Source organism: Molossus molossus, unplaced genomic scaffold (genome assembly GCF_014108415.1).
Source record: "Molossus molossus isolate mMolMol1 unplaced genomic scaffold, mMolMol1.p scaffold_m16_p_13, whole genome shotgun sequence".
NCBI lineage: Eukaryota > Metazoa > Chordata > Mammalia > Chiroptera > Molossidae > Molossus > Molossus molossus.
In genome coordinates this window covers 12213206-12327753 of record NW_023425348.1, presented here as the reverse complement: position 1 = coordinate 12327753, position 114548 = coordinate 12213206, and the positions used below count along the sequence as shown (strand labels likewise).

At 52.9% G+C, this 114548-nt stretch overlaps 7 protein-coding genes, 1 non-coding gene and 1 pseudogene across 11 annotated transcripts; 5 read left to right on the top strand and 4 right to left on the bottom strand.

The window, feature by feature from the left end:
• The first annotated feature begins 11660 nt into the window (after positions 1–11660).
• On the top strand, positions 11661–22971 carry HYOU1 (hypoxia up-regulated 1). 3 transcript variants are annotated; one of them, XM_036259203.1, is made up of 26 exons: positions 11661–11768; positions 12461–12551; positions 12743–12836; positions 13018–13096; positions 13242–13396; positions 13469–13545; positions 13840–14021; positions 14227–14342; positions 15911–16103; positions 16304–16438; positions 16582–16664; positions 16770–16902; positions 17060–17247; positions 17459–17597; positions 18394–18454; positions 18586–18665; positions 18904–19086; positions 19198–19370; positions 19453–19540; positions 19620–19742; positions 19888–20021; positions 20165–20249; positions 21016–21250; positions 21332–21379; positions 21549–21599; positions 21719–22971. In XM_036259203.1, the coding sequence occupies exons 2-26, from the start codon at positions 12467–12469 to the stop codon at positions 21778–21780; spliced, it is 2982 nt and encodes a 993-aa protein (XP_036115096.1). In that variant the 5' UTR covers positions 11661–11768; positions 12461–12466; the 3' UTR covers positions 21781–22971. The 3 variants fall into 3 exon arrangements, with proteins under 3 accessions (XP_036115096.1, XP_036115095.1, XP_036115094.1); XM_036259202.1 differs by having other exon boundaries at positions 21546–21599; XM_036259201.1 differs by lacking the exon at positions 11661–11768 and having other exon boundaries at positions 12375–12551; positions 21546–21599; positions 21716–22971.
• Positions 22972–45033: 22062 nt separating this feature from the next.
• SLC37A4 (solute carrier family 37 member 4) lies at positions 45034–50224 on the top strand. 2 transcript variants are annotated; one of them, XM_036258471.1, is made up of 10 exons: positions 45034–45415; positions 45561–45776; positions 46543–46775; positions 47082–47325; positions 47776–47934; positions 48145–48230; positions 48672–48785; positions 48975–49040; positions 49345–49483; positions 49583–50224. In XM_036258471.1, exons 2-10 carry the CDS (start codon positions 45629–45631, stop codon positions 49747–49749), a joined length of 1356 nt encoding a protein of 451 aa, XP_036114364.1. In that variant the 5' UTR covers positions 45034–45415; positions 45561–45628; the 3' UTR covers positions 49750–50224. The 2 variants fall into 2 exon arrangements, with proteins under 2 accessions (XP_036114364.1, XP_036114365.1); XM_036258472.1 differs by lacking the exon at positions 48975–49040 and having other exon boundaries at positions 45034–45776.
• Positions 50225–50823: 599 nt separating this feature from the next.
• TRAPPC4 (trafficking protein particle complex 4) lies at positions 50824–54862 on the bottom strand. Its single transcript, XM_036258473.1, has 5 exons — positions 54610–54862; positions 54353–54527; positions 52741–52844; positions 51436–51562; positions 50824–51179 (listed from the first exon to the last, which is right to left on the bottom strand). The coding sequence occupies exons 1-5, from the start codon at positions 54782–54784 to the stop codon at positions 51101–51103; spliced, it is 660 nt and encodes a 219-aa protein (XP_036114366.1). The 5' UTR covers positions 54785–54862; the 3' UTR covers positions 50824–51100.
• On the top strand, positions 52017–52123 carry LOC118629229. Its single transcript, XR_004959449.1, has one exon. It is a non-coding gene; the product is annotated as a U6 spliceosomal RNA (small nuclear RNA).
• An 849-nt stretch (positions 54863–55711) lies between the features above and the next one.
• On the top strand, positions 55712–60948 carry RPS25 (ribosomal protein S25). Its single transcript, XM_036259875.1, has 6 exons — positions 55712–55840; positions 56004–56099; positions 56511–56694; positions 58442–58543; positions 58627–58634; positions 60938–60948. Exons 1-4 carry the CDS (start codon positions 55838–55840, stop codon positions 58534–58536), a joined length of 378 nt encoding a protein of 125 aa, XP_036115768.1. The 5' UTR covers positions 55712–55837; the 3' UTR covers positions 58537–58543; positions 58627–58634; positions 60938–60948.
• Positions 58681–67345, bottom strand: CENATAC (centrosomal AT-AC splicing factor). The gene is made up of 11 exons (XM_036259874.1): positions 67226–67345; positions 66976–67139; positions 66559–66657; positions 62401–62467; positions 62040–62102; positions 61686–61750; positions 61451–61556; positions 60601–60631; positions 59108–59197; positions 58894–59026; positions 58681–58821 (listed from the first exon to the last, which is right to left on the bottom strand). The coding sequence occupies exons 1-11, from the start codon at positions 67343–67345 to the stop codon at positions 58752–58754; spliced, it is 1008 nt and encodes a 335-aa protein (XP_036115767.1). The 3' UTR covers positions 58681–58751.
• LOC118629215 lies at positions 63876–63996 on the top strand (annotated as a pseudogene).
• An 11769-nt stretch (positions 67346–79114) lies between the features above and the next one.
• FOXR1 (forkhead box R1) lies at positions 79115–90544 on the bottom strand. The gene is made up of 6 exons (XM_036257608.1): positions 90469–90544; positions 81995–82069; positions 81651–81895; positions 81219–81442; positions 79552–79790; positions 79115–79143 (listed from the first exon to the last, which is right to left on the bottom strand). The coding sequence occupies exons 1-6, from the start codon at positions 90527–90529 to the stop codon at positions 79115–79117; spliced, it is 873 nt and encodes a 290-aa protein (XP_036113501.1). The 5' UTR covers positions 90530–90544.
• Positions 90545–96186: 5642 nt separating this feature from the next.
• Positions 96187–98503, bottom strand: UPK2 (uroplakin 2). Its single transcript, XM_036259491.1, has 5 exons — positions 98401–98503; positions 97625–97756; positions 97318–97456; positions 96994–97064; positions 96187–96349 (listed from the first exon to the last, which is right to left on the bottom strand). Exons 1-5 carry the CDS (start codon positions 98474–98476, stop codon positions 96213–96215), a joined length of 555 nt encoding a protein of 184 aa, XP_036115384.1. The 5' UTR covers positions 98477–98503; the 3' UTR covers positions 96187–96212.
• Between the last annotated feature and the right edge of the window lie 16045 nt (positions 98504–114548).

Genomic DNA, 114548 nt, shown 5'->3' with positions numbered 1-114548 from the left:
GAAAGAGCCTTGGCTGGTTTGGCTCAGCTGTTAGAGCATCAACCCGCAAACCTGATAGTCATGGGTTCGATTCCCGGTCAAGGGCACAAAACTCAGTTTCTGGTTAGATCCATGGCCCTGGTAGGGGTAGCGTGGGAGGTAACTAATTGATGTGTCTCTCTCACATCAATGTTTCTCTCTCTCTCTCTCCCTCCCTCCCTCCCTCCTTCCTTCCCACTCTATCTAAGAAAAATAAATTGGAAAATAAAATATCCTTGGGTGAGGATTAACAACAACAACAACATAGAAACAGAAGCATGGATGCATGGAACAGAATGACAGCTGTCATAGAGAGGGTTTCGGGGGCTGGATGAAAGAAGGTGAAGGGATTAGTCAGAAATCATAGTACATAACACATAACAGACAAAGGCAACAGTGTGGTGACAGCCAAAGGGAAAGGGGGTGGAGGCTGGGTGGAGGTGGGCAAAGGGGAGGAAAATGGAGACAGAAAGAGACTGCTTGGGGCGGTGCATACACAATCAGTGTTCAGGTTTGGTTTTTTTTTTAATATGTGAAATAAATATGTTTTTACTGATTTTTAGAGAGAGAGAGAAACATCCAGATCGGCTGCCTCTTGCACACTCCCTACTGGGGATCGAGCCTACCGCTGGGCATGTGTCCTGATGGGGGAATCAAACCGGCAACCTCCTGGTGCATTGGTCGACACTCAACCACTGAGCCACACCGGCCGGGCGGGCAGATGATGTTTTATTGAGTTGTACACTTGAAACCTATATGGCTTTGCAAACCACTGTCACTCCCGTAAATTCAATTAAAAACAATGAGGAATATCATGCGCTTTGTGAATTCTTTCTGTTTTTTACTTTTTAATTTATTTTAGAGAGAGAGGAAGGGAGAGGAAGAGAGAGATGGAAACATCGATAAGAGAAAACATTGATTGGCCCCCTCCAGCATGCTCCCACTGGGAATCGGGCCCACACCCTGGGCATGTGCCCTGACCAGGAATCGAACCGGGGACTTCCTGGTGCAGGGGTCGATGCTCAACCACTGAGCCACACCAGCCAGGCATGTGAATTCTAATCTGCTGTGCCTAAGTGAATTATGTTCTGACCTCACAGGACTCTTTTAAGGCATAAATGAAACCAGTATGTATGACACGGGCCTTTCAGCTGTAGGGGAGGAGAAATAAAACGAGAAGTTCGTGTCTGCCAGCAGATGCAGACTGTGCACCAGTCAGGCTCTTATGTTCCTTTTGTGTCCCTCTGTTGGAGTGTGTGGCTCATAATAGACATTTAAGACATATATTTTTAAAATTTATAATTTTTTGAGAGAGAGAGAAAGAGAAACATCGGTTTGTTGTTCCACCTATTACCCACTCACTGGTTGATTCTTGTATGCGCCCTGACAGGGGATTGAAACTGCAACCTTGGCAAACCGGGAGGATGCTCTAACCAGCTGAGCTACCGGCCAGGGCTAAAATATGTTTCTCAAAGAAGCCGGGAAATCCCGATGGGGCAGGAACTCCCAGGAATCTGGGCTTTCGTCCCCTTCCCACGATGACAGCATATGGGACATGGACAGAGCAGCAAAACCCCTGGCCACGGCAGCCCCGCGAGCTGAGTGACTTAACGAGCAGCCCTATGGGAGACATTCCGTGGCCACCCACGTCCCCAGCTCTGGCAAAACCAGCAGTCCGTGTGGCAAACCGGAGGCGTCCTGTTTGCGTAGCGCCAGGAGCTATGAACAGATGTGACACGGTAATTTTGAGAAGATGTATGTCCCCAAAAGCGGCCATGTGGGTAGTATTTGTGAAGTTTATTTTTGCTCCCTGCCCACCTACTTTTCTTTTTTTTATCCTCACCTGAGGACATTTTTTGCATTTATCTTCAGATACAGCAGGAGAGAGAGAGAGAGAGAGAAACATCGACGTGAAAGGGACACATTGAGTGGCTGCCACCCACACGACCCACAGGGCCAGGGACAAAGTGCAACTGAGGTCCGTACCCTTAGCGGAACCGAACCCGGGACTCTCTGGTCCGCGGGCCAATGTTCCAGCTGCTGAGCCAAACCGGCCAGGGCCACGCTGCTTTTTCATTTCAGAATATTTTAGTCTTTGTTCTCTCCAGCCTGAGTTCCCAGAGAGCGGCCGGTCTCGGTTACCACGAATGAGCCCTAACAGCCTGGCGTGAATGGGGATGATTTTCCTCCTATCCCTTCCCCTCAGTCTGGTGGGCAGGAGAGGTGGTGCCCACTTGTCCCGAGAGCTCAGTGCCGGGAAGAAACTGTCAGGCCACCAGGCACCAGATTCCTGGCTTCCACTCCAGCTCAGATTCCCTTCCTGCCACTCAGGTAGTGGAGCTGCTTCAGGATCTCAACCCACGGGCAGAAGCACCCACGGGGAGTAGACTGGACCCACGTTCCCCTGCTGAGCATGTTCTGTGCTACTTACTAGACCCTTAAGGTAGCATGTCAGCTGTTAAGACCATGAACGTGTTCAAAGCAGCAGCGGGCAAAGAGGAGAGGGGAAGAGCAGAGTGGCCTCGCGGTGGTTGACTCGCGCGCTCCCTCTACTGTCCAAAGGCAGAGGCGCAGGTCTTCCTCGGCTGTGCGGATGGGGTAAGGCCTTCCATTGATGGGGTACAAAGGGAGAGAGAGGCTGGCCTGCCAGAGCAACCCACATCTCTTCAGACGTCCTGTCTCCCTTCCTCTCCTCCTTTGATACATACGTATGGAGTACACGCTATTCCTGGAATTGTTCGAAATGCTGAGAATATATATATGAACGAGACATGGTTCTCGCCCTTTGGGGAGCTCGACCGCCACCAGAGGGGGCAGACATGAAATGGACTGACAGTCCCCAGCCCTTAATCTCCTGTAGTGGATTATATCTGACAAAGTACTTCCACTTTTTTTTTTAAAATATTTTTTCCTTTATTGATTTTAGGAAGAGAGGAAAGAGAGATAGAAACATCGATGAGAGAGAACATCGATTGGCCGCCTCCTGCATACTCCCCCCACTGGGGATCAGGCCCACAACCTGGGCATGTGCCCTGACTGGGAATCGAACTGGCGACCTCTTGGTGCAGGGTCGATGCTCAACCACTGAGCCACACCAGCCGGGCAATACTTTCACTTTTCATGGACTCTTCATAGCAACCATCTGCAGAAGTATCATTATCTTTGATGAGAAATGGAGTCTCGGAGAGGTTCAAGTAACTCTGGGAGAACACATAGAAGTTCTTTGTAAATAAAACAAGTTTTTCTGCTCCCTAACCTTTAATTAGACGGTTTGCTGGGATGTGAACCTAAACTACACTTGTCAGAACATACACCGGGGTTTGTCTTTTACTTATACTTGTCTGAATCCAGGAACTTCCGAGGAAGATAAGCAGTCAAACTGTACAGAAAATGATTATGTGGCCCAGCCAGTGTGGCTCAGTGGTTGAGCGTAGACCCTTGCACCAAGAGGTTGCCAGTTTGATTCCCAGTCAGGGCCCAGGCCCAGGCTGTGGGCCTGATCCCCAGTGGGGGGCATGCAGGAGGCGACTAATCCATGTTCTCTCTCATCGATGTTTCTATCTCTCTCCCTCTCCCTTCTTCTCTCTCTAAAATAAATTTTAAAAATATTTTTTTAAAAAGAAAATGATTGCGTGTACAAATTTACTTCCAGTTCTGCATGCTGAGAACTCAAATTTTGAAGAGACTCAAGATACAGAAGCCATTCAAATATTTACCAAGAAATTAAAGATCACAGCTCAGAATCAAGAACTGCCTAGCAAGCCCTTCTCTCTCCCCTCAGCAAACTGCTCCCTGGGATGTACAACAGTCCTGTTCCCTGGAGCAAAACAGGGACTCTTCTTGTTCCAGCTGCAAACTTTTATTTGCTAACTGTTTGTTTTTCTCCTTTGTCTCTCTGGGTACAAACCATTTTCTAGACTACCAAAAGTCTGCTTTTCTTTTCTTTTTCCTCTTAGGCCCTAAAAAGGCTATCAGCACTTCCCAGTCTAGGAACAAGTAGGTCAACCTAAAATAAACTCAGAGGTCTCATAGTATAAGAGAGCCCAGGGACCCAAAGCTACAGCAAAAAAGGAGAAAGAAGCAACTGGTTTTAGATTGTGAAAACCCACCCTGGCTGGTTTGGCTCAGCGGTTAGAGAGTCGGCCTGCGGTCTGGAGAGACCCAGGTTCGGTTCCCACTAAGGGCATGTACCTCGGTTGCAGTTTGTCTCCGGCCCTGGTTGGGGTTGTGCGGGTGCCAACCACTCGATGTGTCCCTTTCACGTCAATATTTCTCTCTCCCTCCTTCCCACTCTATCTGAACAAAATATGGAAAAGTGTCCTCGGGTGAGGATTAAAAAAATAAATAGATTGTGAAAACCCAGCCTACAAACGAGAAAAAAATTTCCCGTTTAGTCCTATTTCTCGAGACTAATAAGCAATGTTAACTGATGTGCTGTCCCAGTCACTGTGCTAAGCGTGGACAGCTTGCATTTTCACACCAACCCTGTGAAGCCAGGGCGCGTGTATTGATGATGTGGAAACTAAGGCTCAGGAAAGCCAGACAACTTGCCTGGAGTCACACAGGGAGGAAGTGGTGGGGTTCATGGGCAAATCCGGGTTCATCAAACTCCAAAGCCCTGTATTCTGGGTGCTATTTTTATTTTATATTTTATTTTATTTTATTTTTTTTTTATCCTCACCCGAGGACATTTTTCCATTTTTTGTTCAGGTAGAGTGGGAGGGAGAGAGAGGAAGAGAGAGAGAGGGAAACATCGATGTGAAAGGGACACATCAAGTGGCTGCCACCCGCACGACCAACCAGGGCCGGGGACAAACTGCAACTGAGGTACATGCCCTTAGCGGGAACCGAACCCGGGTCTCTCCAGACCGCAGGTGGACGCTCCAACCGCTGAGCCAAACCGGCCAGGGCCTGGGTGCTATTTTTAGAACATTCAAGTCCCTAAATTTGATCGTAAGTCTGGATGATTTTTTCTTTCTTCCTTCCTTTCTTTCTCTCTCTTTCTTTCTTTCTTTCTTTCTTTCTTTCTTTCTTTCTTTCTTTCTTTCTTTCTTTTTCTTTATTGATTTTAGAGAGAGAGGAAGGGAGAAAGAGATAGAAACATCCATGAGAACATTGATTAGCCGCCTCCTGCATGCCACCCACTGGGGATTTGGCTCACACCTGGGCACGTGCCCTGACTGGGAATCGAACCGGCGACCTCTTGGTGCATGGGTTGACGCTCAACCGCTGGGCCACACTGGCTGGGCTCTGGATGATTTTCTATGTGATCATGAAGGCACAGAATTCGAGAGCCCTTGTACTTGCTTTCTCTTCTGGACACATAATAATCCCCATCTCAATGCAAGCTGGGAAATGTTCCCAATCCTTTGTCTCCTCACCCCCCACCCCATATCCTCTGCAAATTCATAATATGAAGACTTTCAAAATGTTCTAAAACACCCTAGTATTGTTGAGGATACAGAGGCTGTTGTTCACTGCCGGTGGGGAGTGCGTATTGTAACCCTTTCTGGAGGGCAGTCTCGGAATGTGTATCAGATGCTAGTCAGCTAATGTAAGCCTGCATTTTCACTTCCTGGAATTTACCCTAAGCAGACTATAAGGGATTGATTTGCATAAATATTTATCAATAAAGATGTCTATTGCAGTTTTATGATAGCAAAATATAACCTATCAAATAATAATTTGGTAAGTAAATTATTGCACTTTTCTATACTACAATTCCATAAATATAGCCACTGAAAATTCTTTAAAAAATATTTTTCTCTTTATTGATTTTTTTAGAGAGAGAGTAAGGAAGAGATAGAAACATCAATGAGAGAGAACATCGATTGGCCTCCTCCTGCACACCCCCCACTGGGGATCAGCCCACAACCTGGGCATGTGCCCTGACCGGGAATCGAACTGGCGACCTCTTGGTGCAGGGTCGACGCTCAACCACTGAGCCACACTGGCCAGGCAGCACTGAAAATTCTTTAGAGGAAAAATATACAGGAAAATTTTCTCAATAATCTCCATCAAAGTTTACAGTGTGTGTGTGGGTTGATATACATCATAATGCTAAAAGGGATTTAATCTAGAAAATGGAATTATGGGTGGTTTTTTACTTTATTCTTTTTTCCCCCTACGTTCTTATAGTTTTCTTCAATAACTACATATTTCAAGGCCTAATGCTTTTTTAAAATTGATTTTACAGAGAGAGGGAGGGAAGAAGGGAGGGGAAGAGAGAGAGAGGGAGAGGGAGATTTGTTGTTCCACTTATTTATATATTCACTGGTTGGTTCTTGAATGTGCCCTGACCAGGAATCAAACCCACAACCTTAGAGTATCTGGACGATGCTCTAACCAGCTGCGCTGCCCAGCCAGGGCCCACATATTTCTTGGGCAATTCTAAACACATTGTTGTAGAAGCAGAAAAACTTGCCCTGGTGCAGCTTCTTTCCTGCTAAAAGTGGAGCTTTCCCCTGAGCTAAGTTCACAGCAAAATCACACACATGCAAAATCTTTTTTAAAATTCTTATTGAGCCCAGCTGGTGTGGCTCAGTGGTTGAGCGTCGACCCTGCATCAAGAGGTCGCCGGTTCGATTCCCAATCAAGGCACATGCCCGGGTTATGAGCCAAATCCCCAGTGGGGGCCCTGCAGGAGGCAGCCATCGATGTTCTCTCTCATCGATGTTTCTCTCTCTCCCTCTCCCTTCCTCTCTCTATAAGAGCAATTAAAAAAAAATTTTTTTTTTAATCCTCATCCGAGGACATTTTTCCATTTTTTGTACAGACAGAGTGGGAGGGAGAGAGAGGAAGAGAGAGAGAGAGAAACATCGATGTGAAAGGGACACATCGAGTGGCTGCCACCCGCACGACCAACCAGGGCCGGGAACAAACTGCAACCGAGGTACGTGCCCTTAGCGGGAACTGAACCCGGGTCTCTCCAGACCGCAGGCGGACGTTCTAACTGCTGAGCCAAACCGGCCAGGGCCAATTAAAAATTTTTTTAAATAAAATAAAATTTTTACTTAAGTATAACATACATAAAGTAAAGCCTGCCCACTACAGCACACTGCATTTTCACAAAGGGCAGCCAGCACTGCGGAGCATGCCAGCACCCCAGGTGCCCTTTCTAAGCAGTGTCTCCCCACAGAGGTAAACACTGTCCCGATTTCTATCCTACAGCTTAGTCTTGCCTGTTTTTATTTTTATTTATTTTTTATCCTCACCCGAGGACATTTTTCCATTTTTTGTTCAGATAGAGTGGGAGGGAAAGAGAGAGAGAAACATCGATGTGAACGGGACACACCAAATGGTTGCCACCAGCACGACCCATCCAGGGCCGGGGACAAACTGCAACCGAGGTACGTGCCCTGAGTGGCAACCGAACCCTGGTCTCTCTGGACCGCAGGCCGATGCTCTAACCGCTGAGCCAAACCGGCCAGGGCAGTCTTGCCTGTTTTTAAACTTCATATAAGTGAGACATAAAGTATGTGCCCTTTACCTCCTGGTTTCTCTCGTTCAATATCACATTTGTGGGATTCATTTAAGTTGTCGAGTGTAACAGCAGACAGTTCGTCTTCATTGCTGTACAGAATTCCACCGTGTGCCTCTCCCACGACTTACCTGTCCATCCAACTGTTGGTGGGCATTCGGTGAGTATCCAGCTTTCTGCCGTTATGAATGAGCTGTTACAGAGAGTCTCTCGGTGAATACATGTATACATTCGTTAGATATGAATCTAAGAATGGAGCGGCTGGGTGACCATTCATTTTTAAAAACCTCCTGGAGCAGGACGTTTGCCCTGACTGCACTGCCCTCCTCCGTGACGTGACGAGCATGGCTAATAATGTACGCGTGTGCCCTTGCTGAGTTCCTTTTAATCTTGTCGGTTTGGCACCTGCCCTGCAAGGGAGCAACGCCTGCCCTGAGATTTCTGCACATTCCAGGTGACGGGACGTGGTCCTCAGCAAGTTATTCTGAACAAGAACTCGTGGATGCAGCTGCCTTGGTCCGTCTAAATCAGGCGTTTTACATGAACATCTTCCCCATTTGTTACAACTTGTTCTTGAGAAACACTATTCTTTCCGGTCAGAGAACGAAACAGGTGGCTCCCCAGAGAAATGACACCTGCTGCGCCTCCCAGGGGGACAGATACACAGGTCAGAGCCGAAGCTGCAGTAACACTGTGCTCCCCCAGGGGTATTCCGGGGTGAGAGCTCACTTAGGAGCAGGGGAGACTAACTTGCCTAGTCTCTCAATTTGCAGCCGCTCAGTAGGTTTCCAGTAAGTGCATGGAACCATCAACATACAGAATCTGTTTCCTGACAGGCTGACTTCTCCAAAGGGAAGGACAAGGTCATCCCCACCCCTGGGATCCCAGCACCCAGCGCAGTGCTTGCCTATTACAGAGGCCCAAGAAATGTTGAAATGCACACTCTGAAATGGGTGGAAAAACCAACCCCACAGAACAGATGGCCAAAAGCAGACAAAAGTAGAGTCAGATACTGAGAAACGAAGTCTCTGTGGAACTGAAATGACAACTTGTATGTTCATCATTATAGCTAAAGAACACCCACGCTATAGAATGTTCTACAGCAGCAAAGAGCAATGAGGTCAATCCTTACACAGACATGGTAAACGCCCTGTGATTTTATTTATTTTTTTTATCCTCACGCGAGGACATTTTTCCTTTTTTTTTCAGATAGAGTGGGAGGGAGAGAAAGAAAGAGAGAAACATCAACGTGAAAGGGACACATTGAGTGGCTGCCATCTGCACAACCCAACCAGGGCTGGGGACAAACTGCAACCGAGGTACACGCCCTGAGCGGGAACCGAACCCAAGGCTCTCTGGACTGCAGGCCGATGCTCTAACCGCTGAGCCAAACTGGCCAGGGCGATTTTTAAAAATCTTTATTGTTGAAAGTATTACAGCTGCCCTCCCCCCATGCCCCCCGCCCCTGCTCCCATCCCCCTCCTGCTTTCCCCAAACTACTGTCTGTGTCCATTGGTTATGCATATAAGTTCTTTGGTTTACCTCTTCCCAACCCCTCCACCTCCCTTCCCTCTGAGGTTTGTCAGTCTGCTCCCTATTTCATGTCTCTGGATCTATTTAAAAAAATTTTTTTTTCCTTTATTGATTTTAGAGAGAGAGGAAATGAGAGGGAGAGCTAGAAACATTGATGAGAGAACATTGATTGGCCGCCTCCTGCATGCCCCCCACTGGAGATCGGGCCCACAACCTGGGCATGTGCCCTGACCGAGAATCGAACCGGCGACCTCTTGGTGCGTGGGTCGATGCTCAACCACTGAGCCACACCGGCCAGACTCTAGATCTATTTTGATCAACAGCTTATTTTGTTCATGATATTACATAAATAAGTGAGGTCATGTAGTACTTATCTTTGACTGATTAGTTCGCTCAGCATAGTACTATCCAGGTCCCTTCATGTCGTCTCAAAGGGTAAGAGATCTTTCTCTTTTTTTTGGTATGTGCCCCTAGCGGGAACCGAACCCAGGACTCTCTGGTCCACAGGCTGACACTCCAAACCGGCCAGGGCAGATCTTTCTTTCTTAGAGCTGCATATTATTCCAGTGTAAATGTACCACAGCTTTTTTATCCACTCATCTACTGATGGGCACTTGGGTTGTTTCCAGATCTTAACTATTGTAAACAGTGCTGCTATGAACATAAGGGTCAAGAGACATATGAAAAAAATGCTCAACATCAGTAATCATCAGAGATGCAAATTACAACTACGAGTTATCACTTCGCACTTGTCAGAATGGCTGCCATCAACAATTCATCAAACAAGGGCTGGTGAGGGTGTAGAGAAAAGGGGACTCTAGCACACTGCTGGTGGGAATGCAGACTGGTGCAGCCACTGTGGAAAACAGTATGGAGTTTCCTTAAAGAATTAAAAATGGAACTGCCATTTGACCCAGTGATCCCTCTTCTTGGAATATATTCTAAGGAGCCTGAAACACCCATCAGAAAGAATATATGCACCCCTACGTTCATAATGCTGTGACTTATTAGTTACCCCCCAAAAGAAGAGCAAGTTGCATACAACCTAGTTGTGTAACACTTTATCATTTATAAAAAGGCAGTAATTACATGCTTCAAGAGACATATATGTAAAAGCAAAGGAAAAGGCCTGGAAGGCTACACACTACACTGATAACAGACACATGCCTCTGGAGGAGAGTGAGGTTGTGGATGGTGTCAAAAGGATTTGGCTTTATGTAGAATATCTGGATATTTTTCAAGATTATAGCCCAGCCAGTGTGGCTCAGTCGACCCTGCACCAAGAGGTCGCCAGATGGGTTCCTGGTCAGGGCACATGCCCAGGTTGTGGGCCAAATCCCCCGTTGGGGGTCCTGCAGGAGGCAGCCAATCGATGTTCTCTCTCATTGATGTTTCTCTCTCCTCCCTTCCTCTTTCTCTAAAATCAATAAAGAAAAAAATTTTTAAAAAGATTATATCTGTATAATTAAACAGACCTCTCCCTGGTACTGCCAGCGGGTTTATCTCCTAAGCCTAGACACCTGGCTGCTCTCTCCCAAAGCATCATGAAAAATGTAGGGAAAGGCACAAATGCAAGTCCCTTAAACAAATCCGTCGCAGCCAGGTTCTTCAGGACAGCTTCTGGGGAGGCCAGGCGTCGATACTGGGAAGACCAGAGGGGCACCCCATTTCCACACTTCAGAAAAGCACTCTGCCCGGCGGTCGGAGCATCAGCCTTGGCCCAAAGAGACACAGGCTCGGTTCTGGTCAAGGGCACTGGGGTCGGGCCCAAGGCAGCCAATCATGTGTCTCTCTCTCTCTCCCCCCTCCCGCTGTGTCTGAAGATAAATGGAAAGACATCCTTGGGTGAGGATTTAAAAGGAAAATAAAGAACGAAAACAGAAAGAAAGCGCGCTCATCTCAAGTAAAACTGGAGAGAAGTACAGAAAGGTGCACTCCCACGGCCTGTGCACATTTCGGGGCGCTGGAAGGGGCAGAGAAGGGCGTGGGGCCGCCCGACACCTGCCGGTGCTCAACGCCGAGCTCGGGGAGCAGGGGGCGAGGGGCGCCTGCAGGCTGCCCGGCGGCGCCAGTGTCCTCCGTGCAGCACTGCGCAGCGTGGAAGGTCCCTTCCCGTGCAAACCCCGCCACGACCACCAGCGCGGCCTCCGACCCACCCGCGAACGTGGGTTCCCCTCGCGGGGACCAAGGGGGTGGGGACGCACTAAGCCCAAGCGCAGCCGTTCGGGCTCCTGCCCCCGGCCGGGCCGGTCCACGCCGCCCAGCAAGGCAGCGCCTGGTCGGCCGCGCGCCGCGCCGGGACGCCCCCGCGACCGGAAGAAGCGCGGACACTCGCTCCCGGACCCCGTCACTCCCGGCAGGAACCGCGAGCGCACCGGCTCCGCCGTGACGCGGCCCAATCAGGGGGCTCGCCCCGCGGCCGCAGCAGGGGGCGGGGGCGGGGCCGCAGCCGGGAGGGGGGCGGGCATCGGACGTGGCCCAATGGGAGCGCGCGCCGGGGCGGCGGGGGCGGGGCCGGGCGCGCGGCGCAGGGCCGGGCGGCCGGGGCTCCAATGAGCGTGCGCCGCGTCCGGGGCCGGCTGGTGCGCGAGACGCCGCCGAGAGGTTGGTGGCTAATGTAACAGTTTGCAAAGCGAGGGGAGCCGTGAAGGGCGCCAGCTGGGGGGCGCGCTGCCGGCCGCGTGGTAACCCCGCCGCTGCGTTAGTCCCGGAGCCGGGCCCACGACAGAGGCCTGAGGTAGGGGTGGGGCGGTGGGGCATCCTCCTGAAGGCTCCGTCGAGCCGCGGACCGGGTCGCGGAGGGAGCAGGGCCGCGGGACCGCGGGGTCCCCGCAGCTGGGGCGCCCCACGCCGGGGGCTGGGCTGGGGCCCGTTTCCGGCAGAGGGCCCGCCGCCTTTGTCAGGTGAGGCTCAGGTGAGCCGGGGCCGCCGGACTGGCCGAGCGCGCGTCCCCGGCACCGCGGCTACGCGGGCGGCGCGGCCGGAGGGCGCAGCCGGGGCGGCCGGGGAGCAGCAGGCCCTCCCGACGCCCCGCAGCCCCGACACCGACATCTCAGCTCGCGTCCAGCCGGCCTGCTTGCCGCCGGCGGGGAGCGCCAGGTGCGGGCGCCAGGTGTGGCAGGTGCTGCGCCCTGGGCGGGACCCCGGCGGCCGCGGCCCGTCTCCCCGTCTCCCCGCAGCAGGACCAGCGCGGTGGCGCGGCGCCTGCCGCCTGTGCGCAGGAGGTGCCGGGCCCCTGTGTCCTGGGCCTCGCGTGGGCACTTCCGGGACGACTGGGGGCTTGGTTCTCATCAGCAGGGGCGCGGGGATGGGGCCGCTCTACCCTGGGGGCGGATGGAGTAGGTGTGAACCTGAAAGCGGCTGTGTTTGGGGGTGAGGCTCTGTCTCCTCGTTGAGGGCGTCCAGTTACAAGTGTTGTTTTCCTCCCAGGGCACAATGGCAGCCACCGTCGGGACGCAGAGGAGGCTGGCCCGCTGGACCCTGCTGGCCGTTCTCGTGGCCGACCTGTTGGCACTGAGCGGTGTGTACCCCCGCAGGGGGGTGGCAGGAGGACCTGAGTGGAGGATAGTGATACGCAGAGGGACGGACCCCGGCCTTTTCCTTTGTCTTCCACTGTCTTGCTTTCTCCGTGGGGAGCGGTGCGTTCTCATTACAGAAGCCTCAGGAAGGTGGGGAAAGAAGGGCTAACTGGCAAGTCTGTTTCCCCTTCAGACATGCTGGCCGTGATGTCTGTGGACCTGGGCAGCGAGTCCATGAAGGTGGCCATCGTCAAACCTGGAGTCCCCATGGAGATTGTCTTGAACAAGTGAGGGCAGCCCCGGGCCAGGGGTGGGGGAGGAGGGCGTCTGGGCGCCAAGCGACGGTGTGTTCTTCCAGGTGCCCTTGAAGAAGAGCCTGGTGTTTGGGTGATGGGTTGTGTGTGTGATGCTGAGGCTCCTGGGTCCACACCCTGCTATAGGCGCCTGGGCCTCATGTCTCTTCCTCAGGGAATCCCGGAGGAAAACCCCCGTGACCGTGACCCTGAAAGAAAATGAGAGATTCTTTGGAGACAGTGCAGCAAGCCTGGTGAGCTGGCAGCCTCCCCTTCCCAGAGTGGCGAGCAGCTGAGCGGAGGGGCAGACCCGAGTCTGTTCCCGATCGGTCTCTGAGGGAAGAGGCAGGTGATGTTGCTTGGAGCCTACCGCTCTGTTCCTTCTTCCCCTCCTCTCAGGCCGTCAAGAATCCAAAGGCCACGCTGCGGTACTTCCTGCAGCTCCTGGGGAAGCAGGAGGACAACCCCCACGTGGCCCTTCACAGACACCGTTTCCCGGAGCACGAGTTAGGCGTCGACCCGCAGAGGCGGACTGTGCTCTTCCAGATTAGCCCGTGAGTGCTCCGCCGGGAGGTGGCCCCCCTTAGTGCCTGGCTGTTCTGCCTCTGACTCCCCCCTCCCCCCAGGCAGCTGCAGTTCTCACCTGAGGAGGTTCTGGGCATGGTTCTCAATTACTCCCGTTGCCTGGCTGAAGATTTTGCAGGTGAGTGGCCAAGGTGGGGCCAGTGGTGACCAGGTTCTCTAGGGTCTCAGATGGGGGCTCCCAGGGCGTATGTGGCTGTGTCTGAGACATTTTTGGTTATCCTGACGGGAGCTGCTACTGGCATTGAGTGAGTAGAGGACAGGGGTGTTGCCAGACATCCTCCAATGCCCAGGACAGCCCCGCCACAGAGAGGTATCCGTCTAGTCCAAAACGTCGACCGTGCCAAGACTGGGAAACCCTCGCCTCGCCTGCGGCGTGGAGCTGGCGTGAACCCTGCTGTATTGTCCTCTGTAGAACAGCCCATCAAGGACGCAGTGATCACCGTGCCAGCCTTCTTCAACCAGGCCGAGCGCCGGGCTGTGCTGCAGGCAGCTCGCATGGCTGGCCTCAAAGTGCTGCAGCTCATCAATGACAACACCGCCACCGCCCTCAGCTACGGTGTCTTCCGTCGGAAAGATATCAACAGCACTGCCCAGGTGAGCCAGGGAGGAGCTGCCGACCCGACATGCAGACTGGAGGATGGAGGCCACTTGGCTCATCTGGCATCTTGCTGGCACAGACCCCTCTCCGCCGCTGTCAGAGCACTGGGCTTTTAGTTGAGAGTTGATGCAGCCCCTGGAAGTGGGCGGGCACCCTGGTGTCGGATAAGGTGCCTGTGACAACTGGCTGGTGTCTTTACAGAACGTCATGTTCTATGACATGGGCTCGGGCAGCACCGTGTGCACCATCGTGACCTACCAGACCGTGAAGACGAAGGAGGCCGGGGTGCAGCCGCAGCTGCAGATCCAGGGAGTCGGGTGAGTGGGTGCTGGGAGGAAGGCTGCCTGCTGGGACCGCAGGTCGGGGTGTCCTCTGGGAGGGGCACCTGCTCCCAGCAGGAATGCTGTCCAGGTGAAGACTGTCAGTCAGTGCAGGGTACTCTGCCAACAAGCAGGGGGACGAGGGGGCAGGCAGAGTAGTTCGGGGAGGCTGAAAGTCAGGGAACCTACTGAGCTTCTAAGAAAACTTGAGGCTGCCCGGCCGGGGGGCTCAGTGGCTGAGCACTGACCCTGCACCGGGAGGTCGCCGGTGTGATTGCAGTCAGGGCACATGACAGGTTGTGGGCCCGATCCCCAGTGTGGGGCACGCAGGAGGCGGCCCATCCATGTTCTCTCTCATCCATGTTTCTATCTCTCCCTTTCCCACTTCCTCTTTGTATCTCTAAAATCCATTAAAAAATATATAAAAAAAAAAAATTCCCTAGGCTGTAGACCATATATAGGGTGTCAGATTCATCGTCTGTTCACCGTCTTGTAAATGTTAGTTGGCTTAAGTAACGTGTCACTGACATCATCCTGTTTCTTGAACTTCTGCTTTTCCATCCGTCTCTACTGCTAACACTAGTTCAAGCTGCCATCACCTGTCAGCTGTAGAATTCCGGAGACGCTCTCCTGCTTCCGCTGTGGGCTCCCTCCAGTTCTTTCCCCACATTGTTGCCACAGGTTTCTTTTCAAAATGCCAACCTGATTGTAACCAGTTTGTGTAAAAACCCTTCAGTGATGCCCTAGCCGGTTTTGCTCAGTGATTAGACCAATGAGTCACAGGTTCGATTCCCGTCAAGGGCACATACCTCGGTTGCAATTCGTCCCTGGCCCTGGTCGGGTCGTGTGGGAGGCAGCCACTCAATGTGTCCCTTTCTCGTCAATGTTTCTCTCTCTCTCCCTCCCACTCTATCTGGACAAAAATGGGAAAATGTCCTCAGGTGAGGGAAAAAACAAAACCCTTCAGTGGCTTCGAACCTTAACCTATAAGGCTGCATCCGTGCACCCCACGCCCCTGCAGCCCTGCGCCCTTGCACCCCGCACCCCTGCAGCCCTGAGCCCCTGCGCCCCTGCCTGCTCTTGGAGCTTCGGCCACACTTGGAATCGACTGCTCTCCCCCACCTCAGGTCTTGACACAGCCTGTCTCCTGTCTAGAATGCTTTTCCCTCTTCACTGCGTTAACTCCAGCTCCTCCAGGTTCAGTTTAAGCATCATTTCTCAGAACTTTCCCCAACGTCTCCAAACAGCTAGAAGGTCTCACGCAGGTTTCAGTGGCCTTGTCTGCCTCTCCTTTATGACACACGGGTGGTTCCAATTTCACATGTATTTGATTACTTAATTGCTAGATTGTAAACTCCTTGACCACAGGAACAATATCTTTTTCCTCTCAGAATTGTGCTTTCCCCGGAGACAAATACATAGTTGTCGCCTAGTAATTACAGTTGAATGAGTGGGTGGGGAACTGCGACTGTGAGGCGTCGTCCTGTGGAGGGAGAGTTGGGCTCCTGTGCAGATGAAGGGGCCTCATGGGTTCCTCCCACTTGTTCCCTTACCTTTCCTGACAGGTTTGACCGCACCCTGGGGGGCCTGGAGATGGAGCTCCGGCTGCGCGAGCACCTGGCTGGGCTTTTCAACGAACAGCGCAAGGGCCAGGGAGCGAAGGACGTGAGGGAGAACCCCCGGGCCATGGCCAAGCTTCTACGTGAGGCTAATCGAGTCAAAACTGTCCTGAGCGCCAATGCTGACCACATGGCCCAGGTGCCCACATGTAGCTGGTGGAGGGCAATACTCCTCCCTCGGAGGGTGGAGGACACCACTGTCAAATGAGGCTACTTGTGTCTGGTGTGGCCCATCGCTTCCCGTGCCCCCTGCCATCCTTCGGAGTCCTGTTCCCTTGGATTCTGGCCCGGCCGCCCAGGAGACGGCTGGGTGCGAACGCTGACACTCCTGTTCCCCAGATCGAAGGCCTCATGGACGACGTGGACTTCAAGGCAAAGGTGACTCGAGCGGAGTTTGAAGAGCTGTGTGCAGACCTGTTCGAGCGGGTGCCCGGGCCTGTGCAGCAGGCCCTGCAGAGTGCCAGCATGAGCCTGGTGAGCGGTGGGCGGAGTGGGCCGGGCTGCGGCAGGGAGTGGCCGGGTGGAGGGGCAGGGAGGAGGGACATTACAGGGAGTCGGTGCTGAGGAGAGGAGTCAGTTACATGCTGTCCCATCTCACATGGTTTCTCCCTCTGCAGGATGAGATCGAGCAGGTGATCTTGGTGGGTGGGGCCACTCGGGTCCCCAAAGTTCAGGAGGTGCTGCTGAAAGCTGTGGGCAAGTGAGTGTGGGGGCCAGGACGAGGGACTGAGCAGCTGGGAGGCTGAGAGGGGGACCAGGCCGGGAGTTGCAGGACAGACCCTGCTGAAGCTTGGGACTTCGACAGGGAGGAGCTGGGGAAGAACATCAATGCGGACGAAGCCGCCGCCATGGGGGCTGTGTACCAGGCAGCCGCGCTCAGCAAAGCCTTCAAGGTGAAGCCGTTCATGGTGCGCGATGCAGTGATCTACCCCATCCTGGTGAGTTAGCCTGTCTGATGGGCGACGTGCTCCCTCTCCCGCTCCAGGGGGGCTCCCTTCTGCCCCTTCAGTCTGTTTTTATGTTACTTCCCGTCGGTGTTTCTCACCCCTGACCCCAGAACCGCTCTGCCTCTTCCTTGTGCCCGCCGCTGCGCAGGTTGAGTTCACGAGGGAGGTCGAGGAGGAGCCTGGGGTCCACAGCCTGAAGCACAATAAGCGCGTCCTCTTCTCCCGGATGGGGCCCTACCCGCAGCGCAAAGTGATCACCTTCAACCGCTACAGCCACGACTTCAATTTCCACATCAACTATGGTGACCTGGGCTTCCTGGGGCCTGAGGATCTCCGGTGAGGGGGTGGGGGGGCAGGGTGGGAGCGCTGGGGAGGGGGCTTGGGGCCTGAGGGCTAAGCTAGGGGAAGCAGTCGGGGGGGGTTAGCCTCTTCTCCAGAGGGTGCTGCCTCCTGAGTGTGCCCCGAGGGAGGGCCTCCACCCCTGTGCTGTGAGGTCCAGGCTGGGGGCAGCTGGGCAGGTCCCCTGAGCTGCTCTCCTCCCAACCAGGGTATTCGGCTCCCAGAATCTGACCACAGTGAAGTTGAAAGGTGTGGGTGAGAGCTTCAGGAAGCACCCTGACTACGAGTCCAAGGGCATCAAGGCTCACTTCAACCTGGACGAGAGTGGGGTGCTCAGCCTAGACAGGGTGAGTGCCCAGGAGACCCTGTGCAGGGCGGGCCCCGGTCCCACCGCCCTGTTCCAGGACATGAGACATGGGAAGGGTGTGGGGCTGGGTAAATCTTGGCTCTAAGTGAAGTTAACCAGGGACTTGCCGTGGCCCTTCTCATAGCCTGTAAGTGCTTGTGGATGTTGTAAACTTCAGGGTCTGTACAACGGCCGAGGAGCCCTGGCTGGTTTGGCTCAACAGTTGGAGCATCAGCCTGTGGACCAGAGAGTTCCCGGTTTGGTTTCTGCTAGGGGCACATACCAAAAAAAAAATGGCCAAGGAAACCCCAGCTTTTTTTTTTTTTTTTTGCTAATCCTCATCCGAGGAATTTTTGTCCCGTTGATTTTTAGAGAGTAGAAGGGAGGAGGAGAGACAGAAACATCGATCGGCTGCCTCCCGCATGCCCCCTACTGGGGATTGAGCCCGCAACCCGGGCATTGAACTGGGACCTCTCAGTCCGTGGGACGACGCTCAGTCCACTGAGCCACACCGGCCGGGCTGGGCTAACACCTTTTGGGCCACGGTGTGGGAAATAACGGCCCATGCTGCTGTTGAGTGGAGAAGGGCAGGGCTCGGGGGCTAACAAGGAGCTGCGACCTTGTCCTCAGAGGACCCATGATCAAAGGGAGGAGGGTGACTCGATCCAAGAGCCTTTAGGAGAAGCAGGTGAAATCCAGCCCCACGTGGGAGTTGCGTGGGTGTCAGCAGACCCTGCCACGGGGGCAGCTTGGGAGGGTGGGTCCGCTGTGCACGCCTCATCCCGGACCCGTTTCAGGTGGAGTCTGTGTTCGAGACGCTGGTGGAAGACAGTCCAGAAGAGGAGTCGACTCTGACCAGTAAGATGGTGTGCACACGTGCATGCGTGTGTGAGGCCCGTGCGTGCGCGGGGAGGTGGGCAGGCCATCCCTTGAGTCGGAAGGCGGAGTCACTACTGCGACCCCTGATTCTCTGGCCTTTGTCACCCTAGAGCTTGGCAACACCATCTCCAGCCTGTTTGGAGGAGGCACCACGCCAGACACCAAAGAGAACGGCACCAGCACTGTCCAGGTGAGCCTGGGAGACGGGGTGCGGGGCAGGGAGTTGGGGTGCGTGTGCAAGCTGCCCTGTCCTCTCAGCCACGACGAGGCGTCGTACCCTGCTCTGTTCTGAGCTGTCCCTGTGCTGCTGCGGGCCAGATAGCCCAGTGCCCAGTCCATACGGTGGTCCTCTGTCCCTCCGAGCGCGAGCTCTCGGCTGCCGTGCTGGTCTTGCCCGAGGCCTGACTGCCTGGCGTGTGGCTGTGCAGGAGGAGGAGGAGAGCCTTGCCGAGGGGAGCAAGGATGAGCCTGGGGAGCCGGCGGAGCTCAGGGAGGAAGGCGAGGCCCCGCTGGACACCGCCCAGCCCCCACCTCCGGAGCCTAAGGGGAGTGTGGCCCCCGAGGGAGAGAAGGCCGCAGACAAAGAAAATGGGGGGAAGCCCGAGGCCCAGGTAAGTGCCAGGCTGAGCTCAGGCTGAGGGAGCGGGTGCCTGTTTCTCTTCCTCTCGGTCCCGGCCTGTGGAGTCCAGAAGGGCTCCTGACATCTTCCTCTCTCCCCACAGAAGCCAGGTGACAAGGGGGAGGCGGGGTCTGAGGGTGTCCCCCCAGCCCCAGAGGGAGAGAAGAAGCAGAAGCCCTCCCGGAAGCAGAGGATGGTGGAGGAGATAGGGGTGGAGCTGGCCGTCCTGGACCTTCCCGACTTGTCCGAGGACGAGCTGACCCGCTCAGCCCAGAAGTGAGTCCGGGCTGAGAGTGGGGCGGAGCCCGGGCCTCGGTGCCGCGCGCCCCCCTCACCCTGCCTCCGCCTCTGCCCGCAGACTTCAGGCCCTGACGGCGCGAGACCTGGAGAAGCAGGAGCGCGAGCAGGCCGCCAACAGCTTGGAGGCCTTCATCTTCGAGACGCAGGTGGGTGGGCGGGAAGCACCGCGCGGGGCCTGTGGGGCTGCCTGTGAGCCTGCCCTCACCCATGCCCCTGCGCCCCCAGGACAAGCTGTACCAGCCCGAGTACCAGGAGGTGTCCACGGAGGGGCAGCGTGAGGAGATCTCTGGGAAGCTCAGCGCTGCCTCCGCCTGGCTGGAGGACGAAGGCTTCGAGGCCACCACAGGGGTGAGGCCTCCCGGGACGGGGGTGGGCTGGCAGCTCTCCCTCCAGTCAGCAGGTGGGAGGAGCTGGGGTGAGGCCATGAGACCAGGTGCCGGGCTGGCTCCAGGGCTGCCCTGTCACCATCGTCCCCCCGCCCGCTCCCCGTCAGATGCTGAAGGAGAAGCTGGCCGAGCTGAGGAAGCTGTGCCAAGGGCTGTTCTTTCGGGTGGAGGAGCGGAGGAAGTGGCCCGAACGCCTGTCTGCCCTCGACAGCCTCCTCAACCATTCCAGCATGTTCCTCAAGTGAGCGGCCCTCCGCCCTTTCGTCCACACTGGCCTTGCCAAGCCCCCCCCCAGGTCTTCCTGGCTTCCCATCGGCTTCCCTCTCCCCGCCCCAGCCCCAGCCCCCACCCCTCCTGAGCGATAGTCTCCCCTCTGGCTTCCAGGGGGGCCCGGCTTATTCCAGAGATGGACCAGATCTTCACTGAGGTGGAAATGACAACCCTGGAGAAAGCCATCAACGAGACCTGGGTAACCCTGTGTGAACACGTACCGCGAACGGTACCGCGAACGGTATTGCGTGCACGCTCTGGGCTCAGCAGTCAAGCAGGGCCATTCTGACCAGGCCTGAGCAAGGGTCAGAGCCGAGAGCGGCCAGATGGGGGAGCCACAGAGCCTCCCTGGGAGGTTAGAGAAAGATCCTTGGAGGAGCTGGGGCGGGAGCTGGACTAGAAGTGGCCCAGGGTTTGAGGAGGTGAGGGCGGGCTCATGGGACGTAGAAGCAGCTTTGGGTATGAGAACTGTGGGCCACACTGAGTGAGGAGCAGGAACGGAACAGCCGGGGTCCAGCTGTCCTCAGTCACAGCAGGAGGATACAGCCAGAAATGGGTCGTTTTTTTTCATTCTCACCGGAGGATTTTTTATTCGTTTATCTTCAGGTAGAGAGGGAGGGGTAGGGGGAAGAGAGAGAGAGAGAAACATCATTGTGACTGAGACACATCGACTGGCTGCCCCCTGCACAACCTCGACCAGGGCCAGGATGAGCCGCACCTGCGGTCTGTGCCCTTGACCAGAATCAAACCAGCGACTCCTTGGTCTTCCGGCCGATGCTCTAACTGCTGAGCCAGACCGGCCAGGGCAGAAGTGTGTCGTTGAGCCTCCCTTGTGGAGAGCCTTGAGTGCCGTTCTGAGGAGTCTGCTCGCCATGTGGGTGGTCTGGGGTGTGGGGAAGGCCTGAGGCCAGAGCTGTCCACTGTCTCCATTGTCAGCTCTGAGCCTGTGCTGGCCTCGCCCACAGGCCTGGAAGAACGCAACGGTGGCCGAGCAGGCCAAGCTTCCCGCCACGGAGAAGCCCGTGTTGCTCTCCAAGGACATCGAGGCCAAGATGATGGCGCTGGACCGGGAGGTGCAGTATCTGCTCAGCAAGGCCAAGTTCGCCAAGCCCCGGCCCAGGCCCAAGGACAAGAACGAAACCCGGCCCGAACCTCCGCTCAATGCCAGTGCCCAGAGCGAGAAGGTCGTCCTCCCGCCAGGTGAGGGCAGGTCCTGGCTCGGAGCTGCTGGGCAGGGAGGCCCCTCCCTGCGGCGACTGCAGTTCTCTCGTTTCCCTGCAGGCCACGCTGAAGACGCAGAGCCTGTCTCCGAGCCCGAGAAGGAGACGCGTGAGTGGGGAGACTGGGAACATGGACATTGCGTAGCCTGGGGCTTGGCAGACTGGCGTGCAGAGACCGCGCGCGGCCCGCAAACCCTGCGTGTGGCCTCCAGCTCTCGCCAGCCCCTCCACGGCCCTCCCGTCTGCAGACACTGACGGACGATTCTTCCCCAAAGCAGGGTCCGAGCCAGCAGATGCGGAACCTCTGGAGTTAGAAGGTCCTGGCGCAGGTGAGGGCGGGGCTGGGGTGCGCCAGGAAGCTGGGTAGGATCGGGGGTGTCTGCACGGAGCGCAGCGTTCGCCTCCACCTCATCCGCTGTCGTCCCTTTGCCTCCCCGACTCCCAGCAGAACCTGAGCAGAAGGAGCAGCCCGCCGGACAGAAGCCAGCTCCGAGGAACGATGAGCTGTGACCCTGCCTTCCAGCCCCCCCCGCCCTTCTCCTGCCACCTCTATTTATTAAACACAGGGCTGGGGCGGGGCTAGTCCTGTCCGCAGAGGCTCCAGTTCCTTCTCTCACTGGTGACTGGCGGTGTGGATAAGGGGAAGGACGGGACACTTACCAGCTCCTTCCAGAGTAGAGCTGTGGTTACGAAGGAAATTGTTCTGTTCCCCCATCCCATGCCCCGGCCCTGTACCTATCCAGGCCCTAAATTGGGGAAAGTCACTCTTATGTCTTAATTGTCTGGGCAGATGAGAGAGTGGCCGTCGCTGGTGGGCAGGCCTGTAGTAGAAGGATGTCCTCGTCTGACCATTCCTGTCCCCTTTCCTCCCACGTGAAATCCTTGTCAGAGCGCAGTGTCTCGAGTCTTGGTGGCCAGGTGTGCTTTCCGAGTGCCTGTTCACGCTCCCCTCCGAGTGTCCTTCCTTCCCTGCAGCTTGGGTGCTGGGCTCCTTTCCTCCGGGTGTCCTGGCAGGCCGTTGTGGCTCAGTAGCCTGTGCCCAGGGCCCTGTCTGCCGGGCGGAAGTAAATCTCGGCGGTTCACCCTCACGTACGCCTGGTGGCCAGAGTAGACGGAGAGGGGGAGGGAGTGCAGCCACCTCCTCAGGAGTGAGCCTGTGAAAGCCCCGTAGCTCCCCCCTTGGACGGCCCAGGGCGGCCATGTGGAGTGGCGGGCGTGGGGTGCCAGCATCCTGCCAGCCCCGGCCACCTGCCTCTTCGCACAAGCCTGGTCCTCTGTGTCCCTTTGCTGCCTGCCCCTCCTCTCCTGCCGGTCTGCCCTCGGACAGCCTTTCCCTCACCCTGCACCCTGGGCTGACAAAGTGTGCTTTCTACTGTGAGTCCCTGTCCCGGCCCTCGGCAAGGAGCATGGTGTGAATGTGAGAACAACACGTTCGAGGCAGGCTTGTGGGGAGGAAGGGGCTGGGCTGGGCCTTGGGCCACTGACTGGCGCTGGGGAGCCTGTCCCCCAGGACTCTGTCTGGTAGGGGCCAGGGCTACACCTCAGTTCCTATAGCAAAGGGGACCTGGTCCTGTCTGTCTGTCCCTTTTTTTTTTTTTTGCCACATTGGCAGAAATGAGACCTGAGGGTCCCCCCGTCCTGTATGTCTGAGTTCTTTCAATAGCATTTGAGACTGGTTGGGCAGGTCTGACTTAAATTGTACTTTGCTCCGTTGTTAATTGAGAAACTTTCAATAAAATATTATTTTCTACAGTTTTTGTGCTGTTTTTTTTGTTGTTGTTGTTAATGTCATTGTTTATTCTTCTGTTAGCTGATACTTGTTTTTTTCTTTATTGATTTCTAGAGAGAGAGGAAGGGAGAGGGAGAGAGCGACAGAAACATCGATGAGAGAGAACATTGATTGGCCGCCTCCACGCCCCCCCACTGGGGATCAGGCCCACAACGTGGGCATGTGCCCTGACCGGGAATCAAACCAGTGACCTCTTGGTGCAGGGGTTGACGCTCAACCACTGAGCCACGCCAGCTGGACTACACGTATATATTTAACATAAGCATCTCATTAACAATCTTTGAGTATAAAAGTACTGAGCTTTATAATATCTACTATTTTTAAAGAGTTGATTTTTGAGCCATCTAGTTCCCATCCTCGAGTGGGCATTATTAACTTTGTGATACACTGAATAGATACACCACCGATCACTTAAACTTGATTATTACATACCTAGTGTTTCTGCATTTTTTTTCTTTTTTTAGAGTGGGTGGGAGGGAGGGGGAGAGAGAAGGAAACATCCATTGGTCGCCTCCTGCACAGAGACTCTGACTGGGACCAGGGGTCAAATCCACAACTGAGGTACGTGCCCTTGACCGGAAGTTGAACCCATGACTCTGGTCTGGGTTGATGCTCTAACCGCTGAGCAAAACCAGCCAGGGCTCTTGTTAAACATTTTTAATGGTCTTGAAGATATTTTTAAAATTTATCTTCATTGTTGAAAGTATCACAGATGTACCCCTACCTCCCCCACTGACCTCCTTCACCCCACTCCCTTCTCCCCACAGGCCTTCACTACATTATTGTCTGTGTTCGTGGGATATGCATATATGCATATAAGGTCTTTTTTTAATCCTCACCTGAGGATATTTTTCCATTGATTTTTTAGAGTGGGAGGAAGGGGGAGAGAGAGAGAAACATTGATGTGAAAGGGACACATCGATTGGTTGTCTCCTGCACAACCCTGACCAGTGCTGGGGATCAAATCTGCAACCCAGGTACATGGTCTTGACTGGGAATCGAACCCAAGACCCTTCAGTCACAGGCTGATGCTCTAACCACTGAGCAAAACCAGCCAGGGCTACATATAAGTTCTCTGGTTAATCTCTTTCCACCCCACCCCCCACCATTCCCTCTGAGATTCATCCGTCTGTCCCCTGCTTCCACGTCTCTGGATCTATTTTGTTTTTTTTGTTTTTGTTTTTGTTTATTTTATTTATTTGTTTTATCCTCACCTGAGGACATTTTTCTATTTTTTTTTGTTCAGATAGAGTGGGAGGGAGAGGAAGAGAGAGAGAGAAACATCGATGTGAAAGGGACACATCGAGTGGCTGCCACCCACACAACCCAACCAGGGCTGGAGACAAACTGCAATCGAGGTACGTGCCCTTAGCGGGAACTGAACCCGGGTCTCTCTGGACCGCAGGCTGATGCTCCAACCACTGAACCAAACCGGCCAGGGCTGGATCTATTTTATTCATCAGTATGTTTTGTTCATTAGATTCCACATAAGTGAGATCATGTGATACTTGTCTTTCTCTGACTGGCTTATTTCACTTAGCATAATACTCTCCAGGGCCCTCCATGCTGTCTCAAAGGGTAGGAGATCCTTCTTTCTTACAGCTGCATAGTACTCCACTGTGTACATGTACCACAGCATGTTTATCCATCATCTACTGATGGGCACTTGGGCTGTTTCCAGATCTTAGCTATTGTAAATAGTGCTGCTATGAACATGGGGGTACATATATATATTCTTTCTGATTGGTGTTTCAGGCTTCTTAGGATATATTCCTAGAAGTGGGATCACTGGGTCAAATGGCAGTTCCATTTTTAATTTTTTGAGGAAACTCAATAGTGTTTTTCATAGTGTCTGCACCAGTCTGCATTCCCACCAGCAGTGTACTAGAGTCCCCTTTCTCCACACCCTCACCAGCACTTGTTGTTTGATGATTTGTTGATGGCGGCCATTCTGGCAGGTGTGAGGTGACACCTCATTGTCGTTTTAGTTTGCATCTGTCTGTCGATTAGTGATGTTGGGCATTTTTTCATGTATCTATTGGCCATATATGAAGGAAATGAAGGAAATCAGTCCTTAGTCTATCAGTTGTAGATATACCTTACCCAGTTTATATTTTTACTTTGTATGTGATCTTTATTACAAGGAAATTTATTTTAGGTAGAACTTATCAATGTATTTTGTATAACTTTAGGTGTATGTTATACTTAGAACCCAGCAATTCCTCTTCTGGGTATTTATCCAAAGAAACCCAAAACATTAAACTGCAAAGATGCTGGCATCCACATGTTTATTTGCAATAGCCAAGTGTCCACCAATAGGCAAATGGATAAAGAAGCTGTGGTGCATATATATAATGATATGACTCAGTCATCAAAAAGAATGAAATCTTGCCATCTGCAACATCATGGATGGACCCAGAGGGTATAGTATTGAGGGAAATGAATCAGACAGAAGGACTAATGCCAGATGATGTCATATGTGGAATCTAAAAAGCAAGCAGAACAGAAACGGACTAGTAGATACAGAACATTCTGACAGTTGTCAGATGGGAGGAGGATTGGGGGGGTTGGTGAAAAGGATGAAGGGATTAAGAAGTACATATTAGCCCGGCCAGTGTGGCTCAATGGTTGAGGGTCAACACCTGCACCAAGAGGTTGCTGGTTCGATTCCCGGTCAGGGTACATGCCTAGGTTGTGGGTCCGATCCCCAGTAGGGGGCATGCAGGAGGCGGCCAATTGATGTTCTCTCTCATCAATGTTTCTTTCTCCCTCTCCATCCCTCCCATTCTATCTGTAGACAAATGGAAAAATATCCTCGAGTGAGGGTTCAAAAAAAAAAGTACAAATTGGTTGTTGCAGAAGAGTCACGGGGATGTAAAGTACAGCACGGGGAATATAGCCAATAACACTGTGGGTACTAGATTTATTGGGGTGATCACTTGTTAAGTTCTATAAATGTCTAATCACGCAGTTGTACACCTGAAACTAATATAATATTGTACATCAACTGTAATTGAAAACAAAAAGTTATTGCCCTGGCCGGTTTGGCTCACCGCTTAGAGAGTCGGCCTGCGGTCCAGAGAGACCCAGGTTCAGTTCCCGCTAAGGGCATGTACCTCGGTTGCAGTTTGTCCCCGGCCCTGGTTGGTTGTGCGGGTGGCAGCCACTCGATGTGTCCCTTTCACATCGATGTTTCTCGCTTTCTCTTCCTCTCTCCCTCCCACTCTATCTGAACAACAAATGGAAAAAATGTCCTCGGGTGAGGATAAAAAAAAGAAAAGAAAATAAAAACTTATTTTTAAAAAAAGAGTGAAACCCTGGCCGGTTTGGCTCAGCGGTTAGAGCGCCAGCCCACGGACCAGAGTCCCAGGTTCGGTTCCCACTAAGGGTATGTTACCTCGGTTGCAGTTTGTCCCTGGCCCCGGTTGGGGTCGTGTGGGTGGCAATCAGTCGATGTATCTCTCTCGCATCAATGTTTCTCTCTCTTTCTCCCCCTCCCACTCTGTCTGAAGATAAAATGTAAAAATATCCTGGGGTGAGGATTTAAAAATAAATAAATAACTAAACTGCCGACTTTGGATAATAGTGATGTGTCCATGTAGGTTCGATTGCAACAACTATACCAGTCTGGTGGGAGATGTTGATGGTGGGGGGAGGCTGTGCATGTGTGTGACCAGGAATATATGGGAGCTCTCTATACGTTCCACTCAGTTTTTCTGTGAACCAAAAACTGCTGTAATATATAAAATCTATCACACACACACACACACACACACACCCCAACACACCGAAACTTGTGGGCGTCAGTGGAAGCCATGCACAGAGGGAACTCTGCAGCATAAAAAGAGAAAAAAAAGTCAACAATCTAATTCCACATCTTAAGGAAATAGAAAAACAAAAGTAAAATAATCTGCCCTGGCCGGTTTGGCTCAGCGGTTAGAGCGTCGACCTGCGGTCCGGAGAGACCCGGGTTCGGTTCCCGCTAAGGGCACGTACTTCGGTTGCAGTTTGTCCCCGGCCCTGGTTGGTCTTGCGGGTGGCAGCCACTCGATGTGTCCCTTTCACGTTGATGTTTCTCTCTCTCTCTCCCTTCCTCTCTCTCCCTCCCACTCTATAAAAAAAAAAAAAAAGTAAAATAATCTGCCCTGGCCTGTTTGGCTCAGCGATTGAGCATCGGCCTACAGATGAGAGAGTCCCGGGTTCGGTTCCCACTAGGGGCACGTACTACACACACACAAAAAAGTTAAATAATCTAAATGTAACAGATGAAAGGAAATAATAAAATTTAAAGCAGAGTTAAACAAATAGACAATAGAAAAAATTGAGAAAAATCGGTGAAGCAAAAATAAATCTTCGATAAGATCAACAATTGACAGATCTTTAGATAAATTGACTAAAATATAAAATAGAAGATTCAAGTTACGAAAATTAGAAATTAAAGAGGGGACATCACTACTAACTTCACAAAAACAAGAGAATTGTAAGAGAACATTATGAGTAACTGTAGGTCAAGAAAGTGGATAATCTAGATGAAATGTACAAATTACTAAAACCACACACTACCAAAACTGAATCAAGAAGAAACAGAAAATCTTAATAGATCTACAGGCTTGAAGAGATGGAGTCTATAATCAAAAACCTCCAACAAAGAAAACCCCAGGACCAGATGCCTTAATTGATGAATTCTGCTAAACACTTAAGGAATTAACACCAATCCTCCTCAAACTAGTCCCAAAAATTGAGCAGAAGGGAACACTTTCTAACTCATTCTATGAGGCAAGCATAGCCTGGTACGATTCTAGAACAGAATACTACATCCCTGGCCAGTTTGGCTCAGTGGTTGAGCGTCGATCTGTGGACCAGAGAGTCCTGGGTTTGGTTCCCGCTAGGGGCATGTACCACAAAAAAAGAGAGAGAGAGAAAACCAGATATAAATCCCTTATGAAAAAAGAGGCAAAAATCCTTAAAAAACAAAACTAGCAAACTGAATTTAGCAGCATATCATTTAAAAGAATGATATGGCCCTGGCCAGTTTGGCTCAGCGGTTGGAGCGTCGGCCTGTGGTCCCGAGAGACCCGGGTTCGGTTCCCGCTAAGGGCACGTACCTCGGTTGCAGTTTGTCCCCGGCCCTGGTTGGTCGTGCAGGTGGCAGCCACCCTATGTGTCCCTTCACATCGATGTTTCTCTCTCTCTCTCTCCCTCCCGTTCTATCTGAACAAAAAATGGAAAAATGTCCTCGGGTGAGGATAAATAAATAAATAAATAAACAAACAAACAAACAAACAAATAAAAGAATGATATGCCATGACCAAATGAGACTTAGCCCAGGTGAAATTCGATCAGTGTAATACATCATATTAATAAGATGAAGGAAAAACACATGCTCATTTCAACTGGTGCAGAAAAAGCATTTGACAAAATCTATCACCTTTCCATGATTAAAAAAACAAACAGCCCGGCCAGTGTGGCTCAGTGGTTGAGCGTCAACCCTGCACCAAGAGGTTGCTGGTTTGATTCCTGGTCAGGGCACATGCCCAGGTTGCAGGCTTAATCCCCAGTAGGGGGAGTGCAGGAGGCAGCGGACTGTTATTTCTCTCTCACATCAATGTTTTGTTTTTTTTTTATTTGTTTATTTTTTATCTTTATTGTTGGATGTATTACATATGTTCCTCATTTTTCCCCCATTGACCCCCGCGTCCCTGCTCCTGCCCCCCTCCCGCCTTTTCCCACACTGTTCTCTGTGTCCATTGGTTATGCATATAAGTTCTTTGGTTTACTTCTTCCCACCCCGTCAACCCCTTTCCCTTTGAGGTTTGTCAATTTAGCAATGAATTTGTACTTCTTAATCCCTTCACCTTTTTTACCCATTCCTCCAACACCTTCCCATCTGGCAACCAACAAAATGTTCTCTGTATCTATGAGAATGTTTCTATTCTGCCTGTTCATTTGGTTTGTAGATTCAATTGTCGATATATATTTATTGACATTTTGTTTGTTCACATATTTTATCTTTTTCTTCAAAAAGACCCTTCATCATTTCATATAATAACGGTTTGGTGGTGATGAACTTCTTTAGCTTTTCCTTGTCTGGGAAAGTCTTTATATGGCCATCGATTCTAAATGACAGCTTTGCAGGAGAGAGTAATCTTGATTGTAGGTTCTTGCTTTTCATCACTCTGAATATTTCTTGCCACTCCCTTCTGGCCTGCAAAGTTTCTTTTGAGAAATCAGCTGACAGCCTATGGGAACTCCCTTGTAGGTAACTAGCTGCCTTTCTCTTGCTGCTTTTAAGATTCTCTCTTTGTCTTGAACCTTTTGCATTTTGATGATACTGTGTCTTGGTGTGGGCCTCTTGGGGTTCATCTTGTTTGGGACTCTCTGTGCTTCCTGGACTTGTATGTCTGTTTCCTTCACCAATAAATAAATAAATAAATAAATAAATAAATAAATAAATAAATAAATGAATGATATGCCATCATTGTTTCAAACAGGTTTTTTATTTCTTTTTTATTTATTTATTTATTTTTTTTAATTTTTTTTTATTATTATTATATTTATCCTCACCCGAGGACATTTTTCAATATTTTGTTCAGATATAGTGGGAGGGAGGGAGAGAGAGAGAGAGAGAGAGAAACATCGATGTGGAAGGGACACATCGAGTGGCTGCCAGCTGCACGACCCAACCAGGGCCGGGGACAAACTGCAACCGAGGTACGTGCCCTTAGCGGGAACTGAACCCGGGTCTCTCCAGACCGCAGGCCGACGCTCTAACCGCTGAGCCAAACCAGCCAGGGCGGTTTTTGATTTTTTGATTTCTTGTTCTCTCTCTTCTCCTTCTGGCACCCCCAAGATGGGAATGTTGGCATGCTTGAAGTTGTCCCAGAGGCTCCTTACACTATCCTCATTTTTTTGGATTATTTTTCTTTCTGCTGTGCTGATTGGGTGTTTTTTGCTTCCTTATATTACAAATCGATGGTTTGCTTCTTGGCTTTACCTACTCTACTATTGAATCTGTGTAAATTATTCTTTATTTCAGTTTTAGTGCCTCCTTCATTTCTGACTGTTTTTTTTTTTTTTTATGCTCTTGAGGTTCTCACTAAGTTCATTGAGCATCCTTATAAGCAGTGTTTTAAACTCAGCATCTGTTAGGTTGCTTATCTCCATTTCACTTAGTTCTTTTCCTGGAGATTTTTTCTGTTCTTTCATTTGGGAACTGTTTCTTTATCTCCTCATTTTGGCTGCCTCTCTGTGTTTGTTTCTGTGTATTACTTAACGAGAGGTATGGGGCTCTCTGAGACCAGATGCTGCTTGTTTGAAAGAATTTAGGAAAACCTGAACCAGGATCCAAGACAGGCCAATCCTATGGTTAAGCAAGTGGCAACAGTTTGGGTGGGCTTGAAAATTGGGTGGGGCAGGGCCTCAGGGGGTCACCAGGGCAGGGCTACCAGTGTGAGCCAGCGTGCTGGAGTCCCAGATATGGGGGCATCTGCCGCCCCAGGGAAGGGCTCACCAAAGGAACAAATGCCTCCGACAGCACATCTGTCCTGGAGAAAGCCCCCTCTCCAGCCCTCGCTCCAGTGCCAAACAGCTCAGTTCTCCCCTGTGTGTCTCTGGTGCCCCTCGAGCTGCCTCCCCTCCGAGCTCAGAGGGAGAGAGTCCGATAAGTCCGTGCGCGGGCCCTTTAAGGAGCTGCCTGGGGCTCCAGCCGCCTCAGCCTCCCTGAGCCTCAGTTCCCGCTGGTTTTCCAGCCAGAAGTGATGGGGACTCTCTTCCTGGCACTGGGACCCTGAGCGGGGCGCCTGGTGTGGGACGGGGACCCCTCAGTCCTCAGGGAGGACCTTCCCAGCCGAGGTGTCTCCTGATTTTATCCGCCACCCGTGGGTGTGGGACCAGCCCCTCCGCCCTCCTCCCAGTCCCGATGCGGCTGCTGCTTTAACCCGTAGCCGTAGGGCTCCCTCCAGCTCGGGGTCAGGGGCTCTGAGGACGGCTGTTCTGTAGTTAGTTGTCACTGATGTGGTTGTGGGGGGCCGGACACCGTGTTACCTCCCCGCCGTCCTGACCGGAAGTCCCTCCCCATGCTTTTCTTCACATCATTGTTTCTGTCTCTCTCTCCCTTTCTGTCTCTCTAAAAAAAATCCATAAAAAATAATAAATAAATATATATTTTTATTTTATTTATTTATTTTTATCTTTATTGTTGAATGTAGAATGTATTACAGATGTTCCACATTTTTCCCCCATTGACCCCCTCCTCCCCACTCCCGCCCCCCTCCCGCCTTTTCCCACACTTTTGTCTGTGTCCATTGGTTATGCATATAAGTTCTTTGGTTTATTTCTTCCCACCTCCCCAACCCCTTTCCCTTTGAGGTTTGTCAGTCTAGCAATGAATTTGTGCTTCTTTTTTTTTTTAGTTTTTGTTCAGATAGAGCAGGAGGGAGGGAGAGAGAAAGAGAGAGAGAGAGAAACATTGATGTGAGAGAGACACATCGAGTGGTTGCCACCCACAGGACCCCAACCAAGGCCAGGGACAAACTGCAACAGAGGTACATGCCCTTATCGGGGGCCGAACCCGGGTCTCTCTGGACCGCAGGCCGACACTCTAACCGCTGAGCCAAACGGCCAGGGCAATGAATTTGTACTTCTTAATCCATTCACCTTTTTCACCCATTCCCCCAACCCCCCTCCCATCTGGCAACCAATAAAATGTTCTCTGTATCTACGAGAATGTTTCTGTTCTACCTGTTCATTTTGTTTGTAGATTCCATTGTCGATAGATATGTATTCATTGCCATTTGGTTTGTTCATATAGTTTATCTTTTTCTTCAATAAGACCCTTCATCATTTCATATAATGGTTTGGTGGTGATGAACTCCTTTAACTTTTTCTTGTCTGGGAAAGTCTTTATATGGCCATCAATTCTAAATGACAGCTTTGCAGGATAAAGTAATCTTGGTTGTAGGTTCTTGCTTTTCATCACTCTGAATATTTCTTGTCACTCCCTTCTGGCCTGCAAAGTTTCTTTTGAGAAATCAGCTGACAGCCTTATGGGAACTCCCTTGTAGGTAACTAGCTGCCTTTCTCTTGCTGCTTTTAAGATTCTCTCTTTGTCTTGAACCTTTTGCATTTTGATGATGATGTGTCTTGGTGTGGGCCTCTTGGGGTTCATCTTGTTTGGGACTCTCTGTACTTCCTGGACTTGTATGTCTGTTTCCTTCACCAAGTTAGGAAAGTTTTCTGCCATTATTGTTTCAAACAGGTTTTCGATTTTTTGTTCTCTCTCTTCTCCTTCTGGCACCCCAAGATGCGAATGATGGCACGCTTGAAGTTGTCCCAGAGGCTCCTTACACTATCCTCATTTTTTTGGATTCCTTTTTCTTTTTGTTGTTCTGATTGGGTTTTTGCTTCCTTATATTTCAAATCGATGGTTTGCTTCTTGGATTTACATACTCTACTAGTGAATCTTTGTAAATTATTCTTTATCTCAGTTAAAGCCTCTTTTGTTTCTAACTGTGCATCGATCATTTCTGACTGGTCCTTTTTTATGCTCTTGAAGCCCTCACTAAGTTCGCTGAGGTGCTCACTAAGTTCATTGAGCATCCTTATAAGCAGTATTTTGAACTCAGCATCTGTTAGGTTGCTTATCTCCATTTCGCTTAGTTCTTTTCCTGGGGTTTTGGTCTGTTCTTTCATTTGGGACCTGTTTCTTTGTCTCCTCATTTTCGCTGCCTCCCTGTGTTTGTTTCTGTGTATTACTTAACGAGTGGTATGGGGCTAGCTGAGACCAGATGCTGTTTGTTTGAAAGAATTTAGGAAAAACCTGAAGCAGGATCCAAGACAGGCCAATCCTATGGTTAAGCAAGTGGCAACAGCTTGGGTGGGCCTGAAAGTTGGGTGGGGCGGGGCCTCAGGGAGTCAGCAGGGCGGGGCTACCAGTGTGAGCCAGGTTGCTGGAGTCCCAGATATGGGGGCATCTGCCGCCCCAGGGAAGGGCTCACCAAAGGAACAAAGGCCTCTTACAGCACGTTTGTCCCCGAGAAAGCCCCCTCTCCAGCCCTCGCTCCAGTGCCAAACAGCTCAGTTCTCCCCTGTGTGTCTCTGGCGCCCCTCGAGCTGCCTCCCCTTCAAGCTCAGAGGGAGTGAGTCCGAGAAGTCCGTGCGCGGGCCCTTTAAGGAGCTGCCTGGGGCTCCAGCCGCCTCAGCCTCCCTGAGCCTCAGTTCCCGCTGGTTTTCCAGCCAGAAGTGATGGGGACTCTCTTCCTGGCACTGGAACCCTGATTGGGGCCCCTGTGCGGGAGCCTCCTGATTTTATCTGCCACCCGTGGGTGTGGGACCAGCCCCTCCGCCCTTCTCCCAGTCTCGATGCAGCTACTTTAATTCCGTAGCTGTAGGTCTTCCATTCATCTTGATTTCAGGCAGTTTTGAATGATGGCTGTTCTGTAGTTTAGTTGTAACTTGGATGTGGTTGTGGGAGGACGCGATACTGCGTTTACCTCCCCGCCATCTTGACCGGAAGTCCATAAATATATATTTTTAAAAAACACACAACTAGGAATAGAAGGGGATTATCTCAATGTAATGAAGGCCATATATATAAAACCCACAGCAAACATCATACTCAATGATGAAAGACTGAACGCTTTTTTCTCTAAGATCAAGAATAAGGCAGATGTTCATTTCATCACTTCTACTTAACAATATAGCACTATAATTCTATCTAGCCAGAGCAATTAGGAAAGAAAAAGAAATAGAAGGCATTCAAATTTGAAAGGAAGAAAACTCTCTCTGTGCACAGATGACTTGATCTTATATGGAGAAACCCTGAAGAACCTACAGAATATCTGTTAGCGCTAACAAATTCAACAAAGTTGCAAGATACTAAATCAACACTCAAAGATCAGTTGTATTTCTATCCATGGACAATGCACAAACCAAAAAGGAAATTAACAAGACAATTCCATTTACAATAGCACCAAAAATAATAGAATACTTAGGAAAAATGTAACCAAGAAAACACAGACGTGTGCAGTGAGAACCACGAAACCTGCAAGAAATCAAACAGGACTTCCTGTCAGGACAGCAGGCAGGTAACCCCGGCCGCCCCTCCTCCCACAGCCACATCAAAGTTACAACTAAACTGCAGAACAGCCGTCCTTCAGAACCACCTGACACCGAGCTGAGTGGAAGTCCTACAACTACAAGAAGAACCACATGGAGACGGGTAGGAGGGCGGAGGCAGACCAACTGGTCCCACACCCACGTGTGGCAGATAAAAATCAGGAGGACACCTTGGCTGGGAAGGTCCTCCCTGAGGACCGAGGGGTCCCCGTCCCACAACAGGCTCCCAGCTCAGGGTCCCAGTGCCAGGAAGAGAATCCCCATGATTTCTGGCTGGAAAACCAGCAGGAACTGAGGCTCAGGGGGGCTGAGGCTACCAGAGCCCCAGGCAGTTCCTCTTAAAGGGCCCACACACAGACTTACTCAGACTCACTCCCTCTGGGCTCCAGTGTTGGGGAGGCAGCTTGAAAGGCATCAGAGACATGCAGGGAAGAACTGAGTTGTTCGGCATCGGGGCAAGAGCTAGAGACGCTTTCTCTCGGACAGATGTGCTGGCAAAGGCCCTTGTTCCTTTGGTGAGCCCTTCCCTGGGGTAGCAGACAGCTGCCATATCTGGGACTCCAGCAACCTGGCTCACAGTGTTTACCCCGCCCTGGTGATTCCCTGAGGACCCGCCCCACCCAAATTTTGGGCGCACCCAAGCTGTTTCCATGGCGTTACTGTAGTTGGCCTGTCTTGGCTCCTGCTTCAGATTTTCCTAAATTCTCTCAAACAAGCAGCATCTGGCTTCATTGAGCCCTATAATTCTTGCTAAGGGGCCCCAGGCCTGGCACTAGGAGCAGCCACCTTTGGTTCACAACTTGGCTTTGCTTGGGCACCTCCAAGCCCAGCATAAGAAGCAGCCATCTTCAGACTGATCTGTAGCTTATGCCGGGTGGACAGGGTAGAACACAGGGAGAGGCTGACCTTGCCCCAGAGCCAGCACACCCAGTGGACAGCTTCACACCATATCGAACACCACCACCCAACCACCTCCACAGGTGACACACTCAGTGAGCGAACTCAGTGGGTACCAGAGCCCTGATGAAGTAAGTCTTGCTCTGTGTGGTGGGCCCTACACAGCTGATCCTCCAAGGAAGTCAGGGGCCAGTGGTCAGTGGGCACAGCCAGTTCTTGCAGCTGATCAGCCTGAGTAAATCCCTCCCATTGATGTGCCAACAGAAGGTGTACAGTTCACACTAGGGGTGCACATTGAGGGTCCAGCTGGGGTGATCAGGGAGGCTGTGCTACTGGACCCTACAGGATACCTACAACAATAGGCCACCCTACAAAGCCTAGGAGACATAGCAGCTCTACCTAATACATAGAGTCAAACACAGAGAAGCAGCCAAAATGAGGAGACAAATATGTCCCAAATGAAAGAACAGAACAAAATTCCAGGAAAAGAACTAAACAAAATGGAGATAAGCAATCTAACAGATGCAGAGTTCAAAACACTGGTTATAAGGATGCTCAAGAACTTAGTGAGACCTTCAGGGAACTTAAGGAGAACTCCAAGGAACTTAGTGAGAACATCAACAACATAAGAAAGGACGGGTCAGAAATGAAGGAGGCACTAACTGAAATAAAGAATACTTTAGCCCTGGCCGGTTTGGCTCAGCGGTTAGAGCATCGGTTGGCGGTCCTGAGAGACCCAGGTTCGGTTCCCGCTAAGGGCATGTACCTCGGTTGCAGTTTGTCCCTGGCCCTGGTTGGGTCGTGCGGGTGGCAGCCACTCAATGTGTCCCTTTCATGTTGATGTTTCTCTCTCTCTCTCTCTCTCTCTCTCTCTCTCTTCCTCTCTCTCCTTCCCGCTCTGTCTGAACAAAGAATGGAAAAATGTCCTCAGGTGAGGATAAACAAAAAAGAGAATACTTTATATTGCCTGGTCGGTGTGGCTCAATGGTCGAACATCAACCCCCATCACTAAGAGGTCACCTGTTGAATTCCTGGTCAGGGAACATGCCCAGGTTGTGGGCCAAATTCCCAGTGGGGGGCATGCAGGAGGCAGCCAATCAATGTTCTCTCTCATTGATGTTTCTATCTCTCTCTCCCCTTGTCTCTAAAATCAATAAAAAAATAAAAATAAAAATAAAAGAATAATTTGCAGGGAATCAATAGTAACATAGGTGAAGCCAAGAAGCAAACCATTGATTTGGAAGATAAGGAAACAAAAAACACCCAATCAGAACAAGAAAAAGAAAAAGAATCCCCAAAAATGAGAATAGTGTAAGGAGCCTCTGGGACAACTTCAAGCATACCAACATTTGCATCATAGGGGTCCCAGAAGGAGAAGAGAGAGAGCAAGAAATTGAAAACCTTCTTGAAAAAATAATGGCAGAAAACTTCCCTAACTTGGTGAAAGAAACAGACATACAAGTTCAGGAAGCACAGAAAGTCCCAAACAAGATTAACCCAAAGAGGTTCACACCAAGACAAATATCATAAAAACGCCAAAGGTTAAAGACAAAGAGAGGATCTTAAAAGCAGCAAGAGAAAAGCAGTTAGTTACCTACAAAGGAGCTCCCATAAGACTGTCAGCCGATTTCTCAATGGAAACTTTGCAGGCCAGGAGGGAGTGGCAAGAGATAGTCAAAGTGATGAAAAGTAAGGACCTACTCCCAAGATTATTCTATCTTGCAAAGCTGTCCTTTAGAATCAATGGACACATAGTTTCTCAGACAAGAAAAAGCTAAAGGAGTTCATCACCACCAAACCAATATTATATAAAATGTTGAAGGGTCTTCTGGAAGGAGAATAAGTACAAAAATATGAACAATAAGATGGCAATAAATACATATCTATCAACAATTGAATCTATAAACAAAATGAGCAAGCAGAACAGAAACAGACTCATAGATACGGAGAACTTTTTATTGCTTGCCAGATGGGAGGGAGCTGGGGGTGGGTGAAAAAGATGAAGGAATTAAAAAGCACAAATTGATTGTTAGACTGATGAACCTCAAAGGGAAGTGGGGGGGGGAGGGTGAGAAGAGATAAACCAAAGACCTCCTTTTTTTTTTTTTTTTATTCTCACCCGAGGACATTTTTCAACATTTTGTTCAGATAGAGTGGGAGGGAGGGAGAGAGAGAGAGAAACATTGACGTGAAAGGGACACATCGAGTGGTCGCCACCCACACGACCCAACCAGGGCCGGGGACAAACTGCAACCGAGGTAGTGCCCTTAGCGGGAACTGAACCCGGGTCTCTCCGGACCACAGGCCAACACTCTAACCACTGAGCCAAACCAGTCAGGGCCCAAAGACCTTCTATACATATATACATAACCAATGGACACTGACAATAGTGTGGGGAATGCAGGAGGGTAGTGGGTTTGGGGAGGAGGGGGTCAATAGGGGAGAAAAAGGGGAATATCTGTAATATATTCAATAATAAAGATAAGTTTAATTTTAAAAAAATAAACAATACCAAGATAAATGAAAGATATTCATGTTCGTGGATTGGAAGACTTACTATTGCTAAAATGGAAATACTCTTCAAATTGATCTCGATATTCAATGCAATACCTATGAAAATCCCATCAGGTTTATTTTCCCATCAGAATTGATAATACAATCTTAAAATTCATATGGGAACCCAAGGAACTACAAATAGCCAAGTCAGTGTCGAAAAAGAAGAAAGTTGGAGGACCCACACTTCCCAATTGTAAAACATATTGCAAAGCTACAGTGATCAAAACCATGTGGTACTGGTATCTGGATATACATATAGACTGATGAAATAGGATTCAGAACCCAGAAATAAACCTTCACATATATAGTTAATTGTGTTTTGACAAGGGTGCCAAGAACATTCACTAGGAAAAGAGCAGTCTTTTCAACAAACAGTGCTGGGAAACAGGATCACCACATGCAAAAGACTAAAATTGGGCCCTGATCAGTGTTTTTCACTGGTTAGAGCACTGGAGGGTCTCAGGTTCCATTCCCTGTCAAAGGCATGTACCTGAGTTGCAGGTTCAATCCCTGTCCTCCGTCAAGGAATGTTCGAGCAGCAACCAAGCGATGTGTCTCTCTCACATTGATGTTTCTCTCTTTCTCCCTTCCACTCTATCTAAAAAAATCAATGGAAAAATATCCTTGGGTGAGGATAAAAACAAAAACAAAAACAAAAATGATCTAAAAATGATTCAAAGACCGAAATTTAAAAGCTAAAACTAGCCCTGGCCAGTTTGGCTCAGCGGTTAGAGCGTTGACCTGCGGGCCAGAAAGGCCTGGGTTCAGTTCCCAATAAGGGCATGTACTTTGGTTGCAGTTTGTCCCTGGCCCTGGTTGGGTTGTGCGGGTGGCAGCCACTCGATGTGTCCCTTTCACGTCGATGTTTCGTTCTCTCTGTCTCCCTCCCACTCTATCTGAACAAAAAATGGAAAAATGTCCTCAAGTAAGGATAAATAAATAAATAAATAAATAAAAGCTAAAAGTAGCCCTGCTGGTGTGGTTCAGTGACTGATAGTCGACACATGCACCAAGAGGTCGCCAGTTCAATTCCCAGCCTTTGCACATGCCCAGGTTGTGGACCTGATCCCCAGTGGGGGCATGCAGGAGGCAGCCGATCAATGTTCTTTCTCATCAATGTTTCTCTCTCTCTCCCTCCCCCTTCCTCTCTCTCTAAAATCAATAAAGAAAATAAAATAGTATAACAGAAAAGCTAAAACTATAATATGCATAGAGAAAAACAGGGGAATTTGGATATGTCAACAGTTTCATAAATATGACACCAAAAGCAAGAGCCATAAAAAAATAAATTGATAAATTGGACTTCACCCAAATCAAAAACTTTAAGGTGTCAAAGAACAGTATCAAGAGAGTGAAAAGGGGCTCTGGCTGGTTTGGCTCAGCAGTTAGAGCATCAGCCCTCGGACCAAAGAGTCACGGGTTCCATTCCGGTCAAGGGCACGTACCTTGGTTGCGGTTTATCTCTGGCCCTGGTTGGGGTCATGCGGGAGGCAACCAGTCAATATGTCCCTCTTGCATAGATGTTTCTCTCTCTTTCTCTCCTTCTCACTCTGTCTGAAGATAAATGGAAACTCATAGAATGGAAGAAATTATTTGAAAATTATATATCTAATAAATTTAGTATCCAGGATATATAAAGAACACGTACAACTCAATCTCAACAACAAAAGTACAAACAATCCAATTAAAAGATAGGCAGCTTGGCTGGTGTGGCTCACTGGTTGAGTGTTGACCTATGACCCATGCTCCAAGAGGTTGCCAGTTCTATTCCTGGTCAGGGCACCTGCCCAGGTTGTGGGCCCGATCTCCAGTGGGGGGCACGCAGGAGATGGCCAATCAATGTTCTCTCTCACCGATATTTCCATCTCTCTCTCCTTCTCCCTTCCTCTCTCTCTCTAAAATGAATAAAGAAAAAAAAGAGATAGGTAAAAGATTTGAATAGTTACTTCTTTAAAGATATCCAAATGGGCCTAGCCGCTGTGGCTCAGTGGTTGAGCATCGGCCCATGGACTAAGGGGTCGCCGGTTCAATTCCCCATCAGGGAACATGCCCGGGTTTTGGGCTTGATCCCCAGGAGAAAGCCCTGGTTGGGGTCATGTGGGAGGCAACCAATTGACATGTTTCTCTCACATCAATGTTTCTCTCTCTCTCTCTCTCTCTCCCTCCCTCCCTCCCTCCATTCCACGCATAGCAACAACAAAAAAGATACACATAGAATTACCATATGCCTCAGAAATTCTACTCCTCGATTACCTATTAAAAAAATGGAAAATACTCATATGCAAATGTCCCTAACAGCAATATTCACAATAATCCAAGAGGTAGAAAAAAACCCAAGTATCCATCTATAGGTGAACAAATAAACAAAATGTGGTCTAACATAGCGGGGCAGCATGGATAAACTTCAAACACGTGAAAGAAGCCAAGCACCAAAGGACACCTGATGTATGATTCTGTTTGTATGAAATGCCCAGAACAGGCAGATTGTCGTGGAGACAGAAAGTAGATTAGTGATTGCTAAAGGGTAGGGGAAGAGAGGAAGAGGAAGTAACTGCTAATGCCTGTAAGGTTTTGTTTGGGGCCCATGAAATGTTCTTGAATTAGATAGCAGTGATGGTCGCCCAACCTGGTGAATATAGTAAAACCACTGTGATACACACTTCAGAATGGTGAATGTTATACTATGTGAATTATAACTCAATTTCTTAAAAAATCCTCACTCAAGGATATTTTTTCATTTTATCTTCACTAGAGTGGGAGGGAGAAAGAGAGAGAGAAACGTCAGTGTGAGAGAGACACATGGATTGGTTGCCTCCTGCACGACCCCAACCAGGGCCCAGGACCCAACCGAAACAGAGGCATGTGCCCTTGACCAGAATCGAACCTGTGACTCTTTGGCCCAAAGACTGATGCTCTAACCGCTGTATCAAACCGGCCAGGTTATAACTCAATTTTTAGAGAATGTGTTTTTTTTTAAGGATTAAAATTTTTTTTCTTTATTGATATTAGAGAGAGAAGGAGAAGGAGAGAGAGATAGAAACATCGATGAGAGAGAAACATCAATTGCTCGCCTCCTGCATGTCCCCCACTGGGGATCAAGCTCATAACCTGGGCATGTGCCTTGACCGGGGATTGAACTGGCAACCTTTTGGTGCATGAGCCGATGCTCAACCAGTGAGCCACACCAGCCGGGCTAAAGAATGTCTTAAAAAAAATTTTTTTTTAAATGTATTGATTTGAGAAAGAGAGAAAAATATCAACTTGTTGTTCCACTTATCTATATACTCATTGGTTGATTCTTGTATGTGCCCTGGCTGGAGATTGAACCCTTAACCTTGGAGTATCTGGACGATACTCTAACCAACTGAGCTACCCATCAAGGACATTTAAAAAATGTGTATAGTATGCCCTGGCACTGGGTACCTACCTTGGTTGGTTAGAGTGTCCTCACCATACACAATGTTGCAGGTTCTATCTCCAGACAGGCACATACAAGAAGCAACCAATGGATGTATAGATGAATGTGACAACAAATTCATGTTTCCCACCCCCCTCCTGTCCTCTCTCTCTAAAATCAATAAAATTTTATTTTAAAATGTGTACGTAGTATTCTTATTTTCAAAATGTGCTCTATATTTACTCATATTATAAAGGAGGAAACTAATATATATAATTTTTGCAGGGCAAAGTAGCGATTTATTTCCATTTTCCATACTGCCTCCTGTATGCCCCCTACTGGGGATCGAGCGTGCAACCTGGGCATGTGCCCTGACCAGCAATCGAACCGAGATCTTTCAGTCTCTGAGACAATGCTCAATCCACTGAGCCGCACCGACCAGGCAATGCTGGTTTCTTTTGCTGTGCATTAGCTTTTCATTCTGATGCAGTCCCATTTGTTTATTTCTTCCTTTGTCTCTCTTGCCCAAGGCAATGTATTGGTGAAGATTCTGCTACTTGATAGATCTGATATTTTGCTGCCTATGTTTTCTTCTAGGATTTTTATGGTTTCACAACTTACATTGAAGTCTTTTATCTATTTTGAATTTATTCTTGTGTATGGTGTAAATTGGTGGTCTAGTTTCATTTGTTTGCACGTACCTGACCAATTTTCCCAACACCATTTATTAAAGAGACTGTCTTTACTCCATTGTATGCTCTTGCCACCTTTGCCAAATATTGAGCATAATGTCTTGGGTCAATTTCCGGGTTCTCTGTTCTGTTCTATTGAGGTATATGCCTGTTCTTGTGCCAGAACCAGGCTGTTTTGATTACAGTGGCTTTGTAGTATAGCTTGATATTCGGTATTGTGATCCCTCCAATGTTGTTCTTCTTTCTTAAGATTGCTGTGGCTATTTGGGGTCTTTTTTATTTCCATATAAATGTTTGGAATATTTGTTCCAGATCTGTGAAATATGCCATTGATATTTTTTTAGTTTAGTTTTTTTTTGTTGTTGTTAATCCTCATCCGAGAATATATTTCCATTGATTTTTTTTTTTTATCCTCACCTGAGGACACCTTTTTCCATTTTTTTGTTCAGATAGAGAGGGAAGGAGAGCAAGGAAGAGAGAGAGAGAAAGAGACCGAGAAAGAAACATTGATGTGAAAGGGACACATTGAGTGGCTGCCACCCACACGACCAACCAGGGCCGGGGACAAACTGCAACCAAGGTACATGCCCTTAGCGGGAACTGACCTGGGTCTTTCTGGACCGCAGGCCAATGCTCTAACCGCTGAGCCAAGCTGGCCAGAGCTCCATTGATTTTTTTTAGATAGAGTGGAAGAGAGAGAGGGACAGAGAAAGAGAGAAACATCTATGTGAGAGAGACATATCAACTGATTGCCTCCTGCACAACCCGGGCTGGGTCTGGGTATGGAACCTGCAACCCAGTTTCGTGCCCTTGACCAGGAATAGAACTTGAGACCCTTTGGTTTGGTGACTGATACTTAAACCAGGGAGCCAAACTGGCCAGGGCTGCCATTGGTATTTTAATAGGGATTACGTTGAACCTATAGATTGCTTTGGGTAGTATGGACATTTTAACGATGCTAATTCTTTCTATCCATGAACATGGTATATGCTCCCACTTATTTGTATCTTCCTCTATTTATTTTTTCAACGTCCTGTAGTTTTCCAAGTACAGGTCTTTTACCTCCTCGGTTAAGTTTATTACTAGATACCTTATTTTTTGTGAAGTTGCAATGGTAAATGGGATTGCTTTCTTAGTTCCTCTTTCTGAGAGTTCATTATTGGTGTATAAAAATGCCAACAATTTCTGGATATTAATTTTGTATACTGGTACTTTTCCAAATTTACTTATTAAATCTAGTAGTCTCTTGGTGGAATCTTTCGGGTTGTCTATGTACAATATCATATCATTTGCAAATAAGAGGAAGTTTTACTTCCTCTTTCCCAATTCGGATGCCTTTAATTTTTTCTCCTTGTCTGATCACTGTGGCTAGGACTTCCAGTACTATGTTGAGTAAGAGTGGTGAAAGTGGACATCCCTGTCTTGTTCCTCATCTTATAGGAAACACTTAGTTTTTGCCCATTGAGTATGATGTTGGCTGTAGGTGTTTCATATATGGCCTTTATTATGTTGAGGTATGATCCCTCTATTCCCACTTTGCTGAGAGTTTTTTTTTTATTTTTTTATCCTCACCCGAGGACATTTTTCCATTTTTGTACAGACAGAGTGGGAGGGAGAGAGAGGAAGAGAGAGAGAGAGAGGGAAACATCGATGTGAAAGGGACACATCCAGTGGCTGCCACCCGCACGACCAACCAGGGCTGGGGACAAACTGCAACTGAGGTACACGCCCCTAGTGGGAACCGAACCCGGGTCTCTCCCGACCGCAGGCGGACGCTCTAACCGCTGAGCCAAACCGGCCAGGGCATTGCTGAGAGTTTTTATCAGAAATGGGTGCTGGATTTTGTTGAATGCTTTTTCTGTACCTATTGATATGATCATATGGTTTTTATATACTTCATTGTGTTTACATGATGCATCACATTTATTGATTTATGAATATGGCACCAATCGTTCATCCTCAGAATAAACCCCACTTGGTCATGGTGTATGATCTCTTAAATGTATTGCTGGATCCAATTTGCTACATATTTTGTATTTTACTGTATGTATATTATGCTTTTAAAAACTTAAATGGCTATTAGGTAGAGTAGGAATGCTTTGGTCTGGTTTGGTTTTGGAGAAACTCCGTTTCCTGGTTGTCTGATCCACGAAAGTGGAGTGCCTGAGACACAGGAGGTTCTGCTCAGCAGACACCTGCTGAGTCATGACGTTCAGCCACAAGTTGTCCCATTTTATCTCACCTCCATCTCCTCCCTTCCCTGAGCACCGTCCCACTCTGAAGTATCCTTGCTCTCAACGCAGGAGCACTTAACATTTTCCCAGCAATTCTCAGGGTTCTGTGAAAGCGGTTATCTAAATGTTCTGAGCTGTAATCTAAGTGTTCTACTGAATCCTCACAATGAACCCATGAGTCTGATAAAAAACAAAAACGGGGCCCCAGCCGGTGTGGCTCAGCGGTTGAGCGTCCACCCAGGCATCAAGAGGTTGCAGGTTCGATTCCACGTGCCCAGGTCGTGGGCCCGATCCCCAGTGGGGGTCATGCAGGAGGCGGCAAATCCATGTTCTCTCTCATCGATGTTTCTCTCTCTCTCTCCCTCTCCCTTCCTCTCCCTAAAAATCAATAAAGAAAAACACTTTAAAAAAAAAAAAAAGGAGAAAACAGGAGAGCCCAGCCCCTACGGGGCGCTGTCCTCGCGAGGACCAGGGTGACCGCAGCGTTAAGTCCAAGTCCTTGCGGAGCGGCCCGGCCCTCCAGGAGGCGGAGACGCAGGCGGAGGCCCCGCCCACCCGCCCAGGGCGCAGGCGCAGACTCCCCGGCCCCCAGGGGGCTCCCCTTGTGCAGGTAGGGGGGAGTGCGGGGGAGGGGCGTCTCCTGAGGGTGGGGCTAGAGAGGGAATTTCGGGGCCTGGGCTCGGTCGCTGGAGGCCCAACCAAGGTTGCCCCGATTTCCGCTGCACCCCGGCGCTGCCCCCGCGGCTGGGGAGGCGGAGGACAATGCCGGGAGCGGGGACCCGCGAGGCTGCCGGCGGCCAGCACACGCCGCTGCTCGATGTCACAGCCGCTGTCTCTGCACCGCCCCGGCTCCTGCCCCGCCGTCCCCAGCCAGCGCCGGGGTGCTGGGGGCCTGAGGTCGCCGGGGCAGGTGCGCGGGCCCGCCGCCCCGCCCTCCCCTGCACCCCGCGCGGCGCCCCAAGCGGGCCCCCGGGGCACTGCGCGCCGGTCCCTTCCGCTCCAGTTGCTTCTCCAGCCGAGCGGAAACGCCGGGGGCAGGTTGCCCGGACCCGGGGAGCCGGTGCGCCTCCTCCCCACCCCGCAGCCCCCAGCCAGCCCGCCGGGAGCCCGCACGGCGTCAGGGGGACCGTGGGCAGCTGAGGGATCCCACCGCGACCCTAGCTCCTCGCGGGGCTCCGATGTGACACTGTGGGTCCGGAACTGGGGATCCCTCCTTGCTGACAACTGCAACTGTCAGTAACGAGTTACACCCCAGTGGTGCAAAGCACGGGAGTGGGGGGCTGGGGGTCAGTTCTAGGAGCCCCGGGCCCGGAGCTGGGCGGTCTGATCGACCGTGTGCAGGGAGGAACCAGCACCCCGGCCGCCGCGGCAGTGAGCCCTGCTCTGAACGAAGGGGAGCCGGGCTGGGAGCCGCCCGACTCGGCCTCCTTGCCTCCCCTGGGCGCTTGCAGACGGAGTAATTAGGGTGAGCCTTAATCACAGCTGGCCGCACGGGCAAACGAGGGGGGGTCGTGGGGACCGCGCCGGCAGCCCCGCAGCGCGGCCGTCGTGACGTCCGGTCTCCCGCGGGACACGGGGTCCTCGGGCGCTGCCGGTTAATGATTGCCCAGGAGGCGCTATAAAGGGAGCAGGAGAGCCGCGCTCAGCAGATCTGGCTCCGAGCGCAGCGGCTCCCACCATGGCCGCCCGGGGCTACGGCTACTACCGCGCTGTCATCTTCTCGGCCATGTTCGGGGGCTACAGCCTCTACTACTTCAACCGCAAGACCTTCTCCTTCGTCATGCCCGCGCTGGTCGAGGAGATTCCTCTGGACAAGGACGACCTGGGTGAGCTGGGAGCAGGGCGCTGGGCCGGGGCCAGGTCGCAGGAGGGACGTGGGCGCAGTGGTGCGCGGGTCTGAGCGTGGTGTCTCCACGTGCGCAAGGAGAGGCTCTGCGACCCGTGCTCACGGGTGTGAGGAGTCTGGGCGCGATCCATGCTGTCCGAGGCGGGCTGTGAGCCGCAGGTGCTCCAGAGGCACCGTTTGTGCTGTGTGTTTAGGGGGTTCTGAGTATGGTTTCCACGTGCGTGGGTGCGTGCTAAGACCTGAGTGTTTGCTGGCCACTGACATTGTGAGCATTTAGGAACTGGGGAGTTGGCACAGTGACTTCGTGTGGCCTAGCGGGTTACCTTTCAGGAGGAATAAGGTCCCCGACTCCCATTGTAAGCCCTTCACCCTATGTTCAAAGGTGGGGCAACAGAATGGCCAGAGGCCCTGGGCTGGCAAGCAGAGTCGGGGGAGGCAATCAGGCATATTAGACCCCAGGGAGGGGCACTGTCCTGCCCTTCTTACTTCCTGGCAGCTCTGGCTGGAACTCTCCAAGAAGCTGAGAAGTCGTGGGTCACCTGGGGCTAGTGCTGATGGGGAGGCAGGGGTAGTGGGTCCCATGAGCAAGTGTCCGAATCCAGCACGGGTCCTCCCAGACTTCTCAGAAGGAAGCTGTCTCATGCTGCCGGGCACCTCCAGCCGCCTGCCCAGGCCTCTTCCGCCGCTGCTGTGCCTCTGCCTGGCCCTGACCCCAGGGGCCTGTGCCCTGCTCCCCTCCCCTGCAGGGCTCATCACGAGCAGCCAGTCAGCAGCCTATGCCATCAGCAAGTTTGTGAGCGGGGTTCTGTCCGACCAGATGAGCGCTCGCTGGCTCTTCTCCTCGGGGCTGCTCCTGGTTGGCCTGGTCAACGTCGCCTTCTCCTGGAGCTCCACAGTGCCTCTCTTCGCTGCCCTCTGGTTCCTCAATGGCCTGGCACAGGGGCTGGGCTGGCCCCCGTGCGGGAAGGTCCTGAGGAAGGTGAGCGTCCGCTTCCAAGGAGCCTGTGTGCGTTGGTCTGGAGGATCCCAGAGGAGCGTGTGGGAGCCCCGGTCCCTCCACCCCCACCCCAGACATTTGCTTGGGAGTGTCCGTCCGGCTCCTGTTGCTTGTCGAGATATTTTCGGAGCCTGGACATGGTGGGATCAGGTGGCAGGTGAGGGACATGGCCCAGCCGAGTAGAAGTGCCCTTTCCCTCCTTCCTGTCATGTGAGCTGCGTCCGCCCCCGATCCCCTCCTACATGGACCGTAGGCCGGGCACCCACTCTGTCCCCCTCTGTCCCGCAGTGGTTCGAGCCATCTCAGTTTGGCACTTGGTGGGCCATTCTGTCCACCAGCATGAACCTGGCCGGAGGGCTGGGCCCCATCCTGGCCACCATCCTCGCCCAGAGCTACAGCTGGCGCAGCACGCTGGCCCTGTCTGGGGCACTGTGTGTGGCCGTCTCCTTCCTCTGTCTCCTGCTCATCCACAACGAACCTGCTGATGTTGGACTCCGCAACCTGGACCCCACCCCCTCCAAGGGCAGGAAGGGTGAGCATCCACCCAAGCCGACCCCTTGGCCAGCTTTCGTCATTCATTGGGTGGACTCGCCGAGGACTGGCTGTGTGCCGGGCCCCGTGCCAGCCCATGGACAGGGGTTGGAATGGTGATGGAGAGTGGGTGGGGAGTAAATAAACCCCACTCCAGGAGGCCATTAAGTACCAAATGGCAGAGCCAAACCATGTTGACTCAGCACACCCTGGTCCTTCCCCCGGCAGAGCCAGGCCTCCGTCCTGGGCAGCACCTAGTTCAGGGCTTGGGCTGCCCTCCTCTGGCCCGGGCCTCAGTGCCTCCCTTTGTGGAGGTTGCAGTGAGGGCAGAGGGTAGACTGGGTGAGCCTTTCCTGCTGATTCGTGGGTGGGATGGCGTCCCTGCGGCTGGTTATCGGTGGGCCCTGGGGGAGAGCAGAAGCAGAGCTTAAAGCTGCCCCCCCCCCCGCAGGCCCCTCAAAGGAGGAGAGTACCCTGCAGGAGCTGCTGCTGTCCCCCTACCTGTGGGTGCTCTCCACGGGCTACCTGGTGGTGTTCGGAGTGAAGACTTGCTGTACTGACTGGGGCCAGTTCTTCCTCATCCAGGAGAAAGGCCAGTCAGCACTCGTGGGTAAGACGAGTGTTGGCACAGGGTCGGCAGAGCAGAAACTGCAGGGGACAGGATTCAGGCCCGGCTTCCCGTTACTCCCTTCTTTCCCAGAGGCAGCGGCGACCAGTCACCCATGGGGACCTGCACCTCCCCGGGGTAGGCCAATCTGGGACAACCCCAGTGTGTAACCCCTGCCACCCTTCCTCCCCTCTTCCCACAACTCCCACTCAGGTAGCTCCTACATGAGTGCCCTGGAGGTCGGGGGCCTTGTGGGCAGCATTGCAGCGGGCTACCTGTCAGACCGGGCCATGGCAAAGGTGAGTGGGCAACAGGCACAGGGAGGAGCCCTTTACCTCTCCCAGCGCCCCAGGACCGCACGAGGGGAGCCCAGGGCACAGGCAGGCTGGCATGAGCCGGTGCGGGCTGAGGTAGGAGTGAGCTCAGATCTCTGCCAGGGACGTGGAGACGGGCTCTCTGCCTGGGCTCACAGCGGCCGGAACTTCTCCGTCTAGCAGTGGGCTTTCCCAGGCCCAGGGAAGCAGGTGTGGGGGTGTGGGGGGCGTGCAGCTCCCCAGCAGTGCCCCGGCTGCCCCCGGTGGAGGAAGGGCGTGTGGAGTTTGGCCTTAGAGCATGTGGGCAGGCCCCAGGGCCACCCGGGCCAGGAACCGGGGGGATTGCCAAAGACCGGTCAGGAGAGGCCCGCTGTGTCAAGAGTCCAGGGGCGCTCTTAGGCCTCCTGCTGCTGCGACTCTCCACAGGCAGGGCCGTCCACCTACGGGAACCCTCGCCACAGCCTGCTGCTGCTCATGATGGCCGGCATGACGGCGTCCATGTACCTCTTCCGGGTGACTGTGACCAGTGACTCCCCCAAGGTAAATCAGGAGGCCTGGCCTGGGTGATGAGAAACATGGGCCACCGACTCCTCCTCCCTGGCTGCGGCCTGACCTGGTTTCTCTGGCTCCACTTCCCTCCTCGATCTGTCTGTACCTCGGCTGCTCCCCTCCGCACCTTGGTGCCCCTCGGCTCCGGCCCTGGTTTCCTTCTCTCCTCTGCTCCTCCAGGACGTGGCTTTCTGGACTCTGGCTCTTCACCCTCTCGCTGAGCTCACAGGCTTTAAGGAACACGAGGTGCCTTATCTTTACCTCTGGTTTCTCACCTTTGTCCTACCCACTCTGCCTTGCCCCCAGCCAACCCAGCTTGCACACACCGAGAGACAGCATCTAACTTGGAGGGACGGCTTCCGCACCTCTTCACCCCCCACGGGCCCAGGCTGGCTCCCGTGGCGCCCACTCCTGCAGCTCTGCACTCGGTCGTGCTGGGAAGTGGGCTGAGGGAGGCCCCGTCCCCTTCCCACACTACCCCTGGGGCTAAGCACTCCCCTCTGGGGGGCGGGCGGGCTCACGCAGACTCACTGCCCTCACTGCCCTGCAGCTCTGGATCCTGCTGCTGGGAGCTCTGTTCGGCTTCTCCTCTTACGGCCCCATTGCCTTGTTTGGAGTTATAGCCAATGAGAGTGCCCCTCCCAACTTGTGTGGCACCTCCCATGCCATCGTGGGACTCATGGCCAATGGTAAGTGACACCCTGTTCTCTCCCTCACCCGGTTAGAGGCTGGGGCAGGCCCCGGCTCGTCCCAGCAGTGACCCTGGCTCTTGCCCCTGCTCCCCGCAGTGGGGGGCTTTCTGGCGGGGCTGCCCTTCAGCACCATTGCTAAGCACTACAGCTGGAGCACAGCCTTCTGGGTGGCCGAAGTGGTCTGCGCAGCCTGCACGGCTGCCTTCTTCCTCCTCCGGAACATCCGCACCAAGATGGGCCGAGTGCCCAAGAAGGCCGAGTGAGGAGTGCGGGCCCCAGGGCCCTCCCCGCCGCCTTCCACCGCACGGGGTCGGGAAGAGGGTCTGCTCCGAGAGCACTGGACCTTCGACCCGCTCCTTTCCCTGCCCAGGTGGCACTGGGGATTCTCAGCGTAGAGGTTCCAGCTCCCCATCCTGGGCTCCATCTAAAAGACAACCTTTGTTCTTGGACTCCATTAGCTCCTATTTTCTGCCTTCAAACAGGAAACCCCTGCAGCTAGGGAGTCTCCCAGACTTTTCTCTCCTGGGCTCTGCTCCCACCCCCCCAGAGATGAGGCTTCTCCGGCAGCTGCCGGCCCCATGGCCGCTGCCTTCTGCCCCGAGGCCTCGGTCGGGGTCGCTGCCACTGCGCACTCAGGCCCCGGGGAGAGACGGTCACTCTCACCGTCATCCTGGTGCATAGAGGGTACGGGTGGGGCAGGGAGACCCACAGAAGATTAAAACTAGATTTGATAATAAACACGTCGGTGAGTCCTCCTTCCACAAGGGTGCATAAGCCAGACCCGTTCTCTGCGAAGGCCTCCCAGTGCCTTCCTACCCCAGAGGTGAGACTTCGCTTCCCGGGACGGAAAAGCTGACACGGCCTCCTCTAAGTCCCCTCTGCCTTCAACTGGACACTGTCTAATTCAAGTCACTTCAGAGACGAAGCTGCTGGGTTGCAGGCCGACTGCACCACTTAATGGAGGGAGACAGTGCTGAGTATAGCCAGAGAGCCTGGGTTCAAGTCGGTAACTGAGGCCTGGAGCAGAGACTGGCCTGGCTAAATGTCGTCTATGATACCATGTCACCCCGAGGTTTGGGTGAGGACTAATGAGACGGAGCAGCAGAGCCTGGCTGTAAACACGTGGTAAATGCTCCATCACCACCACCCCAGGAAGTCAGTACCAATTATGAAACTAGACCCAAGGCCCCTGGTTCAAAGTCCCACGTTCATTCACTTAATGAACATATTTGTTCTGCTTTTAACTAGAATATCTCCTCAAAATTCCCTCATTACTCCTGTGTCCCCTCCTGGGCCTTCTCCCCCAAACCATCAATCAGCATAGCAGCAAACACTCAGACGGAAGGAATGTTTATTACAGAGTTCGTGGGCCTCTCTCCTTCATAAATAATCTGTACAGAACTGGACAGCAGGACCATGACAGAAACAGGAAGAGCGAGTGTTACGGCTCAGGCATCAGTACGCGTCACCAGGCTCAGCACCCCATTTCCAGTGTACTACAAGGCTGCTGGGACTTCCACTGGGGTGGAACCAGCAAGACTCCTGCTACAGGGCCTCTCAGAATTTAGGAAGGTGGAGAGAGGGGTGTGTTGGGGGCACTGCTGCAGGTTCAGCCTATGACCCAGGTCCAAAAGTTCCAGCCTTCTCTGCCACCTCCAGGGCTAACTTCAGGTTCTGGTCAAACAGCTCACACCTGCACCAGGCCCAGGAGGCACAAACAAGGGCACCGTGAGGCCTGAGGCGCACTCCCCGCTCTGGGTGCAGGGCAAAGCCAGGAAGAGCCTGCTCGAGGGACCTGAACCCCAAGGAAAGGCTCTGCTTTCTTAAACAAGTGAAAGGCTACTCACTCTTGTTTTATTCAGAAATATCTCCATTGTACTTCAAAATGACTTTGCAGAAGAACGCACTGGTTGGGGCAAGGAGGGTTGATCTGGGGAGGGGGCCCCTACCTGATGGGCATTTCCAGGGAGTAGAATGGATTCTTGAGAGCAAAGTCTGAGTAGATCTCATAAATCTTCCGGAGCAGAGAATCTATTCCAGATTGCCTAGGGTCTGCCAGCACCACAAACTTGATCCCTGGGGAAGGCAGGAATGGTTACAAAGCGTACAGAACACGACAGGTGACGTCACCCTGTGTGCAGCACTTCCGTTTTGCAAAGCGATTTCATCAGCCCGTTTTATTTGATCCTTACTGCTCCACCAAGCAGGAAAAGCAATGTTTTAAGCCTACAGGTGAGCCCTGGCCGGTTTGGCTCAGCGATTAGAGCACTGGCCTGCGGTCTAGAGAGACCCAGGTTCGGTTCCCACTAAGGGCATGTACCTCGGCCTTGGTTGGTCGTGTGGGTGGCAACCACTCGATGTGTCCCTTTCATGTCGATGTTTCTCTCTCTCTCTTCCTCTCTCCCTCCCACTCTACCTAAACAAAAAACAAAAAAATGTCGGGTGAGGATAAAAAAATAAGCCTACAGGTGAGACCAGAGACTTGAAGTGACTTTACCACATCACCCAGCTGATTAAAACTAGGCCTTGAGTGCTGGCTTCAGCAGCACATACACTAAAATTGGAACGATATAGAGAAGATTAGCATGGCCCCTGCGCAAGGATGACATGCAAATTCGTGAAGCGTTCCATATTTTTTTGGTTGCGGTTTGTCCCCGGCCCTGGTTGGGTCATGCAGGTGGCAACTACTCAATGTGTCCCTTTCACGTCGATGTTTCTCTCTCTCTCCCTCCCACTCTATCTGAACAAAAGACAAAAAAATGTCCTCGGGTGAGGATAAAAAAACAAACAAAAAAAACAGGCCTTGAGTTCTAGCTCTGTCACCCTCTTCTAGTCTTGGGGGTCCCTCAGCAGAAAGTGCCAGGCAGGGGACAAACTCAGGCAATTTCCAATTATTTGCATTAAGCGAGTGAAGCAATGAAACTTGTGATCCAAAGGTCATTTCCACCTGGCATTCAAATTTCATTTTGAAACAACACCGACACCTTCCAAATGTGTGCAACATGAGATCACGTTAAGGTGAGTTTATCTGTGCACAGGATAACCAGGGCTGAGCACGCTGAGTGTTGTGGACAAAATCAGCATCTGATTAAATATTAGCTTCGAAGTCGCTGAACAAATAAATAGGTGTATCTGTGCAACTGTCCGAGGAAAACCCCCCCCCCCCACACACACACACAGCTCACCAAAGCTTCGGTAGATCCCTTCCCCCAACCTTCCCACTGCATCCCCCTGGCCTGTCGGGAGATGCGTACCTGTCAGTGTCTGGAAGCAGTGCAGCTTGAATGTGTCTGTCTCCAGCATCTCAATGCCTGAACTGCCCTGTTCCGGCGACAGCTGGGAGCCAATTGCGAACAGCCTATGTGCAAAGGAGGCAGAGCTGGGAATGCACCCCACTGCTGTACAGGAGTGCTTCCCCACATTTTCCACTGAAGTGACCCTATCTGCCGCTCACATTCCAGCCGCAGGCCGCACAGGAGGCAGTGCGAACTGCTGAGGAGCAGTATCAAAACTTTTTTCAAGTTCATTCGAATTCTGCATGGATTTGACAGCAAGTCCTCAAATAACACTGTTTTACTATAACATTGATAAGATGCTGCAGGAACTGAACTTTTGTTCATATCAGCCTACAGCAAAACTGGTTTCATTACACAGCTAACACTTAAACAACACAGGTTTGAATTGTGTGGGTCCACATACACCCAATCTTTTTCAATAAATATTTAGTTGGCCCTCCTATCTATGGTTTCCAAATACAAAGATTCAACTAACTCTGCAATATTTTCAATCCACAGCTGGGAGTTCCTGGGGGTAGAGGGCTGACTTCACTGTTTTATGCTGTTTTACTTATTTAATTTTATCGATTTGAGAGAAAGAGGAAAGAAGCGAGGGAAGAGGAGGAGGAGCAGGAGGAGGAGAGTCACTGATTTGTTGTTCAACTTATTTTTTTGGCTGATTCTTCTATGTGCCCTGATCAGGGAGTGAACCCACAACCTTGGTGTATCTGGGCGATGCCCTAACCAACTGAGCTACCCTGGCAGGGCCTGTTCCATGCCATTTTATATAAGGGACTTGAGCATCCAGATTTCTGTATCTGCAAGGGTCCCCGAACCAATCCCCGGCAGATACCAAGGGATGACTAGTTGTTTTGGGGAAGTCAAAAATTATATGTGGGGCCCTGGCCGGTTTGGCTCAGCTGTTAAGAGCATCGGCCTGTAGTCCAGAGAGACCTGGGTTTGGTTCCCACTAAGGGCACGTACCTTGGTTGCAGTTTGTCCCCAGCCCTGGTTGGGTCAGTGCCGGGAGGCAGCCACTTGATGTGTCTCTTTCACGTCGATGTTTCTCTCTCTCTCACTCTTCCTCTCTCCCTCCCACTCTATCTGAACAAAAAATGGAAAAATGTCCTTGGATGAGCATAAAAAAACAAAATTAAATGTGGAGCTTACACCCTTAACCCCCTCATTGTTCAAGGGTCAACCGTACCTCCTTTTACTTAATGCTGCAGAGCCCACTGAGGAGGTTGAGCGAGGACTCACTATGCACCCGTGACTGGCTACAGCACATGTCACACAAGCCGCTCTGGGGGAAGTGTGCCATGTTATTTATCCCGAGGCTGGCATACCCAGCGCATCACGCTGCTGCTCCGAACAGAAAAAGATCTTAAAAATCTTTTAGTTGAACTGCCTTGCTACAAAGAAGGAGAAACTAAGGTTCGGAGAAGATGGCCTAAGCAACGTCACCCCACTGGCACTATTGCCTAAAGTCGCATCGTACTGAACCAGTTCTTTCTCTCTGCATAACACGAGAAGAGACGATCTGGGAGGAGGACAGACGGGCCACGGGCACCAGGCAGGTCGGAGGACTCACGAGTGGAACATGGAGGCCAACATGAGCTTCTCATTGGAGGTGAGGCGGGGCCGGCCGAACCGAATGGACACCGGGTAGTGCGCAGGGTCGCCCAGGTACTCCAGCACCTCCTTCCCGTCGGCCGTGTACTTGCCGTTCACGTCCATGCCGTTGATGGCCAGCACCGCGTGGCCCACTGCCGAGGGAGGGCACCGGTCAGGATCGGGGCCGCGGCGCCCGCCCGGCGCCCCCGCAGACCCACCCCGAGCCCAGCCCACCCCGGATGCCGTCGCGCTGGCCGAAGGCAACGAGCACTCGCTCGTCGTGGAGCTTGAGCAGCAGGTCGAGCGGGTAACTGAACGTTTTCTCGGCCTCCGCCCGCGGCGCGTAGCTGTCCAGCTGGTAAATCAGGCCGCCGGCTTTGTTCACCACGTACACGCTGAAAATGGCCATGGCTGCGGCCCGGCGGCGAGACGGGACTGGGCCGGCCGCGCCCCTGAACCGCAGCCCCGGCCCGCAACGTCAGTCCCGGCCCGCCTCCGCCCCGCCTGCCGGTCCCGGCCCCGGCCCCGGCCCCGAACCTCAGTCCCGGCCCGCCTCCGCCCCGCCTGCCGGCCCCAGCCCCGGCCTGGAACGTCAGTCCCAGTCCGACTCCGCCCCGCCCCGGAAGCTAAGTCCCGGCCCGCCTCCGCCCCACCTCCCGGCCCCGGACGCGCCCCTGAACCGCAGTGCCGGCCCGACTCCGGCCCGACTCCGCCCCGCCTCCCGGCCCCGGCCCCGGCCCCGGCCCGGAACCTCAGTCCCAGTCCGACTCCGCCCCGCCCCGGAAGCTAAGTCCCCGCCCGCCTCCGCCCCGCCTCCCGGCCCCGCCCCGGAACCTTAGTCCTGGCCCGCCTCCGCCCCGCCTCCCGGAAGCTCGTGCCAGCCCGCCTCCGCCCCGCCTCCCGGAAACTCAGTCCCGGCCCGCCTCCGCCCCGCCTCTAGGCCCAGTCCGGAACCGCAGTCCTGGCCCGCCTCCGCCCGCCTCCCGGTCCCGACCCGGAAGCTCAGTCCTGCGCCCACCTCCGCCCCGCCTCTGGCTCCGCCCCGGAGCCGTGGTCTCGTGCCCGTTTCCCTCCCTCCGACTCCGGCCCCGCCCCGGCCCCGCCCCTGCGGCGCATGCGCACTTGAGGCGACACGCTTGGGGGTAACGCGAGATTAGTGGCCAGGGCCTGAAAACTGCTTTCCGTCCCTCCCCCGGTTCTTAGTGCCAGGACCTCGCAACGCGCGACCCGTTCAAAGCTGGCGGCCGCTGTCCGCGCGCCAAGGGGCGGAGCGCAGGGCCTCAGGCCGCCTCCAGCTTCCGCGAGGGGCGGGGCCTGAGCGGCCTCCGCGGAGCCCCGCCCCCTGCCCCGGAAGCACTGGCCGGCGGGGGAAGGTTTCTGGGCCTGCTGGCGAGCGGCGTTTCCTTTTCGTCCGACATCTTGTGGAGGCCGCGGTGGTCGCCGCTGCTCCCGGGGTTTCGCTATGGTGAGTGTGGCGGCGCGGGGCCGGGCGGCGGGGCCGCGCGCCGAGGCGCAGCGGGAGGAGGCTCCGGACCGGGCTGCGGCGGGGGGCGCGGGGCCTGCTGCCACGTGCTGCGCCGGGGGAGTCGGCGCCCGCGAGGACCTGACTCTCCCGCCTCTGTCCCCAGCCGCCCAAGGACGACAAGAAGAAGAAGGACGCCGGGAAGTCGGCCAAGAAAGACAAGGACCCAGTGAACAAGTCTGGGGGCAAAGCCAAGAAGAAGGTAGGCGTGCGCCCCCCGGCGAGGGAGGAAACCGGGGCGCCCGTCCCCCGTTGCTGCGGCGATGAGGGGCACGTGGCCGAGGCCTGGCGCGCCGTGGGGCGTGGGGTCGGGCCGCGAGCGCTGGGCGCCGGGCCCTGTTCGGGCGCCCGTCTGCCGCCGCCTGGCCCCGGGCCTGTTGTCGGCCCGATGGGGCTCAGCCCACGTCCCGGAGTCGCAGACACCTGTGGGTCTGGCTTGTCTGAGGCTGAGCAGGGGGCCTTTGTTTTGGATCCTGGCCCCCCAGGTACTGGGATCTCGGGGTGGAGCCTCTGCAGGCGGGGAAACAGCCCCCTGGGTGCCGCCCGACACACACGGAGAGAAAGGGGGGCGCTTCTAGGGGCGCTGACTCGTTTCCTGTTTGTCTGCGAGCAGAAGTGGTCCAAAGGCAAAGTCCGGGACAAGCTCAACAACCTGGTCCTGTTCGACAAGGCGACGTACGACAAGCTCTGCAAGGAGGTTCCCAACTACAAGCTCATAACCCCGGCTGTCGTCTCCGAGCGACTGAAGATCCGCGGCTCCCTGGCCAGGGCCGCCCTCCAGGAGCTGCTCAGCAAAGGTGCGCGCGCTGTGCTGCTCGTGTGCGGCTGCTCGCTCAGTTGGCCTCCGCGTCAGCCGTCTCAAGTGTTCTTACTGGGATTTTACTTGTTTTTTTAAAAATGGGTTTTTATTGATATTTTAGAGAGAGAAACATCCACAGGAGAGAGGTGCGTGGCTCAGCCGCCTCCTGCACGCCCCCCACTGGGAACTGAGCTAGAAATCCGGGCGTCTGCCCCAACTCTGAATTGAACTGGGACCTCTCAGTCGATGGCATGATGCTCAGTACACTGAGCCAGGCCAGCCAGGTTATTGGAACTTTTTAAAATGGGCTCGGGGTAACCAGTGGTGGTTAGTAACATGATTCAAACGTGTTACCCTTAGCAGCCATTTCTGTGCGGGGCCCTGTGACAGCTTGGTGAGGCCATGTGTACTGCCTCAACGTGCTGTGAGTGTGGCCATCTCAAGAGCCGGTCATGGGTCCCTCCTTTAGAAAGGACTTATAAAATCAGGTTATCACCAAGAAATGAAGGTATGTGTATGTCTCTTTGTTACTGAACTCTCACGTTCAAATTCAGCATCTTTTTTTTCTTTTTTTTTAATCCTCACCCGAGGACATTTTTCCATTTTTTGTTCAGGTAGAGTGGGAGGGAGAGAGAGGAACAGAGAGAGAGAAACATCGATGTGGAGGGACACATCGAGTGGTTGCCACCCGCACAACCGACCAGGACCGGGGACAAACTGCAACCGAGGTATGTGCCCTTAGTGGGAACCGAACCCGGGTCTCTCAGGACCGCAGGCCGACGCTCTAACCGCTGAGCCAAACCGGCCAGGGCAGCATCTTTTTTTTCTTTTACTTTATTGATTTTTAGAGGGAGAGATAGAGATAGGAACATCGATGATCAAGAAGGTTGGTTGGCTGCCTCCTGCATTATCCCCCCCCCCCCCCCATGATTTGGCCCACAACCTGGGCATGTGCCCTGACTGGGAATTGGACCTCTTAGTACATGGGTCGACACCCAACCAAACCACACTGGCCGGGCAAAGTCACTCTTTTTTTTTTTTTTTTATCCTCACCCGAGGACATTTTTCCATTTTTTGCACAGATAGAGTGGGAGGAAGAGAGAGAGAGGGGGAAACATCGAGTGGCTGCCACCCGTACGACCAACCAGGGCCGGGGACAAACTGCAACCGAGGTACATGCCCTTAGCGGGAACCGAACCCAGGTCTCTCCGGACCGCAGGCAGATGCTCTCACTGCTGAGCTAAACCGGCCAGGGCTCACTTTCTTAAAAATGTTTCATTGGTTTTTTAGAAAGGAAGGGAGGGAGAGAGAAACATCAGTCAGGTGCCTCCTGCACACCCCTACTGGGGGATGGAGCCTGCAACTTGGACATGTGCCCAGAAGGGGAATTGAGCCAGGATCTCAGTGCCTGGGATGATGCTCAATCCACTGAGCCACACCGGCCCGGCTAGAACTCACTTTTTGGTTTTTAAATCCTCACTTGAGCAAATTTTTCCATTTATCTTCAGGTAGAGTGGGGGGAAGGGGGAGACACATCCACTGGCCGCCTCCTGCAGGACCCTGACTAGAGCCGGGGATGAACTGCAACTGGGGTACATGCCCTTGACTGGAATTGAACCGTGACTCTTTGGGCCATAGGCAGATGCTCTAACTGCTGAGCCAAACTGGCCAGGGCTGGAACTGACTTTCTAATGTCTATTTGTATGTCATCGTACTATGTGAAAACACTTATTTTTTCTCCTTAGGGCTTATTAAACTAGTCTCCAAGCACAGAGCTCAAGTAATTTACACCAGGAACACAAAAGGTGGGGACGCCCCAGCTGCTGGAGAAGATGCGTGAACAACAGGTGAGCAAGAGCCCAGGGGCTCGGGTACAGGAAGTATGTGTCCCCGACTGTAGACTGATTCTTTCTTTTAATTTTTTTTACAGGTTACCCGGTGTACATTTTGAAAAATAAAACTTTATTAAATCAATAAGTGGGTACGTCTGTTCCTTAAGAGAGGCAGTCACAAAGGATAATAGCAGGTGCAGGGGAGCTGACCTGGCTTTGAGCCTTAAGAAACCGGCTTTTCTTTATGTGACTGCCGTTTGCTCCTCGCTGCGGCTTCGGTTCTGAATTGATGCCTGAAAGGAAATGAAGGGTTAACAGGACAAAGGGGTGGTGGGTTGGGGTCCTGGCACTGGACCCACACACACCTGGATTGCCATCGGCGTCCGTTATTCCAGACCCGGCCGAAGGAGGGCAGCCAGCCCGCGCTGGTGCTGGAGCTGTGGTCAAAGTTGGCCCCCACTCTGTCTGGGGGGAGTTTCTTCAGTTTCTGTTTTTCCTCTGGAACAATAGTTAGGTGGTTTTACTTGAGTAGGAAGATTTAAGAAACACCCACTGCCGTTCTTGAATTAGCTCACTCACTCTCTTTAAGAAATTCCTCATAGGAGGGTCCTATCTGTTGGTTCCCAGAGCTGTGCTCCTCGTCTTGGGCCATCCAGGGAGGTGTGGCGCCTGGAAGAGAAGGGCTCGTTGAACCGGGCACTTGCGTGTATGGACAGCTCCTCTGGCTGCTGCGTTTGTCATGCGTGTCTGCATTGAGTTTGTCTACCAAAGACAGAGCTGCTGTGACAATGTGTACACGAGCCTTTCTTTTCTCTTGGAATGACGGGATCGTGTATGTTTACATTTTTTAATTCTCATCTGAGAACACTTTTTCCATTTATGTTCAGATAGTGGGAGGGGGAGAGAGACACATCGACTGGTTGCCTCCCACACCACCTGACCTGGGCTGGGGAAGAACCGCAACCAAGGTACACATCCGTGGCTGGAATTGAACCCATGGCCCATTGGTCCATGTGCCGACACTTTTAACAACTGAGCAACTGAGCATGATGTATATTTAATTTTAAGAAATTGCTGGGCTGTTTCCAGAGTGGTTGTGCCATTTTAGCCCTTATGACGAGCACCCGTTTTATACGCCTTCATGGAGTCCTGGGTATATTCAGGACCCATGTCCTTGCATCACATAGAGCTCGCTCTTCCTTTCTCTTTCCTTTGCATCCTCGTCCCCTCTACCTTTTGGAAACTGTCAGTTTGTTCTATCTATGGGTGTTTGTTTTTTTTAGATTCCACATGTAAATGAAATTGTATGGTATTTGTCTTTCTCTGGTTTATTTCACTCAGCATAATACCCATGTTGTTGCAAATGACAAGATTTCTTGTTTTTCCTAGTGTGCTATTCTGGGAGGTACTGCAGTACTGGACACAGATGTACTGAGTGGGTGGAGAAGTTCCTATTCTATCTTCCTCTTCCAAAAGTCCATTTACTGCGCTGTCCTCACACAAGATGTACCAGATACTAAACTGGTAAGAACAGACACGGCCCTGGCTGGCCAGCTCAGCTGGTGAGAGCAGCATCCTGATACACCAAGGCTGCAGACTCACTCCCTGGTCAGGGCACCTACAAGAATCAACAAATACCCTGGCCAGTGTGCTAAGTGGTTAGCGTCGGCCTGTAGCCCAAAGAGTTGTGGGTTCAGTTCTGGTCAGGGGCACGTATTTCAGCCCCCAGCCCTGGTCAGGGTTGTGCAGGAGACAACCAATTGATGTGTCTCACATAGATGTTCCCTCCCACTCTATCTGAAGATAAATGGAAAACGATTCTTGGATGAGGATTAAAAAAAGAACCAAGAAATTAATCATAAGTAAGTGGAACAAACTGATGTTACACACACTCATTCACTCTACACGTGATCATAGCCAGAAGACTGAGACAAGATTCAAGTTTACTTGAAAAAATAACTGCCTCTGCCCGGCCTACGAACCAGTCACGGGTTCGGTTCCCGCTAGGGCCACGTACCAAAAAATAAAACAACTGCCTCTTACAGTTTGAGCAGTACTGTCCTGGGCCTTACCTGAGTGGATGTTACCAACTCCTGGTGTGTCCTGTAGTTGGAAATGGGAAAGAAAAAAAAAATCCCAGCTATAGAAAGCCAAAAGATACGAGGATCCTTGGAGCTAGAGAAAGGGCAAACTATAGGAGGTGGGTGGACCCAGTGCCACGGCGCCAATTCTGTCCCCTGCTGATGAGTCTTAAGGGTACAGGAAATCATTGCACGTTGTCCTCAGGAAACTCAAGGGCTTGGCAGTGGAGATGGGCCTGCCACACCCCAGGTAAACAAACCCTTTCCTAGCGTACGTCCCGTCGGACTGGGATGCTTACCTGCTACTAACTACACCCATTTATACAAGGTGAGCTCGGATAAGCCTTACAGAGAAAGTGACACTCGAGCTGAGGAAGGCTGGTGTTAACTGGGGACCAGGGAGGAAAGCATCTCTGCCTGTGCAGAAAGGGAAGGCGCTGTCCAGCTGCAGCGTGTGCTGCAGACAGCAGGTGACAGGGACTCTCAGAGGACGGAGTGGGGCGTGCAGGAGGCCAGCTCGCCTTGAGACAGCAGGACAGGATGCGGGAGACAGGCTGAGGGCCCGCACCTAGTCACTGGAAACGAGGGTTAGGCTGTGCGGTGCTGCAAACGTGCTGCACTGGACAGTGGGTCCTCCAGAGGACGCACAGGCGCTGGCACTGCTAAGCGGCAGAGGGGACAACAGTGTGGATGGAGGTGAGGAAATATGTCTGAAAGCAGTGCAGCGGTGCAGGCAGAGAGAAACGCCAGCAGAGAAGACAGGAACGGGCAGGGAACCCGGCAGAGGGGTGTCCTGGGAGCTGAGGCATCGGCTCTTTACTGGCTGGCTCATCCATGGTACCTGATGACCAATGAATGTCAGAGGCTGTCCTGTCTCCATCCAGTCAGGCTCCGGGGCGGGCGGCAGGTCCAAGGACGAGGGCCACTGCGAAGTGGAGGCTACTTGACTGAAAAAGACAAACAGGAGCCAGGCTGGCAAACAAGGTCCTTGAGCATGAGGATTTGTTCCCACATGCCAGCCAGCAAGTTAGATGCTCTAACAGGTCAAACACAACCAGAGATCCCTTCACTCTTACCCGTTGGTCCCTTTCCAGCTTCCAGGTGCCGAAGAGCCCTCTTCCGGGTTTGGCACTGCCTGAGGCTGAGTTTGATTCAGGAAAAACGAATGTGTCTAGGATGCTTAAGAGTCTGCCTAGGCCACGCTCCCACCCTCCAAAAGGACACAAATTAGCAACCCTGGCCATCTTGCAAACTCCCCTCCCTCCCAACCCTGCCCACATCGGCTCCACTGACAAGGCCTGCCCCCTGGCAGACAGGTGAAGCACGGCATCCGTGAGTTTTCTTAGAGTTGGCAGGTGGAATGCTGGACCTGGGGGAACCAGGGATCAGTGGATTTGGATACTGCTCTGGCTTCTCCGAGGGAAACCAACCTCTAAGGTGGACCGCACCAACTCCTGCCGGCTGTGCTCCACCTCGCGGATGTGAGCCGCCATCTGGGGGAGAGAGGCTGTGAGCTTGCAGATCAGGGGTCTAGGTCCTCCAGACAGAGTGGGAGGGGAGGTGGGAGGGGAGGAAGGAGGGGGGGAAGGGGGGGAGGGAGGGGGGAGGGAGAAACATCGACATGAAAGAGACACATTGATTGGTTGCTTCCTGCAGGACCCCAATCAGGGCCGGGGACTGAACCAAAACTGAGGTATGTGCCCTTGACTGCAATCGAACCCGCGACTTTGGTCCACGGCCACACAACCGCTGGCAAAGCGGCCGGGGCCAGAGGCCTTGCCTTTAGCTTACCTCTTTGATCACCTCATCCTCTTTTTCCTCATAGGAATCCAAACCTTTCACCACGGATTTCTTGAATCTAAAAAGAGAAAGGACAAGTCAGCCCAGAACCCCAGGCCCTGCCAGTTGTGAAGAGATCCTTCGTAGATCATTTTTTCTTTAAATTGTGAGTGATTCCAAACTCTCAGAAAGAAAGCAGTACAATGGACACCTGTCCCTCTCCAGATTCAGTTAACATTTTTCCATGCTGGCTCCACTTCCATTCACGCCCATTTCCTTTTTGCCAAAGCAAAAATGCATTTTAGACACGAGACCTAACTAACTAATTCAGCATGCATCTCCTGGAGCACAGAAACAGTCTATGAAATCATCGCCACATTTAAGAAAATCAGTTTGTTTTTTGATATTCAAATTATCCCCGTACGTGGCTCCTGAGGGAACCTTCAAACCAGCGCCTTGATCCTCCGGATCACTCCACAGGCTCACCGTGTTCCTTCCCTGCTCCACACCGGAAAGGAACCATTTCTCAAAGAGAGCTGGCTCCTTTAATAAAGGTTCTCAACCTGGGGGTCGAACGACCCTTTCACAGGGGTCGCCTAAGACATAACAGTAGTAAAATTAGTTATGAAGTAGCAATGAAGATAATTTTGTGGTTGGGGGTCACCACAACATGAGGAACTGCATTAAAGGGTTGTCGCATTAGGAAGGTTGAGAACCACTGCTCTAGGAGAAAGGAGAATTTAGAAACAGAGCCAAGTGTCAGTCAAGTTCATGGCTCCACAAGTGTCATGCTTCTAGCTCTTTCAGAGGACAGAGCTTTGATTTTCTGAAATCAAAACTTCACACTGATACTTCACAGTCAAATCCCTCCTATTCCTTACTGACGTCTTCCTTCTGCCACACCAAGATCCCTGGTCCCCAACGCCAGTCTCCAGTTTACTACTGAACACATGGGGATCAGGGGCACCGACCTCCTGCACAGGAAGTCCACATATGGCTACAGCTGGCCCTTAGCATATGTAGGCCTGACCCCGGGGAGCTGACCCTTACACCACATGGGTTTGAACTGCACTGGTCAACTGAAAAACGTGTACAAGTGGCCCATATAGTTCAAGCCCATGTTCAAGGGTCAACTGTAGTCACAGCTGTTTCATCACACACACACACCCCCGAATACCGATACCTCTATCGACAATGAAACTGCTTTTCAGGGAAGAGGCTGTGTGCCAGGCTGAGCCAGCTTGTGGGAAAGGACCAAGGAGACAGGCCCCACCCAGAGCGCTGGCCCTTCACTGCCTTTCCCAATCCAACCTCCTCCTCACCCTGGGGGTGTCTGGGGACCCCTCCCAGCCCTCCTGAGCTCCCAGCCCACAGTGGTGGGTCTGGACCTCCCACCTGGCTCTGCCATCGTGAAACAAACAATAAAACTACTAAGCAAAGCTCAAGATTTCTTTTCAGTTCTTTAGTCCTTAGAAAATATCCGTCTAAGCTCTGCGCAGTGGCAGTATCTTAGCCAATGAGGTTTATCCGAGGCGCGATTATTGCTAAAAAAAAGAAAACACCCTTCGCCCTGGCCGGTTTGGCTCAGCGGTTAGAGCGTCCACCTGCGGTCCAGAGAGACCCGGGTTCGGTTCCCGCTAAGGGCATGTACCTCGGTTGCAGTTTGTCCCCGGCCCTGGTTGGTCATGCGGGAGGCAGCCACTCGATGTGTCCCTTTCGCATCAATGTTTCTCTCTCTGTCTCTTCTTCTCTCTCTCTCCCATTCTATCTGTACAAAAAATGGAAAAATGTCCTCGGGTGAGGATAAAAAAAGAAAACACCCTTCTAAGATGTACACTCAGAATTTTGTGTACAAAAGTTAACTTGAGCCCTGGCCGGTTTGGCTCAGCGGTTAGAGCGCCCGCCTGCGGTCCGGAGAGACCCGGGTTCGGTTCCCGCTAAGGGCATGTACCTCGGTTGCAGTTTGTCCCCGGCCCTGGTTGGTCATGCGGGTGGCGGCCACTTGATGTGTCCCTTTCACGTCGATGTTTCTCTCTCTCTCTTCCTCTCTCTCCCTCCCACTCTGTCTGTACAAAAAATGGAAAAATGTCCTCGGGTGCGGATAAAAAAAAAAAAAAACTTGAATTCTTGCTCTTTTGTTTGTGATTGTTATCAATTTAATTTATAATTAAGGACATTTATCTCTGCAATCCATTTTAGGATCTGTTTTCTAGCAGAATCTTAACATGTAAAACAAGGATGCAGGGGAACAGTTCTCCCATGGTGCCCTGGCAGCCTCACACGCATCCACAGAGGCAAAGCCTCGAACCGCAGCGCGTCCGAGTCCTGGCTGAAGGCCTGTCACCCTCCCAGAACACGAGAGGGCAGGAGGCCTGAAAGGAGCTGCTGAGGCATCTCCCACTGGTCCCCCGCTCTTCCCTGGGAGGCTGCCAGGACCCAGGTCCTCACCAACTACTGGGCTCTGCCGAGTGTGGGCTTTCTGCCCGCAGAGCAGAGCTGCAGACTTGCAAGCCATGCAGCTGTCTGGCCGGTGCGGCTCAGTGGCTGAGCGTCGACCCTGCACCAAGAGGTTCAGTTCAATTCCCAGTCAGGCCACATGCCCAGGTTGTGGGCCGGGTCCCCAGTGGGGGGCGTGCAGGAGGCGGCTGATCGATGTTCTCTCTCATCGATGTTTCTCTCTCGCTCTCCCTCTCCCTTCCCCTCTCTGTAACATAAAGGAAAAAAATTTCACAAAGAAAAGAACACCGTGCAGCTGCAGTCTCCATCTGGCTCCCCAGCATCTCCCCACAACTCATGCTGAGGCGCCAGCCCTTCCTGCTTCAGTGTGGTCCTTTTGGGCACATGGGACAAGGACCTGGGGGCTGGCAATTCTGGCTTCCTCTTTTTGCTGCCTATGTAAGCAATAAATTGTCTAAACCTAAACGTGGCTCATTTTATCATCCAGGCTCGGCTTTGTCTGGTCTTATGTGTGTGTGCTCAAAATATATAAGGTTAAAAGTCAAAACTATATTTAAATAAAAAGTTCCAAGAGTCCATCCTTATAATTCGCAGTCATAAACTTTTCTGCTCAACTGTCCTTTATTCACCCACAGAAACCCTAGGTAGCGGGGTCAGGGTATGAGGCGTGGGTGCTTCTGTCCTCAGATTGCCGTCTCCTGCCATCTGGACCACAGGTTTAAAGGCAAGGGGTGGGGTTTGGGCATTTCCCAGCGTTCCCTCACTGTTCTCCACGCTGTAGGAAGGAATGACAGACCAGGAGTATCTCCTCAGCTCTGGCTCTGGGCTCTCTATGGGCCCCGCATCCCGTAATCTCAATGTGGTCCTGTGTACTGTCCTTGAGGCACTCGGGGCTCACACCCACTCTGTGCTGACCAGCTTCCAGCATTTGTTTCCGAGGGTCCCACAGAGGCCGGGCAGAACAGAATCTGCAACTATTCAGAGTGGGTGCTGGGTGAGCACAGATCAACCACCTCTTCTATTCCTAAAGGGGCGTAGTGGCATTCACTGCGCCACACATTTAAGTGAGCGACTGTAGTTTTTACTGCGTGCCCTTGTCGATTTGCTAAAGGTACTGTAAATACCGTCCCCCACTAGACTATAAACCTTTCGAAGGCGGTCCGATTCCTTGTGTGTCCAGCATGGTGCCCAGAAATCCCAGGTTCTCGTGAAGTCTTCACTAAACTTCCCAGTTAGCAGAGACCTGACCGGTTTGGCTCAGCGGTTGGAGCATCGGTCTGTGGACCAGAGAGTCCCGGGTTCCGTTCCTGCTAGGGGCACGTACCAAAAAAAAAAAAAGGATGATGGCTCTCTTTTGCCCTGGCCGGTTTGGCTCAGCGGTTAGAGCGTCCGCCTGCGGTCTGGAGAGACCCGGGTTCGATTCCCGCTAAGGGCATATACCTCGGTTGCGGTTTGTCCCCGGCTCCGGTTGGTCGTGCGGGTGGCAGCCACTCGATGTGTCCCTTTCACATCGATGTTTCCCTCTCTCTCTCTTCCTCTCTCTCCCTCCCATTCTGTCTGTACAAAAAATGGAAAAATGTCCTCGGATGAGGATAAAAAATAAATAAAAAATAAAAAAATAAACTTCCCAGTTAGCAGAGGGAGCTCCCGTTCTTAGCACAGACCCAGAGAACGCACACTCTGCTCCTTCACCTTCCCTAAGCAGCGACTTACTGCGCATACTCTTGAGGGGAGACGAGAACCTTCTCCTTCATCCGAACCTCGGCCTTGTTCTCCCACCAGAATCGGTTCGTTGCTTTCTTATGCTCCGGGCTGAGAACGGAGAGGGTGAATAATCTCAGGACAGATGACAGAATATTACCGATAGGTGGGCGCTGGGTTTCTGCCCCTGGGAAAGGCGGGCAGGGAAGGACTGCACCGGCCTCTTCCCCGAAGACCAGGTGAGAGCCCAAGAGGGGGCGATGGGGTGACCGTGAGCCCGCTGTCCGGGGCTTTCCCAGTGTGACCACCGCCACCACGGGCCCCAGGCCGCCCAAAGCCCTCCACCCCTCGGGTACGCGACACCTGCGAGGGGGCGCCCATGCACCCTGCTCACGCCCCTCCCGCGCGGGCGGACGCCCCGGGCCTCACCTGGCCAGATGCTCCAGCAGCCCCCCGTGCAGCACCGTCAGGTTCCCGTGGCTCAGGTGCTTGCGCACCTCGCAGCCGCAGCACGGGCACCAGCAGCCCCGCTCGTGCTCGGGCACGTACCGCTCCACCTGCGCCGAGCGGATGGCCTTGCGGGCGGCCTCCACCTGCGGGAGAGCGGGCGTAACCCCAGCGAGCCCCCAACGCCGCACCCCTGCCCCCGGCCGTCCGCGGCGCCCCCGGCCCGGCGCACCTGCGGCAGGAGCCGATCCAGGGCCACCTGCAGCTGCCGCCGGTGCTTGCGGCTGTAGACGTGTCCGCGGCCGCAGAAGAAGGTCTGGCGGCACAGGGCACAGCGCTGCGCCGGCGCCATCGGCTCGAGCAGGGCGGCCGCGACGCGCGGCGGGGCCTACGCCCTCCGATGACCCCTCACCCCTGGGGGCGGGGCGAGCCAGCGGCACTACCACGCTTTTGCGCCTGCGCGAGCTCTCCCCGGCTGCCTCTCTGCGCGCAGGCGCTGCGGGTCGTCGAGACTCCCCCCGCCTCCGGGACGAGCCGGAGAGCAGTCAGCGCGCTGGGCGCATGCGCGGCGAAGAGCGCACGCAGGTCAGGTGAAGCTGCGGGGCAGGGAAGCGCAGGCGCGTGGAGGTGTTCGAGGACCCGTCCTGGGCAATGCGACACACCGCAGCGGTGATGTGCAGGGGCTCACTGTGTGCCCAGAACTTCCGTCAACTGCCTCTCTTAATCCTCGCGGTAACCCGGTGTGGTGTACAATTAGTGTTATTAGTTTAAAATATGTTTTTATTGATTTTTTAGAGAGGCAGGGAGAGAGAGAAACGGGGATGTGCGAGAGATCCGTCCATTGGCCGCCCCCTGCAGGCCCCCCACCAGGGATGGAGCCCCAAACCTGGGCACGTGCCCTGCTGGGGGATCAGACTGGGACCTCACAGTCCATAGCCCGAAGCTCAATCCACTGAGCCACGAGGCTGCGCTGTCTGTACTATTGATTGATTTTTTTTTTATCCTCACCCGAGGACATTTTTCCATTTTTTGTACAGATAGAGTGGGAGGGAGGGAGAGGAAGAGAGAGAGAGACAGAAACATCCCCGTGAAAGGGACACATCGAGTGGCTGCCACCCGCACAACCAACCAGGGCCGGGGACAAACTGCAACCGAGGTACATGCCCTTAGCGGGAACCAAACCCGGGTCTCTCTGGACCACAGGCCGACACTCCAACCGCTGAGCCAAACCGGCCAGGGCTTCATTTTTTTTCTTTATTGATTTTAGGGAGAGATAGAAACATTGATGAGCCAGAACATCGATTGGCCGCCCCCTGCATGCCCCCCACTGGGGATCAGGCCCACAACCTGGGCATGTGCCCTGACTGGGAATCGAACCAGCGACCTCTTGGTGCATGGGTCGACCCTCAACCGCTGAGCCACACTGGCCAGGCTACTTATTAATTTGAGAGAGTGAGAGAGAGACATTGATTTGTTGTTTCATAACAAATTGGTTGATTCTTGTCTGTGCCCTGACTGGGCATCAACCGGAAACCAGCTAAACTACCCAGCCAGGACCTGTGGTGTACTATTACTATGGGCATTTTACAAGCAAGAAGACAGGGACGGGGGAGGAAGTAACTGCTAAGGGTGTGCAGGTATTAAGCAGTGGAGGCGGCACCTTGGGCCTGTGCTCTTCAGGACCCGCAGACTAGAAGGGACACGTGCTCCAGGCGATCATAATCTAAGACCTAGTCACAGTCGCCCCCTAGAGGGGTGTTGTGAGCGCTGCTCCTGTAAAGCTGTAAAGGGGAAACTGTAAAGGACACAAAACCATGACTGAGGATTAGCAGACGTTTTCAACCTGTACATGTCCTAATCCAGTGGAATTTGTATTCATTCTTTGCAAGCCACACCTCTTAGCATCAGCAGCCATCTGTCGGTTCTGCTCCTGAGCCCGAGGATGGGCCTGAGGTGAACTGCTTCTCTGCTGTGCTGAAATCCTCAGACGTGACCTCTACCCTCCAGTTCCTCCACAGAAGTCTGGGGCCCAGCGCAGACCTCACTTGGAGGATGAGCAGACAGGGCTGGCACAGAGTCACAGACTTCCTTAGATGTGTTACCGGTGCTGGTGCATCAACTGGATGGGCCGCAACGTCTGCAGGTATATACACAGTCAGCTTCACATCATTCAGGCCCAGAGGTAGCCAGACTCCACTTCAGATCTTGAATTCCTGTTGAAGCCACCCTTTAGACTCACTCAAGCCCCTGCCGGATGTGACCCATTTTGATGACCCTGCAACGCTCAATTCCTTGACCTCCATCATTCCCTTGGGCAGGGTCAGTCCTGCACCTTGTTTGCCCAAAATTGTTTCTTCTCTGAATCCAAACTCTGAAGTTCTACTCTGACTACCATTTTCCATCGTCCCACGTAACCTTGCCTTCCATCTGGTCTTTTAACTACCGTAGTCACTACTGAACATGACGACGCTTATCCATTCACTCGGAGAATTGTTCAGCACCGACCCGCTCCAGCTGCTTTGCTCTGGGCCAGTGCTTTGGACATTGTGGCCTCCAGATCAGCAGCATCAGCATCAGGAGTGTGTTAGAAATGCAAACTTTGCCCTGGCCGGTTTGGCTCAGTGGTTCGAGTGTCGGCCCGCGGACTAAAGAGTCCTGGGTTCGATTTTGGCCAAGGGCATGTACCTCGGTTGCAGTTTGTCCCTGGCCCTGGTTGGGGTGGCAACCAATCGATGTGTCTCTCTCACACCGATGTTTCTCTTTCTTCCTCTCTCCCTCCCTCCAGCTCTATCTGAAGATAAATGCAAAAATATCCTTGGGTGAGGATTGAAAGAAAGAAATACAAATTCTCCCCCCCCAACCCCCCCCCCACACACACACCTTCTGAATCAGAAACTCTGGTGTGGGACCCAGCCATGTGTGGCTTGATGAGCCCTCCATGCGATTCTGATGCTCAGTCAAGTCTTAGGTCCTCTTGGCTTCACTATGCTAGAGATGTTTCCACCACACTCTGTGGCAACCTGCTCCTTCACTTGACTTTCCAAGACCCCTCATTCTGTCAAACCACCGCCGTGGATCAAAGCAGCCATCGGTTTCTCACATATGTTCCAAAGCTGCTCAGAGACGTCTGCTCCGCTTCAACTTCTACAAACGTCTTAGCCGCCTGCAACTTCGCCTTGGAAACCGTCTCCCTGAAGTTCTCCACCACCAACTATTCATTCAGCTGCCGGCGGAGCTGGACGTGTACGAAATGGAACTCAACATCTTCCCCTTTGGGACACCCCTTATTTTCATCCCCTGGTGAATGAGCCACCAAGGAAAAGCCTGGAGTTTGGGGTGAGTTATCTTTGATACTCCTTTTCGCTAAGTCCCCATATCCACCCTGTACAAGTTGTTATAAAGGATTCCTGGGATGTTTAAAGTCTATTTTTCTTTTAATTTTTTTCTTTATTGATTTTAGAAAGAGAGAGGAAGGGAGAGGAAGACAGAGATAGAAACATCGAGAGAGAACATCGATTGGCCGCCTCCTGCATGCTCCCCACTGGAGATCGGGCCCACAACCAGGGCATGTGCCCTGACCGGGAATCGAACCGATGACATCCTGGTGCATGTGACAATGCTCAACCACTGAGCCATATTGGCTTGGCTGTTTTTCGTTTTTTATACTCATAGAGCATACCTTATTCTACTTCCCTTCCTTTTTTGCTTGGATTCATGTAAAATTTTTCTAGCTGGCCATGGCCAATGTGTCTCAGTGGTTGAGTGTCGACCCTGCACCCAGAGGTCGCTGGTTTGATTCCCGGTCAGGGCACATGCCCAGGTTGTGGGCCCGATCCCCAGTGGGAGGCATGCAGGATGCAGCCAATCGATATTCTCTCTCGATGTTTCTTTCTTTCTCTCTCTCCCGCCCACCCCCTTCCTCTCTCATTCTAAAATAAATAAAGAAAAAACATTTTTTTCTAACTGGTTTCCAAGTGCCTGGTCTATTTCAGCTCCATTTATCCTGTAAAATGGCTATTCTGATGAACGTCTCTAATTGCCTTCCGGAAAAATCTAAACGTCCCAGCATGACTTTCAAAGTCTTTTCCAGTTTGATCCTCAAGTTCTTTTTCAGTCTGCTCTCCTGCGACTGCCCGCCCCCTTCCCTGACCTCACCCCCTCCCCCAGTCAATACATATGGTCCCCGACTTCACAGTGGTTTGAGGATTTTCCATTTTATGATTTTACGATGGTGCGAACGCGATATGCATTCAGTAGACACCATACTTCGAATTCTGAGCGTTAATCTTTCCCGGGTGATGTTTCCCAGGGTATGAAGCTCTCTCCTGACCCTGGCGGCAGCAGCGAGCCGCAGCTCCCAGTTAGCCAGTCAATCATGAGGGCAAACAACCCACACTCCACGATGGAGTGCTAAGTGCATTTTAGACTCATATTTTCAACTCCTGATAAGTTGAGGAGCATCTGTGTTCCAGCAGCCCCCCTATGGCTCCTATGCACTTTAGCATCTCCAACCATCGGATCCATCTGCCTGATAATTTTCTTTCTGTTTTTTTTTTTTTTTTTTTAACTTATCTTTATTGCTGAATGTATCACAGATGTCCCCCCATTGACCCCCTCCTCCCCAATCCTGCCCCCCTCCTGCCTTTCCCACCCTATTGGTTGTGTCCACTGGTTATGCATATATACATAGAAGTTCTTTGGTTTAACGATTCCCGCCCTCCCTCCCCCTTCCCTTTGAGGTTCACCAAGAAGATGAAGGAATTAAGACATACATATTAGTTATTAGATTGTATGTCTGTTTCCTTCACCAAGTTTGGGAAGTTTTCTGTCATACATATTGGTTATTAGATTGTATGTCTGTTTCCTTCACCAAGTTTGGGAAGTTTTCTGTCATTTTTTTTTTCAAGTAGGTTTTCAATTTCTTGTTCTCTCTATTCTCCTTCTGGCACCCCCATGATGCAAATGTTGGTTCGCTTGAAGTTGTCCCAGAAGCTCCTTACACTGTCCTCATTTTTTTTGGATTCTTTTTTCTTTTTGCTATTCTGATTAGGTGTTTTTTGCTTCCTTATATTCCAGTTTGAGGTTTGCTTCTTGGCTTTACCTACTTTACTATTGATTTCCTGTAAATTATTCTTTATTTCAGTTAGTGCCTCCTTCATTTTTGACTGGTCCTTTCTTATGTCGTTGATGTTCTCATTATGTTCCTTGGAGTTCTCCTTTAGCTCCTTGAAGGTCTCACTAAGTTCCTTGAGCATCTTTGTAACCAGTGTTTTGAACTCTGCATCTGTTAGATTGCTTATCTCCATTTTGTTAAGTTCTTTTCCTGGAATTTTGTTCTGTTCTTTCATTTGGGACACATTTGTCTCCTCATTTTGGCTGCTTCCCTGTGTTTGTTTCTATGTATTAGACAGAGTTGCTATGTCTCCTAGGCTTTGTAGGGTGGCCTATTGTCGTAGGTGTCCTGTAGGGTCCAGTGGCACAGCCTCCCTGATCACCCCAGCTGGGCACTCGAGGTGCACCCCTAGTGCGGACTGTACACCCTTCTGTTGTAATTGAGTCTTGATTGCTGTTGGCACGTCGATGGGAAGGATTTACTCAGGCTGATCAGCTTCAAGGACTGGCTGTGCCCACTGACCACTGGCCTCTGACCAGCTGGTGGACCATCTTGGTGGACCAGCTGTGCAGGGGCCCACCACACAGAGCAAGACTTACTTCAGCAGGGCTCTGGGACCCACTGAGTCTTCTCAGTGAGTGTGTCACTTGTGGAAGTGGTTGGGTGGTGGTACTTCGATGTGGTGTGAAGCTGACCACTGGGTGTGCTGGCTCTGGGGCAAGGTCAGCCACTGCCTGTGTTCTGTCTGGGGCCACCAGGCATAAGCTACAAAGTGATCTGAAGATGACTGCTTCTTGTGCTGGGCTTGGAGGTGCCCAGGAAAAGCCCAGTTGTGAACCAAAACTGGTGCTGCTAGTGCCAGGCCTGGGGCCACTTAACGAGAGGTTTGGGGCTCGCTGAGGCCAGATGCTGCTTGTTTGAGAGAATTTAGGAAAATCTGAAGCAGGATCCAAGACAGGCCAATCCTATAGTAAAGCCATTGGGAACAGCTTGGGTGGCCTGAAAGTTGGGTGGGCGGGGCCTCAGGGAATCACCAGGGCGAGGCTACCAGTGTGAGCCAGGTTGCTGGAGTCCCAGATATGGACCTGTCTGCCGCCCCAGGGAAGGGCTCACTCAAGGAACGAAGGCCTCTGACAGCACGTCTGTCCAGGAGAAAGCCCCCTCTCCAGCTCCCACCCTGATAGCAAACAGCTCAGTTCTTCCCCATCTGTCTCTGGCGCCTTTCAAGCTGTCTCCCTCACGCTGGAGCCTGGAGGGAGTGGGTCCGAGTAAGTGCATGTGTGGGCCCTTTAAGAGGAGCTGCCTGGGACTCTAGAAGCCTCAGCCTCCTGAGCCTCAGTTCCCGCTGGTTTTACAGCCAGAAGTGATGGGGATTCTCTTCCTGGCACTGGAACCCTGAGCTGGGTGCCTGGTGTGGGCTGGGGTCCCCTCCCTCCTCAGGGAGGAGCTTCCAAGCCGAGGTGTCCTCCTGATTTTATCGGCCACACGTGGGTGTGGGACCAGCCCGTCCACCTCCGCCCTCCTACCAGTCTCAGTGTGGCTGCTGCTTTAATCTCGTGGTTATAGGACTTCCATTGGGCAGGATGTCAGGCAGTTCTGAAGAACTGTTGTTCTATAGTTTAGTTGTCATTTTGATGTGGTTGTGGGAGGAGGTGAGACCACAGTTACCTACCCGCTGTCCTGACTGGAAGTCTAATATTTTCCCTATTACATAAGTTCTGAACTAGGACTAGAAGGGAATGCCCACGAGGCCGTGACTTTTCCTGGCACATGGGAAGTTCTCCATCCATTCACATCATGTTGATTTATTGAATGAATGAACTGCCACCCCTTTCGTGAAGACTTCCAGGGCTGTCCCTGCAAAATTCATTTCAGTCCCAACATCCTTAGCTCATCCTGTCATTTTCACCCAGCAGTCAGTTGAACAATAGCTGAGAAGCTCTTCTGGGGCTCGGACGGCTTTGCTCATGCCTGAACCCCTACATAAACCAACATAAAGTGGCTTCTAGGCATGTCCGTCAAATTAACTTAAAACCATCAAAACTCCAGGCACCTGGGGTTAAGATGCCCTTGAGATGGGAATTTGAGCGAGGAAGTAGCCTACAAAGCAGGCAGCGAACGGCCTACTGATTGATAGTATCAAACTGCAGAACAGGCTAACGGATCGTTTTTATTTAAAAATTGCAAAAAAATAATTTGTCAAAAAAACTGTACAGAGGCTATAAATAAAGTGATTGTCCTCCATCTCTCTCGCCACCCACAATCCTCAAAGACTTGCTGTTTGGTAACTATATTCTTCAAGACATTTACATAAACACACTTTTATATGAACAATAATCTGTCACGTGTAGAATCATGTTAAGCATACTGGTTTGTTTTATCCTCACCCGAGGACATTTTTGCATTTATCTTCCGATAGAGCTGGAGGGAGAGGGAGGAGACAGAGAAACATCAATGTGAGAGAGACACATTGAGTGGTCGTCCCCCACACGACCCCAACCGGGGCTGGGGACAGACTGCAACCGAGGTACGTGCCCTTAGCGGGAACCCAACCCGGGTCTCTCTGGACTGTGGGCTGACGCTCTAACCACTGAACAGTACTGGCCAGGGGGCATACAGTTGTGTTTTACTCCAAAAAATGTATTGTGGACATCTTTAATTTTTTTTATTTTTATCCTCACTCGAGGACATTTTTCCATGTTTTGTTCAGATAGAGTGGGAGGGAGAGAGAGAGAAACATTGATGTGAAAGGGACACATCCTGCACAACCCAACCAGGGCCAGGGCCAAACTGCAACCGAGGTACATGCCCTTAGCGGGAACCGAACTTGGGTCTCACTGGACCTCAGGCTGATGCCCTAACCGATGAGCAAAACCGGCCAGGGTGACATCTTTAATTTAAAAATGTTTTTATTGAGTTTTTAGAAAGGAAGGGAGAGATATAGAAACATGGATGCAAGAGAGAAACATTGATTGGCTGCTTCCTGCATGCCCCCTACTGGGGATTGAGCCCACAGCCCAGGCATGTGCCCTGACCGGGAATCCAAACAGATCTTTCAGTCCATGGATGACACTCAATCCACTGAACCACACTGGCTGGTCTTTTTTTTTACAATTTTTTTCTTATTGATATTAGAGAGAGGAGGGGAGAGAGAAACATCGATTGGCTGCCTCCTGCATGCCCTCCACTGGGGACTGGGCCCACAACCTGGGCATGTGTCCTGACCGGGAATCGAACCAGCAACCTCTTGGTTGAAATTGATTTGAGAGACATGGACTTGTTATTCCATTTAGCTATGCATTCCTTGGTTCTTTTTTTTTTTATCCTCACCCGAGGACATTTTTCCATTTTTTGTTCAGATAGAGCGGGAGGGAGAGAGAGGAAGAGAGAGAGAGAGAAACATCGATGTGAAGGGACACATCGAGTGGCTGCCACCCGCACGACCAACCAGGGCCAGGGACAAACTGCAACCGAGGTATGTGCCCTTAGCGGGAACCGAACCCGGGTCTCTCAGTACCGCAGGCCGATGCTCCAACCGCTGCGCCAAACTGTCCAGGGCCCTTGGTTGATTCTTGTATGTGCTCTGACTGGGGTCGAACCTGCACCCTTTGTGTATCAGGATCATTGTGCTAACCAACTGAGCTACCCGGCCAGGGTATATTGTAGATATCTTTCTGTCAGTAAATAAAGCAGGATTTAAACATTATCTATGTCCCAGTGACTCTCAAATGTGCTTACATCTCCGGCTCAGACTTATCGTCTCGACTCCGATTATAACGTATTTGACACAAGCACCCTGGTGCCTGAGTCTGAACAGAACTGCTTAAACCTGCTGCTCCCGGGCTTTTCTCGTCCTTCCCCCAGTTGCTCAAACCAAAAACCTGTTCTTTTCTCCTGCGCCCAGTCAGGCCTGCTGACTTGTCGATTCCACCTCCAAGATGCATCATCACATCAGTCAGCTTCTCTCCGTTTCTCCTGCCTCCGCCCTGCCCAGTCCGCCTGGAGCCTGCAGAGACCTCCCAACAGGTCCTCCTGCTCCCCTGCGGGCTCCCAGCAAGCCACTTCCAGTGAAGGGCTGAACAGGATTTTATTTTATCATTGAAAAGAAAATTCTTTTTCTTTGTTGATTTTAGAGAGAGAGGAAGGGAGAGAGAGAGAAACATTGATGAGATCATCGACCAGCCGCCTCCTGCACGTCCCGCACTGGGGATCGGGCCCACAACCTGGGCATGTGCCCTGACCGGGAATTGAACCGGCGACCTCTTGGTGCTGGGTTGACGCCCAACCACTGAGCCACACTGGCCGGGCTTATTAATTTTTTTGGTATGTGCTCCTAGCAGGAGCCGAACCCGGGACTCTCTGGTCCTCAGGTCAATGCTCCAAGCAGTGAGCCAAACCGGCCAGGGCTATCATCACTTTTTTTTATTTTTTTATCCTCACCCGAGGACATTTTTCCATTTTTTGTTCAGATAGAGCGGGAGGCAGAGAGGAAGAGAGAGAGAGAGAGACATCGATGTGAAGGGACACATCGAGTGGCTGCCACCCGCACGACCAACCAGGGCCGGGGACAAACTGCAACCAAGGTACATGCCCTTAGCGGGAACCGAACCTGGGTCTCTCTGTACCGCAGGCCGACGCTCCAACCGCTGAGCCAAACTGGCCAGGGCATATCATCACTTTTTAAATCCACACCTGAGGATGTTGTTATTGATTTGAGAGGAAGAGAGAAAGAAACATCGAGTGGTTGCCTCCCGTACGTGCCCTGACCAGGGATCGAACCCGCAGCCTTTTGGTACATGGAGTGACGCTCCAACCACCTGAGCCGCCTGGCCAGGGCAAGTGGCTCAGCATGATTTTATGTCACTTGAGGCCTACGTGGCTAGTCCCTGCCTCCCTTCCCGCTCACCCGGGATCTGTCTCCCCTTGCTCACTATATTCTGTTTGCCATGGCCTTTCCCTTCTCTCAGATGAACGCGAGGAGGCTTTGCCTACTGTTTCCTCTACCAGAAAGATTTCCTTTCATCTTCGGCCTGGATACTCGTCATATAGGTCTCAGTTAAAGTGTCTGCCTTAGGCCGGCGGTGCGGCTCAGTGGTCGAGCATCCTCGCAGTTCTGGTCAGGGCTGCGGCCGAATCCCCAGTAGGGGGCCTGCAGCGGCAGGGGTCTGGCAGGCCCTCTCCCGTTCTCTCTCTGAAATCAATAAAGAAAAGCAAAAAAACGCCCTGGCCGGTTTGGCTCAGCGGTTAGAGCGTTGGCCTGCGGTCCAGAGAGGTCCGGGTTCGGTTCCCCCTTGTCGCAGTTTGTCCCTGGCCCTGGTTGCGTTGTGCGGGTGGCAGCCACTCGATGTGTCCCTTTTATGTCGATGTTTCTCTCTCTCTCTCCCCCTCTCACTCTATCTGAACAAAAAATGGAAAATGTCCTCAGGTGAGGATAAAAACAAAAAAACATTTAAAAATGTCTTTCTGGCCCGGCCGGTGTTGCTCAGTGGTTGACCCTGCCCAAGAGGTCACCACTTCGGTTCCCAGTCAGGGCACATGCCCAGGTCATCGGCCAAATCCCCAGTGGGGGGCATGCAGGAGGCGGACAATTGATGTTCTCTCTCATTGATGTTTCTATCTCTCTCTCCTTCTCCTTTCCTCTCTCTTTAAAGATAAATAAAGAAAAAAATTAATTAAAAAAAAAAAATGTCTTTCTGCCCAGCAGGTGTGGCTCAGCGGGTGGAGCGCTGTCCCATGAGCTGAGAGGTCCCGGCTGGATTCTGGTCAGGGTACAGGCCTGGGTTGCAGGCTTGACCCCCAGTAGGGGGCGTGCAGGAGGCAGCCGATTGATGTTTCTCTCTCATATCAATGTTTCTCTCTCTCTCTAAAAAATAAAAAAAAAATGTTAAAACAACAAAAATGTATTTCTTAGGCCTTCTCTGACCTCTCCAATCTAAGTACCCACAATAAGCTAAACTCACCTTATTAATATGATCACTGGACATCATTAGTGTCTAATATCTTTCCATCTAGGTTGAGAACGGAGGGAGGACCCATCTTGGGTCTCACTGTCTCCCTGGCACAGGACCAGGCATATTGAAAACTGAAAACAATTGTTGAATGAGAAAAAGGAGGACACGCAGGGAGGAGTGTAACGCTCTACTGGGGATAAAGTGGGTCAAGGCAGACTTTCCCAGGGTCACTTTTCCCACAAAGGCTGTATTATTTTCTCTCTTCCTGAACGGTTGCCTTTTGGGAGGCACTTTTGACTGAGACCAGACATGGGCGAAATGTGGACAGGGATAAGGATGTGTGCAGTGCGGACGAAGTGGACCAGGTCGTCCTCACCTGAGGACATTTTTTCCATTTGATTTTTAGAGAGAGTGGAAGGGAGGAGGGGGAGGGAGTGGAGGGAGAGAGACACATCGATGGGTTGCTTCCAGCATGTGCCCCAATTGGGGCACAGGATCGAACCTGCAACCCAGGTACATGCCCTTGACCAGGAAGCGAACCTGCGACCCTTTGGTGTGGGGCCAGTGCTCTAACCACTGAACCACACGGCCAGGGCCTGCCTACCCCCCTTTCCAGGAAATTCTTTCTCACTGCTCCTTCACGGCCTGTGAGGGTGCCTTCCTGCAGCTGCCCCCCAGACGACCTGTTTCCCAGGCTTCTCTCTGCTGTCCCCAGCCCATCCCTCCTGAGTGGTGCTGCTCTGGGCCTTTTGCAGGACTGGCTGCCACCAGCCAGCATGTCCCAGGACTATTCCAACAACCCAGAGGAGTGGGGATCGCGCCAGGATCCTAAAGAGGGCTGTGTATTTTCTTCCTTTGAAGACAGAAGAGTATGGGACCCCTTTGCTGCACAGCAGGCAACTGCCCATTGCCCTGGAGCGTCCATCAGCGCGGAGGGCATCCCATGTCCAACCTCAGAGCTGCCCCCCTCCCCCACCCCCAGAGAGCACGCACGCACGCGCACACACGGCTGCTGCAGGGAACTTTAATAAGGTGGGCCGGCTCTTGCTTCCTGGACTTAAAGGTCGAAGAGGAAGGGTATCACATCTGTAAGAAAAGAGGGGTGCACGGGCTCTACCTGCCCCTCCAGCGGTGTGCCCTGAGCCCGCAGCGCCCTCACAACTGGTGATCTCCTCCAGGCCCACGTGCCAGCTGGCATCCGGGGGGAAGAAAAGGCCCTTTTGCACCTAACGTCTCCCCCCCCCCCCCCCCCGCCCCCGTGCTGACGTGTGGTCACCGTGTCCCTGGGCTGCTGGCTGTGGGACCAATGACACCTGAGCTGTTTCTCCATCAGCTCCCTGCACCTCAAGTCCTGTGCTTATGTGGGTCCCTCCTTAGGCAGGCACCACCCAGGGCTCGGGAGGTGCCCCAGGTGTGGCCAGTGCCTCCCGTGCACATTGTCTCAGGCCGGGGTCTTCAGGCCCCCTCCCCGCACCAGGGGACAGGGCCGCACACCTGGCTGGCTCATGCTCTGCTGGATGCCCTCCAGGTGCCTGGAGGCCAGCGCCCGGGTCTCCTCCTCGAAGCGGCGGTGTCCCTCCGCAGTCAGCTTCCAGAGGCAGGACCGAGGCCACGGGCTGTCCCCCGCCGGCACGCTGACCGGCACCTTCTCAAAGCTGTCTCGGAAGCAGAGGTTGTGGCGGATGGTGTTCTTCCAGCCCTCCGGGGCCGTCCGGAAGAAGGGGAAATGCTGCCTGTGGACAGGGGGGACCGGGAAGGAGAGGCACGGTGTCTGCGGGACGCCCGATCCTTGTTCTCCCCCCGGGCCAGGCACCTCAGCCCTTCTCTGCAGGTGGAGAACGGCCCGCGGGCGCACACGGCCTTGCGGACCGGGCACGTGGCAAACCTCACCTGCGTCCGGCCTGCACAAACCCTCGTCTTGAACCCAGTCCACTGCCCCCATTCCCTGCCTCGGAGAACTCAGGACGTGCACTCGCAACAGGAAGGAAGCATAATTAGGCCAAACGGCTCCCGAGAGGATCCTGGCCCAGGGGGATCCCACCTGAGGACTAACACCCCGAGACTCTTCTGATACTGGAAGGCCCGAGAAACCCCTCACACCAAGGCTGGATGTAAATCCCTTCTCCACCGGGTGCCCCGGGGCCCAGTGCAAAGGGACAGCACGAGAGAGGGGCGGGGACCCAGACTTCACAGAGATGATCTCGAGAGGGATGTCACCCCGTGAATTTGTGTTAAAGAAGTGAGATATAGCGGGGAGGAGGGGCCAACGGGGGATAAAGAGGGGGCATGTGTAATACATCCAACAATAAAGATGCGTTAAAAAGTGTGGCTTGGGTTGAGCGTCAACCCTGCACCAAGAGGTCGTGGGTTCGATCCCCAGCGGGGGGCATGCAGGAAGCAGCCAATGTTCTCTTTCATCGATGTTTCTCTCTCCCTCTCCCTTCCTCTCTAAAATCAATAAAGAAAAAGTGTTAAAAAACAAAAACTAAGCCCTGGCCGGTTTGGCTCAGTGGTTAGAGCGTCGGCCTGCGGTCCCGAGAGACCCGGGTTCGGTTCCCACTAAGGGCATGTACCTCGGTTGCAGTTTGTCCCCGGCCCTGGTTGGTCGTGCGGGTGGCAGCCACTCAATGTGTCCCTTTCACGTCGATGTTTCTCTCTCTCTCTTCCTCTCTCCCCCTCCCTCTCTATCTGAACAAAAAAAAAATGTCCTCGGGTGAGGATAAAAAAAAAACAACAAAAAAACTAAGATATAAAAAGATTAGTTTGGCCCAGCAGTTAGAGCATCAGCCTGTGTGCCTGAGAGACCCGGGTTCGGTTCCACTAAGGGCATGTACCTCGGTTGCAGTTTGTCCCCGGCCCTGGTTGGGTCATGCAGGTGGCAGCCAGTCGACGTGTCCCTTTCACGTCGTTGTTTCTCTCTCTCTCTCTCTCCCTCCTACTCTATCTGAACAAAAAAATGGGAAAATATCCTCAGGTGAGGATAAAAAAAAAAGGTTAGTTTTCTCATGTGAGAGGGGCGGGGTGGGTATGTCCTGGACATGTGACCTGTGGACACACCCAGACCCGAGTCTGGGAAAGGAACCCTGGGAATACAGGGACCCTCTCATCCTCCGACGGGGACCCTGCCCCTCCCGCGCCCCCCGCAGGGCCCGGGCACCTACCGCGTGAACCGGTAGATCTGCTGCACGTTGAGGCCCCGCGGGGAACTGTTTCTTAACGCCAGTGCGATTAGGTGGAAGTAATTGAGGGGGGGCCGGGGCCAGAGCCTCCCCTCCTGGCTGCTGGCTTGCCGAAGCCTCCGGCTCTGGAGGGGGGCCCTTTTGTGAGGGGACGGGAGAGCCACAGGGGAGCGGTCATCCTCGTCCTGAGCTTCCTCTTCTGGGAGCTACAGGAGCAGAGTAGGAACTGGTCCTGACTCCAGGGCCTCTGCTCCGGGTGCAGGGGGGCAGCGGTCTGGGGCCCCCATCTGGGCGGCTCCCCAACCCAGGGGCGCAGCTAATGTCTGAACCCGTTAACCCTGCGTTATCCCTGGAAAACAGAACTCTGATGCATCACCCCTTTGCCACCCTGCCTACAGCCCCAGAAATCCCTACCTCCCAGGAGCCGGGGGAAGGGCCGAACTGCTTGGGAGGGGGAGAGGGGTCCCCGGAGGATGGAGGCAGCGGTTCCGCAGGTCTGGCCTCTGAGCAGTGGGCGGAGTCCTCCTCTTTTGGGGGCTGCTGTTGGGCAGGGCTTGTCAGAGCCTCCCCCTTCCTAGGATGCCGGACCTCCAGCTTTCCAGGGGGAAACACGATGTTGGGGTCCACCCACATCCACAGGTTGGGCTCAATATCAGGACCTGTGCAGAGAGAAAGGGGAGCGGGTGCCTTCGCTCAGGCTCGGGGTGTCAGCCCAAGCCGCGGGCCAGCATGTGGGAGAACTCACACCCGCGACTCACCATCTCTGTCAGGGTTGGGTTTCTTCTTCAGGGGGAGTTTCGGGGGCTCAACTATGCGGAGTCTGTATTTGGCCACTGACAGAAGGAAAGATAGAGGAAGGTCAAGACTTCCTAGGGTTTCCGCTGCGCTCCCAGCATCCCGGGCGGGCAGGTGGGGAGATTCCTGGGGCAGGGCTGAGCCCTCGGGGAGTTAGGACACTACTAGTTGTCCCCCCCCCTGCACCTTTTAATTTTTATTGATTTTAGAGAGTGAGGAAGGGAGAGGGAGAGAGAGAGAAACATTGATGAGAGAGAACATCGATTGGCCGCCTCCTGCATGCTCCCCACTGGGAATCGGGCCCACAACCTGGGCATGTGCCCTGACCAGGAATCGAACTGGTGACCTCTTGGTGCAGGGTCGATGCTCAACCACTGAGCCACACCGGCTGGGCTAGTTGTTTGTTTTTTTTTTTTTTTGCATTTATCTTCAGATAGAGTGGGAGGGAGAGAGTAGGGAAGAGAGAGAGAGAAACATCAACATGAGAGAGACACGTCGAGTAGTTGCCACCCACACGACCTCAATGGGGGCAGGGGACAAACTGCAACTGAGGTACGTGCCCTTCGTGGGAACCGAACCCCAGACTCTGGTCCGTGGGCTGATGCTCTAACCGCTGAGCCAAACTAGCCGGGGCTAGTTGTTTTTTTTTTAATCCTCACCTGAGGATATTTTTCCATTGACTTTTCAGATAAAGTGGGAAGGGAGGGAGAGAGAAACATTGATCGGTTGCCTCCTGCACAACCCCGACGGCCGGGGATCGAACCTGCCACCCCTCAGGCTGAGGGAGGAGGCTCTAACCACTGAGCACCCAGAACGGGAAATCACTCTTACTCTTCTCTGTCCCATACAGCCACACCCAATCAATCACCTCGTCCTACCACCCTAGTCCGAAGGGTCAGTTTACCCTCTTTTCCTTAAGGGATCATACTGCAGTTTGAATGGCCTTCCTGAAATGTCCATCCCATCTCGTCACCCTGCTGGGTAAAGCTGAGAGGATTTCCATCGCCTTTAGGCCAAATCTGAGGCTGTTCCTGGAGAGTGTAAGAGGCCCGGCTGCTCGTCCGGTTGAGTCACCCCCCCAGACTCTCCGCTCATCTCCAGACCCCTCCAGATGCCAGGTGTCCACAGCTGCTTCCTTTGCTGGGGACACGCCCCCCTTCCTGCTTGCACAGTTCCTTGCTCCTCACCCATCGTGTCTCCTTTAGACATCTTTTTTTTTTTTATCCTCACCCGAGGACATTTTCCCACTTTTTATTCCGACAGAGCCAGAAGAAGAGAGAGAGAGAGAAACATCGATGTGAAAGGGACACATCGAGTGGCTGCCACCCGCACAACCGACCAGGGCCGGGGACAAACTGCAACCGAGGTACATGCCCTTAGCGAGAACCGAACCCGGGTCTCTCTGGACCGCAGGCCGACGCTCTAACTGCTGAGCCCAACCAGCCAGGGCTCGTTTAGACATCTTTTTTTTTTATCCTCACCCGAGGACACTTTTCCATTTTTTGTACAGATAGAGTGGGAGGGAGAGAGAGGAAGGGAGAGAGAGAGAGAAACATCGATGTGAAGGGACACATCGAGTGGCTGCCACCCGCACGACCAACCAGGGCCGGGGACAAACTGCAACCGAGGTACGTGCCCTTAGCGGGAACCGAACCCGGGTCTCTCCGGACCGCAGGCCGACGCTCCAACCGCTGAGCCAAACCGGCCAGGGCAGGAAAAGCCTGCTTTAAAAGATGTCTAGCCCTGGCCAGTTTGGCTCAGCGGTTGGAGCGTCGGCCTGCGGTCCGGAGAGACCCGGGTTCGGTTCCCGCTAAGGGCACGTACCTCGGTTGCAGTTTGTCCCCGGCCCTGGTTGGTCGTGCGGGTGGCAGCCACTCGATGTGTCCCTTCACATCGATGTTTCTCTCTCTCTCTCCCTCCCACTCTATCTGTACAAAAAATGGAAAAGTGTCCTCGGGTGAGGATAAAAATAAATAAATAAATAAAGCAGGCTTTTCCTGACCCCCCAACTCTCTCCCCAGCTCAGTAAGTGGTACTCCAGGGCCTATCCCCAGGTCTGTCCTGTCTGCTGCCTGGCACATGGGAGAAGCGCGGCTTATTTGGATGAATGAGTAGTGGGCTGAGTCAATCAAATATATATTAGAGCCTGGCCAGGGTGGCTCAGTGGTTGAACGTTGACCCTACACCAAGAGGTCACCGGTTCGATTCCCGGTCAGGGCACATGCCCAGGTTGTGGGCCCGATCCCCAGTGGGGGGCGTGCAGGAGGCAGCCAGTCGATGTTCTCTCTCGTCCATGTTTCTATCTCTCTCTCCCTCTCCCTTCCTCTCTGACTAAAATCAATAAAGAAAAAAAATATATATTTTTTTTAAAAGTATATATTCGAGCAGTGGTTCTCAACCTTCCTAATGCTGCGACGCTTTGATTCAGTTCCTCATGTTGTGGTGACCTCCAACTATAAAATTATTTTCATTGCTACTTCATAACTGTAATTTTGCTACTGTTATGTCTCAGGCAACCCCTGTGAAAGGGTTGTTCGACCCCCATAGGGGTCGTGACCCACAGGTTGAGAACCCCTGTGTTGGCACTATGCTGACTCATGGGGGAAGTATTTGTGTTCCTTCATTGTCCCCATGAGTATCGTCACATTAGAGCTGAATCTAGGTTTTGGTCTGGAAAATGATATACTTATTGGCGAGCTGAGTCATTAGAAAGGGTGCCCATTACATTGCTAATGTTCAGTACAGTACTCAAAAAAGGGAAAAGGAGCAAGAGAATAAAGTTGGAAAGAAAGAGACAAAACTGCCATTACTTACCCCCAAAATGATTAACAGAAAAACCATACAAAATCGATATACAAATTATTAGAACCAATAAGAATCCAGGAAGTTTGCTGGACTTGAGAACAACATACTAATCAATACTGTTCCTCTACACCAGTGTTAAGAAACTGGGAAAGACAATTTTTTTTAAAAAAGGTGCTGTTCAACCCTGACCGGGTGGCTCAGCTGGTTGCGGTGTTGTCCTGTACACCCAAAGATCACAGGTTCAATCCCTGGTCGGGGCACATACCAGAGGCAACCAATTGATGTTTCGGTCTCTCTCCCTTCCTCTCTCCAAAAATCAATAAAAACATCCTCAGATGAGGATAAAAAAAAAGAGGTACCGTTCACAATAGCGACCAAAGTTATAAACTTTCCAGGATTAACCCATCAAATAATGGACTAGACTTTTATGGGAAAAAGATGCCATCACTATTTAAGGACAAAAAAGACCTAAATAAACAAAAACATAATACGAATTCGATGGACAGCTTCTATAGCTTAATCAGTGAAGGGCCAACACAAACCTATAAGGGGCAGAAGATACAATCAGTATTCACAAGGACAGGACACCTGAATGACTAAGGAGATGCTCACCCTAATTAAAACAACTGTGAGGCATCACCTCACACCTGTCAGAATGGCCGCCATCAACAAATCTTCAAACAACAAGTGCTGGCGAGGGTGTGGAGAAAGGGGACTCTAGTACACTGCTGGTGGGAATGCAGGCTGGTGCAGCCACTATGGAAAGCAATATGGTGTTTTCTCAAAAAATTAAAAATTGAATTGCCATTTGACCCAGTGATTCCACTTCTAGAGTATATCCTAAGAAACCTGAAACACCAATTGGAAAGAATATATGTACCCTTATGTTCATAGCAGCACTATTTACAAGAGCTAAGATCTGGAAACAGCCCAAATATCCATTAATAGACGAATGGATAAAAAAGCTGTGGTACATATACACAATGAAATATTATGCAGCTGTAAGAAAGAAAGATCTCTTATCCTTTGAGATGACATGGAGGGACCTGAAGAGTATTATCCTAAGTGAAACAAGCCAATCAGAGAAAGACAAGTTTCATATGATCTCACTTATTTGTAGAATATAATGAAGAAAACAAGCTGATGAACAAAATAGACCCAGAGACATAGAAGTAGGGTAGAGACTGACAAACCTCAGAAGAGGGGTGAGGGGGAGGGGAAGAGATAAACCACAGAACTTATACGCATGTATGCGTAACCGTGGACATAGACAACAATGCTGGGGGTGGGGGTGGGTTTGGGAGGAGGGTGTCAATGGGGAAAAAAGAAACATCTGTAACAAAAATAAATTAATTAAAAAAATATTTAAAAAATAAATAAAAATAGCCCTGGCCGGTTTGGCTCAGCGGTTGGAGCGTCGACCTGCGGTCCTGAGGGACCCGGGTTCGGTTCCCGCTAAGGGCACGTACCTCGGTTGCAGTTTGTCCCCGGCCCTGGTCGGTTGTGCGGGTGGCGGCCACTCGATGTGTTCCTTTCACATCGATGTTTCTCTCTCTCTGTTACTCTCTCTCCCTCCCACTCTGCCTGAACAAAAAGATGGGAAAATGTCCTCGGATGAGGATAAAAAAAAAAAAAATAAATAAATAAATAAATAAATAAATAAATAAAAATAAAATGAAGTCAGGGAAAAAAAAGATGCTTAGCCTTACTAATAAAACATTTTACATCACACTGACAAGAATAAAAACAGACAATCCAAGTGTTGACACAGATGCAGAGAGATAGAATTCTTGATCACACTGAAAATCTGATAGCAACTGGTGCTGCCCCTTGAAGACTAACCATGTAGATTATCCACGTAGATTATAAATTACTACACTGTTGACTCCTGGGTACATGTATTCAAGTTAATATAGGAACGTATCCGTTCATCTGCGTTGTTGCTGTCATCTACTAAATTCTCGGCCTCTCCCCCTTTAGGGGCTTGGCTCCGGGCTCACCATCCCTAACACTGCTCCTGTCTTACGTCTTGGCTACTTCAATACACAGACAATTCTCCAAATAACCTGGCTTCTTGAACTCTTCTCCTCCGAAGATTCTGCCTTCCATTTCACTTTAGACTGTCTCTCTCTCTCGGTCAGAAACTGAACCGGTAACTAAAACCTCTCCCAACCAAATTTTTAATATTTTTTTATTGTTTTTTTTTTAGAGAGAAAGAAAGGGAGAGAGAGAAACACTGATGTGAGAGAAACATCAATTGGCTGCCTCCTGCACGCACCCCACCAGGGATCAAGCCTGCAACCCCGGCATGTGCCCTGACCAGGAATCGAACCGGGACCTCTCAGTCCACGAGAGGACACTCAATCCACTGAGCCACACCAGCTGGGCCAAAATCTAATTTTTGTACCACGTAGAAACATATCACCTCCACCTGGCCGGTGCGGCGCAGTGGTTGAGCGTCGACCCATGCTCCAAGAGGTTGCCAGTTCGATTCCGGGTCAGGGCACATGCCCAGGTTGTGGGCCTGATCCCCAGTTGGGGGCGTGCAGGAGGCAGCCAGTCGATGTTCCTATCTCTCTCTCTCCCTTCCTCTCTCTCTAAAATCAATAAAGAAAAAAAACCTTCTTTTGCCCCCCCTTACTGTGCCAGGACACTGTCCCACATGTTCGCCTTTGTTGAGAGAGAACTCCTTGAAAGAATGGCCTACAGTTTGGTTCAGCGGTTAGAGCGTCGGCCTGCGGTCTATAGAGACCCGGGTTCGGTTCCCGCTAAGGGCATGTACTTCGGTTGCAGTTTGTCCCCGGCCCTGGTTGGTCATGCGGGTGGCAGCCACTCGATGTGTCCCTTCACGTCGATGTTTCTCTCTCTCTCTCTCCCTTCCTCACTCTCCCTCCCTCACTCTCCCTCCCACTCTATCTGTACAAAAAATGGAAAAATATCCTCGGGTGAGGATAAAAAAAAAAAAAAAAAAAGAATGGCCTAGAGTTGCCCTGGCCAGGTTGGCTCAGTGAAGTGCTGTGGGCTTGATTCTCAGTCAAGGGCAGATTTAATCCTGGCCTAGAGGCAACCAATCTCTCTCTCTCTCCTTCCCTCCCTCCCTCCCTCCCATTCTATCTGAAAATCAATGGGAAAACATCCTGGGTGAGGATTAACAACAAGAAAAAGAAGTTTCTGTCTCTACTTCCCCGCCTTCCCTCCTTCCCCTTGCTCACCAGGCTTTCTCCTCCCACCCCACCCAAACCCTGTCTTCAAGGCCGGTTAGCTCGATCCACTTGCCCCACCTCTTCCCAGATGCCTCAGCTGATCTTCCTTGAAACACTTAACTCCACTTGGTTTCCCGGGAGCCACAATCTCATTTTCATTCTCAAGGGTCTTTCCTCCCTGTTTGCGGGTTATCTCTTCTCCCTCCAGTCTCTTTACAATGGGACGCCCCAGGGCTCATCCTTGTTCCTCCTCGCTCTTTATTCTCACTCTTTACTGCCACCTCTACACCAAAGACTCTCTGGGACTCCGGACTTTCACCCTCTAATCTAGCTTTCTTACCCCACACATCCAATCTGTTAGCACATCTAGATGGTTCTACCTTCTCATCGTGTCCTCTGCTACCACCCTGGTCCAGCCTAGCATCATCTCTTGTTGGAATTACTGCAACAGCCTTCTAGAAACTAGTCACCTGGCTTCTACGCTCCCAGTTTCTTTCCGTCTCCAGGGTCCCCGCAACACAGCGACTGCGATGATCTTTTCAGAACATAGATCATGCCGGGTCGGCGCCATCAACTGCAGGGCCCACTGCAGAGCTCCGTGTTCCAGAGTTATTGAAAATCTCGACAATTCTAGCAGAGCATTGCATGAAGTACAGCCATCCTGTGCAGCCACACAGGTTACGTACTCATGACGCTGGGGACTGTCTCCTCTGCTCAGAACCTTTCCGCCCTGCCCCAGGTTACTCAAAGACCACCCCAGCACCCTTAAAGTGAAGTCAGCACCCTGTCCACTCTCTTTATTCACCTTCATCCACCTCACTGGCCTCTTTCCAGGTCCCCGAACACACCAAGCAGAGGCCCCCCTGGGGTTTCCTACTGGCTGCTGCTGCTGCCGGGAAGCTTCCCTCCTAGTAGCCTTCTCTGGCCTCACCACCTCACCTCCCCAAACTGCTCAGACAGGGTGCTCCCAGGAGGCCCAGCCCGACAATCCCATTGAAAACTGTAGCTGGCACCACCTTCCCCGCCCCCACCCCATGCCTGAGCCCTCCTACTGTGTCCTCTCCCCATCTCAGTTATCACCTTGTCACATACTAATATATAAAATTAAAAAAAAAATTTTTTTTCCTTATTGGTTTTTAGAGAGAGAGGAAGGGAGAGGGAAAGAGAAACATCGATGAGAGAGAACACTGATTGGCTGCCTCCTGCACGCCCCCCACTGCGGATCGGGCCCACAACCTGGGCATGTGCCCTGACCGGGAATCGAACCAGTAACCTCTTGGTGCAGGGTCGACATTCAACCAGAGCCACACCGGCCGGGCTAGTATATAAAACTTTTATGTGGATTGTCTGTTTGTCCCTGGTAGAATGTAAGCGCCTGACACCTTGTCTGTTTTTTCCTTATGTACCATAGTGTCTAGAACAGAGCCTGGCAAAGCGGAGGTGCTCAGTAAAATCTTCTTGAACCAGGGAAGACACAGCACGCCCATCGGGGTCTCCGTGGTGGCCGAGGCGGAGGCGGTCTCGGTCTCCGTTAGGAAGGAGCCGGAAAGAGCAGTTGTTGCCTGTGGACTGCGGCCCAACAGGCCAAACGATGAGCAGATCTACACGTAGCCCCCGGAATGGCTCTCGAAGGAAAAGTCATCTCGCCCTGGCCGGGTTGGCTCAGCGGTTAGAGCGTCGGCCCCAGGACCAAAGAGTCTGGGGTTTGATTCCAGTCAAGGGCATGTGCCTCGGTTGTGGTTCAGTGCCCGCCCAGTCAGGGTCCTGCGGGAGGCAACCAGTCGGCGTCCGTTCACATCCGTGTCTCTCTCCCTCCCTCCCTCCTGCTCTAATCTAAAGATAAATGGAAGAACATCCTCGGAACATGCTCTCTCTGCCGCAGGAAGACACAGCAAGAGGAGGCTCCTCAGAGAAGTAAACCAAACCAAACAGGAAGAAACAACAAGCATGACGTGCATTAAGGTCATCTACAAACACGAAAGAATGCTAACGTGTTCAAAGGCACACATATCTCAAAAACACGCCCTGGGTCCGGGTGACCCAGGGGCTGTGGAAGGTGACAGGGTGGGGTGCTGACTCAGGGGAAAGGACCCCCATGGAGGAGGCCCCTCCCTCCACCGTGCGCACAGGTGGGCGCTGAAAGGTGCGGGCCCCAAACCCCGAGCCCCCCACGAGTGGGACAGTGTAGCGCGGGTGGGGATGCAGACATTACAGGGTTTTTAGAGACAAACCAGCCCCCAGGAGCGCGCCCAGGCCGTGGCGCCGTGGAGGGACGGCCCGCAGCGGCCTGGGAGGTTCTGGCCCCCGGGCGCGCTCGCTGTGGGAGTGGGGCTGTGGGAGTGGGGCTGGGGCCGGGCCCGTGCGCCCCCCGCGCGCCCAGCCAGGCCGGAGCCGGGTCCTGCCCACCAGCCGCCCGCCGCCCCGCTCACGGTTCTGCTCGGCCAGCGGCAGGTGCGAGGTGTTGAAGGCCAGGAAGCACTCGTTGCCCATGTCCCAGTCCAGCAGCCCGGGCACCTGGCCGTGGAGGCCGGCCCAGAAGGCCAGGTTCCGCACGCGCAGGTCCACCTTCGCGCGGAGTCGGCGACGCCGGGCCAGGCCCCTTCCTCCAGCGGCGGTGCGCCCGGTGTGGGCTCAGGGAGCCGGCGCCCTCGGGCCTCGCGCGGGATGGGCACGGGGGGACCACAGGTGCTTCTCCCAGGTGCTACCCCACCCCACCGGCACAGCTCCTTACTGAAAAGTGACTCCAGGACGGTATTAACCCTCTGGAAGTTCCCATGGATTAGAGGGCTTATCCAAGATCCAGCCGGTGATGGGATCAAATGCTGATTTCTTCAATTTTGTTCTTTTTTTTTTTGCATTTATCTTCAGATAGAGCGGGAGGGAGAGAGGGAGGAAGAGACAGAGAGAAATGGATGTGAGAGAGACATGCACTGGCTGCCACCCACATGACTCCAACCGGGCCGGGGACAAACTGCAACCGAGGGACATGCCCTTAGCGGGATGGACCGAATCGGGTCTCTCTGGACCGCATCGGGTCTCTCTGGACCGCAGGCCGACGCTCTAACCGCTGAGCCAAACCAGCCGGGGTTTCAATTTTGTTCTTAATAATTTCAAATATACCGAACACTCCTAATGCTATACAAAAACTCTTGTGTACCAAAACCTTGTAATTCAGCAGTTACACTAATTATTTGGCATTTCATCACACTTTAGTTTTTCCCTCTCTATAGATGAAAAAAAACACCTTTTTTGTCTGAGCCGTTTAAGAGTGTTGGCAGGTATCCGGCCTCTTGGCCAATTGATACTTCAGCGTGTATTTCCTGAAAACAAGGATATTGGTTTAACGAGGAAATCAAATCACAAGTGAGAAAATTATCAAAATCACACAATTTAACCTTAATTCCATACTGTGTTTAATGTACAAGTCCTATTCGAATTTCACCTATTGTCCCAATAATGTCCTTGGTATCAATTTGGTTTGGGCCCTGGCCAGGTAGCTCTCGGTTAGAGTGTCGTCCCAACATGCCAAGGATGCTGGTTCCCTCCCAGGTCACAACACACAAAATGATGCAACCTAGCGAACGCATAAGTGCGTGGGATGACAAATCGATGGCTTTCTCTCTCCCCCACTCCCTCTGTCTCTCTAAAAATCGATTAAAATTTTTATTTTCTGGTCTAGGATGCAATTGTCATGTCTCTGTAGTATCCTTTAATCCGGAACGGTAACTCAGCCTTTTAAATCTTTTATAACATTGATATTTTAAAAGAGTACAGGCCATTTATTATGTAGCATGTGCCTGCGTCAAGGTTCATCTGCTGTTTCCTCGTTATTGGACGTAGGGGTTTTTTGGCAGCAATACCATAGCAGTGATGTTAATTCCTTCTTCATACATCACATCAAGAGGCACATTCTGTTAGTCTGGCTGCTATTAGTGATTTAACTCCAATCACTTGGTTCAGTGGTGGCCACCAGGTTTTTCCACTATCTGTTTCCCTCCTTTTGCAATTAGAAAGTAATTTGGGAAGAGATGCTTTCATCTAAAATCCTGTTCCTTATCAAGTCTGGGCTCACTTATTCTAGCATCTGTGCATGCTTCTGGCCTGAATCAATCATTTTTTGGGTGTGAAATGATTATTTTTTGTTTTTGTTTTTATCCTCACCCGAGGATATTTTTACATGTATCTTCAGATAAACGTGGAAGAGAGAGAGAGAAACATCGATGCGAGAGAGACACATCGATTGATTGCCACCCACACGACCCCAACTGAGGCCGGGGATGAACTCCAACTGAGGTACATGCTGTTGGCCGGAATCGAACCCGGGACTCTTTGGTCTGCGGGCCGACACTGACCGCTGAGCCAAACCGGCCAGGGCTAAAATGATTATTTTTCTAAATCTATCATTCTTTTTTTAATATATTTTTCTTGGGGGGTGGGGAGGAGGGTGTCAATGGGGCAAAAAGGAGAAACATCTGGCCCTGGCCGGTTTGACTCAGAGGTTAGAGCGTTGGCCTGTGGTCTGGAGAGACCCGGGTTCAGTTCCCGCTAAGGGCATGTACCTCGGTTACAGTTTGTCCCCGGCCCTGTTTGGGTTGTGTGGGTGGCAACCACTCGATGTGTCCCTTTCACATTGATGTTTCTCTCTCTCTCTCCCTCCCACTCTATCTGAACAAAATATCAAAAAAAAAAAAAAAAGGATAAACATCTGTAATAAAAACAAATTGATAAAAATAATTTTTAAAAAAGATATACACACCCTGGCTGGTTTGGTTCAGCGGTTAGAGCGTCAGCCTGCGGTCCAGAGAGACCCTGGTCCGCAGGGAAATATGGAAAGAAATACATTTGGCTTTGATGAATACAAAAAATATATATATTTTTTTTTCTTTATTGATTTTTTTTTTTTTTTTTTTTGGTGCATGCCCCTAGCGGGAACTGAACCCAGTACTCTCTGGTCTGCAGGCCGATGCTCCAACCGCTGAGCCAAACTGGCCAGGGCGATTTTCTTTCGTTCGTTTTTTTTTAATCCTCACCAGAGGACATTTTTCTATTTTTTGTTCAGATAGAGTGGGAGGGAGAGAGAGAGAGAAACATCGACGTGAAAGGGACACATCGAGTGGTCACCACCCACACGACCCAACCAGGTCCGAGGACAAACTGCAACCGAGGTACATGCCCTTAGCGGGAACCGAACCCAGGTCTCTCTGGACCACAGGCCGATGCTCTAACCACTGAGCAAAACTGGCCAGGGCTTCTTTTCTTTTTTATCCTCACCCGTGGACATTGTCGTGCATTTATTTTCAGATAGAGCAGGAGGGAGAGAGGGGGGAAGAGAGAGAGAGAGAGAAACATTGATGCGAGAAAGACATTGACTGGTTGCCACCCACACAATCCCAACCAGGGCCAGGGACAAACTGCAACGGAAGTACGTGCCCTTAGCAGGAACCGAACACAGGACTCGCTGGTCTGCAGACTGATGCTCTAACCACTTAGAAAACTGGCCAGGGCTTTTTCTTTATTGATTTTAGAGGGAGAGAGAGAGAGAGGAACCTGGATGAGAGAGAACATTGATTGGCTGCCTTCTGCACGCCCCCGACTGGGGATCGGGCCCACAACCTGGGCATGTGTCCTGACCAGGAATCAAACGAGCGACCTCTTGGTGCAGGGTCGACGCTCCACCACTGGGCCACACGGGCTGGACTAAACTTACCATTCTTTTTCTATTTTTTTAGTTGGCATTCTATTGTAAGAAAGAGCTTTTCCTTGCTCCATATTTGTTTGTTTATTAGTATGGACTCAAAGGATTCTTATTTATGTAATGCGCTACAATTTATGACTATCATTGTTTGTTTTAATCGTCAACCTGCCCCCCATATGGCCAGTGGGTAAGCTGGCCCCTCTGCTTTCTCTCTGTGTCCTGGTTCTACGTCAGGGCCCATCCAACCTATGCGGTGTCGTCTGTTGCTTGTCTATAAGACCAAAAACTTTGAGAGTACCTGGCACAGAGGAGACCCTCAGTAAATGTTGTTTTATTCTTTTAAAAAGCCCTGGCCAGTTTGGCTCAGCGGTTGGAGTGTCGGCCTGCAGACCAGAGAGTCCCAGGTTCGGTTCCCGTTAGGGGCATGTAGCAAAAAAAAATTATTTTTCTTTTATTGATTTTATTTTTTTTTCTACTTATCTTCAGGTAGAAAAAGAGGGAGAGAAAGGGAGAGAGAGAAACATAGATGTGAGAGGGACACATTGACTGGCTGCCTCCTGCATGCCCCCCACTGAGGATCGAGCCCACAACTTGGGCATGTGCCCTCACCGGGAATTGAACTGGTGACCTTTTGGTGCATGAGTCGACATTCAACCACTGAGCCATACCGGCCATACAATAAATGTTGTTTCAACCCTGGCCAGTTTGGTTCAGCGGTTAGAGCATTGGCCTGAGGTCCAGAGAGACCCGGGTTCAGTTCCCGCTGAGGGCATGTACCTCGGTTGCGGTTTGTCCCCGGCCCTAGTTGGGTCGTGCAGGTGGCAACCACTCGATGTGTCCCTTTCATGTGGATGTTTCTCTCTCTCTCCCTTCCACTCTATCTGAACAAAAAGTGGAAAAATATCCTCGGGTGAGGATTAAAAAAAAAAAAATCAATAAAAACATATTATATAACCAAAAAAAAGACCACTGTTCCAACATCTTCTAACTCTGTGCGTCACTTTTTATTGTTTTGCAGAATGTTTGGTACTTTTCCAGCCCCTTCCTTTTCTTAAGGGAATTGCTTATTCACTTATTCAACAAGTATGTATTGAATACTACGGACGGCGTCCCTGGCACTGTGGGGCAGAGGGACCGCAGGCCCTTGGGAGCAAGGAGACCACTCTCAGGAAATTCACAGTCTGGTGGGGAGACATTCAATAATCATATAAACATATGATCATGGACCATAGTAATGTTATAACAGCCCAGGAGAACCCAATTTAGTGAAAGGGTGGAAGTCAGTGAAGGCTTCCCTGAGGCCGGATTAAGTATGCAAATAGGAGTAGAGGGAGCTGGGCAGTCTCAAGAGCAGGCCAGGCAAATGGCATTGTGTGTGCAAAGGCCCTGAGGCCAGAGGGAGCTGAGGGGCAGTTAGGGGAGAGACCAGGGAAGTTTTGAAGGTCACCTTAAAGATTTTAGTCTTGTCCTGGCTGGTTTGACTCAGCGGTTAGAGCGTCGACCTGCGGTCCTGAGAGACCCGGGTTCGGTTTCCGCTAAGGGCACGTAACTTGGTTGCAGTTTGTCCCAGGCCCTGGTTGGGTCGTGTGGGTGGTGACCACTCAGTGTGTCCCTTTCACATTGATGTTTCTCTCTCTCTCTTTCTCTCTCCCTTCCACTCTATTTGAACAAAATATCAAAAAGTGTCCTTGGGTGAGGATAAATAAAAAAAAAAAAAAAAAAGAAGATTTTAGTCTTTACTTTAAGAGCAATGCAAAGACCACTGACCCTTCCAGGGAAGACGTACCTGAAGGGCCAAAGTGAATGAGGGTGACTCCTCCTGCCTTTTCCCTCGGCAACCAGACCGCTCTGCTCCTGTCTCTCTCCACCAGGGTCCTTCGACCTCTGTTCCCTCCTAGAGCGCGTTCAGCCTAGGCTCCACCCCCCCGCTCCCAGGGCCTCGTCCGTGGGCTCATCCTGGGGACCCCCAAAGGCCCTGTGTCCTCTAGGCCCCCTGAGGGTGCACCAGCCCCTGGCGGGTGGCCTGCGGTGGAGGGGTGCAGACACCACAGCCCAGGTGTGGGTCTGAGAACTGACTCCCGCGTCCTTGTCCCCGGGGAAGCCCCTCTGGCCCACGGCAGGGGGGGACCTGCCGCCTGGACGCGAACCACAGCTCAGGCCCAGCAGAGCCCACGGAAGGGAAACACACAGCGAAGCAGCTCCAGCTTTATTGTGGGAACTCTGAGCACTGGGTGGGGGCGTCAAAGAGGAGACCCGGGAGGACAGTCCATCCGACAGGAGAGGCATCGTGGGGAGAGCCGGGGACAGGGGGGCCTTAGGGACGGGGGGGCAGAGGGAGGAAGGTGAGGGGGTGCGGGCACAGGAATGACGGAGGACAGGGACGGGGCCCCAGGCAGGCAGCAGGACCGGAAGGCGAAGTCTGGGCTGAGAGCGGGATGGTGCCGGGCGTCCTGGGGGAGGCCCTGCCCGGCGTGGGCCTCACTTGCGGGCGCCCAGCGCCAGGGCGATGATGAAGCCCAGCACCAGCAGGAACATGGCCACGGACAGCAGCACCGTGATGACGATCATGCCCCCCGTCCGGGCCATTCCCAGCCCGATGGATTCCACCTTCCTTCCTGTCCGAAGAGAAAGCAGGGAGATGCTGAGCCCCGGGCACCCAGCCAGCCCCCCAGCCAGCCAGCCAACCTGTTGTCTTCGCTCCACTTATTTGTTCAGCTTCCACTGACCGTGCTAGGGGTCAGCCTTCCACAGACAAGCATGAAGCCTCTCCCGGTGTCACTCCTGAGGTGACAGGAATTGATCGGACACCGTCCCTCCCCACGAGGAACCTGGAGTTCAGCAGCTGAGTCAGCAGGCCGTTAAAATGCAGAGGCCCAGCCCTGGCCGGTTTGGCTCAGCGGTTAGAGCGTCGGCCTGCGGTCCAGAGAGACCCGGGTTCGGTTCCCACTAAGGGCATGTACTTCGGTTGCAGTTTGTCCCCGGCCCTGGTTGGTCGTGCGGGTGGCAGCCACTCGATGTGTCCCTTCACATCGATGTTTCTCTCTCTCTCTCTCCCTCCCACTCTATCTGTACAAAAAAAATGGAAAAATATCCTCGGGTGAGGATAAAAAATAAAAAAATTTAAAAAAAAAAAAAAAAAAGCCGAGGCCCAGCGCTAAGCCAAGGAGCCCAGGGGCACAAGGAGGGCAGCTGGGGATGGGTAGCAAGAGCCAGGGAGACCGGGGGCCTGGAGGTGGGCGCGGGAGCCGGTGTTACTTACGAGCAAGGGTAGACATTGGGATCTCTCTGCTGGACTCAGCGGATGCCCCCTTCATCACTAGGTAGGAAATGCTTTCGGGGTGGGGTGGGGAGAGAAAGGAGAGAACCCTCAGCGCGTGTCTGGGACTTGGGGGACCAGAGAGCCCAGCCCCCCCTTCACAGCTGTGTCTCCACTGTGCCCTCCTCCAGGGGGCCCATCCCTGAGCCCTGTAGCTGGGCCTCACTCTCCCCCATGCTGACCACATCCCACCACCACTCAAATGTCCGGACCCGCATCACTCCCTGCACTCCTCCCACAAGCACTCCGGGCCGATCCAGTACCTACTAGTATTTGGTCCCTGGCTCGAGGTCCGTCACCTGGTAGGCACTGAGCCGGGTGACCGTGAAGCCGGCCCCGCTGTCCACCACACTCACCAGCTCCCTGCGCCCGCGGCACGGCGGCACCACGAAGCTGGATCTCACCGCTGGGCAGGACATTGGGCGTGAGAGGCAGGGTCAAGCTTCTGGGGGCCCCGGGGGACGGGCAGCGTTTCCGAGGCCCCAGCAGTGGGGTCGGGGAAGGCATGCAGGGAGAAGGGAGGCTGGGGCTGTCCTGGGAAGGGACCAAGGGAGGCTTGGGGCAGGGTGCAGACCTTTGCTGTCGTTGGCTCTCCGGACCGTCAGGGTGGCATTACCCCCTGTGAGGTGACAGGGCGGCAGGGCGACCAGCAGGCTCTCGGTCAGTGCCGGGGACAGCAGGCCGGAGAGGCTTGAGATGTTGAATACTGGGGGGGGGCAGGGGGAAGTTAAGTGGCCCCCCCACCTCAGCTCTCTGCCGCCCCAGGGTCCTGCTCTCTGCAGGCAGAACGCGGGCCTTTGCGCTCTGACCACCAGGTGGCAGGCTTGGGCTGCAGAAGCTGGATTCTCCGGCCTCCGGATCCTGGGTGCCCGGCCTCACCCCTGCCCGCAGCCTCGGGCCCTTCCCCACACCTGTCCGCCTGCTCTGGGGAAGAGGACCGGGCGTGTGCTCTCAGCCCAGTGGGAGGACTGGTCCCTGCCATCGCCAGCCCCCACCCCCAGCTGGCCCGATGAGATGAGCTAGCTCCACTCTCCAGCCCTGGAAGGCACAGGGGGCACCGCGCCTCCTGCCCAGGCCCCAGCCCCTCCCGGAAATGGCAGAGACCTGCAGCCCCCCGGGGCCAGGACAGCCAGCAGAACCAGGATGGAGGGCACACTCCCCCTGGAAGGCACAGGGGGCACCGCGCCTCCTGCCCAGGCCCCAGCCCCTCCCGGAAATGGCAGAGACCTGCAGCCCCCGGGGCCAGGACAGCCAGCAGAACCAGGATGGAGGGCACACTCCCCCTGGAAGGCACAGGGGGCACCGCTCCTCCTGCCCAGGCCCCAGGCCCCTCCGGGAAATGGCAGAGACCTGCAGCGCCCGGGGCCAGGACAGCCAGCAGAACCAGGATGGAGGGCACACTCCGGCTGGGTAGCAGGGGTGCCATCGCTGGCTGGGAGCCGCAGGGGTGCTGACAGGCGCCTCGGGCCAGTGAGGCCCTGCCCCTGGGGGATTGGTTTTGTCCTGGGGGTGGGAGCAGCTGGCGTGGAATCTTGTCCAACCTGCCCCTTGGTCTCTACAGACTGAGGCGGGGCCCAGACAGGTTTTTCAGGCTGGGGAGCTGGCCCTCAGGCCTGAGTCGCGATCTTGGTGGCTTAATCATCTGCAGCGGGCACTGTCACTAAGGTGGGGGTGGGAATCAGCCCTTCTCCTGGGGCTCACCTGTGTGAGGGCACCAGTGTCTGTCTGGAGCCGACCTGTAGAGGCAGCTCCCGGGGGTGGGGGCTTCCCAGGAGGGCAGCCAGCTCTGAGGTCGCCCTGGGTACAGGCAGAATGATGCCCCGAGGGCTCCCGCAAGGGCCGGGTCTGGGCCGGAACAGGAGGGGAGCCGAGACCGCGGGGGCAGCAGAGCCGAGGGTCTAATTCTTGGTGTCCACTGGGGCCCAGGTCTGCGCTGCGGGAGGGGCAGAGGGGTGTCGTGCCAGGAGTATAAAGGGCGTAGGTTCCTCTGGGCAGTGGGGCAGAGGGTGCCGGGCACACTTCTGGGGAGACCAGAGAGGTGGGCACTGACCCCGTCTGGCGGGTGGGGGTGGACCATCAGCCGTGGTCAGCAACCCTCGTCGAACTGTGTGAGGATAAACGGAAAAGAGACGGGGGGCGGGGGGGGGGGAGAAAATGACACAGACAACCTCTCTGACCCCCGCCCCGTGCTGAGTTAGGCCGCAGCGGAGACCGAACTGTGAGCGAAGGGAGGAGGACGGAGGAGGAAGGACAGGCTGGCTTGGGCGCTGCGGCATCCGCCCTTACAACTGTCCTGGGCGGTGGGTGATTCGCTCCCCTTTGTGGAGGTGGACACTGGGGCTCAGAGAGGTCGGTCACTTGTGAAAGTGGACGCTTGGTCAGGAGAGGTCAGAGCCATCCGCAAAAGTGCGAGAGCTCCCAGAGTGTTCCTGCTGTGTATCTTTTAAACAGTTTAATCCTCACCAAAGGATATGTTTTTTTTTTTTTTTAATTTGGTTTGTCTTTTTTTTTTAATCCTCAACCGAGGACATTTTTCCATTTTTGTTCAGATAGAGTGGGAGGGAGAGAGAGGAAGAGTGAGAGAGAGAAACATCGATGTGAAAGGGACACATCGAGTGGCCGCCTCCCGCATGACTCCAACCAGGGCCGGGGACAAACTGCAACCAAGGTACATGCCCCTAGCAGGAACTGAACCCGGGTCTCTCTGGACTACAGGCCGACGCTCTAACCTCTGAACCAAACCGGCCAGGGCTGTTTTTGTTTTTGTTTTTTCTTTTAAATATGTTTTCATTGATTTTTTAGAGAGAGGAAGGGAGAGGGAGATAGAAACACCGATGTGAGAGAGCACATCGACTGGCTGCCTCCTGCACACCCCCTACTGGGGATCAAGCCCCCAGCCTGGCATGTGCCCTGACAGGAATCGAACTGGGGCCTCTCAGTCCATGGGACGATGCTCAATCCACTGAGCCACACCGGCCAGGCTGTATTTACTATTTTAGAGAGAGAGGAAGGGCAAAGGAGAGAAAGAGAGAGAGAGAAAAACAGTGAAAAGAGAGAAAAACATCGATTGGTTGCCTCCCACGTGCACCCTGACTGGGTATCAAACCCACAATGTGTTGGTGCAGGAGACACTTCAACCACTGAGTCACGGTTTCAGGTACGTTTTTCTCCATGAGCCACTCTCTCCCCCAGTCCCCCGAGAAGGTACGGGGGCCTGGTAGGAAAGTGGGGGACGGGTGCGGTTGTGTTCTTCCCATGGGGTAAGGGTCGGCGCAAAGCCTGGGGCACAAGCTGGAACTGGGCCCAAGCAGAGGCTGGAGGCCTTAGACCGGAGCGTCTGCATTTGACGGGCAGAGGGACCAGCCGGCAGTTTCTGATTCCGTGGGTCTGAGGCGAAGCCTGCGGCGTGGCGTTTCCTGGGCGTCCAGGGGACCCTGGCTGGTGCTGGACTGAGCGGCCGCGCTGCCAGCTGCCAGGGGCACACCCGGGACCCTCCTCACTGGGGACGGCGAGGGTTTTCCCCAGCTCCCAGGACAGGCTGCCTTTGGGGAATGCAGTCTGTTTGCCTTGCACCTTGGCTTTTGTCCTCGTTAGATCGGGTTCTACTGTGCACGCGGAAAGGGGATCTTTTGTACATGGACTAGAACTTGGGAGGGAGGAGACAGGCTGAAGGGGGAGCTCCAGGGGTACGGGGATCTTCAATCCGGGAGGGTGTCCCTGCACCAGGAAGATGTTTCCACGGAGGCTCGGGAGGTGTCTCTTTCCACGTCAGGCACAAACCACGAGGCAGAAGAGGCTGTGTTCATTGCAGGGTCCACTCCTAAGCCCCTTCCCCGTCTGAAATTATGAGAGGGACAGCATGGGGTAGGGAAGGACAGAGCTCGGGCCAGATTTTAAAGGGATAAGGGGGCCCTGTGGCTTTAAACCCTCCCTTCTCCTCCCAGCGCCCCCCTCCCGGCCCTCCCCAGGTTTCTGGAGGAGCTGAGAGTTGCGTCTTCTCCCTGCCCTGCCAAGCTGCTCACTGGTTGCTCTGGAGGCTGTGCTTTGCGGTCTCCATGGAAACCATTAGTTGCTAAGCAACTGGAGCATCATCTGTGCTGAGCTCTCGCATCTAATTATCCCATCACAGCAGCTGAGGAGGGTTTGGGAGCTGAGAGGAGGGGAGGCCAAGCGCAGGAGCAAGGGGATAACTCTTTTAGCAGATTTCAGTGACTGCTGAAGTCACACAGCCCGCACCCCTCCCTCTGGGGGTGTCCTCGGGCCTGGAGCAGGGGAACCAGAAGCGCACATGCCTGGTGTCCCCCTCTCCCTCCGGGCTCACTCTCGCCAGGCTGTCTCCCCCAGGTTCTCAATTCTAAACTCTCTCAAGTTCCCTCCCCTGCCTCCTTCCTTCTAAATCCCACATTCAAGTGGACAGATGTGCATGGAGGGTCAGATATGACCCTGGAACACCAGGGATGCACAGGTGCGGTCCATCCCTGCCCGCAGGGAGCTCCCGGTCCCCCTGGACTGCCTGGCCTGGGCGTTAGGTCCCGGGACAGTCCCAGCCTCTCGGAACCACACTGCTTCCTCCTCCTCTCACTTGGTGGTTTGACCAGGGGACCTCCGACGAGAACCGAGCCTGTCGGAAACCCTGCTGGTGTTCTGTCCGAATGCCAGTCTGCCGCTTCCCAGAGAATCAGAAACATGTGTCCCCTGGGCTCCATGGACATGTCAGCCTCTACCAGGAACTAGAGTCTGATGGGTGATACCATCGGGTTTTAGGTAAGTCACTTTGAACTTCCATTTCGTCCCCTAAAATGGGACGCCCCATTCCTTCCCATTCCTCCGGCAAGACATGAAGGGTGTAAAAACGCTTTAAAATAAAGGTGCGTTGCCCGGCCGCGTGGCTCAGTGGCTGAGCGTCGACCCTGCACCAAGAGGTCGCCATTTCAATTCCTGGTCGGGGCACATGCCCAGGTCGTGGGCCCGATCCCCAGTGGGGGGCACGCAGGAGGCGGCCAGTCAATGTTCTCTCTCATCGATGTTTCTCTCTCTCGCTCCCTCTCCCTTCCTCTCTCTCTAAAATCAATAAAGGGAAAGAAAAGCACAGTAAAGGTGCAGAAGAAATGCAGGAGAGCGTTGTCATCATCTGCAGGACAGACAGGGAGAAGCCCTGGGGACCTGAGCCTAGACGGCAGGTACAGGGTTCACCAGACGCTGGTCCCACCAGTGGGACAAGGCAGAGCCTCTGACCTTGGGACCCGAGGCTGGGAAAGGCCATAAGAATGAAAAATCTGTCATTCCCTCGGCCAGGACCGGGTGCCTCATTTCCTCTCTAAAGTCGCCTGTGATAAGACCACCTACCTCACGTCCACTTCCGGCTTCGCAAGTTTGGCCAGATTCCCTGCTCAGCTCCTCTGGGTTGCAGTGGTCTCTTCTGTAGAAAAAGTATCAAATCTGTCTCACCGGGATACTGTGCCTATCACTCGAGCTAATTTATTTAAGTGTCGAGCACAGTGTCTGGTTCAATACATATTAATTTAAGTAATTAATCTTACCCTTTCCTTTTCATTAAGCCTTCATGCAGACAGAGACTCGGAGGCAGTCACTGACTCCTCCGAGGTGACGGGGCAAGTAGGCATGAGATGGTACGGATTGCAGACTTTGCTTCTCCAGCCGTGGCATGGACGGAAACGGAGGTGGGTGGGCAGCAAAGGCAGCCAGTCGGAGGGGGGGAGTGACTGAGCTGGGACCAGCTGTTCCTTGTGGAACAAACATGCCACCGGAGTACCAGGCACACAGTAAACATTTCACTCGGTAAACATATGTTGAACACCTCCTCTGCGGGGGAGTTGCTAGGTGGTGAGGCGCAGAGATGATAAGAGTTTCTGCTCTCAAGTTGCCGAGTCTTTTTTTTTTATCCTCACCCGAGGGCATTTTTCTATTTTTTTCAGATAGAGTGGGAGGGAGAGAGAGAGAGAGAGAGAGAGAGAGAGAGAGAGAAACATCGACGTGAAAGGGACACATCGAGAGGTTGCCACCTGCACGACCCAACCAGGGCCGGGGACAAACTGCAACCGAGGTACATGCCCTTAGCGGGAACCGAACCCGGGTCTCTCTGGACCGCAGGCCGACGCTCTAACCGCTGAGCCAAACTGGCCAGGGCAAGTTGCCGAGTCTTAAAGAATGAAGCAGAGAGCCTTGGCCAGCTTGGCTCAGCAGTTGAGTGTGGGCCCATGGACCAAAGGGTCATGGTTTTGATTTCCAGCCAAGGGTACATACCTGGCCCTGGTCGGGGTCGTGCAGGAGGCAACCAATCCATGTGTCTTTCTCACATCAATGTTTCTCTCTCCCTCCCTCCCTCCCTCCCTTCCACTCTATTTAAAAAAAAAAATCAATGGAAAATATTCTTGGTGAGGATAAACAACAACAAAGACAGTGAACCAGAATTAGGTTGGTTGAAATGTGGAAGGAGCCCTGGCCGGTTTGGCCCGGCAGTTGGAGTGTCGGCCCACAAACCAGAGAGTCCCGGGTTCGGTTCCCACTAAGGGTACGTATCTCGGTTGCAGTTTGTCCCTGGCCCTGGTTGGTCGTGGGGGTGGCAGCCAGTCGATGTGTGTGTCTCTCTCTTCCTCCCTCTCTCCCTCCTCTACCTGAAGATGAATGCAGAAATGTCCTCAAGTGAGGATAAAAACAAAACAAAACAAAAACAAAAGAAAGAAGTGTTCAAAGGTGGGCACGGTGAGAATTCCAGCCACCGGCAGAGTCACCAGCGGTGCCAAGGAGCTTGGCTTTTACCCTGAAGAGAACAGAAAGCTTTTGGGGCATTTCGACTGTGTGACGATCGTGACGGGAACTGGGAAGGGCATGGCAGCTGGGCTGGCGCCCGGTACCAGGTTGGTCTGCGTGGCCAGCAGCATCCGGCAGAAACCACGGCATGTCACTTCTGAGGCTCGGTCATAAAAGGTGCTGCCTCTTCCTCCCTGCTCTCTCTTGGATTCCTCGGGGGCCATGGGAGCACCTCTGTGGGGAGGTCTGCATGGCAAGGGACTGAGGTCTCCTGCCAACGTCCAGCAAGGGACTGAGGTCTCCTGCCAACATCCAGCGAGGGACCGAGGTCTCCTGCCAACAACTGTGTGAATAAACAGCTTGGAAGCGTATATTCCAGCCCCAGTCAAACCTCCAGATGACACCTTCAGGAGACACCCTGAGCCGGAAACACCCAGCCAAGTCTCTCCCAGGTTCCTGATTCTCAGAATAAAGGTCTGTTTTCATAAATCACTAAGTTTTGGGGTGAGTTGTTATATCCTCTGGACGTTTTTTAAGAATATTTTTTATTGATTTTTTTTTAGAGAGAGAGAGAGAGAAACATTGATCAGCTGCCTCCTGCACGCCCCCTACTGGAGATGGAGCCCACAGCCCAGGCATGTGCGCTGACTGGGAATTGAACAGGAGCCTCCCACTCTGTGGGACGACGCTCAGTCCACTGAGCCACACCGGCCGGGCTGTCCTCTGGACATTTCCATAATCGTCTGGAGCAGAGGAGAGGTCTGGGATAGAGAGAGGTAAGGCGAGCAATAGTTAAAGTAATGAAGGTGGAAGAGTCCTTGAAGAGAGAAGCAGAAGAGAAGAAGGCACCAAGGGCAGGATACTGAGCAACACAGCATTTAAAGGCCAGATGGAGGGAGAGGCGCTGACGAAGGAGGAATGAGATTCAGGAGTGGATGGAGAGTGTCAAAAGGAAGTGTCGAAGGATTTGAAGGTAAGGACTAGAACATGTCCGCTGGGTTCCGCATCTTGAGGGTTATTCGTAGCCTTAGGAGCAGCTTCCTGCAGGCGAGGGAGGCAGAAGAGAGGCTGAGTCCAAAGATGCCTGTAAGCACGTGGGGTTAGCTGTGCGGACTGCTCTTTGAAGAAGCTTGGCTCGGGAGGGAGGGAGGGAGGGAGGAAGGGAGGGAGGGGTAGTGGAGGCACGGGAAAGGCTCATTAATGTTGTTTTCAGCCAAAGACGCAAGAGAGAGAGGTGTGTAACTGATGGAGAGGCTTCTGGAGGAGGAAGAAAGCGGGATTCAGATCGAAGATGGAGGCATTAGCCTTTGGCCCTAGGAACAACACTTTCTAGCAGAGAAAAACGGGGGCTGCGATGCAGAGAAATGTTATATTTTTTCAAAGGCGTTGGGTGAGGAAGGCTGGGGATAGAAGGAAGTTAATAGAGCTCCCCCCTGAAGGCCTCTGCTTGTTTGGGGAAGAAGAAAAGTCAAGGAGGGCAAAGGTTTGAGGCCCGCCAAGGGGTGAGAGGAGAGTTTGAAATCACTGTTGTGGGGAGAGGAGGACGCAGCTACTGGGAGCCGGGGGTCACTGGTCTTCAGGGACACTCTTGTATTAGTGAGGGTTCTCCAGAGAAACAGAACCAACAGGACGCGTATTTGTAGGGAGGTTCATTTTAAGGAACTGGCTCACGCACCTGCGGACGCTTGGCAAACCCCAAATCCGAGCAGGGAGGCCTGCAGGCCGAGGTGTAGGAAGAGCTGCAGTTCAGGTCCCACGACGGGCTGCAGGCGGACTCCCTTCTTTCTCTGTGGGGATGGGGAGGTCAGTCTTTGTTCTATTAGGCAGGGGTTCCCAACCTTCCTGATGCCATGACCCTTTAATACAGTTCCTTGTGTCGTGGTGACCCCCGACCATACAATTATTTTTGTTGCTACTTCATAACTGTAATTTTGCTACTGTTATGAATCGCCATGGGAAATATGTGTTTTCCGATGGTCTTAGGCGACCCCTGTGAAAGGGTCATTCGACCCCCAAAAGGGTCACGACCCACAGGTTGAGAACCGCTGTATTAGGGCCTTCAACTGATTGGATGAGACCTACCCCTATTATGGGATAATCCGCTTTACTCAAAACCCACCGATTCAGAGGTTAACCTCATTCAAAACACCCCTTCCAGATACACCCAGAACAATGTTTGACCAAGCGATCTCAGCACCATAGCCCAGTCAAGCTGCCACGTGAAGTTAACCATCACACTGACGTTGATATTTTTCAAATTACTGAACAGTTTAAATGTAGAAATTATAAAATTGTCAGGTTGTACTGACGCAAAGCTAGGGTTTTCAAGGTTTGGAAAGTTGAGGGTATTGGCAAGAGTGAAGAGATCACCCTGGCCAGTTTGGCTCAGCGGTTAGAGTGTTGGCCTGTGAACCAGAGAGGCCCGGGTTCGGTTCCCGCTAAGGGCACGTACCTCAGTTGTGGTTTGTCCCCGCCCTGGTTGGGACCGTGTGGGTGGCGGCCAGTGGATGTGTCTCTTTCTCAAATCGAGCGGTGGTTATCTAGGTGGCTACTGAGGAGACAAATCCAGGGTCATCATTGCAGCTGGTTGGGTCACAGTGTTGTGAGGCCAGAAGGAGGCTGCGGCCCCTGGTGTCCGAAGGGGCCACCAGATAATTAGTCAGACGGGGTGGGTGAAATTGGGGCCAGCTGGAGAGAGGGGAGCAGCGTGGGCCCTGTCTACGGCCGCCCTATGAGGACCTCTCAGTCCATGGGACGACACTCAGTCCACTGAGCCACACTGGCTGGGCTCCTTCTCGCTTTTTCAAGAGAAGCCAGAAGTCTGATTTTTGGGGTAAAATGTTCTTATTTTTATAATTTAAACTGATATACATTATAAAAATGCACTCTGCACCCAGCCAGTGTGGCTCAGTGGTTGAGCACTGACCCAGGCACCAAGAGGTCGCTGGTTTGATTCCTAGTCAGGCCCTGGCCGGTTTGGCTCAGCGGTTGGAGCGTCGGCCTGCGGTACAGAGAGACCCGGGTTCGGTTCCCGCTAAGGGCATGTACCTCGGTTGCAGTTTGTCCCCGGCCCTGGTTGGTCGTGCGGGTGGCAGCCACTTAATATGTCCCTTCACATCGATGTTTCTCTCTCTCTCTCTTCCTCTCTCTCCCTCCCGCTCTATCTGAACAAAGAATGGAAAAATGTCCTTGAGTGAGGATAAAAAAAAAAAAAAAAAAGTGATTCCTGGTCAGGACACATGTCCAGGTTGCAGGCTCGATCCCCAGTGGGGGGCGAGCAGGAGGCAGCTGATCAATGTTCTCTCTCACATCGCTGTTTTTTCCTCTCTCTAAAAATCAATAAAAAAAATATTTTAAAAAAATGCACTTTGGGCCCTGGCTGGTTTGGCTCAGCGGTTAGAGTGTCGGCCTGCGGTCCAGAGAGACCTGGGTTCGGTTCCCGCTAAGGGCATGTTTGTCCCCGGCCCTGGTTGGGTCGTGTGGGAGGCACCCACTCGATGTGTCCCTTTCACATCGATGTTTCTCTCTCTCTCTCCTTCCCACTCTCTCTGAACAAAGAACAAAAAAATGTCCTCAGGTGAGGATAAAATAAATAAATTAATTAATTAATTAAAAATGCACTTTGCGAGCCAAACAACATACATCTTCGAGGCCAGCTTTGCCGTCGGCCCCCCAGGTCGTGCCATCTGGCACAGGATGTTGGAGGGGGAGCAGGTTTTTTGCTAGGTGAGCAAAGAGAAGGATATTTGAGGCTGAGGGGACGGAGGCTGGAGGGGTGCAGAAGCAGCAGGGGGTCCAGGGTGTCCCGGGCAGGGCCCTGGGGGGGGATCGCGATGGGAGGGGCGGCTGTGGAAGAGGAGGAGCAGTTACCCTGCGGAGGCCCCGCTCGGTCTTTCCTGAAGTCATTAGAGCCCCCCCAACAAGGTTTACGCCGGGAAGCGGCATAATTCAGTCTGGCGGCGGAAAGATCACTCCAAGAGTAGGTAGAGGCTTGATTATGGGGTACTTAAGTCTCTTCTGCTAATCCATACAAGAAATAATGATGGCTGGAATTAACACGAATTCATTTATCCAACACGTGTTTATTACAGACCTTTCCGCCAGTGCTCAGTGCTGGGCGCTCAGAGGTGGAGGAGATTCTCTCTCTGAAATCACGGTCCAGTGGGAGGTGTCGAAGAGCCCGGCCCTCGACTGCATCGGGATTTTCTTTTTATCCTCACTCGAGGACATTTTTCCATTTTTTGTTCAGATAGAGTGGGAGGGAAAGAGAGGAAGAGAGAGAGAGAGAAACATCGACATGAAAGGGACACATCGAGTGGCTGCCACCCGCACGACCAACCAGGGCCGGGGACAAACTGCAACCGAGGTACATGCCCTTGGCGGGAACCGAACCCGGGTCTCTCTGGACTGCAGGCCGACGCTCTAACCGCTGAGCCAAACCGGCCAGGGCTGCATCAGGATTTCAGTAGAATGAATGACCGCTATTACTTACCGCCTGCTCACCACATGTCGGGCACTGTGCTAAGTCCTTCGTGTATTTTCTTGATTAATCTTCATAACAAGCTCTGTGAGGTGGGTACTATTCTTATCTTATCAATGAGGAAACTAGGTCAGAGAAGTTAAATGACTTGTCAAAGCGGCTGCTCACCGAAGGCGTGACTTCTGTGGGCTTGGGTGGTCCTGGAGGCCTTCCTGAGGAAGTGGTCAGGGAAGACCCCACAGTTCCGTAGGAGTCAGGGGAGAAGGTGGAGGAGGGTGGAGACTTCCATAGGCCGAGACAACCGCAAAGGCTCGAGTTCAGAGAATGGACATCGGAGGTTTGGAGTCGTGTTGGGGGAAGTCACTGGAGAAAGTGGGACCAGATGGAGCACTTTGGACACCCCTTTGAGAATTCTGAGTTTTATCCTAAGGATTAAAGGGAGCTCTTGAAGATTTTAAACTGGACAGCGTCATGATCAAGTGAGTGTGTTATAAAGATGATTTTGGGGTGATGCGTTGGATGAACACCCGGGAGACATTTTAGATGACTCTTGACATGCTGTTGAGATAAGATTCTAGTCAAAAGATGATAAAAGAGATTTTTGGGAGCCGGTGTTTGGGGAGGGCGGTGGAGGGGTGGAGAGCGGAGGTAGGGGTGCCTCCCAGGTCCTGGCGCGGGCAGCTGGGTGGCTGCTGGCACGGTCTCCAGCTGAGGGACGGCAGGGCAGGTTTGTGGGGAGCAGGTGGAAGTCGGTCACATTTGAACTCGCTACGCTGAGCGCCGGACACGGAGGCGGAGGTGAGGGCGTGTCTGGCCGCCTGGTCTGCAGCTCCGAGGTTGTTGGAAGGTGTGCAGCAGCCTTGGGGAGCAGTGCCTGCCAGAGGCGGGGACAAGGCCCAGGCCAGAGGCGGGGACACCTCCGTTCGGGGGCAGAGAAAAGAGGAGCCTGCAAAGGAGACTCCGAGGACAGAAGGGAGCCGTCGGGAGCCGTGTCCCAGGTGCGGAGAGAATCCGTCCAGGGGCAGTTCCGCCGCAGACACCCTGGGGAGGGGGGGAGATTTGAGTGTGCTGCGCGGGTTCGGCCAGTAGGAGTCAACTGCTCTCCTCTGGGGGGGAGAGGTGGGAACAAGAGGGACCAGGCTGGACGAGAGGGTGATGTAAGGCCGCAGTCTGGGTGGAATGGTCTGGGATTCGATGAAGGGCTGAGACCAGACAGTCTGGGGGAGCAGGGGCGAAGGAGGAGGGTAGGAAGGAGTTTGTCCTCTTTCCCTTTAGCCTGCAGTTCAGATGCTCTTCCTGGGGCTGGGCCCCTCCTGAGAGTCTGTGGGAACCAACGATGGCACAAGGAGGGGCTCACTGGGGTCTGGGGGCGCCGAGGAGATGTGAGCTCCTCTAGGCCAGCTTCCCTCAGGCCTGAGGAGGAAGGAATTCTGTCCCTCTCTCCAACCCACAGAAGTGGGGGCAGCCACCCCGGTCCTCTCGAGTCCAGTGGACAAGGGACAGAACAGAATTGTGACCTTTAGCCTTGGGGTCCAGCCATTTCCGAGCCCGCCCCCCCTTATGGGCTGGGGTGTGGCTCAAGCCAGTCCCCAGAGAACGGGGGTGTGTTCAAGCCACCACTACAAGGAGGAGCAGTTATGATGGGTGAGGCCAGACCCTCCGGACCCTCTGGAACCCCACCTCACACTCTGGGTGGGGCGGGTGGTCCTGAGCCAGCCACTCAAGACCACACACAGCCCTGGAACTCGGCCTTCTCCCCTGGCTCAGGCCCGAGTCGACACCCCATCAGGTAAAGTGACCGTCACGCAGCTGCTGTCTGCACGGGAGTCCGCTGCAGGGTCCACCACGCGGGCCGGCGCGGCCCTCCACCGCCAGCCCTGCGAGCTCGCGGCTCCCCAGCTCCCTTGTGGGCGCCTTCAGCTCTGCCGGAGGTGTGCAGTCCTCTGAGCGCCCCCACGGGGTCCTCTGGCCTCAGCCCTCCTCCCACCCCCGCAGGCCTGAGCTCTGAGCTCCCTGGGCCCAGCCTCGCGGCCTGTGGTGCATCTGCCTGCGTCTCCCCAGCTCCCTAAGAATCCAGAGAGAGCCCTGACCTCGTCCATCCGCCCGCCGCTCCTGTCCCATCTGCTTGTCAGGGTGCAGGGACTGGGAGACAGGCTGTGGGCACAGGGCCAGGAGGGTGGCGGCTTTGGGGCGGATGGGCCCGGGCTACACCTCGGCGCCGACTGTACTGTCCGTCTGGGGACCTTGATCTCCGTTTCCTGTCTGTCTTTTGCTGCCGTTGTTGTTGTTGTTGTTGTTTTATCCTCACCCGAGGATAAAACATCTATCTTCAGACAGAGCAGGAGGGAGAGAGGGAGGAAGAGAGAGAGAAACATCGATGTGAGAGAGACTGGTTGCCGCCCACCCGACCCCAACTGGGACCAGGGACAAACTGCAACCGAGGTCTGTGCCCTGAGCGGGAAAGAACCTTGGACTCTCTGGTCAGTGGGCCGGTGCTCTGACCACTGAGAAACCAGCCAGGGCATCGGTCTCCTGTCTGTGGATGGAGGTGGTTACCCTCCCTCAGGGCGGGGGGGGGGGGGGAGGACGGAATGAAGCAGGGCCCAAAGTGCCCAACACAGCCGTTGGCACATAGTAGGTGCTTAAAACGAGGGCCTCACCCCCCCTCACTTGGAGCCTTTGATGAGGAGGAGAGAAAGCCGGGTGGATGGAGAGAGCTCCCCAGAGCCAGTGAGGCGTGTGGGGTGGGGGTGCAGATCTGCTCTGTCACCCCAGCAGAGGAAGGGAGGGAGAACCAGGGGCGTGGGCCTCCGGTGCTTCTTTCCTCGCTGTACCCCTGGCTGGCCTTGGGGGGCCTCGGGGAAGGTGCTCCTCATGGGTAGAAAGAGGGCCGGTGGGGAGGGCCCGGTGTGGGGGCACTGTCTCCGGGGCTTGAACAGCCCCTTCCCCTCTCCCCCAACTCATAATCCGATTTCTATTTCTACTCCCTCTTCTGAACCCATCACCATGGCAACAGTTTTCTCAGTCGCACTTCATCAGTTTCTCCTGCAAATCTTTTCCCTGCCCGCTGCCATCTCACTCCCTCCATCAGCCCGCGTTCCTCCGCGCTCCCAGCGCTCCGGTGGCTCTTCCTCTCTGCGTCCTCTTGCCTCCCCCGGGTCCCTCCTGCGTGTGCCCAGGTCTCTCCGCAGCCTCCTCCGTCCTCTCCTTGGGCACGTCCAGGGAGCGGCGACCCCTCGACGGGACCACGCAGCTCAACGGGAAGAAAGGGAAGAACAGATGTCATAACCGGCGCGGCTGCCTTGGGGGGCGGGAAGCGCCCCGTGGCTGGAGGTGTTTGAGATGATGTTCGTACCCTGCTTGCCAGGGATGTTGCCAGCGAGTGGAGCATAAGACAGAATTTGAACTAGGTAGTTGGTCTTTGAGATCCTCTCCACCGAAATCTGATTCCCCCTGCTTGGCCCGCTCTGTGCCCATCCCCAAGCCCTCTGTGCTCCCCATAACTGAGCTCAGTCTCCTCTTTCTCCACCAGGTCTGTCTGCGAACTCAGCCCGCATTGATTGCCCGGAGTCCACATCTTTTCATTATTTTTTTATCCCAGCCGGTGTGGCTCAGTGGTTGAGCGTCGACCCCTGTACCAAGAGGTCACCAGTTCAATTCCCGTTCAGGGCACATGCCCAGGTTGTGGGCCCGATGCCCACCGGGGGCATGCAGGAGGCGCCCAGTTGATGTTCTCTCTCATCGATGTTTCTATCTCTTTCTCTCTTTCAGTTCCTCTCTCAAATCAATAAAGAAAAAAATTGTTTTTAAATATATATTTTTATTGATTTTTAGAGAGAGAGGAAAGAAGAGAGAGAGAGACATAGAAACAGCGATTGGGCGCCTCCTGCACGCCCCCCACTGGGGATTGAGCCCGAAACCCAGGCATGTGCCCTGACCGGGAATCGAATGGGCGGCTTCTGGGTGCAGGGTCAACGCTCAACCACTGAGTCCCAGCGGCCGGGCATCTTTTACTGTTCTTCAGTTGTCCCCATCTTATTTTATTTTATTTTATTTTTTATCCTCACCCGAGGATATTTTTCCATTTTTTGTACAGATAGAGTGATAGAGTGGGAGGGAGAGAGAGGAAGGGAGAGAGAGACAGAAACATCGACGTGAAGGGACACATCGAGTGGCTGCCACCCGCACAACCAACAAGGGCCGGGGACAAACTGCAACCGAAGTACATGCCCTTAGCGGGAACTGAACCCGGGTCTCTCCGGACCGCAGGCCGATGCTCTAACCGCTGAGCCAAACCGGCCAGGGCAGTTGTCCCCATCTTATATGAGCTCCTTCGGGGCAGGTACCCGTATTATGTGTTACAGGATAAACTGCTCTCAGGCTCCCTCTGCCCCGCCCCCTCTCACCCCCAGATAATTTTATCCTTCACCTGTTGTTGAAAATCCTGTGCTGGCCTCCTCAGTCCCTGGGCTTGGGCCAGAGAGAACTGGGGGAACCGAAGGTGAGAGACAGGCCTAGAGGTTCAGGAGACTGTCCTGTGTTAGGGAGAATCTGCGTAGTGCGTGAGGGAAGACGAATCCTCAGAGGCTCAGCCAATCCACTGAACCAGGAGGCGATGGTGGACAGAGGGGAGGGGAAAGCTGTTGATGGCGGAGGACAGAGAGAGGCAGAAGAGCCGATTTAGGGTTTGCAGAGACTAGCTCACTGCGGCACGGTGTCACAGAATGAAAGAGGAAAGGGAATTTTATTTTATTTTTGTAAAACATATTTAAAAAAATAAGTCCCACCACTTTAATTGTTTTTGCTTTATTGATTTTTTTTTTTTTTTAAAGAGAGAGAGGAAGGTAGAGGGAGAGAGAGAGAGAAACATGGATGAGAGAGAACATCGACTGGCTGCCTCCTGCATGCCCCCCCCTGGGGATCGGGCCCACAGCCTGGGCATGTGCCCTGACCGGGAATAGAACCAGTGACCTCTTGGGGCAGGGTCGACGCTCAACCTCGGAGCCCCACTGGCCGGGCAGGGAAGGGAATTTTAACAAGTAATGCCGTAGGTTACAAATTGGGTCACCTTCAAGGGATACAAGTAAAAATTGGGAATCCTTTTTGAAATTATCTTTGGTATTTGGGTTGTGGGACCCCAAAATATATTCAGGTTCCATGTCCCGTAACATTCACAGGATATATCCTGGTGCCAGGTATAGGTGCCCCCTTAAACAGCACCCCAGCCCCTCTACACAGAGCAGAGGCGGTCCTGAGGCCGTTGGATCCTGCAAAAAGGCCAAAACGTTAAGCTTTTCCCCTTTTCCCAGACTTCTGTCTCTTAAAAACATTTCGTAATCCAGGACTTCAAGCTACAAATGCCCTAAGGGAAACTGGTCAGGGGTCTCGGCAGATGGAGAACAAGAGGCCCAGGGAAGGTAGTCAGCTTGCCCCAGGGCAGGTTTTAGGGCTGCCCGGGACTGGGCACATACCTGGCCCAGGGTTCTGTCCACAATCCAGGGATGCCTGTTCAGATTGCGCCGATAGCTCCGTGGGGGGAGAACCGGGGCCTGGGAGCTGGGGTGTGGTGTCTGAGCCGATAAGGAGGCCAGGCCTGCCTCCCCAGATCTGCGGCTCACAGGCAGTGAGCCAGAGGCAGCAGAGGTCCTGGGAAACTTGGAAGTGCCGCCGCCCTCCGTGTCCTGCAGGCTGGACGGGGATGAGGAGCCCAGGGCGCCTCCGGCAGCTGTCACTCATCAGCCACGTGATTTCAGGCAAGACTTTGCACCACTCCGGGCCTCAGTGTCCTCACCTGTGAACATGCTGGTTCTTCAGATAAAAGCTCTGCAGGGCTGCATGTGAGAGCGAACGCATGCAGTCACACGCATGCAGTCACACGCATGCAGTCACACGCATGCAGTCACACGCATGCAGTCACACGCATGCTCGGTGTGCCGCCCGACGTGCCCTTCTCAGCAAGGCTCCGGCTCCGGCCGCAGGACGAGGTGAGAGGAGGAGGTGACCTGCCACTTTCTCTGGGCTTTGAGCTCTGCCCTCCGGCCCCATGAGACCGAGCTAAGGGAGTGTCTTTCTCTCAACAAATCCCGCCTGCTATGTAGTCCCTCCACTTACTCTCTTCCTGATAAAGAACAGCCTGGGGATAAACTCGCCAACCCTTTTTTTTTTAATCCTCACCTGAGGATATTTTTTCATTTATCTTCAGACAGAGTGGGAGGGGGAGAGAGAGAGTGAACAAGAGAGAGAAACA

Excerpts from the sequence above, each read along its gene's own strand:
- RPS25 (XM_036259875.1), top strand. Across the intron at positions 56,100-56,510 it reads GGGGCAAAGCCAAGAAGAAG|AAGTGGTCCAAAGGCAAAGT; the intron begins GTAGGCGTGCGC and ends GTCTGCGAGCAG. Across the intron at positions 56,695-58,441 it reads CCAGGAGCTGCTCAGCAAAG|GGCTTATTAAACTAGTCTCC; the intron begins GTGCGCGCGCTG and ends TTTTCTCCTTAG.
- HYOU1 (XM_036259201.1), top strand. The coding sequence starts at position 12,467 with ATGGCAGCCACCGTCGGGACGCAGAGGAGGCTGGCCCGCTGGACCCTG. Across the intron at positions 14,343-15,910 it reads CTGCAGATCCAGGGAGTCGG|GTTTGACCGCACCCTGGGGG; the intron begins GTGAGTGGGTGC and ends CTTTCCTGACAG. Across the intron at positions 21,600-21,715 it reads GTTAGAAGGTCCTGGCGCAG|CAGAACCTGAGCAGAAGGAG; the intron begins GTGAGGGCGGGG and ends CCCGACTCCCAG.
- TRAPPC4 (XM_036258473.1), bottom strand. The coding sequence starts at position 54,784 with ATGGCCATTTTCAGCGTGTACGTGGTGAACAAAGCCGGCGGCCTGATT. Across the intron at positions 54,528-54,609 it reads CCAGCGCGACGGCATCCGGG|TGGGCCACGCGGTGCTGGCC; the intron begins GTGGGCTGGGCT and ends CTCCCTCGGCAG. Across the intron at positions 51,563-52,740 it reads CTGCTTCCAGACACTGACAG|GGATCAAGTTTGTGGTGCTG; the intron begins GTACGCATCTCC and ends TGCCTTCCCCAG.
- FOXR1 (XM_036257608.1), bottom strand. The coding sequence starts at position 90,529 with ATGGGCAACGAGTGCTTCCTGGCCTTCAACACCTCGCACCTGCCGCTG. Across the intron at positions 82,070-90,468 it reads GCCGCTGGCCGAGCAGAACC|TGGCCAAATACAGACTCCGC; the intron begins GTGAGCGGGGCG and ends TCCTTCTGTCAG. Across the intron at positions 81,443-81,650 it reads CTTCCCCCGGCTCCTGGGAG|CTCCCAGAAGAGGAAGCTCA; the intron begins GTAGGGATTTCT and ends CTGCTCCTGTAG.
- SLC37A4 (XM_036258471.1), top strand. The coding sequence starts at position 45,629 with ATGGCCGCCCGGGGCTACGGCTACTACCGCGCTGTCATCTTCTCGGCC. Across the intron at positions 45,777-46,542 it reads TCTGGACAAGGACGACCTGG|GGCTCATCACGAGCAGCCAG; the intron begins GTGAGCTGGGAG and ends CCTCCCCTGCAG. Across the intron at positions 48,231-48,671 it reads CAGACCGGGCCATGGCAAAG|GCAGGGCCGTCCACCTACGG; the intron begins GTGAGTGGGCAA and ends GACTCTCCACAG.
- UPK2 (XM_036259491.1), bottom strand. The coding sequence starts at position 98,476 with ATGGCACCCCTGCTACCCAGCCGGAGTGTGCCCTCCATCCTGGTTCTG. Across the intron at positions 97,457-97,624 it reads GAGAGCCAACGACAGCAAAG|CGGTGAGATCCAGCTTCGTG; the intron begins GTCTGCACCCTG and ends TGTCCTGCCCAG. Across the intron at positions 97,065-97,317 it reads GAGCCAGGGACCAAATACTA|CATTTCCTACCTAGTGATGA; the intron begins GTAGGTACTGGA and ends CCACCCCGAAAG.
- CENATAC (XM_036259874.1), bottom strand. The coding sequence starts at position 67,345 with ATGGCGCCGGCGCAGCGCTGTGCCCTGTGCCGCCAGACCTTCTTCTGC. Across the intron at positions 62,103-62,400 it reads AGGATGAGGTGATCAAAGAG|ATGGCGGCTCACATCCGCGA; the intron begins GTAAGCTAAAGG and ends TCTCTCCCCCAG. Across the intron at positions 61,751-62,039 it reads TGGTGCGGTCCACCTTAGAG|CCTCAGGCAGTGCCAAACCC; the intron begins GTTGGTTTCCCT and ends AATCAAACTCAG.